This window comes from Pieris brassicae, chromosome 1 (genome assembly GCF_905147105.1).
Source record: "Pieris brassicae chromosome 1, ilPieBrab1.1, whole genome shotgun sequence".
Classification (NCBI taxonomy): Eukaryota; Metazoa; Arthropoda; class Insecta; order Lepidoptera; family Pieridae; genus Pieris; species Pieris brassicae.
The window spans coordinates 13,136,505-13,280,683 of NC_059665.1; the positions used below are offsets into that span (position 1 = coordinate 13,136,505).

At 33.7% G+C, this 144,179-nt stretch overlaps 1 protein-coding gene across 1 annotated transcript; it reads right to left on the reverse strand.

Annotated features, from left to right (window-relative positions):
* Positions 1-22,650: 22,650 nt before the first annotated feature.
* Positions 22,651-108,602, reverse strand: LOC123713995 (head-specific guanylate cyclase). Its single transcript, XM_045667955.1, has 15 exons — positions 108,475-108,602; positions 94,906-95,133; positions 79,913-79,986; positions 77,365-77,447; positions 71,367-71,527; positions 70,602-70,810; positions 60,526-60,710; positions 49,860-50,035; positions 35,616-35,795; positions 34,159-34,297; positions 32,750-32,916; positions 30,446-30,589; positions 29,893-30,047; positions 27,326-27,467; positions 22,651-26,879 (listed from the first exon to the last, which is right to left on the reverse strand). The coding sequence occupies exons 2-15, from the start codon at positions 95,092-95,094 to the stop codon at positions 26,796-26,798; spliced, it is 2,088 nt and encodes a 695-aa protein (XP_045523911.1). The 5' UTR covers positions 95,095-95,133; positions 108,475-108,602; the 3' UTR covers positions 22,651-26,795.
* Between the last annotated feature and the right edge of the window lie 35,577 nt (positions 108,603-144,179).

Here is a 144,179-nt window from a genome sequence, read left to right on the forward strand (position 1 = left end):
TTTTTGGGACGGTGTGCGCTCGCATCGTAATAATTTACTCTGATATTTTTTCCCTAACGCGCTAAAAGTAGTATAACTACAAAAACTTCTTTATTTAAAAATTTACGTGATGGTGCTAATTTCGTTCGATGGCGGTAGATGTATGGATATGTTCAAAAAAAAACTTTGGATGAAGCCGAGTAAAACATGAGTTTATAACTAAAATAACATTAAGGGTAGTGTATTGGCCGTGTGAGTTTTTGAAGTTGGATTAACAAAAAACTAATTTGACATAATGAAGAGTTTGTAAATCTAATTGACACTTATGTTATTGGACATTATCGGCAACGAGAAATTTAAATTACAATTTATGAGTGTGGTAAAAACTAAAGGGCTCATTTTGGCTTTAGGTGTGCGATTATTGTTTTCATTTTGTTAACGCTTCTACTTATTTACTAAAATATATACAATATACATGGAAATTAATTAATGTTAGTTTACATCACACTTTTTTTTTGCAACACTACACACCGTCACACAACAACACTTTAATTCAACATTAAGTACGTAATCATTATTATTAATAAATGCTAATGCGACCGTTACAAAGAGCCTTTTCGTGGGAGTATTGGCCATTTATTTATAGAACCAAAACCTCTTACCCGATTAATCAAGAACACAAAGCGTAAATCTACAGAACCCAGGGCCCAGTATACACGCTTGGCTGGGTTTATTTCATTAATCGGGAGTTGAACAAATTGGGCCAGCTTTGTCCCGTATAAACTATGGGCACAACGTGACTGGAGCAAACAGATCACAGATTACACCAATTACACGATTTTTCCTCGGAAAATTAACTTTTTAATTTGCGAACGTGGTTTGATATTTTGAATTTAGAACAGTCTAGGGTTTAGTATTGTCTTTGGTTAACATAGCTTTAACACATTAAAAGAAAACAATTTTTTAACCGGATTAAAGCTTTAAATTTGTATTATTATTAACTTATAATTTTATTTTACACAATTTTAAATTTTCCGACGTTCTCCGTGCTTTACAGCGTCAGGTCACGGTGACTGAAGACAAAAAGTTTTGAATGTCAAAAGTATCACAGCTGTAGAGAAAGTTGTGTTATCTGTATTTATTTCCCTGGTTAAAAAATACTAGGGTTTTTAAATACTGAACGTCTTAGTACTTCAGAGCATAGTAAAAAATATTAAATCGGTGGCGCTTCAACCTGTTTAGGCCTCAGATTTCTGTATCTATTTCAATTTATCTTTTGTCAAAATAATAGACACGATGATCACCGTCATATGCTTGACCGTGTGTCTGTCGACTTTTTGGGTCTAAGACAAGCCGGTTCCCTCACTATGTTTTCCTTCACTGTGTTAGCGAATATTAAATGCACACAAGGACAGAAAGTCCATTGGTGCTCAGCCGGGGATTGAACCTACGACTTCAGGGATGAGAGTCGCACGCTCAAGGCACTAGGCCAACACTGCTATGCCTAGTACACGACCATATTGATCAGTTTTTAGTTAGGTACGCGATCAAGCGATACGATTTCAAGGTACGTGATAGGAACAGCCTAGTAACCTAAACCCATAACTTCCATGCTACACGTCACATATATCCAGAAAGATGCAGTAAACAATATACATATTTAAAAATGCTTTTAATTTCAAGAAATATATAACAATTCATATGAAGTTATGTTTTCAGCAAAAGTTAACGCTTCCTCAGAAAATATTTTTATGCAAAGAACACTTACTACGTTTTCGTTATTAAAATGGTAAAACACTGAAATACTGAATCGTTTTTAATATTAAAGTTCACAATACAGAGAGATTTAAAAACACCAAACAAATCTCGTTTAAATTTTTAAAAACTTCCATCATACTGCGCTGACATACGTAGTTAAATAAATGACAACAATTTTATTGTAAATTAACCTTAACGTTGTATTTTATAAAACCAGTAAACAGCCTTTTTAGGTCTGGACCTCAGATTTCTGTTACATGATTGTTTATCAATCTAATAGGCACGCAGGTGATTAGAATCGACCAGTCACCTTTTTGGGTCTAATGCAAGCCGGTTTCCTCACGATGTTTTCCTTTAGCGTCACAGAGAGAAAGTCCATTGGTGCACAGCCGGAGATCGAACCTATTAACTCCAACTATGCTGCAAACGTTATAATAAGTGATTCAAAAGAATACGTATTTATTTAACACAGTTTAAAACTCATTTTGATTTTAATTATGAAATGCATATCATACAAATCATTCGATAATCTACCTACATTTAATATATTTGTTGAAACTCAACGTTAAAATTGTTATATCTTTAAATTATGCTTTAACATAACATTATGAAACCAGGTGTCATTGCAGGTATTTCCAAATCGTTTTCACTTAGAAGCTTTTAAGAGAAGAGCGTAAAGGATAACACATTTTCAAGCTTCCTGGTGTTGAAGGTATTCAGCGGCAGTAACCAATCTCTAAAGGTTTGCTGCTCGTTTGCTGATGGTGAATTTGTGTAACAAATGACAAAACGATGGCACCTTCTCTTCGTTTTGCGAATTAAATCATCACCAAGCGGCGGTTAAAAAGGCATCTCCTGATTAGGAGTGCCCTCCAATACGCCGCATTTCAGTCAATATTAGATGGGATTGAGGCCAAACGTCTGTCCTGTATAAAAAAACAAACCAAGTATGCCGCCGACTATTATTTATGTCCGATATACATGACTATGGTTCTGCTGTTGTACATTCTTAATGTCTGTGTGTTCCAGTGAAGGGTTAGCACAAAGCCACCACATTTACCACATTTCCAACTGGCTGGTTTCATATGTCTAAACAATAAATACGTAGTATTTGTTTAATACAACACCGCTTTATTTTTAAATTAACGTTATTTAATATGGACAGAATGTCTTCGTCAGATTTAATCGATTTAATATTTCTTGGCCATAAAAGGTCAAAGTGGTTTGTCTATTTGTCTCTGACGGTGCTTCCAAACCATTTATGTGCCATGCATAAGCCTTTCTAAGATTCTTATGCTTGTTAACGAAACACAGAAAGTAAATTTTCAAAACGAACAATAACTGAAATTCGAAATTTTTATAAATTTTCGAGTGGGGTATTTCGGTCGGGGGCAGCCCCAAGTGGGGCGTGGACCCCACGTTGGGAAACACTAGTCTAGGACGATCCTCTTAGTTTATACACACTTCAATCATGTTGCTAAGCACCTTGATCGTGGTGTTTGTCTAGTGTCAAAGAACACGTTGAACAATATTTGTGCAAATAAACAAACTAACATATTTTATATACCATTAATATATATGTTTCATATAACTTATAAACTTCATTTAATTTTTTTGTATCCTGCAATATCTTAAACAAAGTAAGACTGGTTGTCTCATGAATGTCCTGGGACATATACGCTAATGGATTAAAAATTATAACACTATTAGTTATTAATGTATGTTATAACTAACACTTACATTGGTCGGGGATTGAACCCAGTTCTGAACTGTGAACATAGACTCGATTTAGAATTGGAGATTGGGATGTTTTATTTCAACAACAGAGTCTTCATTAAAGCTATGAAATGATAGTTATGAAATTATTAAGCCGCAACTCGCATAAGCACAATGCATCTATTTGTTAATTTGTTGTATTGGACTTAAATATAGTAAGCAAGAATCAAGTGTCAAGCCAAAATAAAAATACTATTTTAATGTGCCGTAGTCAACCCCCAAGAGCGATAATGATCGCGAACCTAACCTTACTCAAATTTAAATATTTCATAATTCAAAACAATTATACGAAAGATATGGCCAAAGATGAAATACATAATGTAGGTATATAAAATGGTACAAACATTTACGAAAGAAAAATATCAATACAGATTATTCAATACTTTTACAAAATTTGAAGCATATTCCGCGAAAATTGAAACAAGTCAAAACCTAAAGTCGCCATTGTATATCCGGGCTACGCGATACAAAGCTGAGTTTTTGCATAGTTGTTGATGTGAATAACGTGAAACAAAGCGCGTTTACGAGTCTGTTAGGCCGGAACATGAAAGTGCTATTTTGAATAATTATTTACATCATTTTAAATTTATGTTTATAATAATACTACAGCTTTAATCCGGTTGAAAAAGTGTTTTCTTACAATGTGTAAAAGCTATGTTAACAAAAGACAATATTTCTAGAAATGAGCTGCAATTAATTGGTTTCATGTAGTAGTAGTAGACACTCAATAGTATATAAACTACAAAAAAAAATTAGTTTCCCAAAGTTGCGACATAAGTTATGGATCGAGAGAACTACATCAGAATGCTCTCTACCTCCAAATCAATACTTTTCGCTATGTGGAAGTGATCTAATATTTACCCTCGAGTTAGTATAATTAGGCATACATGTATGTTACGTAATTAAGTACTTGCTGCCTCTGGGGAAGCCCACAACTGTTGAAATTTAATGAGACGTGAAACGCAGTTAAGCGAAACATAATTTTAAGATATGTGCGTGGGATTTACGATAAAATACGAGCTTTTTTGTGATGTTCTTTTTATGTTAAGAACAGGATTATAACTGTTTCAACAATATATTGATCTGAATCTTAATATTATCAGATTTACATGAAATTTTCAAGGATTTTTATATTTTTTCATGTATCGCTGTACTTGACTTAAAGTCCTGTATACCCCAAGTGGGGCAGAGGCGTATCAATGCAAAATATCATATATCGAATACCGTGAGGAAACCGACTTGCCTTAGACGCCATAAAATCGACGGCGTGTGTCAGGCATCGGAGGCTGATCACCTACTTGCCCCTAAAATTGACAAATGATTATGAAATATATTTAAAATCTGAGGTTCCAGACCTAAAACCGTTGTAGCGCCGTATGATCCCTAATGCTATTTTATGCATCGATTTCAGTGAGTTCGAGCGAGAGATAAAAGAACGAAATAAAAGTCAAATATAACGTTTGATTCTTAACGTGACTGCAATCGCTGGAGATTTTCTCATACTTTATATATAGTTAATAAATCTAGTGTAGCAAATATAAGTGCAAGTGCGGTATTTATCATACAGGAAAATAGTGTCAAAACATTATAGAACATTAAGGGCACCTTCAAATTTGCCGCAACGTGCCGCGCTGCTGTCGCTAAGTTTGAGAATCGTGTAGTACATATTTTTACGGTGGACTCTGACGAAGAAACACTGTTCTTAATGTTACTATTAACACGAAAAAGGATTCATTTTGTTAGCCCAGGAGGAGAATTGTGCCATGACCATTCTATAATAGTAATAAAATATAAAATAATTGTGTTAAAAATATAGATTAGCGTAGATTATAATTCATGCAAAGTACTTTTTGTGAACTTTATTGTAGGAAAAATCTGAATTTTAATTTGCTCGAATATAACCTTCAGAGCTTATGATAATCCTAGTGCCCTAGAGGTTCAGAATATCAAAGTCTAAACTAAAATATTCTGAGTCAATTGACTCTATGAGCAAAGTGGAGGAAGTTGTACTAGTTTTGAAGTTTGAAAGAAGTACGAAACTTTCTACTAGTTGAGGGAAGATTTTCACAAACGAGTCTCACAGTTATATCTATACTTCTATATCTACGGGTGCAAAATGGGTGTTAAGTTTCATTTTCCTGAGTATCATATAAAATTATATGTTTCTCTTATAGAACAGGGGCAAAAGGCTTCCCTGATATCAAGTGATACCGCCGCCAATGGACACTCTCAATGACAGAGAGCTTGCGAGATCGTTGTCGGCTTTTTAAGAACCTTTTTTTTATACGGGCCTAATTTGTTTGGCCACGGATCTGTGGATTACGTACTCTTTTCAAAGCAAATTTCGCCACTGCTTGCTTCAAAGATTTTGTAAGAGACTCAATGTCACCGTGTCGTTTTGAGCAGGCCATGTCCTCACTGACGCAGTACGATGACCATGACATTTCCGACCTTTTGGGCAGCTCCTTTAGAACTGAGAGCGTACACTTCATCATATTGCTTATTATAGTTGTCTACAATCGTGAAAAAATTTTCATCGGTAAAGAGGATATTTCTTTGCTTTTCACCTGCGTATCTTTAATTATAAAGTTTTACGGCATGTCCTGTATATCGACGAGAAGCACCAAGCTTCAGGTCTTGATTTATAATATGCGACAGAGTCCTAGCGGGAATCTTCATTTTTCGCGATAAGATTTTTTGCTTCCTAATGGGGTTAAAGGGTTAAGCCTTTCTAGTTCTGTACGCCGCCCCGATCTTTACGACTGATACCAAGCTTTTGCCAGGAAGGCTCCCATACCCACTTTGTGCAATCACTGCAATCCGATTTTCTTTAACACCTCATTTCATTTTGAAATTTGATAATTAACAAGAAACATTTGTGAAGTGGCGCAAAAACAAAAGATGTTTTTTTTTTAAAATAATATACGTATCCAAATTCAAAATAATTAAAAAGTTGAAATAAAAGAAAAGTTTTTATGTAATAGTATTTATGGTCAGACTACTTATATTATGTATGATTTTAAAGTCATCATCACATTAATATTTATTTTTGCGATGAAAAATTACATTACATTAAACAGATGTTGGTTTCCCCTAGAGGTCTAAAAACAACATTATATAATGTAATTTAATTAAACTTATAATTTAGTTACAACTAGCTGACCTAGCGAACTTCGTACAGCCTAACAGCTATGAATGTCGTATTCCAGCTTAGGTGAAATTAATTCATGATTTTATCAAAGTAGTACAATGAATACAAAACAAATGTAAAGTTCTCTACTTTATTAATTAATTAACACAAAAAGAAATAAGCGCCGAGCTCATATATAAATATTTAACAACCAATAGATATGTAAATCCTTTTTCATTACTGATATTATTCTACATTTTCCAAATCTAAAATACGCCATTATCTAAATATATGTTGTCGATGATCTATAATTTAGTACGTTTTTATTTTGAGAGGAAACTTTACCGTATCGGGAAACACATTAACAGTTACGAAACCCATGAAACATTTTTATGGTCTACTTTTTTAAAATAATGTTTTCCTTAATTTTTCAATGTTTTAATAGCTATGCTAATCCTGCTATTCCGAACGAAGACAAATTAAAAAAAAACATGGAAGCTTTCTCGAGTTGTATGTTTTCGAACAAACCCGATTTAGTTTTATATATTATCAAATGTGGCAGTTTGATGTTGTGGATGTTCAGTTTCGTACAAAACTAGATTATATCCAAATCCTAAGTAACTTAAACTATAGAATTCTGCTTCTAGGGCTTCGAAAACGTTTATATATTTTAATATTATTCAAATAAAGTAATAACTACGATTGAATTTAAAATTTAACGGAGTTGAATATTTAAAAATAATTTCAAAACGAAATACTTTTAAGCGTTCAAAAATAAAATGTCTTCTGCGCATTGCTCTCATCTTGTCAACAAGCTTAATTAAAACGAACGCAGCAAATTTAATTTACCGCTGTTAATTTTAAAAGCAACCATTTTTAATAAATGGTAATTCTGTTAATTACTTATTGGCAGATAGCGTATTAACAGACATAATGACAAAAGATTTGAAATAACATGTTCTGATAGACAAGCTCGTTGCCAAGTCAGATCCCGAGTGGACTTGAGACATTCTCGATTCTTTGGCCAATGAAGTCGAGATCGACTTTTTGAACTTTGTCTCTGCTCTCTTTTACATTCATATTTCTGATCGGATGTTATTTCTTTTCGTAAATACATATTTGTTGGTTATATTAATCATTTAATTCATTCATTAATGTTTCGTTTTCATTATTTTTTATGAGTCGGTTATAAAGATGCCGGTATATACTATACATTAATGGCATTTTAAATTATTTACAAGCAATAACGTATAACGTAACAATTTATTTAATTATAAACTTGGTTGCTAGTTTGCGCGTGCCTAAATGAAACTCACTATACGACGTGATACGTAATTTGCACCACTAAATGTTCCAAGTGTATGCTCAAACTACTTCTCTGCACAGATTCGGGCTATTCAGACAAATTCCGTACTCCCGTATGCATTGTAATCAACCCTACGCCTATAGTATGACAATTATCTTTAAGTTAGGTATTATTCTAATAACAATACGTAATTGTTTTTTTTTTCAAAATATAAACCACTCCAGTTCTATTAATGAACTAAAAATCTTTGCACCGCAAACTCTTTAATTAACTTATGATTTTTAATTTGGGCATCAGATATATGTTTCATGATCATTTGTCTAATAGGCAAGTAGGTGATCAGCCTCCTTTGCCTGACGGACGCCGTTGACTTTTGTGTCCAAGGCAAGCCGGATTCCTTACGATATTTTCCTTCACCGTTCGAGCGAATGTTAGACATAAAGAGAAATAGTCAATTTGGGCACAGCCGGGATCAAACATAAGACCTCAACGATGAGAGACGCTTGCTGCCACAAGACCAACACTGCTGGGTGCACTCTTATAATTTTATAGTGATTCGAAATAATACATATGACAACCCCTTTGTGAAATATTCTTGACATTTTTGTACCTGATAGTGATGCATATTTGAGCCAACTACTTCGCCTTCTATACCTAAAGTTCTATTGTAAATATTATCCCGTCAAACATAAAAAAAAATTAATGGTATTCCTAGCTGTTTTTTAGTAACGAGTTACAAATATGCAAGGAACGAAGGTATCCAATAGCCATTTCTTCCTTGTTTCTTTATCCTTCCGTGTAACAGTTTATATTATAAAGCTAAACCAAAACACAAACGTCAATCTCATATAGTATCGATTAAACTTATGTACTTATAATCGATACTATTTAATATCCTAGTGCTAAATGGCTTTTTAAGGAAATTGCAAAACCGTTAGTCAACATCAAAGGAGACCGAAGAGCTGGCAGCTACCTAGGACAAAGAAATAGTCTAGTCTTCAAAGGGGAAACGCTGCCAGTAACAACGGAACCTTGCCTAAAGGGACTCCTTTGAATAATATATTTTAGTAATTATATTATATTTTTTAATGTTTTTAATTTTAAGTTCATTGTTCTAGCATATATTCTATCCATCACCATCTCTCAATCAAGCAACTGACAGACACATGTGTCACAGGAGACGCTGATTACCTAAAACGGGTCATAGGATGTATAAGATTAAGTTTTATTATATAACTTAAATAGTTGTTAATATATTATATTTGGTGTCAGCAATAAAGGCTTAATAATAATAATAGTAAATCATATTGTTATTAATAATTGTCAAAGTGTTTTTTGAAATTGTGTGTCACTCAATTAACTATTTTATCTTAGTAGCCCATAGCCAAAACTAGAGATTAATTTATCAGTGAAAGATACAAAGGCAACCCTTAACTAAATTCAGTTAAAGTTTATCGGTTCCAGATACCATTTACAAACCGCTACCATGACCTAATTGATGTTCACGGATCGAAGACTCAATTATTCACAATTTAAGGAGTTCATTGCTCTATAGTGTAGCTATACGATAGCTCATTTAGTGGCAAACCAAAACATGCAGCTGACTTTCATTACCGGACGATAAGGCGAATAAAAAATACCATCCGTATAACTTCGACGTCCACATATGTATGAGGAACCAACTGCCTACTGACGTTTTTCCGAACCAATTCCAATTAGGGTCCTTCTTGCAAGGTGTGCGATGTGAGTGTCCATGGGCGGTGGTATTATTTACATCAGATGAGCCTCCTTTTACATATTACCTACATAAAAAATATATTAGATTAAAACTATAATTCGTTATTCGGCTAAGTATAGTATTAGTAACTGTGAATAAACTGCGCAAACTTCGTATCAACCTAAATGTCGAATTATGCGCAATAATCTTTATCACGTCTCGTTTGGCATCCAAAAATTTATTAGAAGAGCCAATCTGATGAAATAATCAAACGACTTATTGATGATCCTTCGGTATTTTTTTGAAGTCTACACGGAAATACTCTTTATTTTAACCTATCACAATTCGAGTCAAATTAATATCCAACCTGGAACGAGGGACGTATGAAAATAATCATATCGGGTGCTACACAGTTATAATAATATGTTTAAAAACATCTTTCGGTTTATTATTATAGAATAGAACGTTGTAGAGATTATATAGCTTTGTATTTGTACGGTTCCTGGGTCAACGGGATGCTTTAAATAATAGAGGTTTATTGATTTACTCTATATTAACCACTCGCGTGTTACAATAGAATATGAGCGAAATCATGACGTGCTAATTGCTATGTACCATATGAATACAATTTTAACAGTCAAAGAGAGTGCCTACGTCTGGCTATGCTGCCGGGGTGTAACTCCCATGATTTAGTTAATCGCTATGAACGAATAACTGTATGTAGAAGAGAGTGCCTGCGTCAGGCTATACTCTCGGGACGTAACTCCGAAGATTTGGGAAATCGTCAAGCTTATAAGTGATCGAAATGTGCATCCATAGCACGTACAAACATAGGAAATCGTCATGCTTGTAAATGATCAAAATCATGACGCTTATAAAACTAAGAAAGCCTGAGTGAGCAAAATGTTCAGCCTTGGCTCGTACAGTATTGTTAAATGAAATTAAAACAGCGACAGGTTCTGTCGCAATTCTGTGATTAGAGATTAGAGATGCAGACCAATCATAATCGTCTCGTCTTTCGATCGCTATCTTTTTTATAGTACATTATTTAATTTAGTAAAGGAAAGCGCTTAGTTTTTACGATATTTCTGTATTAATATAATAAGGGTAACATTAAGTTAATGTTATTATTTAATGTACACGATTTCCGACGTAGTGAAGGCCTACACAAATTTATCCATTTGTCCCTCATCTGCGCTTCTATTTTCCCGTTTTCATCCTTCCATTTCATCTTCCCAGGTTAGAGGTGGGTGTTCTATATTTTTTTCTCCCCACTGGGCCATTCCAAGTAAAGGATTTCTGACCAATCGTAAATTACGAACGCGGGCAATATGTCCCAACGTCAGTTATTTTTCTACGGCTTCATTACACTGTTACAGTTTTCAAAGTATAGTAAAGTAAAAATCATCCGCCTAATTCCATAGGTTTATACATTATAGGGGGTTGTGTGTTTTTCAAATATTTGAGATTAAAACGTGTGGCGGAGAGTATCTTGTCAGTTCTCGCCCGCTATACGTTTTGGGAACTGTTATATTAATAAATGAAAATTTAGATCTTTCTTTTTAATATTGACCCGTATATGTAATTAACAATATTGTTAAATAAATTTGGATTTCATGTCAATAAGTAATAGACTTAGTCACTTTGTGTCTAATAAGCGTAGGTGTTATACGCCTCCGTTTAATTATGTGATGGCAATCACTGCTTCCATTAGTGGGAATATTTTGTACACGCTGACCATGATTTTGGAGAAACGATTTCAATATACAATCTATAAATTTAATTTCACAACTACCAACATTTAACGTGTGCGAATAATAATTTATTTACTTAAAACTGTACAACTACCCTAACAGCTTATAGTCATACCGGGCTGTGTATACGGTGCTAAAATATATTGTTAAAAGCTGTACAACATCGTTAAGTTTTAGAAGTTTCTAACAAATACAAATTTTAATTTTACACTTAAAGTTAAGATAAAAAATCCTATATCAATTAAAAAGGACAGGATTGTTTCTCCAAATTGATGATTAAGCTACTGGTGTGTACATATATAATAATAATATCTACCTAACGAATTTGTAACATATTAAACAACGCGCCATGTTGTGCCATGGCCGCTATCACCTCCTTCGATTAATTATAATGGGTAAAATCCAGGGTAAACGTCGTGCTGGTAGAAGGAAGAAATCATGGCTTCTTAACGTTACGGATTCGACGGGTATTGCAACTGCGGAAGAGTTGTTGCATCTGGTACAGGACAAGACACGCTTCAGGAGACTGACAGCGAACCTCGTGTATATATAACCATATAACCTCGAGATATCATATTAATGGTTAATAGTTTGTTATGGAATACCTGGGAACACTGACACATACATGTAAGTAAAGTGTACCCAAATTTAATCATTGTAATCTATGTATTATAACGAAAACATATTCATTTTTTGGATTATACCAAAAATATACAAATTTTAATCCAACATTTCAATTCATCTTTTGGCTTTTATTTTTGCAAAACAAAGCAATCTCAAATCAAGGATCGTAATAATTCAAACTTTATGGTGATCCTACATTCATGTATAAGCTTCATATTAAATTAATTTTCGTTACTGACCTCGTCGGACGCGCCTTCGTGAAAATGATGTTTAAATCAATTTTATATATGTGATATTTGACTTTGCAAAACGGAATAATTCCGTGAGAATTGAGTTTTGCTGAAAGGGTGAAAATTGTGACTAAATTTATGACGATTACGAACTCGTTATAAAATATTTCTTCTTGCGTTGACAATTTCCGATTTCAAATAATAACGTAAGAACTTCTTTATGACCTTATTTTTCGAAAAATTTATCAACAGTTGGACACAATACAATTGTTCATACAATTGTACAACTTTACAGAAATTTATTAAATAAAGTTATATTAGATAAAGTTAAACAAAAGGCTTTTATTATCCTAGACATGAATACAAATAATATAATTATTTCATTTTACCTTATTACTACTAAGATTATTAGAGAATTTCATTAATTGTAATAGATTTATTACTTTAATTTTAATCGATATTATATATTTTTGTTATTAATGGCTTCGAATCTCTTCGAATCAACCGTGGTAGGGATAAGAAAAAGATGGTGCGTAACCGTAAAATGTGACGGTAAATTCTTTTCCAACGCCGATATAGAAGATTCACTTCAAAAATTGATTCATATATGTACTACAAAAGTTTCATCCTTCATTTTCTTCATCTTGGTAAATAGTGTCAGACACTAATATAATAGAATTGATCTAATTAAATGAAAAGGAGCGCAACTAAGGGCCTTCTCGCTTTCGAGCGATCTCGTCCAGGCAAGGATCTACTTTAGTCCCCAGGTTCAGCGTAATGCATGCTTATTCTCTTCTCTTCATCCATTTCCTCTTCCATTTCCCTTCGTTTAAATACAAACGACTAGTTCTTATGAAGTACAACAATATATTTTCAATTCAGTGTTTACGTATTGTAATGCGAAAATAACGAGTAGGTCTTCATATTTCACTTTGTATCTGCGAATACTATGTATTGCCATAAATAAATTTTGCAGAATTGAACAAGAATATCTCTGCAATTATATATATATATATATATATATATATATATACAGTCGTGGTCAACTAATTAGGGACACTCTTTGGTTAAAGCGAATTGTGAATTTATTTTTTATTTTCCAACTAGTCTAAACCATATTCCATATCTCTTACATGTAAGTATAATTAGTCATTTATGTGCCCGATTATACAAACAATAACAACTTCTTAAACATTAAACCTCTTTACAGTATAGCTGATAGATTATCGTAGTGCTATTTGTTCAAATAATGCTGGATGGCCATTTAATTAGGGACACTGAGATATTGCGTTCTGTTTTCAAAATTTGAATCTCAATACTTTTTTACTTCTTCTCTTATTGTTTCGTGGTAGTTTTGGCGGCAATCCCGATATTTATTTTAAGTTTTGAAAAATATTTTTAAGAAAAATGGGTAAAAATAAAAGTTGCGATCCAACACTACGAAAAATTATCATGAAGAATGTTTTCGAGCATGGTTGGCCATACCGAAGGATAGCAGAATATTTAATGTGTTCAAAAACTATGGTATACAATGCAGTGCAACATGTCAGACGCAATAACACAGATTTAAATGTGCCCAGAACAAAAAGATCGAGAAAAACAACTCCGCAAGAAGATAGAATGATAACCAGGTTAGCTAAGAAAGATCCGTTTCTAGGCTCTATTTTAATTAAACACGAAGTGTTTGGGACAGACGAAAGAGCTGGTGTCTCCGTTCGACGACGTCTGGTAGAAGCAGGGTTGTTCGGAAGAGTGGCTCGCAAAGTACCGTTGTTGAAGAAAGAACATAGAAAAGCTCGTTTGGCGTTTGCACGTAAATATGGACATTGGACCTACGCCCAATGGCAACATGTATTATTCTCTGACGAGACCAAGGTTAATTTGATTTCTTCAGATGGAAGGCAATACGTACGGCGTCCAGTAAAAGCGGAAATGAATCCAAGATTCTCAAAAAAGCAGGTGAAACATGGCGGTGGAAACATTAAAATGTGGGGTTCATTTTCTGGACGTGGAGTGGGACCTGTGAGGAAAGTTCAGGGTAACTTAGACCAACATCAATACAAGACAATATTGGAGTAAACGATGCTTCCCTATGCTGAGGAGCATCTCCCTATTATATGGACGTTTCAGCATGATAAAGACCCGAAACATACCGTCCGTTCAGTCAAGTCGTTTCTTACCAGTCAGTCAGTATCGGTGCTAGATTGGCCAGCAAATAGCCCGGACCTTAACCCAATCGAGCACCTTTGGCACGAAATCAAGAAAAAAGTAGCCACTTATCGTACCACAACTTTAGATGAACTTAATGAAGCTTTTTGTGAGGCATGGGCAAACATTCCTGTCGAAACATGCCAGAAACTGATAATGTCTATGCCACATCGGTGTCAAGCGGTAATTACTAACAAAGGTTTTGCTACTGGGTACTGATTTTACACGTAATAAAATGGAGCTGTTAAAGATATTATAATACTGCAGATTATTAGTTTTGTTTAACTCTATTTTTCATTATAGTTTACTGTCCTTAATTAAATGTCTAGCTACAGAAGTATACCTTAAAATTGAATCTTTGATATTAAATACTTTTTTCTATTTATTTATTCTTTTATTTTCAGCCATTTAAAGCATAATAATCGGACCAAATTATGCAAATAATAGTTACTGAGAAATCAATAGGGTTTTATATTTGTATGTACATAACCGGTTATTGTTCTTCACTATCTTGCATGTCCCTAATTAGTTGACCACGACTGTATATATATATATAGGTGGGATCTTTATATGGGTTTTTAGGCTAGGCTCTAATAAGGATGGATTTGAAGGATATTTTTTTATTAAATCAAATCTAATATAATTTATTTAATTATTAATATGTATAACAGATTACAAAGATAGATAATAAATATATATATATATATTTATTATCTATCTTTTATTTATCTTCAAATATTTCCTCACCGTTGAAAATATCATTATCCAAATAATTAGGTGTCATAGTTAGATAAAACCCTCGTACATTCGCGGATTATGGACGTAATTCGTGTTTGTACGAGGCACATGGAACAATTGTGAGTATCTTGCCGCATACGGTGGAGAGATTCTTAGAGAAATTTACGACAGCAAATAGGGGCTATCTATTTGCCTATTAAGAATACCGTGAAAAAATAATTGGCAAGTGTTACTGACTCCATCAACATTTTAATGATTCTTAATTATAATATTTGCAAGAATGTGCGTAACTATCGAAACATTGATACTGTTTAAAACTAAGGAGTCTCATTAGCTTTTTTTGTATTTTCAACAGACTATCTAGAGTCTATAATCTATTATTAACAGAGTATTAACGTTTATGACATAAGACAGTTACCACTTAAGGTTATTACGACAGAATCGGAGGGTTTTTTGGTCGAGTATAGACATCTCGTCATAAACCCTTTTGGGCTGCAATAACTAAGTTATTTCCTTCATAATGCTGTTTCGGCCTATTCAATAGTTAAAGAAGTAAAACTGGGGGTCTCTCTGCTTTACTGCATTTACCATTGAGAGTGTTCAGAGGTGTTGATCTAATACCTGCAGCCGAGTTTCATTATCGGGTGACAAGGCAGAATACAAAATACCATCCGTATCACCTGGACGTCCACAACTGAGCGTATCTTAAGGCACTTCTTGCCACATACCACCAGTTCACCAATTCAGCTTAGGGTCCTTCAAGAAAAGAACGTACCAATTTTTAAATGCGAGCCTTCTGACAATGTGAGTGTCCACGGGGGCGGTATCTCTTAACAAAAACATTTATTCAGCAAAATGCTGCTAAAGGGACGCTATTACATGTCCTGATTGTCCAATGTATGGCTACGACGGCTACAACACTGAATAAATTATGGGAATGAATGTAACAGACAAAAAACTTCAAAGATTTTTTTTTTAATTTTAAACGACTTTAAAAGCGAAGGAGAAGGTTATCCATTGGACGTGTAATTTTATTTGTCTGTACAAGCATAGTTTTATCGTCGACCGATATGAATGATTGATGTGTCCAATTATTCTTCTGATTGAATACGATATTATTACCCCGTAAATAAAAATAGTTATTGTTGTCATTTATAGTTATTGTTACTTAGTAATACATTTTTAAGTCGATTATGTTTTATATGTATTAATAGGCCACTCTAAAGTTTTTCGTAAATGTATTTAGTATTTACTAACACAGAACAAGCAACTTAATGAAGAATTATTTTAATTGATTTAAATATACTTTAATAACGGATTAAACATAATTATATTATATAATACGTGTAATTGTCTTAATCTAATCCAGTTAATTCTAATTCCACAAACGTTTCATGATTTTCATTACTTTCCCTAAAATTCACCTAAAATTAATCAATGGGGATCAAACAAACCAATATCTCGTTATATTACGTTATTTTAATTATCACAGGGCCGGATTAAGGAAGGACAACTGGGGCTACAGCCCCGGGGCCTTCACAAAAAGGGGCTTCAATATTCAATATACAATAGAGACTTCGGAAAAATGTTTTAAATTCCGGCTAGTAACAGGACTCACCATTCCAAACTATCCCGGTTAAGGTATTTAATCTTCCCATCGTCCTGGAAGAGTGGTTTCTTGTTTTTCCAGTAAGTCCGAGTTATCCCTGAGATCGTCACGTCAGGGTCTTGCGTGTGTAAATTTCTACAGGGCTCCGTCCAACACAATGTATAAAACAGACTTAATAATTGACTTTTTGACACGGTGCTGATGAGATGGCCGTGCCGATGTGGAACCAATCGCTAGGAGATGGCGATTTTTTTTATATATAGCACGTCTCCCTGCTCTCGCTTCCCGAGGGAAGGTGTCCGGTTGTACTGGGTCCGGTACCTTATATTCAAGATGAGTTAATAAAAGCGCATGGACGCACTAATTTGCTCCCTGGTTTCTTCCTTGATTTCTTTGATATGGGTTTTAATCGATTTATATCCCGTAATACACCTGGCGTTCCTAATCTACCACCATTTTCCCGTTCGTAAAACCAAGTGGGATATTAAAAGACATGGCGTTATAAGTTCTTTAGGAATATATATAAAAAATATATGTCACCGCTTTAGTTTTCAAATAAAACGACATAAAACAAACTTGGTAAACTTAAATAAAACCTATCTTTAGGAATTTTTGAATCAGAGCACAATCGTTTCGTGTATGTTCCCTATCCTCAACTAACGACATATAATCACAATTATTAACGATGGATCGGTTAATAAAGTTTATATCTTAATTTAATAAAGTTTATATTACAATTTTATAAAGTTTAGATCACAATTTAATAATGTTTGTATCTAAATTTAATAAAGTTTATATCTTAATTTAATAAAGTTTATTGCTCAATTTAATAAAGTTTACATCTCAATTTAATAAAGTTTATATTTCTATTTAATAAATTTATATCTCAGGTTAATAAAATTTATATTTCAATTTAATAAAGTTTATATCTCAAGATATTAAAGTTTACGTATATTTCAATAAAACACTTACCGTACTATCGACGTCACAGAAAAGTCACAACCATCTTTGACATTAAAGTAAAACAATAACTAATAAGCGAGATTTCTATTTTTGTTGACGTAGCTCTTGCATACACCGCATGGACTAAGCTATACTTGAACTGACAGGTTAAAATAAAGCCAGTTAATAATATAAATATTCTAAGGTGCATTCACATTATGGACTGTTCAGCATCAAATTGATTTCCACCACGGAAGGATTGGCGGTACCGATAACAACTTCTTTATGTGTCATAATTCGAAGGAATTTAGTTTAAATATTATGTAACAGTGGAAAACAATAATTTGATTGTATGAATGACAAATACAATAGGCGATGTATTTTCAAAAATTATAATTTAATTTTGTTCATGAAATTTGAAACCTGAAATGAAATTCGAAATGGTCCACGGAAAGGATGTTTTGATTTTAATATTAAAAAAAAATTAAATTATTCAGATTATTAGATGAGAGCTTTTTTTAAGTTCACTTAAAACTCCCTTAGAAACTGTGACGCGCTCGATAATTTTATTTTCACTGTCAACACTTACATACGACCACCACGCAAACAATCAGATTAACATACGTACATTATTCAAAATACGTAGGACTTGTATGCTAGCAATATCTGAAGCGCTCGAGTATGTCCATGGCACAGTTTTTTACATTTTTGAAAGTCTATAGCCGCTCCCCCCACAGATGAAAACGTATACATTATATGACATTTTTTTCTTATAATTATCTAAGCTTCGCAACTCAATAGGTCTCTATGACGCTCGAGTAAATCCCCATTTAGCACTGTGGGCTCCCCTACTACTACATCTACTGCCAGTTTTCAAATTAAGGGCGTAGAACGGAAGAGAAAAACTGACAATAAACTCTCCGCCACTCTTTTTTTTTTGTTGGCCCAAGGTCTCCAGACCTCTACATCCGGCCCTGAATTATTATGTTATACTGTACTTCTGACATCTTAAGCATTGAGACCACAGTAAGCTAATTAAACATGTGTAAAATAATAGGATTAATCGTTACTGAGCTATTACACAACACTATTACAATGGATTACAACCGTCGAATTATTTAAGGGGAAATTATTCCTAGTACTATACAAATAACGTGTATTTTCATATGAAAAGGCAAAAGGAAATGTTCCTCGTGGCTATTAGTTGTTTACAAGTTAATGTTTCATTACAGTTGTTATATTCGAAACCTTGTTTAGATTTAATACCTTCTGGCAATATGAGCGTCCTTTTTTTCTGGCAATTGTGTGATATGATATCAGTGGGGTTTTACCTCTGATAACTACGTGTCTAAGGGCCTTTTGGCCTAACTCAAAAAAAATTTTTTTGGTCTCAACTTCAAATTTATCCATCAAAGAAATTTATGTTTATAAATTTTAGAACAAGACGATCCTTTGCGTTATTGTCAACACAATGTGACGGTACATTTCAAAGTATAGAAAACATGCCTAGAAACTCAAACTCAAAATAACTTTATTTGTATAGGTAAACATGAATGTCAACAGAAAATATGTTAAATCGATTCTAAATTTACATATTTTACTACTAGTTCGCAAGTCAAGGGCGTAGAGCGGACAAGATGAGTTGGCAAGTCTCAGCCACTTGTGTTGGGCGCAGACACAGGATAAAGGTAGACAAGAAGGACAGAAAGCGCCTTATAAATCACTGAATCAAAAATAAAGTGTGTAATTAATTTGCGTGTTACTTACATAATTGTAAGACAATATACCTCATCGTATTTGGAATTGTAAGTTTCCAAAGCACTATACTAATTACACTATTGAACTTAGATTACACTATCCTACCTGAAAACAATAAAAAAATAAAGTCTTTTATTTAAAGTATCAATTACTTTTTAGGCTTTCTACAATAACATAACACAATAATGAAACAATATTGAATGTTTTCAATCACGGTGTCTTTAACAGCTGTCAAGCTCATATCTGTCAAATCCAAACAAACTGTTATGTCAACCGCGTTGGCTGCTAGCTACTATAGGATTAGATAGTACATAGCCTCTGTTTTACCTATGGATGGGTGTCGTATAAAATAAAGAAACATAGTAGTTTCTTTCCATAATAAGTATTACGTAACTCAGTTTTCTTTACAGATCACCATCATGAAAGGTTGTCTGCTTATAAGTCACTCTAATCCTCAAAACTTTTTACTTTTGCTACTTAAAGAGCCAACTATGTGTTTGAGTTTCGAATATCGATGATATTAAATATATCCTTTTCTCATAAGGCTTAAGAAGTCGATACTTAAAACTAAGTAGCAGGAATGCTACAGCTCAAAAATGTTTTGAATTTGACAGCACTAAATCTCCACACAGCATCTAAACCATAAACCAGAAAAGAATTGACCTCAACACTGTTAGCTGTTCTCCATACTCTATATAAGATATATAAAAATACACAAAACAATCTAATGAGATACCTTAGTTTTAAACAGTATCAATGTTTCGATCGTTACGCAGATTCTTGCAAATATTTTAATTAAGACTCATTAGAATGTCGATGGAGTCAGCAAGACTTACCTTTTATTTTTGCACGATATTCTAAATAAGCCTAAATTATTTGCTGTCGTTAATTTCTCTAAGAATCCCTCCACCGTATGCGACAAGATACTCACAATTGTTCCCTGTGCCTAGTACGAACACGAATTACGTGCACAATTCGTCAATGTTTCGGGATTTATCTAACTATGACACTAATTATGAGGCTATTGATATTTTCAACCTCACCAAAGAGGATGTATGGAAATAATTCAAGACGCGGGAAGACTTTGACTATGTTTAGAAGTAACAATATAGTTTTTTCTTTGAAATATTTTTCGTGTACTTTTTGTTAAATTTGAGAAATTTTCATCTATTATTTTGTATATTACTGTACTTATGTTTTCTGTTTCATATATATTGTTTATTTATGTAATCTCTTTTGTATATTGTCTAATTGTTTTGTTTTATAATATGTAGCTATTTTAGCTGTAAGATTACAAATTAAGAAATAACTAATGTTGTTCGTTATAATTTCAGGTTTCAAGAGGGCAATTAATTTGTACTTGACGTATTGATAATACAATAAACATAAGACCAGCGTGAATCCCCGCTGTGACGGCTGTTCACCTAATTGCCGATAAAGAGAAATAATTAATATAACTTACCAACTTGCTTCTAGCTATGGTACAAATCGATAAAGGCGAACAATAAGCAAGATCATTATTATTGGTTGATTCAGTCAATTAAGGGAAAACATTATTATTAAGTTTTCTTTAAATTTTACGTTTGCCTATTCCCATGATTTATCCCAATTAATTGGCGTGTTATTGATAAGTTCTCCTAATTAAGATAACATAAGTTTCTCAATTATAGTTGAAGACAATTTTTCAACCCTTTCAACAACCTGGTTGTCTACAAGAGACTGCTTTTAATAGTAAACCGCATTTTTTTATGTTGTCAGTAAAGTCTTCATTAAAATAAAACAAATGAAATTACTTAGCATATAATTTTAAACTTACCAAAACACTGTCGATTCCATAACCTTGCTTGTACATTAGCGAATATTGTTATTAGTGTTACCTGATTTTAAACCAACGAAATTCCAAACAATAGGCCTGCCGATTTTATTGGTTAAGGTGTCAGGGTATGAAGCAAATGAAGCGGCGTCTTTCAAACTGAAGACATCTTGTTGTACTGGGAAAATTTAATAAATTTTTAAGGATAACAACACCGTTACTTTTTCATTTTCTTTCTCAAATAAAGAAAATTGTAATTTCGTTTAATTTTCATGTAAATTGGAGGGTCTAAATCTAAAATGGTTTTGTTTTACGAATTATGTTGAAGTGGCAATTGTCTCACTAAGCCTGATGAGATGACGCTTACGAAAATTGTTTAGCAAAGAAATTTTATAATTGTCAAAGACATTTTATGTGACTGCTGAAAAAGTATAATTACAGCCGAAATCAAGTAGAAATTATTAATCCAAACTTGAATTATGATAATTCCGGACACGTTTGCAATAACTGTGAATACAATTTATAGTGTATCAAAGACAAATTTTAGCAAGAAGGATAAAGATCGCGGAAATAGCCAAAGGTAGAAAATTTAACAAATCAGAACTTACGCCCACGCCCACGAGCCCACGAACAAAGGCTGCACTATGTGAATGTACAGGTTATTTAACTTCTTGACACCACTGGACTAGTGTGAAGATTGAAAATGAGAAAAACAATCGAATTAGTGAATTGATTGTGAGTGCATGTTAGTCTTAAGTGCTATGTATATGGATAAAAATAGTACACAAGAACAGTATTTTCCTTTTAATAGAGACTGTAAGTAGCGTCGGTATACTTTATTTTGTTAAATATCCTTTTTAGTAAATTAGGTTTGTTAAAGTAGGTAAATTACTCATTACTCTTAAGTAAGGAACGTAATGTCTTTTGCAGAGACAATTTATATAAAAGTTTCTACATTTTTGCTTAAATTATTTTATCTTTGACCACAATCTCTAGCCTCTGACTAACCAGCGCAGTTTTACCATCTAATATAGTTATGTTGCTATTTGCTACAGCAAATCTTGGATGAAAAAAAAAATCAGTACTATTACACTGTTTTATTGTAGGACCCTTCTATCTCTTTTCACAACACCGTATACACAATATGATAGAAAGAAACGAAAGATTCAACGGACAAAATACTCATTTTCTTACTTAATGGAGTACATTTTCAGTACTAACTAAAACTTAAGAAACAAAATAATAATGTAGAATTTATAAATAAAATAGCATATTACCAAAGAAACAATTTATTCCACAGTTCACTAACAGTGCATTCACAGTTTTAGTTTCTTATAGCAAGACCTAGTACATAGAAAGATAGCGTGATAGTATCTAATATTATATATATGTAACTGTTGGTTAACCGCACAGTTGGTTATAGGAAACGGAAATTACATCGAAGAAGGCTGTGCTTAAATCTAATTAAATGCTTCATATTATACACTTTTGAAGTCTACATTCTCTAAGTGAATAATTTCATACAAATTTCATTATATGGTACAAATGCATGGAAATAAGTCATTCGATGAAGGAATTCTAAACTCCTTTACATAAGCTTGCTTTAGATTTGTAGTTTAAATCTAAAGAGATATAAAGAGTATGGGCAGGCCACGGACCTACCATTGCTTTCGCATTATCTTTATTTAAAGTAAAAAAAAATAAAGAATATTTTCAGTAATAATATTGGCAAGAGATCCGCAGTTTTTTAAAGTGGATTTTAGGTTTAACAACTAAATAATTGTATAAAGTTTCCTCAATAAAAATCTTGCCAAATTACGATGCTATCAAAGTTATTTACGATGTGTGTTTACAAAATAAATACATAAATGTGATTCAATAAGCATTATTGCTACACATGGTGCTTTTTATATTAACCTAAGTTTTGACTACATAGCCGTATTTACATGAGGTACAGTGAAGCACGAATTTTAAAATTTTCATTGTTTCAACGTTTAATAATGTCTACATAATTCTAATTCCAATGATTTTTACATATAACTGTGAAATTATCTGAAATATATGATAAATCTTATTACTAAATATTATTTTGAATTATTTTGTCATTTATGAAAAATACACACAAAAAGTAAAGTTGGATCATCCTTGCTCTGTAATGTGATAATATGTGATAACTTTATATCGGGTTAAAGAGAAGGCTTAGAACACAACAGTAAATAGAGAGTTTTATCTAATTTACTTTGATCCTAAATATTGATTTGAGAGAATAATTTTACAATCGGACAGCAATTAATGGGGTAAATTAACTTAAAATAGAAGAATGGTCAATAACAGTGGAGATGGTACATTTCGACTATTTGTGATAAGGCAACACGAATCTTGTAGCGTGTATGTAATTGCTTTCATATAGACCAGGGACACATGAACTAGAGGCTCACCTTAAATAATATCACCATCCATGGACAGTCAATTCCAGAGAGCTCGCGAGTGCGTTGCCGGCGAATATGGCTTAAGTAACGCCCATTTGTGGAACAACAGACATCGATGTGGAAAATGGCCTGCAGATGTAGTTTACCAATCACAATTAAACGAAACGCCATCGCCATCTTTTGTTTTATATTCCCATTGGTATTTTTACGATAAATAAATGTGATATCACAGCATAAAATATATCTGTTGTTTTTTTTTATAATAATCTTTATTATCATAGAACATTACCTATTTAGAACATACGCTTTTTCTTAACAATTTATGTTAGAACATTTACAGTGAAAGCCTTCGGGCTATACTAAGAATTCGTTACAATAAGGTGAATGGTTTATATATATGACCAATTACGCTTAACATTACAAAATAAAGGAATCGTATTTTTACTATAATAACTTACATTTACGGCTGCCTACCCACGTGGCGCATAGCCTAGCCTGGGTTCGATTCCTAATACTGTTTTGGGAACCACAAACTATCAATGTAACAGACAAAATGTGAGTGTCCCTAGCCTAGCCCTTGCCATGGAGCGCCGACGCGCTGCTTTCGATAGTTTTGAAAAATGCTAGCGTTGCGATAGCGCTCGTTTTGACAGTAAATATGTAGTATTTAATTTCTGTGTATTTTATTATCATAGTATAAAAACTCCTGCTTGTTTGGCACTAAAAGGGCTAGGAGCTAATGGGACAAATTCCTCTTAAATTTTAAACTAAATATTTATTTAAATATGTAGCTAGTCCAATGGGCCCGCGAAAATTTCTATGTTTGCAGATAGTTTAAGTATTGATTGTCGAAAATAGGTTTTTACAATTATCGTGTCGCAGGTCCAATAATATGATTTGCTAAAAGCTTAAATACTGGATGCGAAGCGCATTGTGAAAGCGATGATTTCCTTCATATATCTTTCAAAATGTATACATTGATTAACGATATGAGATACTTAGTAAAATAGTGATTTTAGAATGACTCTTTCTCTAATACCGATACATATACTATATATACAAAATATGTAACCTCTTTATCTATATAAGTCGTAATTATCCCGGATTTTTGTATGTACATCTTATGTAATATATAAAGCTTTATATAGGTCACTAATTAACTACTAAAGTTTAAGAGTTTTATCGCCCTAAGCACACAAAGTTTTAACAATTATCTATAAACGAGGTTAAGCAAAATAGTTTAAGAATACAGTGTGTCGAGAGTAGACAGATGATTTGGGACGTCAAACTATAACAACAGCAGCTGTCAAGTGATCGTAACAGTGCCACATACTAGTCTTGGCCGGCGCTTGCAATTGGTACTACCCTCGCCATTTTGAAATGTCAGACAAATTTAACAGCAAATAATTTTACCATCTACCAACATCTAATAAAAATTCAACTGTAAATGTTTTAACTTTTACTCCTTACGTTATTAATTATAATGGCAAAGTTTTTTATCGAACAGTTCTTTAAAGATATTAATAGGAATTAATAGGAAAGGTAACAAAACCTATCATATGTTGTTCATAAGTTTGTATTACATTTATTTAAGCCTAGACCTTCTAGATACTAGTATACATCGTTTCATTGAGTTAACCTGCATGACTTCAAATTATTCCCCTTATAATGGTATTTTTTTATAAAATGGCAATACTAATATCCATGACAGCCATGCTCTTACCGGCCAAGAAAGTGTGCGACACTGCTTACATAGAACCTGAAATATTGTGAATCCAATATTTAGTTATACTATAACAAAAAAATACATCAAAACTGAGTTTCGTTGTTGAAGTCATAATTATTGGAATCAGCTGTTACTGTGTAACTTCCTATAGCGATAGCCATTCTATACTTTATATTCATTAATTCTATGAAAATGCGTAGCGCTGATGTTGGCTTTGCGCAGACACGTCATTGAAGTCGGGATCTCAATCGCTATTCGTTCGGTTTAACAGAGTCGAAGTTGTAGAGAATGTTCACATGAATTAAAAATTTCACACACACTCACAGATAAACTTTTGCTCTAAACTAACATTCGACACAGCTTTTGACGATGTCACGCGTACAGAATAGATACATATATGTACATGTTGTAGTCAATTAATTAATAAATGGATTATCACAAATACTATTTAAAGCATATTGTATTGATATTGCAAGCAATCCGTGATGTCTACTCTAACTTTAGTGTTTCTGAATCAGTTTAAACATTATTCACATAGACTACACTACAAAAGCTATTTCTACAATTATTATAATATTTTATACAAAGACGATGCCCTAAAATAATTTAAGATAGTTATATTATGAAGTTATAAAATTATGTTAGCGACATCCCTAAGTAAGCCCTTGATGTCTTGACGCTGTGTGTGAATGCGCTTTACCAATAGTGGCTTGGTGGTTGGCTGCGATCTCTAATTCGATTTCCAGAAAATCATACTAAATTGAAAGGCTCAGAAACCTAGTTTAAAAAATAATTAGTGAAATAAGCCTAGCTCATCACAGGGTTATAGTGACTATTTGCGATCTATTATAAAGCAACTTCAAAGAACTATTATTAATGCGGGAAATCCACCAGTGTTAAGCTGATTCCGTGCGCCATTGTTATAATAAGATTATTGTTTAATTATTGATTACCGTCAATTGATTTTAGAATTTCTGTGACTCCTACCATATTCATCTTTATATGTATATACTACTGTACGTGTATCACTGAACTCCTCTTAAACGGCTGGACCAATTTGAACGAACTTTTTGTGCAAGTGTTCGTAATTAAACTCCTGAACGGCAGATTATGATGAATATATGAGAGTCGCGAATGCTTTACATTTGAGTGATTTTTCTGTATGTAGGACGTGTTTAGAGGACAACGTATGTCGAATTCGCTAGTATAATAATAAAATCTTGTATGCGTTTCGTTTAAACAACATAAGTAGCTATTTGCATCTTTGGAATGTAATGTTAAATTTTCAAATGTAATGACTATGTTGGATCTTCGCTCTCTACGTCCGTTGGCTTGGTCTGTCCTATGCCAAACTCTCTAAGCGCATCCTCAATATGTTTAACCTTAAAAAATAAACACACGATAAAACTCTTGAATTTTAAAATATTAAATAGAATTTAAACAGGACGTTAAATAGATTGTCGTTAAAATGGTGTATTTCAGAAGGATTAATTAGCATACAACAAAAACTATTGATTACAGTAATAAACACGTTCCTCAGTGATTAATGTATTGTGAAACTTGTTAACACTCGAGTGAAATAAATATGGGTTATCGTTTATATTATATTTATCAATTCAAAATATAGACTCAAGAGAATCAAAAACTATTTGAAATACTCCATATAAAAACACCAGACATGAAAAAAATACTGACTCTGAAAGCAAGTTTAAGATCTACACCGAAGTAGATCTTTGAATTGTTGTTGCTGTATGAAAATTTTAACGTATAAAACATGTCTCGATCACACAAAACATATTTTCAGACTTAACTTATGATGTATGCTCACCTGGCTCGCGTCCGGATCTGTCCCCGGGTGCGTGTACTTGTGTAGAAAGTGACAAGTGCCGGGAATGTCCTTTGGGAAGGAATTCGGGAGACACGACCTGTCTCGCGGTTCCATCTCGAAACCCGGGAACTTGATTAGCCACCTGTGAATAATTAGATTTACTGTGAAATGCTTAACCCTAGGAGTAGGATTTGGCGTTTATTTTGTTAACTAAACAAAAGTACGTTAAATTGATACACAACAATTTGATAAATTTAAACTACATTTCTGTATTTTCATTGTCAGTCTACCACTAGTTTGGTAGTCGAAATTTTGCTATGCCTAGCCGAAAAACAAATGTTAAAAGTCATAATATAATATATATATAAAGCTAAGATTTAAGTGAGACCGCCGCCCATGGACGCTCACATTGCCAGAAGGCTCCCAAGTGCGTTGCCAGCCTTTCAAGAATTGGAACGCACTTTTCTTGAGGGACCCTAAGTCGAATTCTATTCGGAAATTGTTCGGAATTGGTTCGGAAAATTCAGTGGGTAGCTGGTTCCACATAGTGGTGGTGCGCGGCAAAAACTGCCTTAGAAAACGCGCAGTCGACGTGGACGTCGAGGTGATATGGATGGTATTTTGTATTCTGCCAAAATACAAAAACGTTTTGCTTTTTAAGCCTTTACCAAACATTAAGCTTTTATAGTAAATAGACTGCAGGCCGCCATTATCTAATACAATTCTAACTTTAACATAAAGATAAAATAATTGTGTCATCAAACAAAAAAATATTCCATGCGTATGAAGCGTTTCTTTCAAACGGTAAGTTTATGGACCTAAAATAAGAGAGCGTAGTTTTCAAAATTATACATCTAAAGTTTCCGAAAGAAGGCACACACATCGATAAAAACCGAACAAAAATCCGTTTTAGTTCGTTCAATTTATAAATAAGGATTTACGGGAAAATCAAACTATCATATTAGGCATTATTATTCACAACGCGTTTAAGCCAATATTCACAGAGGATCATCTTTTCACACACAAAGTATGAACACAAAAAATATAGCTCCTTTCCCTATAATACTGTTTGAATCAATGTTCAAAAGTATGAGTTATGATCCGATAAGGTAATGGAAATGGACGAGAACTTTCACGTATTTTCGAAGTTTCGGGACGTATATTGTTAGTTTTTGGGACGTCAGGGTATGTAACAAAAACTTGGAAATATAAGGGTTTTTATCAATAAATTGAAGGCATTCATTGTACAACGAACCACCTGTTATGTATAAACTTACATTTTCTTTCATCCATCTTCAGTTAGTATAATATTTATGAAATTATACTATTTAAGTACACTATAATAAATATAGAGGTATAGCATTGAAGTACGTTTAGTGTTAATTATTTTATTAGTCGATAATGTTTCGTGGATTAATTCAAACTGGCTAATTATATTTTTTACTATAATTTTAACGTGTGACGCTACCAAAATGCGAATTAGCTCGTGAAGTTAAATTTTCTTAGATTAAGTATTAAGCAGTTATATGATCCGCTTTAGGTGGTGACACCAATCGTTAATTCTTATGAGAATAAATATCATTAAATAACCAAAAAATAAAGTAAGAAATCCAAACTTTAATTCACTGTATTTTCATTTCGAGTCTGCCACTAGGTTTGAAGTCGATATTTTCCTACGTTTAGCCCAAAATTATAGATAAAATCAATTAGGTGGAAATGTGATATGCCGATTTACCTACGAAGTTTGACTTTAAAATTGCAGTAATAGAAGGAGTAATGAAATTAAAATCACCATTATTAAAATAATATCAAAAAATAAACAGCTTAATCAATTATTAAAATAAAAAAACAAAACCTTGTAAAGACAAATAAAGAATGCGTAAAGTTTATGGTTGGGATTACGACGGTTATAAAAACTAATGGAACGATCAAATTTATTATTATAGAACCCTATGAAATAAATATAAAATTATCGTATAATGTCAAGTATTCGTTATGGCTATCTCTCATGTCTTAGGAGATATTTGCTTTGGACAACGATTGGAAATAATCAAATGTTATAGGAACGGTAAGTAGGTCGCCATTTATTTTTGCTGGCGTTGAGTACATTCTTGTTAAATGAAAATTAAACAAGATTCGCTAAATGTTTAACAAACGTTATCTATATTTTAACCAAATTATTCACAAAATATACGTATCAGTTGAACCAAAATATTACTTAAATATGAACCATGTTTTGAAACTGTTTCCCGAACTAGCTAAAATGAGTAGCTTTTGTTAACAATAAAAACTATTGAAATATAACTTTAGTTATACATTTCATACATTCCTTCACTTACTCACACGCACCCACACACTCACTCATGCACGCGTATTGAAAACAGTTGACAAAAAAGGGGTAATTTTATGGAATTTAATATTTAAGTTTGTTATGGAAGAGCTGGGAACCCTGACACAGGTATTTATTATTTTATTGTATTTTATAATTTTAATTTACGCTATAGTGAATTTTAGAGGGCTTTTGCATGGGTAACTTAAACACTGTACATTATTAAAATAAATCTTACTCATAAGTTGTAGGGCTGACATTGATCATCAACGGTTCGGAGCCGGACTCGAATTTGTTTGCTAACGTCACATTGTGCCCGAAGAGGCAGTACTTTAGCATGGTTTTACCCACTACACCAGCGAGTACTGTGCCCGTGTGGAGGCCTATGCGCATCTAAAGAAATTAAAACAATTATATAATTAATTGATAAATTAAATTATACATAAAATCGTGCTTTTTTTAAATTTAATCAATATGATTGATTCTTAAATCTTTATAATTGAGAGTCTCAGCGCTTTTAAATCTTTTCTAAAGAAAGTTAAAATTACGTAGATTTCAAGAAGATGCGAGATCGTCAAGTTGAAAAAAGGAATTCATAGATCACATAAATTATAAATAAAACATAGTTTGCGACCTATGTGTAAAAGTAATATTTAGAGATGAAACTTAACGCTCAGCTTCCGTTAGAAAAGTATTACATTTTAACATAAGAGTATACTTCGTGCTAAGTCTCGTTTTTGAATCTCACCCTAGGTCTACAGTCGTGTCAAAGCACCATTAAAAATAAGTACCTTAATAGGGTTTCCCTCATGTGTAAAGTGCTGTGCGCAAGTTTCCACCATACGTAACGCCATCCAAGCAATTTGCGGCGCATGAGTGTCTATTTTCCGATGTAATCCGCTGGCAACACAATATGCATCACCAATAGTCTCCACCTATGTATAACGAATTACATATATTTATTTATTTACAAAAAGCTTGCCAACGCTCGGCACACTGATAGTAATAAAACACAATGTTAAGTATGACTTATAGGCAAACTTAACATTGCCTATAAGTCATACTTAACATTGACATTAATTTAATCTTTTTTTGAGAACGTCGTGGTTTCGTTTTTCCCCTCCATTTGTCAGCAAAAGAGAGCTCTCAAAAATAATAGTAGGTACATAAACTTTTTTTTTTTTGGTGGAATCTTCGAATTCAAATCAAATCATTTCGTTTGTAAATAATTACTGTCAACGTAATCACCAAATAAGAAAATCAAAGATTAACCCCCTCGCCCCTTCTTAATCATTAACTATTTTCATTCGATTGTTTTTTTGCTTATAAACTGTATTTGTTTGTTTTATTCACATTGGTTTAACATTTGCTGTTCTATTTTTAAATATTATCCTTATTCATTCAACGTATATAAGTATACTGTATCGTATGGGTTAGTAAATTTAATATATAAATATAATTTGCAACCGTCTGAGGATCATCGCAATAATATAAACTTTAAGCACTATGTTTAACAACCGATAGAGCTTGCTTAAAACACATAATTAACTCTGAATTCAGTTTAAACTTCCATTAGTTGAACCTAACTTGGACAGAATCTTGTATCGTGGTTTAATTTAACACTTAATAATATGCGGATGATAAATTATTTTAGACATATATGTTGATTTGAAACGTAACATTAGTAACAACACAACATGTGTGTATGTTCGTCGACGATTCGAGCCACTCTACTTCGAATACGGTTAAGTGAGAGGAGCTGGTACTGGGCAGCTCTCGCCCAAATGTGAGAACAGAACTCCACGTGGGGCCGAATTAGCGCTTTATACAGTTGCAAGCGTTGGCCTGGAGTGAAGTACCGTCTTGCCTTGCTGAGCACACCAAGCTTTTTAACATGGTCATTTTAATCTCCTAATGACCGTGTTTCAGTTAGAACATGGTTATGTAGTCAATTTAAATATATTGCAAAGCTTTGCCGATGAAACTCAATTTTCTATTTCATATAAAATAATCTAGGAAAGTGATACCAGGCTCTTGCATCCTGACACGTACGCCATTCTTACGGTAACAAGATTCATTATCTAGCATGTTTTGTCAGATGTAATATAGGTTATATTATTTGACATAGTCGATACTTGTCAAAGTCAAATTTAAAAAAGAAATAATCGATGACATGTTACTAGTATTTTAAAATAATTAAGTATGGAGTTAGACTTTTGTATTGTATATCAATTATTAAAATTATGAGTTTGTATTAAATCTTAATATATATAAATCTCCTGTCACGATGTTTGTCCGCGATGGACTCCTAAACGACTTAACCGATTTTAAATTAAATTGGCACACCGTGAGCAGTCTGGTCCAACTTAAAAGATAGGATAGCTTAGATTTTTAATTTTTAAAAAAAATATTATTAAAAATAATATAAAAATAAAATTTTATTTTATTACAAATTATTTGTCTATAATTAATTGACAGTCCTAATTATCTGTTAACTCCAAAAGATTCTAACAGATGTCGATACTTTTCGACTGAATTGAGTAAATAATCAATATATGGCACTACTATGGTGAACCGACAAACGTGTCATATAAGCTACAATTTAATATCATTATTACCACGTGTTATTGAGGCTAAAGCATAAATTTAATTTATTTTGTAGTAAACGAAATACCGTGAAATTAAATTATTTCTACTTTTTTAATTTTTGGTGTTAGCATAGCCAAATTATAGTGACGATAATACAGTGGAATTATTCATTCGTGTCACGGTATTAAGGCTAACTAAAACCACATTAAGGAGAAACGAAGTTCGTTTAAAGAAAGAAAGATAATTATTAATTTACTAGCTAGTAAATTAATAATTATCTTTTGAATGTATAGTATAAAACTAATAGATTTGTCTAAGTATACAAGTATGTGTATCTAGTGTCTATGTCATCTGTCAAATCCAACTAGAAGTTATCAATCCGTCTAAGTTTTGATAGTTGACGTAGTTTTCACTTAGACTTGTCTTTGCTTATCATCAATTATATAATAAAAATAATTTAGAATGAGAATTTAACCACTTATTTTCTAAAAATAGATATTTCTTACCTTATAAACATCCAGAACTTCGCAAAATATATCAAACACGCTGTATAAGTCCTCAAGCATATCTATTACCATCATGGGCGTGGCTGTAGCGCATATTGAGGTGAAGCCGACAATATCACTGAACAGCATTGTGACATCATCATGACTTTTTGCCTCTATCGCCTCACCTAAAAATAAACAGAATATTTTATTTAAAAAAAATATATTTATTTTTATTTAATGATGAGTAATGTCTATGAAAACAGTTTAGTACAAATGATAAGGATACGAAAGCAAATACTTAGGTGGTTTTGCCATGTATAACAACCGTGGATGATGTAGTCGATTTGGGTAGGCCTTGTCGTATGGTAGGCTCAAATGAGCATGCAACGTGAATGTCATTAAAGTGGATGAAGCGAGAGAGGTATGTCAGGACTTCGGGAAATAAGCGTCAATAAGAAAATAAATATAAAAAGTGTCCATCGCGTCTATCTATCAGTTCGCTATAAACTCAAAAGTACTCCACGAAATTGATAACAGTTTTCACCAATAACTAAAATGACTCATGAGGAAGGTTTAGTTATATATTTTTTCAAGATTTACGGTTAATGTTTCCGGTGCGAAGCCAAGGCCGTAGTTTCATCTAGCATTTTTTATATTTTGTTAACACTTCGATGCATAAATATAATAATACAAATGGCATACTTAAATATAAAGGAGGACAACTGGCGGCCGTAGTAGTAGGATATACGTTGTGGACAGATAATGTTTGTACAGTAGAGATTTAAAGGAAGCTAGAGAAGAGATTTGTTTCTCTTTATTAGCCAGTACTTTTCTAAAAAAGCTTATTCCTCCTGTACGAGTACACACGTACACAGTAATGAATATTTTTTGACAATAAATTGTCGAGCGCAGGTGTTAACTAACAAATTAATTAGTATAGCAAATATGAATTATTGTGGTTATTAATAAAACGTGTGGGTATAATTGGTAATATAAGGCTTTACCGATATGAAACACATGATGTTAAATGGATAATAGGTCAGGCTTATCCATCATGCTTATTATTAATGATATATTATGTTAGTAAAATGTGTATTACCAAAAAACAGGTTAAAATGTTCCTATTTTTATTATCTTTTGTTTTGTGGATGCTTGTTTAACCTTTTTCTTGCTCCCAATTACAATTCCCAAAGATATATATATATCTTTGGGAATTATAGATAAACAAGAAAACCACAAAGGTGACAGCTACTATATGACTACATAAAGACATCCTATGTCCCAGACTATCGTGGTAACAATATAAATAAACATTCTACATTATAGTCTACCCCCTTATTTATAAGAACTAATTCACTCTTTTGTCTTTTCCTGTCAAATTGTGTTCACGCTGTGATGAAAAGAGACAAGTAGAAAACTCCGCTTACCAAGCCACAGTCTCTTCGCGATGTGTGGTGGAAATATAAGGTGTAGAAGACTGACATTCTTTTCTCTCTCCTTCGCAACGGATTTGCTAAGTTCTACAATTGAGTTCTTCAATTTATCCATTCTTTTACGAAGTCCATCCTGTTGAAAAAAGTCAAAAATTTACTTCGTATGTAATTTATACTTCAACTTATTTTATTGATTAGAATTTCAATTTTAAACAAACACAATAAAATGCTCAGAATTTTAGTTGAAACCATTATTAGTGTTCCTTGATAGGTCACAGATAACCTGCAAGAATAAATCTCTAGTAGGATTTAAGCTAATTTTAAAACTTAATTTCGTATTGGAGCTGTGTTGGTCTAGTGGCTTCAGCGTGCGACTCTCATCCCTGAGGTCGTAGGTTCGATCCCTGGCTGTGCACCAATTGACTATTTTCTATGAGCGCATTTAACATTAGCTCGAACGGTGAAGGAAAACATCGTGAGGAAAACGGCTTGCCTTAGACCCAAAAATTCGACGGCGTGTGTCAAGCACAGAAGGCTGATCACGTCCTTGCCTATTAAGAAATGATCATGAAACAGATACAGAAATTGAAATGAATTGAAATGAGGCCCAGACCTATAAGGTTGTAGAGCCATTGATTCATTTTAATTTTAATGTAATATTAAGGTAAATCATTTTATTTGAAAGAACAAAATTAAGATATTGTGCTATCAAGTTTTCAAATAATTAACGAGATAATAAGAAAATCGCTAATTAAAAATGTCTTCCCTTGGAAATGTAAATGCTTTATCGTTATCCAGAAAACCGACTTGAACGTAATTAATTCAAACACAATTATGACATTGTATCAAGAAATCTTTTGTAATCCCCATGGAGGGATAATTTCCTTAATTGTTTAATGGCAATCTCAGCTAAACAAGTAGGAGTTGTATGCCTATGACTTGAGCAGGCGACAAAACCGACAAACCTTCGATCCAAAAAGGTACAAGTGTCCTGACACCTATAGACTTTTAGAAAAATTTGAGGCCAGGGTCAAGGCAAGTGCCACTGGTTAATTGTAGCGTAATATCAGTCTATATTGAAAGTAGAACGCTGTGGTTCGTTGGAACGTGCGTGCGTGTTGAATAATGCTCTGTCACGTTTATTTATTTGTCAACTGACACAAGAGTGATGAAGACAAAATATTCATTCGTACAGTTTGTTCGCATGGAAACGTGGAAATATATTAATTAAAAAGTTTTATACAGTTTAAAAATGTTTTTAACTCAATTTATTACTTCCAAAACTTACTAACAAATTCATCTCTCATTAATATGAATATAGATCTATCTAATAGAACGTTTATGAACCGCGTCCTGACATCTCAATTTTAAACAATCACAAAATACAGAGACATACACAGACTACTAGAAATTCCGATGTACACAGATAATAAATTGATGCTGTCACCAACCTGCGCCCTAGTCTGTTCGCTGACTAAGATCACGTCCCTTGTGGCGTCATGTAATGGAATGTCGGATATAAATAAACCCCTGCCAGTGAGGCCTTCGAGTCCATCGAGAAAGGGTGAGCCGACGAAAAGTAAGGAATCCGACTCGGGGCAAAATACCATCTGTCCCTTTAATTCGAGGCCCTGCGGAATAGAGCTTGTTAGGCACATTTTCCTTAAAGTATAAACACAAAGACATGTTTTTGCGGGTTGTTAATTTATACAATTCCTATATTAAATGATGTAAGCACTTGTATCACGCACAAAGAAAATCTTTATAAACTTGTGTTGAAAATGCATTAGTAACTAAGCTAAAGGTAATAAAAAAATGTTTAGGTAATTATTCAATATTTAAATTGCAAAATCAATGAAAAGGTACCAATTTAAGAAAACACTTTTGTACATAATAATACATAGCTTCAATCCGTTTAAAAAGTGTTTTCTTAATGTGTAAAAGCTATGTTAACAAAAGACAATACTAGGTACCAATTTCTTAATAATAATTTAATTCTAGGTCTCTCCTACCAATATTGGATTATTACAACAGTTCTATCGTTCGAAATACAATATTCAATAACACGAGACAAAGAAAATAAATTCCATCCCAAAAACCAATAAACAATACGCTTTTGTTTTCAATAAATTTAGCAAGATAAATGACGCCAGTGACGTGACCACACTGACAGTTCACCACAGCTTCATAATGAGATATGACAAGTGTCAAATGCATGGGCTTGACATTTCCTTTGAAATCCCCAACATGTCATATAACCTGTTACCCCGAGAGATTAGTGCTATTTGATGTATTATAAAGCATGTCTTAACTCCAATGTCAGTTGTTGTTTATGAGTATAAACAAAGATATCGTAATAATGCCTTACGCTTTGGTATGTATATAGTATATATTAAATAAAAACCCAATTGTGTTAATTACTTGAAATAATAATACCTGTCGATAGAAGTAAGTCCACCAGACGAAGTATAATTAATTCATGTATATTTCTAAGTACACACTAAAGCGTCTCTTTAATCTTTAATATAGATACGAACAATACATATTATGTAGAAACTAAAGGTAAAACAGCGTTTTTACTGACAATACATCATTAGTTTACCTCGGTAATAAATTAAATAACTAATATTATTATTGACTATTTACGTGAATAATTAGTAGTCAATATTACTTAACAAGAAGTTCTTACAGAAAATGCACTTAATCGAATTAAAAGATTTTAACTATGAATAACAATTAGAATTCAGAAATATACAGCTGACAATAAATGATATATAAGAATTATATATAAAATAAAAATAAACCTTACCGGATGAAAACGATGAATAACAATTAGAATTAGCAATATAGATCTTATCTGTTCCACGCGATTCACAAAAGATTGCCAGATTTATTTTTTAATTTAAATTAGTATTGCTTCAACTTTCAACTACTGCTGAACAATGATTCACTTACGATTCGTTCATTTTTATATAATACAGAAAATGTGGTAAGGATCCTTTTATGGAGACCACTCAAGCTAAAGTTGGGATTGAGTACGACCCTTGTAACGATGTGTACAAACAACAGTAATCTAACTCACTACAACTAAAAGTGCCATAATGATTTCATCTCAACTACAAAGTTCTTTTACTGTATGGCGATATAATTTTGTGTGTGATGAAATCTTTACTGATAAGTTTTTAAAATACGGCATCTCGAAAAATGATTTTTTTATAGTATAATATATATTTTTTAAAGTATTTTATAGGCAAACGAGCCTACGCCCAAAAACTTGCAGTCATCGCAGCCCATGGAAATCCATTTTAACCGGCCGGCCTTTGAGAGAGGAATATACTACTCTTTTAATCTGTATCTTGTATCTCTGAGGAAAACCCACCAGGAGCCGATTTCACAGTTCCGATTCCGATTCCGAAGAATGTGTCTTGTGATTCGGACAGTGAAAGACTTCCAGCCATCAAGGTGACGCGGATGAAAATTTGAGTTAATACGGCTCGTACGAGAAACGAGGCAGGAGGAACCTAAATAGTACACTTCGTAGAATACGCGGACAGACGTAATGTCTCTGCGTAGAGACAGAGAGAGAGAGAAAATGAAATGTTACAAATGTATCTAGCTGATGTAATGACGACAATATGAAAAGTAAGTTATTACTAAATTAACGAATTGACTTTAGAAAAAAAGAAAATTCGAAGTATATTTAATTATCAAGTTTTTTGTTTACGAAGTATTTTATATTAAACTATATAAATACCGCAATTAATTCGCGTTATTATCGGTTAAATATTTTATTTTTGGCTTGACAACGTCTAGTAAATCGATGAACGGCGAACGCAGGAAAAAAGCATAAGTCATTGTCCCGTTACGCTCATTTAAAGCTTGTGCCGCATCTATTTCTCTTCCACTTGAATACTTAAGTGTGCAATCACTTCATCAATGTTGTGAAAACATGTGTTTACGAAGTATTTTAAATAAAACTATATAAATACTGCAATTAATTCGCGTTATTATCGGTTAAAGATTTTATTTTTGGCTTGACGACGTCTGGTAAATCGATGAACGGCGAACGCAGGACAAGAGCATGACTCATTGTCTTACACTCGAAGATTTAAATGTACAATCATTCCAAGATGACCGTAAACCGACTTTATAACAACCAGTTTTTTTACAAACACATTAGTAGTTTCGAGATTGGAAACAACATCGGGTACTCTCTGAAAAGCCCCTTCCATCTGCACATTAGCTCATTCAATCAGTCTTAAGCCAAGTTTAAAACGTTTATTTTCGTGACAAAAGCTGCACCTTCGTAATGAAAGGATGAAGGGCTTTAAGAACAACAAACCTATTTGTGAAAAGCAAACATGAGGTGTGAACGTCATATGGTCACTTTACTGTGTAAACATTACGTAATTGTCTTATCCTTTTTCTCTATGTTAGATTACAAAGGAATTAATTGGATTATATTATTTCATTCATAAGCGAGCAGTGTTGGCCTTCAGTCAGTGGCTTCAGTCTCTCACCCCCAAGGTCGTTAGTTCGAGCCCCAACTGCACCAATGGACATTGAAGGAAACGGTGAGGAACACAGGAGGCTGATACCTACTTGACTATAAGATTGACAAATGATCATGAAACAGATTCAGAAATCTGGCGCCCAGACCTAAAAAAGTTGTAGCGCCACTGATTTATTTTATAGTATCAACACTTAGTAACTTCGCTTACAAATGCAAACATTTATTTCGCCACCGAACGAACCCTATATACAGTATCTAAGCCCTGGAAGGCTGCCATGAAAGTGGCATTATTTTTAAAAGTAGTTTTAGATTTCGTTTAAAAACGTGTGATTTAAAAAGCACTTAAAATAACTTTGTTCGAAAATTGTAGAGTGCACCGTCCATCACAGAAAAGTACTAGGATTTTCCTGTAATGTACAACCATAATTTATATTTTATACTATAGTATTTTAAGGCCAGAGAACCTTAATAATCTAGAGATTTATTTGTAAGAATGAAATGAAGTCAAAGGCAAACAATTAATATATGTATTTAGCACACAATATCACACGTAGTGAAAATACAGAAATAGAAAAACTGTCAGGAGGTTGTTCTGGGTAACATGTGAAAATAGTCTTCAAAGGCAAATTAATTCCTTTGAATGAATATGATAACCAACATAATTTGTTTTAGTTTTCTTTGTATTGTATTTTTCGAGGAGGACAAGATGCTTCGGGCGTTTGACCTGAATCCCTTTCTAACCAGTTTTGTAACTGAAACATTTAGTTGTTGGGCTAAGTGATTTCGCTAGACCCGGATTCGCAACGAAACCAAAAGCTTATTTTTTTCTCTAGTATATTTCTTACTGGTTCAAAAGATTTTTTGAAGTTATACTACTTTTGGTACGTCAGGGAAAAATGTTGATGGTAAATTTTTCCGTCCGTCACAAAAACCGACACCCTCACACCGTTACACGCAACCGACACCCTGAAGTTAGCATTTTAAAATAAAAAATGTCCATTTCTTTAATTACGTCGAAATAAGTTTTTTGTGATATTTAAATAAACTTTATTTAATTCCATAATGTGATACAATAAAACTTTCAATGTATTAAATGCCTTTCTATTAGTGGGTACTTAATAGAATACTTACTAGAAAAGATATTGGTTTAATCTTTAAATCTGGAACGATTGAGAGGCGTCGTATAAAAATTATAAGAACATCGGAAATTTATATATTTTAAGTGACGATCTTAAAAGGCATATTGATGTTAATATTTTTTTTATATCTAAGCAAAATATCATTAAATACTTCTATCCTAGCAATTAGGCCTGATACAGATTAAAACAAATAATGATATTTTGCTTAGATATAAAAAAAATATTAACATCAATATGCCTTTTAAGATCGTCACTTAAAATATATAAATTTCCGATGTTCTTATAATTTTTATACGACGCCTCTCAATCGTTCCAGATTTAAAGATTAAACCAATATCTTTCTGCCGTTAATCTCAAAATTAATTTGGCCAAGATTCGTAAATCTTCGTCGAAATATATTATAACATTTCTGAACGCGGTACTAGGATACCTACTGCACTGCGTATTTTCAGTTTCTCATAACAGCTAATTTATGAAAGACATTCAATTCTTTTCGTGAAAATAGCCCGTAGACTGAAATTGCTACTTAAGTTGTGTGGACTTTAAAGACGTTTTGAAAAATTATACATAAAATGGAGGAATGTTATAGTAGAAATATTAGTAAATCTTTCTATAATAAAACATTACGATACAATTGTTTTTATTATAATATAATATATTATAATATTTAACCTTTTAATAAAGTCGTGACAATATTTACATATGTTTAACGCAAGTTTAAAAAACCTGACACATAAAATGTTCATTAATATAAATAAAAGGTGACAGAATAGAAGATATTATAGTATAAGGAAAACGTTTTCAAAAGGAAACTTTTGACATTTGCCATTTCTTTTCATTACTGGATGAAAATCTGGCTGGGTGGAAACCGGTATTGAAATCCATAAACTTTCGTAAAATGACTGTACAATGTGTAGAAAAAAAAATAAGCCCCATATTTCTGTGTCTGTTTCATGATCAATCATCAACCTGAAAGGCAAGTAGGTAATCAGCCTCCTGTGACTGACACACGCCGTCGACTCTTTGGGTCTAAGGCAAGCCGGTTTCCTAACGATGTGTTCTTTTACCGTTTGAGCGAATGTTAACTGCGCACACAGGATGAGAGTCGCATGCTGAAACCACTAGACCAACACTGCTCTAATTGTATATATCTCTCTAAATTACACACGCAGGTCCTTTTTAGGAAAAAATTAAGCCATACAAACTGTTACCGCATAAAATATTTTGATTCTTTCAACCGCAAACTTCAAAGTAATATTTCATTTAGGAACAAAGCGAAGCTGCTAGCAATTTACTTTCTTGTACAAATCTAAGTTAACGAGCTCATTATCGATCCGAGCGCTTACAGAATCGCACCTTACAATAAATGTAGATAAACAAATTGTTCAAATTTGAAATTGAAACATCGAAAACATTATATCAAACGTCTGGAGGATAACCCAACATAATAAAACCCGTAGCAAATGTAAACAGGTCGTTAAAAACTATTAGAATTTGTACAAGTATTTACATTCTAAATTCAAATTACATACCTCAGTAAATTGGATCCGAATCGTACAAAGTAAATACTGTCTCCTATTGAAACCTAAAGTGGCCGCACAAAAGGGTTTTCTAAGGCTTTTCTCACAATGGTCGAGTGCCCACACGGTTCGATATCTACGCAAATATTTTCTTTCAATCATGTCGTGATTCTTGAATTAGTTTGGCGAGTCTCTTTACGATATTGAGTGTGCAAGTGTTTTAGTGCTTTTTCTTTGTGAATGTAGGAGCCTATGTTCATATCCAAAGCCTATAATCTTAACCAAATACATGCATGAAATATGAGTGTAAAAGGATTTACAACTATAATAATAATAAAAGCCTCTTCTTATACACATTTATATTTCTATCATCTCATTATTTTTAGATATCTATGTGTGATGGCAATGACCTCCTTTAAATGCTATATCTATAATAATGTACGTAGATGATGCAAGTTAAAGGCTTGTGGAGAATTCTTGCAGTTCTTCGTCGGACCTACGTCTTTGAGAACTGGTAATAAAATAATATTAGTAAAAAATTGCGTTTACAATACGTTACTTAAATGAATAAATGTACTATAACAAAGTACTTTAACAAAGGCTGTGTGAGGAAGAACAATTCAGTTAGATTTATATTGAACTAATAAAACGGTTTAAAAAGTTGATAATTGAGTGATCTGTAGCCTTGGAATACTGATGATTAGGATCGTAATTGCCACGCTCTGGCGCCTGCTTTTACTTATAACTAAATATTATAAGTAAGAACAGTCTTTGGCTTTACCATGCGACATCATGAGGAAACCGGATTGTCTTAGACCCAAATAGTGGACGGCGTGTGTCAAGCACAGAAGGCTCATCACCTACTTTCCTATTACATTGACAAATCACCACCAATACTTTGTACTCACAGTACAAAGTATTCTCTTAATAACAAAAGAAAAGAGCCAGTGGCAAAATAATGCTAAATTTTATCTTAAAGTAAAACTTTCTTGGATTTTTTTCAAAATATACAAATTAATTAAATTATATTGGTTACGATCATATTCAAAGACGAATGGAACCCATATATTATTCCTAACAATATCTGTGTAAAGAATCGTTATGCGCTGGAAATCTTTTATATCTTTCAAAGTCGATCTCCGATATGGATCTCGGAGAATGGAAAATAAATATTTTACATTTAATAACACGGCGAATCGTTGAATAAAAGAATTTATGTATAACAATAACGTTATATACACTGATATCGTAATATGTTTTTAAGAGCTATGATTGGTTTGAGGTTAAGTTTTCAAGCCTAAATTTTTTTCTAAGTGAACATGTTCTTAAACCTAAAGGTATACCTCAAGGTACAGGATGTATCTGAGATCTTGAGGGTTATAGCGGTTATTTTAGTTGTTATTTATATACTCTGTTCTACAGTATATATAAACAAATAATCTTTGGTGTAAGAAAGGCGACAAAAAGCTGATACCTTTTATAAATATCCAAGAATCACAAAATTTATTGTCATTTCTAAATCTCTCAAATTCGATTTGAATCGAAATATCATTCATTCTTGTAACTTAATGTACACGTATGAACGTCGTTAAAAATATGGTTCGTAATTGACATTTACTGCCAGTACTGAAATCATAGACAAAGCAAACAAATAAAACTAGTCATTTTCTTGAACAAATATAATCTTTTTTATAGGAGATAGCACAAATATAAGGCTCGCAAGTGCGTCGCCGGCCTTTTAGAAAAATCTATAACTTTCATAATCATATATGTAATAAATCTTCAATTTAAAGACATTCATTTAAAAATCACTGTAAAGTTAACATTCTGTGAAATTCATGAAAACATCGACAGTACATCACAAAAATTGGAAAATGGAACAGTATTTCAAAATTTTAATGGAATTGGAAAGTGAATTGTCGAAACGGAAATTAAAGGATTTGTTTGCTATTATTTAAGCGCTTGTGTTATGTAAAGGCGGCTACGGTACTGAAATATTAAAAAAAGGTGTGTGCGTATTTGTTTATCTATATTCACTTTGTATTCGTGCTAATGATAATATAAATAAATAAAAAATCTGCGTTTACTGTCCCACGACGTTATGCGATAGAATTGCCATCGAAAGTTCTATGTTCTAAGGACTAAACGAATACATCAACCAATAACGTCTATTTTGCTACGTTCGCCCTTTCTCTCAAACAGTCTCAAACGCTCTCTCCCTTTTCTTCGACAAAAACGCTGCATATCTTCGTGACGTTACCGTAAAAAATCCACTTCAAAAAAAGTATCAATTAATATAAAAAAGTAACTTAAAACTCAATAAATTAAACAGATTTATTTATTAGCAACATGATCACAGTACGCAAAAGCACATAGATTCGATTCTAAGGCAAATCATAAATTATAATTAAATATACAATAATTCAACAAAAAAACAAACTTTTCAATAATAAAATATGTCTGGAGAGAAACACTTACTCACAAAATTCGATTTACTCAGCGACGCCTGAAGGCAGTATCAGTTTGTAGGTACTTAAATTTTTTGTTTAGTTAAATATTAAGTTTACATAAACTTTTTATCAAAACTTATGTCAAAAAGAGGCAATATTTTTATTTTGAAAACCACAGAAACAACCAAAACAATTTACGCCAATATTAAGCTAGGAATATCATGCTATCATCAAAAGGAAGCATGAATAAGAAAATAATTATTTTCTTTTGAGAGCCTCCCACAGTTTAGTAGGACAATATCGAGATCGACATCAGAATTTTCGAATTGAAAATTTATTTTTTTGCTAAATTAACAGTTATTTTAGTATATAAATAAGCCGTACTCATTTCAAGATTGTATTTAAATATATGTTCAAACAAAACTGGCCACTTCATTTAATATTATGAAATAAAAGCAGGGTTGGTAACTCAAGTAACTTTAGCCTGCGACTCTCATCCTTAAAATTGTAGGTTTGAACCCGACTGTGCACAACTGGATATTATGTCTATGTGCAAACATAATACTCCTACATATGGTCAATGGCAAGGGTCAGGCAGGAGTCTGATCACCTACTTGCCTATTAGAAAAACAATTGATGTCGAGAATCGAACAGACACAGAAAGCCCAGACAATTCTAAACAAAACAAAAAAGACTCTAGCGCCACTCCTTTTATAATATATAGTAAGTAACAAACAACTAAAACTTTCTTTTACTCGGATTAACCTTATTCAAACGATGCGTTACGTTATAAAAACATCTCAAACAAATGATAAAATTCGTTTTATCTACGCCATTTACAAGCCTGCAAAGATGTATCCCTCTAATGGCCGTTCTCAAATTGTTCGCGGCGTGATGCTTACGAAAATATTTCGTGACTTCAGAAAATGGAGTTTATTCATAACATTACCGGTAGATATTAAGAATTCAATAGTATATATTAACTATGGAAATTTCGATTGATTAACTGTCGTATGAACTCAATTAAGACCGTTTGTCTTTCTAATTTATATGAGTCAGGCACTGAAAACAACTACTCGCCAATATCCCTCATATTCAAATGGTCTTCATTGAATTCATATACTAATAATGACGGACGCACTAGAGAAGGGACAAGTTAAAAGTACCCTTAACACACCGATATGCATGGTGACTGTCATGTTAGTGGATGGAGCGAGAGAGGAATGTCAAGACGGTAGTAAGAGGACATTCGTGGTCTCTGTCTATCCCTTCGGGGAAAAGGGATAAACATATTAAATATATATTAAAATAAGCCGAAGCTTGAAATTTCCACTTCTGCATTTAGGATTAATATGTAAATATTCAGGCAATGCCGTTTTTGCTGATACGTGAACACACAGTGTTACTTAAATTTCACGAACAATAATTCAGAAAATCGATATAAAAATACTATAACGAAGGAATAACTTGCGTTTTATTTTTCAGTGAATGTAAGATATTTTAACCCTGTAACATCAAAGCCTCTTTGTTCGATAAAAGGCATAATACCTTAAGGCTAAGGACAGTACAAATACTTCGTAAAATAAACACAAAAAAATATGTTTTCCTTGCATAAGTCCATAGTTAATATTGTACTTTAGTTTTTACGTTTTTAAAATTACTGAAAAAGTGATTATTATTGGCGGTAACATAAAAACCCTTTGACAAAAGAAGATGGTGTTACTGATTTTATTTTCTATACTTATTTTTCTAAACCGTAATTACCAAAATACGGTGACCATAGACTAAATTAAACACTGGCCTACGAATGTTAACCACAGACTAACGTAATATCCTCTATAAATTTACTCTATGCGACCGCAACTGTTAAAAGTGATTACTATTTAGATAAATGAAAATAATGTTATTTCAAATTTGTGTTAGTAAATTTGGCTTGCGTTGAAATTGAATAGTATTTATGGGAATTATTTACTACGGTTGACTTATTCAAATGTATTTTAAATTTTATTAATAATTGAGATATCATCGGTACTATTTTAGGTGACAGTAATTTAATATTATCCTAGTGGGAGTGCCATGCTGTTGCTTTCGGGCTTCAGCCAATCGGGCAGGCACGACCGGGGCAGTACCACTGTCTCACAGAAAACCGGCGTGAAGTGATGCAATAGGTTCATCTTATTGTACTCGCGTTTCGTGCGGTGAGTGAGACTCCCGGAGCCCATCAATTCCCCCCTCCCCCAGAATATGAAGATGCAGTTTAAACAGAGATTACCCCAGGGGGGTACCACACGTTTCCGCTGTGGAGAATCCCCCTCTGAGCGTCCATCATCGGAACAATCAGTATTCGGTGGTGGATGCACAGGCTGCCCTTCGTATTCTGGGGTGGGCAAAAACTGCTCAAAAAACTATAAGTTTCGATCTCGGGGCAAACGGAAGAATTTACCGAAGGCATCCCCTTCCACGCTCTCAGTGGACTTTACCAATGTTAGGGGGCTCAACTCTAATCTTAACGCGGTTCACTTTCACCTCGAAACTGCGAAGCCGGCCTTATTCTTCCTTACTGAGACTCAGATATCCTTCCCGGCTGATACTTCCTACCTCTCCTACCCGGGGTACAAATTGGAACATTCATTTGTGCCGCGGGCGGGAGTTTGCGTGTACGTCAGAGAGGATATCTGTTCTCGTCGCCTCGGGTCGCTTGAAGGAAGGGACCTATCTAGCCTCTGGCTGCGCGTAGACTGCGATGACCATCCGCGATTCTACGCATGCCTGTATAGGTCCCATAGCGGAAATACCGAAACTGAGCGACTCATTGGATGTGCCAAATGGCTACAGATTCCCTGCTCGAAGGGGTTCCTACCGCTGAAATCGTGATACTTGGCGATTTTAACGCTCACCATGCCGATTGGCTCGGTTCGGAAACCACCGATCACGCGGGAAGATCCTTTCACGACTTTGCTTTAGCTTACGACCTGTCACAAATGGTCCCTGCGATTACGCGAATACCAGATGTGGATGGTCATAAACCCTCTTTGTTGGACCTTCTGCTGACCTCACATCCGGAGACCTATCAAGTCTCTGTTGACCCGCCATTGGGTTCATCGGATCATTGTGTGGTCCGGAATACTGTGCCTACTACGCGCCCTCCTCGGCCCCGTTTTTCGGGTTGTCGTCGTATTTGGCACTATCGGTCAGCAGATTGGGATGGGATGCGGTCTTTCTTTGCGTCCTACCCTTGGGGGCCTATGTGCTTTTCGTCGGAAGCTCCAGATTCCGTCGCTGCCTCTGTCGCCGAAGTGGTTCTGCAGGGCATGGAACTTTTTATTCCATTCTCTGCGGTGCCGATCGGTGGCAGGTCACAGCCCTGGTTTAAGCGTTCTTGCAAGGCGGCATCGCGTCGAAAGCGAGAATGCTTTAATGCATGGGCGGAAGCGGCGATATCTCGTGATGCCAATACCAGCGAACATAAAAAAGCATATAACTCAGCCTCCAGGTCCTTCAAACGGGAAATCGCTAAGGCAAAGTCAGAGCACATCGCCAGATTTGGCGAGAGATTGGCCCAACTCCCTTCTGGGACCCGAGCCTTCTGGTCTCTCGCCAAAGCTGTACAAGGGAATTTTTGTCAGCCATCGATACCACCGCTGCACAGAGAGGATGACTCGCTCGCCCACACTGCGAAGGAGAAGGCCGACCTCTTGGGCTGTCTCTTTGCGTCCAACTCGACTTTGGATGACCGGGGGAGATCACCACCGGCGATTTCGCGGTGTGATAACTCAATGCCGGAAATCACATTCCAGCAACGTGCTGTTCGCAGAGCACTATCTTCCTTGGACATTCATAAGTCGAGCGGGCCGGATGGTATCCCTCCAATTGTGCTGCGTACATGTGCTCCTGAGTTGGCTCCGGTCCTGACGCGCCTTTTCCGGTACCTGTACTCGCTCGGCACTGTCCCGAAGTGCTGGAAGACCGCTTCGATACATCCGATCCCTAAAAAAGGCGATCGCACTGATCCATCCAACTATCGCCCAATCGCAATAACCTCCTTGTTCTCCAAAATAATGGAATCCATTATTAATGGCCAGCTCTTGAGTTATCTAGAGGGCCACCAGCTGATTAGCGATTATCAGTACGGCTTTCGTCGTGGTCGTTCAGCTGGTGACCTTCTAGTATACCTTACTCATAGATGGGCAGAGGCAATTGAGTCCAAGGGGGAGGCACTAGCGGTTAGTTTGGACATAGCGAAAGCCTTCGATCGGGTGTGGCACAAAGCACTGCTCTCGAAGCTACCAGCCTACGGGCTTCCTGAGAAATTATGCGACTGGATCTCCAGCTTTCTAGCCGATCGGAGCATCAAGGTCGTCGTCGACGGAGCATGTTCCGACCTTAAACCCGTGAATGCTGGGGTCCCACAAGGCTGTGTTCTGTCCCCGACCCTGTTTCTTCTGCATATCAATGACATGTTGCAACTTAGCAACATTCATTGCTATGCGGACGACAGCACTGGGGATACTCTTTACACTGGCCGGGCAGGTATTTCTCGGGCAGTTGTCGATGAGTACCGGAACAAACTTGTGTCTGAAGTCGAAACTCTTTTACGTGGAGTCTCGGACTGGGGTAGACTAAACCTAGTCCAATTTAACCCCAAGAAGACACAAGTTTGCGCGTTTTCCGCGAAAAAAATACCCTTTGTCGCTACTCCTCTTTTCGAAAACACTCTTCTTGAAGCCACAGCCAGCATCGGAATACTTGGCGTTGACATATCGAACGACGTTCAGTTTCGCGGTCATTTGGAGGGAAAGGCTAAATTAGCCTCCAAAAAGCTTGGTGTGCTCAGCAAGGCGAGACGGTACTTCACTCCGGGCCACCGCTTGCAACTCTATAAAGCGCAAATACGGCCCCACATGGAATACTGTTCTCACCTCTGGGCGGGGGCTCCCCAGTACCAGCTCCTTCCACTTGACCGTATCCAACGAAGAGCGGTTCGAATCGTTGATGACCAATCCCTCTCCGAGCGGCTCGATCCTTTGGCGTTGCGTAGAGATGTGGGGTCACTCTGTATCTTCTACCGCATTTACCATGGAGAGTGTTCAGAGGAGTTGTTCGGATTAATACCTGCAGCTGAGTTTCAGCATCGGACGTCGAGGCAAAATACAAAATTCCACCCGTATCACCTCGACGTACGACGTTCCACGACTGAGCGTTTCTCAAGGCAATTTTTGCCGCGCACCACCGCTATGTGGAACCAGCTGCCCACTAAAGTATTTCCGAACCAATTCGACTTAGGGTCCTTCAAGAAAAGAGCGTACAAATTCTTAAAAGGCCGGCAACGCACTCGCGAGCCCTCTGGCATTGAGAGTGTCCATGGGCGGCGGTATCACTTAACATCAGGTGAGCCTCCTGCCCGTTTGCCCCCTATTTTATAAAAAAAAAAAAAATATAAATTTTGAGTTAAATAATTTATCTATATATAATTATATAGATGTGTATACACGGGCCAAACGGGCAAGGAGGCTCACCTGATGTTAAATGACACTGCCGCCTATACACAATTACGTTGCCAGAGTGCCCGCGAGTGCGTTGGCGGCCTTTTAATAAGTCAAATTGGTTTGGAAATACTTCAGTGTGCAGCTGGTTCCACATAGTGGCGGTGCGCGGCAAAAACTGCCTTAGAAAACGCTCAGTCGACGTCGAGGTGATACGGATGGTATTTCGTATCCTTTCTCGACGTCCGATGATGAAACTCAGCTGCAGGTATTGATCCGAACAACTCCTCTGAACACTCTCTATGGTAAATGCGGTAGAAGATGCAGAGTGACGCCACATCTCTACGCATCGCCAAAGGATCAAGCCACTCGGAGAGGGGACAATTGATTAGTTCACAACTGATTTAATAAATTTATTTATTTATTTAGACTTCGAAGCGATGCGAGGGTGGGCCTTAAGGTGAACTCTTCAAGACTAAATATATGACAAACATGGAAAAAACCAAACATGGAAACTACCAGTAGATATTGTAAATTTCTAATAATCTAATCTAATTAACAATATATATTTTATTAATATAAAAACTTACCTCGGCCAATGAATTCCCTGGTATCTTCAGACAGAACATAAAAGGGGTGTTGACGCGTTTGAGGATCTCGTGGAAGTCCAGTCGTACGCTTTTGGGCCTAAGCATACGGAAGTACGTGCAGAGTGATGATCCGTGTGTTGTCAGATGTGTTCCAAAGAGACGCATGAAGCCAGCACCTGGTGAATAATAGATTATTGAAGTGATAACATGCAGTCACTAATAGAAGCGCCAAGTCTTTAACACAAACAATAATGGTCACCATCAGACTGGTCAAGGCAACACTGGTCTAATTATCAATAGATATGTGGAAGCCTATTAATTATTAATAATTAAGACTCCTTATGGTGTACAGGCCTCCTCTAACTGGCTGCATCTCTGTCTATCTTTAGCAGTTTTCTCCCATTCTTCCCCACCAACTTCTTTAAGTTCGTTAGCCCACCGTGCAAGAGGGTGACCTCTCTTTCTTTTCCCTGGTGGCCCATATGACCTTGTTATCCTGTTTATTCATCTGCGATTGTTTATGCCAACGGTATGTTATCCTATCCATTTCTGTGATTTTTTGCAATGGGACAGTGCATTAATATTTTGTTTTCTTTTTTGTTTCTGTACTTCTTATCTTGTCCTTTATTTTTATAGTATAAAAGTATAACTTGGTTTTTACCAGCCTGCTCCCTGAATCTCTATGCCCTATCGAAAAATGTGACAGCACTTGATGATAACCAGAATATTTTAAAGTTATTATCACAAAGGAAACAGGTCCCATATAAAGAGAGAATTGTAAATTATGTACGTATGCTAATACCCAACCCATCATGACCATGACTGAGTGACCTGTGAGGCATCCCGCGGCATATTGGAAAAATATGAGGATCGATAGACTAGAATTCGGGAACTATGACGACCTTTTATTCGTAGATAACAGAAGAGAGCGTAATTGTTAATTTAGCTTTTGTTTTTGTGCAGAAATTACTATTATATTAGTATGATATATTACAGCAATCCGCAGTTATCTGGGACTAATTACGAAATTAATTTCATTATTGTTCAAATAAGCACATTAAGCGGAGTCGGCTGAAATCTAACGACAATTTATTCAAGCAATTATAATGGGCTCAACTCCAGATGATTTAATACGGCTTTTTGAATGAGATTCGGGGAGTTTGAAGGAATTACCAATCTCCGATTCTATATTAAATCTCTGTGGCAGGTGGACATTTTGTTAAATATTAACGTTGGCTTTGGAGATTACGCGTCGGTGGGAATAATATAAATTCATTTTTAATCTCTATTTTAAGACGTTTCAGATCTTTTAGAGAAACATTTTTAATAAAAAAAAATATTCTTTTACTCAATATTCTGATTGCTTTTTGTCGTGATTAATGAATTTGGTAGTAGTACATACTCACGTTAATGAAAGACAGTGTTTTATATAATATTTTTACGATCTTTTGACACGAAATATTATTTGAGTTTTCTGATAAGGGTTCATGAAATAGAGAGTTTTTTTTTTTTTTTTTATTAGAGGATTATTATTCTTTTAACTAAATGACAACATTCTCCAATTTATTTTCTAACAAGAACTGTTACAAAAATTATACTTTGATCAAAGTCAAACGATTAAAAAACTCACGCATATGTAAACAAAATTTGTCCACTGGTTTAGTTAGTAGATTAGTTATGTATTACCGTATTGATGACTGAATGTGATGATGGTTTTGAAACACACAAACTCTTGCCACATCCCCAAAGTAGAATATAATATACTAAGAGTACCTTATGTAGTATTAGTGTGTAGTTAAATATCCAATATACAATGAAAATAATTACAAAGCGCATTAGGCACTCTGAACAGTAATATTCGTCTAAGTAAGATGTTTTTGCGTGGCCCATTTCCCTTCCAATTCCACATAATGAGAATCGTGGGAGTTCTCTCAATAATTTTACGACTTTTTAAACCAAAAGTTTACTCAAAATTTGTATATAAAATCTGTTTTATATAGCTGCTTTTTATTCGTTAAACAAAGAATGCGACTATATCGTGAATAGAGACAAATTATTATTACCAGATGGGGTTGCCAGTTTTGAAAAGAAAAATACATATTTTTAACGCATCTATTGGTATAAAAGGCGTTTTCGCTTAAAGCAGTGACGATATCAATTGAAGAATTGATGAAGCGAAATATAATATTAAGTGAATTTTTTATACAACAAATCTTAGCTTAGATTTCTCTAATCGCTAACGCAATGGGAAATTTCAATCTAAAATATTTAATACAATACAATTTATTCAAACTATAGTTTTTTTTCATTATCACGAGCTATGTTTATGTTCTCCTCTCTCTCTGTGTTGGTCGGTAGCTCATGTCTGATCGTCGTGGTCAGTAAGGAAACATCTGGAGCAGACAATATTTTTAACCCGTTTCTATAACAGTGTATAATTTTGCGGAATTGCCCTCAAAACTATACACTATACAAGTCTTTCACTTGATCATCACCATCTGGTTGGAGATGTGATACCATGCTCGATCAGTTTCTCCACGTTCTCCAATCCAATCCAAGTTCTCATCTCCCCTGGACATTGTATTCTGAATTAAATGTATTTATGTCCTGCAGGTGATGTTAAAAAATCTACTTTTGTATATTTGTCTTCTATACTATGTAATGTTTATATAAATTCGTCTATAAACGTCAAAACCTTAATTAAATATACAATTTTACTTCAACCATTCAAAAGTGTTTTCAGATTTTAACACGTATTTTGAGAGTGCTCGTAAATATAGAAAAAATTCAGCATGTTTTCAATTTGAAACACCAAACGCATAATAGTACCGTGATCCTTGATTTTTGTTTTTTGCTATGCATACTACGGAACACTTAAAAATACAGTGAAAAATATTTCAATCGAAATGTATGATAAACTTTGCACGGGTTGTGGTTATTAATAAATAAAGTTTTTATTTTTATTTTTACCGAATAGCGTAAAGCTTTTGCTGAAAAATGTTGAATTTAATAGTGTTAATTAAGTCTGAATCCAATTTATATGCAAAACTTTATTCCATTTTAAAACATATTTATTATGTTTTTTATAGAACATGGGGCAAACGGGCAGGAGGCTCACCTGATGTTAAGTGGTACCGCCTCCCATGGACACTCTCAATGCCAGATGGCTCGCGAGTGCGTTACCGACCTTTTAAGAATTGGTACGCTCTTTTCTTGAAGGACCCTAAGTCAAATTGGTTCGGAAATACTTCAGTGGGCACCTGGTTTCTGGTTTGGTGGTCCGCGGCAAAAGTTGCCTTGAAAAACGCTCAGTCGTGGAACGGCGGACGTCGAGGTCATACGGGTGGAATTTCGTATATGTCAAAAAACATACCCTCTTTTTGTATAACCCGTATTTGTGAGACAATTTTAAATTTTTATTCTTATATACTACTGTAAAGCACTAGTAACATCGACTCCAGACAATTAATTTGTGTATGTGTATTCTGTTCGATACGCGTATAAACAAAAGACAATCCAAAGAAAAAAGAGAGAGAAAAGGAAAGAGTTAGACAATCAGATTTTTAACTTCTAAAAGCGATTTTTTTATATATTCAAAATATTTTTAAAAAGATACTTAATTGGACTTCTCTTTTCGAAGACACTCTCTTGAATGCCTCGATTATCGGAATACTGAGCGTTGACATATGGAATGACGTTTCGTTTCGCCAAACTAGCCTCATGGAAGCTTGGTGTGCTCAGTAAGGCGACTAGAGTACTGTTCTCACCTCTGGGCGGATGCTTCCCAGTACGAGCTCATTCCACTTGACCAAAGAGCGATTCAAATCGTCGACGCCCAGTCACTTTCCGAATGAAGTCTCTTCTTCTACCGCATTTACCATGGAGAGTGTTCAGAGGAGTTATTCGGTTTAATACCTGCAGCTAAGTTTCTTCATCGGATGTGACGGCAGACTACGAAATACCACCATATCACTTTAACGTCCATTGTTCTACAACTTTGTGTTTCTTAAGGCAGTTTTTGTGCACCACAGCTATGTGGAACTAGCTGCCTACTGAAGTATTTCCGAATCACTACGACTTAGGGTCCTTCAAGAAAAGAGCGTACCAATTCTTAAAAGGTTGCCAATGCACTTGCGGGCCTTCTGGCAATGTGAGTGCCCGGCGGTGTCACTTCACTTCAGGTGAGCCTCCTGCCCATTTGCCCTGTTATATAAAAAAACTTCTTCATTTTACTACCTGCCAAAGCTAACGTAGTAAGCTCCTTCGTGAAGGCTCTAAGCGGTTTTGAAACAGATTTAAAAAATACGTGTGTACTTATGTTCACGAGTCAGAAGTTATAATTCTATGGCGTAACATGAGAAAAATCTTTAAAAAATTAACTTTCGTCTTATTCTACGTTTTAGAAAAAACGACTCTAACAAAAAATTTAATACATTAAAAGTTTTCGCATTATCTAGTTAAATAAAGTTTATTTCAATATCACTGCAGAAGAATATTTCTAAAGAATTAAAGAAATGGGCATTTTTATTTTAAAATCTTGACTAGGCTTCATTGTGACGGTTTGCTTCATAAAAATTTACTCTCATCATTGTTCCCTAACGCGCCAAAAGAAGTATAACTTCATAAAGTTTGGAAGAGCCTTTATCATACATTTTAATACAGGGTGAATTTAATTATTATTAAACTACACAAAACACACGTAAGAACATATAACACACAAAAATACAATAGAAAGCATTAAATTTAAAGTTAAAATCACTTGATTCCAAACACTTTTTAAACAAAACAGTATCAATGCCTACACTTATTACAAACAAGTCACTTTCTGATGAACAAGTTGGAAAATAATTACGTTATAGTTTTCGCTTATAATATAAGTAGGTTTTTGTTATCATATGACACAACTACGGTCCGCCTGCAGTGCCTTTTACCCTTATCAGAGGCTACTTTAATAATCATAAAACAATATTATGTTTTCAAACTTATCTACCAGTAAATCATGGTTTAATTATTATTACTGTCGGAAGTCGTAAATCCATCCCTCATATCGTAATAAAATTGAGTTAGTCATCGCACGCACATTACTAGATCGTTATTTTTATCAGTCGAATAAATCTGCACAGTTTGAAAAAATATCTTCTTTATTCATTGTTAAAGGCGATCAAAAAGGTGATCGTCTGTATTTCCAGTAACGTAAGAAAGAATCTTCCTTAATAATAATAAGATAGTGGTACAGTGGTTAGCTCGATCAACTAAAAATATCCGCACAATCAGCCATATGTAAATAGGTATGCAAATGTCATATAATTTTTTACAATGTCTTATTAAGAACATAAAATAATGTCAAAGTTAAATTGGTTAATTTACAATCGGTGTCAAATCTATGGTCCAAATACTATAAAATATATAAGCCTACGCTTTAAAGACACTTTGCCTATACAAATTTCATCACCTTCCCCTTGAATTAATTACCTGGCATCTATAACTTCTAGTTACTTTTTTTGTATACATCGTGGTGGAGCATTTACAATGTCTACCTTTAACGAGTATGTGTTAAATGTAGCAAAATTAATTGGTTCAAAATATCTTAAACCCGAAAGTTATCATGAAAAACATTTTAATTCGGATCTGAATGTAAAATAAATATAACAGGGAAGCATGTATTGAACCGTTTTTCCTTTAAATGGCAGACGTTCTAGGTCAGACTGGAGCCATGTCTAAAAATATAGATGCTACAGTACTGCAGTCGTGTAATGTCTTGCTGTAAAACTTGTACGACATTGAAACTTTGTGCAGTTTGTGAGATTTTCAGCTTTATTGACATGGTCTTCTCGCCTCATAACGTTATGCGTTTTATAGATTTTTAATTATGTACGCTGTATGTTATATAATTAAGGTATTTTTTGCTTTATTCATGTAACTATAGTTAAAAAGAGAAGATTTTATAGATTTAAAGAAATAGATTTTGGCATACAGGATTTTTAACGGGAACTCTCAAAAAGTAATATTTTTTCGCATTATTTGCAATATTTTACATTGATATTCCGTTCATGTTGGTAGTGATATTAAATAGCAAATTAATGAATCAACCAAATTTTTTGTTGTTGAATCGATGTCTCCTCACATTAGCATGTCCAAAAAAACTATTTCTTCGCTAAACTATAGCTTCATGATATTACTACGTATATTTAAATCGTAACGATTTTTAGAACGGAATCATAAATGATAACGTGGTTGTAATTTTTTGTAAAGATTCTACTGTTTTTCATAGATTTTCTTACAACTGCCCCGGGATAAATCTCTTGTAAGCGATAAGACTCCTCCTAACATAATAACGTAACAATTCCTGTATTTAAGACAATATTTTACTATTAATAAAAATACAACTAAAGTACTTATTTAAAATAACTTTTTTAACAAGTGGTCCAGCGGCTTCGTTTAACATATTTCAAACACCTGCTTTTATCGAGTCAATTTTAGAGATTATTTGAACATTTTTGCTCTGTACATACATACATACTATTACTTAAATTTGTTCTAACTCTATTGATTATGCTCGAATTCGTTGTTCATATTTTCGACTTAATTATGCGTAACCTAAAAACCGAAATAAGAACAAATCCATTTACACATTTCTTTATAAAAACCTCAAAGAATACTTCTAAAGAAAACCTTTTGAATGAAATACCCATCATTAATCATACATAAAAAAACTTACTCGTTTAATATTATACTTACTAAGCGAACAAATAAAGCCGAGTTAATAATAATACAAACATGTATCCCTCTGGGAATTAAAGTTATTAACCTCAGTCAAGGTGACGCCAAAACATTGACACGACCATTACCGCATATTACCAAATGAATATTTGAATACCGAATTCAGACTGACACTGTAAATACATTTTATAATATAATGACGATAAATTAAATATAGTTAAAGATTATCACTACTAGAAAGAAAAAACTAGAAATTGCTAAAAATAAAAGGTTTCTTCTTGGTAGGTTATAGCAAGAAAAGAGCGTATCAATTTTTAGAAAGCCGGGAACGCACTCGCTAGCCGTCATAGGAAACTAATAGAAGCTTTTTCTTTTTTAGCAACATTTAATTGATCGGGACAGCACATTGAAAGAACTACCATACATACATCTACTAAAATACAAATAGTATTCAAAGTCGGGCTGTCACTATTATAGTAGCTATTGTATAACTATAAAATCAAAGGGACGGATGTCGACACGACCGGAGTATAACGAGATAAGGTTCTTATACCTTCTGATCTGTTCAAACTTGAACTACCATTGAATAGATATAACTGCAACGCTATTCTACTTTTTACGTTCTCATCGATTTTTGATATTTTTAGGTTCCTTGTACTTGTCACATTAAAATTACGCCTATTGGTATAAGAGATAATGATATGCATTAATGATTATAAGTACCTAAAACAAAGTGCATCCAAGGATTGTCAATGATCCCAAGGAAATTAAATGTAAATTTTACAAGGAAGTTAGTGTCATATCGTTATTATTTTATGGTTTCTATAACTAAGTCACACTTAGATAGCGTTTAAACTTCCTTCACTGAAATTATTAGTCAAAATAATACAAGTCATCCCTATTCTTTTGAATCGCAGTTGAATAGTACATAGATGACGTTGCGATATTTTAACAATAATGCATTGTTGTTCGATAGCCGAACTTCTGAATAAAGGAGAAATTATGTTAGCTATATATTTATAGCGTACAGGTTACGAGAGCTTGGCTTGTAATTATCAGGGTAATATTTTATAATTATTACACCGAATGCTGTAATATATTAACGCGCTCCCTATGTTAGCCGCTCATTATTTTAAATCAAACGAGTAATTTAACCTAAGTTAGTAAATAAAAGGCGTAAAGGAAATGTTGACCATCATCTTACACGTAGCTAATAACTTGTAAAATGTCAATGTTGGTAGTGATAAATGAACTCTTTAGTATTTCCTCCTCAACGTTTGGCCCCTGCTGTATAAAAAAAAACAGCCGCCATCGAACTTAACTCACGGCTGAACAGCTTAATATATATACATTACGCGTCAAGTTGTTTGTTCGCTATGGACTCCTAAACTACTAAATCGATTTTAATCAAATTTGCACACCGTGTGCAGTTTGAACTTACTTCAAAGATAGGATAGCTTACATCTCAATTTATACTCGCAATATTATTTGACAGTCATGATATCTCTAAATAAATTCAATCGAAATCAGTTTAACTATTTTATTCCAATATCAGCAGCTACTTGATCAAATACATAACATCAACTATTTCACCAAATATTTTTGAAGTGAAAGTTCTTTATCGGCTTTAGAAAAATAGTCATATTTTTCTTGTCCCTACCGCGAAGAGATTCGAAGTAATTAATGACAAAAATATATAAAAACGATAACAATAATAGTTATAATTATACAATGAAATTCTGTAATAATGTTAGTAGTAATATGAAATAATTGTATTATTTGTATTCATAGCTATGATAATAAAAGCCTTTTGTTAATCTTTATCTCATTTAACTTTATTTAAACAATTTCTGTAAAGTTGCATATAGTAGGCATATGGTTCTTCGAAAAATAAGGTCCGAAATTCATTTCAGACATTTTATTTCTTACGTATTGACACAATTAAATAAAAAAGAGGGCAAGTAGCTGCCTTATCGCTTATGCACGCCTAAATTATTTATTTTACTTTTTAGATAAATTTGTTGTTTGTATATTTTTTTATGATACAACATATAAAAATACAAATAAGCCTTAATTTTCACCCCTCTTCAATCCACCCCTACTTTTTATTTATCAATTAAAAACTTACCACTTGAACTCTGGGGATTATACAGTGAAAAACTAGTAAAGTTTTAATTTCAGAAAACCGAACAGTCTCTGTGGTAGCAAAGCAAAATGTTCCATGTTGGAATGTACTTAAAAGATAGGCTAAGTACAATCACATTAAGGAGAAACGAGGTTCGACGAGGCAGCTAGGTTGATTAGCCAGCCATGTAGCATTCTTATGAAGAAATTTTGTAATAGAATAGTTCTCTTAATGTAAGTAGTATAGATTCTTTTAGCTTTGTATATTAATGATTTGGTAAACATCACTAATGGAGTTTCGAGCTCAAATTGTTCACATTAGATAATCTAATACACTGTGTTAGCACTGTTCGTGTTTGTTTACGAAGTCGACGACTTCACGTAATTGAACCAATTCCAGGCTGTCAGTTACCAGTTTTGCAGAAAAACCTTCTCCGATTTCAGGTTTATACGTTACGAGTTTTTGACAACGAGGTTAAAAACAATTGAACAGCGAAACTAGTGCTGAACATGAGATACTACATTTACGTTGCTTGTTAAACAATTAGAGCAAATTGAATGTTATATACTATTATAGACTGTTAATATACTGTAACAACATGGAAGAATATTAGAAGTGAAACCTTCTCAAACATTGATGTGATTTGAAAATCGATGGGACGAAAAAGTGAAAGTAAGAGATAGACATATAAATTCATAAGATTTAATCTGAGAGAAAACGAGATATAAAGCAAATTATACAGTGTATAAACTTTAAATTAGTGTAGTAAGAAGTTCTTACTTTAAAACTTTTTTGTAATAATGATATGTAACAGTAAATAAAATAGACTTATATAATTTTTTGCACACCTATGTTATATTTTAATTCAGAAAATGGACAAAGTAGGATAGGACATAATTTTATACACTGTAAAAACTCAAACTCAAACTTAAAATAACTTTTTTCATATAGGTAATCAAGTATGAAGGTCAGAAAAGAAGTTAATTCTAACTTTACATTAACTACAAGTTTGCAAGTCAAGGGCGTAGAGCGGACAAGAAGAATTGTCAAGAAACTCTCAGCCACTCTTTTTAATCTGTAAGTTTTGAGTCAGACAAATTGTTTGAACTGGATCAAATCAATTCCAATTAGATAATCGTCAAAACGTTGATAAAAGATTTATCAATTTATTTACGTTTAACGAGAGTTTTGAATTTAATCAGTGATAATTCGCTAATTTCGCTTTCGAGTTTGTTGTAAAAGAATACAATTTCCATATAAGTGGTTTATCTTCTGGAGCCTGGTTGGTCGTATGTTTAAATTAGTTTCGACTATTATACTGGTGGATGTCACCATTTGTTTTTAAATCGTTTATATTTTTTATACATACAACAAGGCTTCAAGAATATATTATTAATTATTGGTCTGCCTCTTTCTACTATCGCTTTTTCATTCATCGACTTACAAACTTCAATTATTTTAGTTTTCATCAAAATGAATAATTCGTCTCATTATCTTGAAACCAAAATTGTTGAAGGTTTCACTTCTACCTCGTTTGAATTGTGTCTATTTCCGTCCAAGTGATTATTTCTTAACTGACTGACTATAACTATAAAGTAACTTTGTGTTTTTTGGCAAATGACCTGGTCGTCTCACTTCGAATTAAGTACTCCATCCTGAAATTGCACTTAGAACGTGTCAAGGTAAAACGGATGAACACTCCCCATACTATATGCCATTGCAGAGGGAACCTCCATCTCTACCCAACGCCAAGGGATCTAGCAGATTAAAATGTTGATAGAAAAGAGAAATGTTTGAATATATTGAAATTATTAATCTCACCTAATTGTACGAGCTCCAAGCGCCTGTCAGTCACGAAATGCCAGGGAAAGGCTTTGCAAAAGCTAGCAACTCCGATCTTCAGGTCGTGAACATCAGTTGACGCAGCTACTGACACCGCTTCACTGTGTGCCTCACAGTTCTCTTCTTTAGACTTCTGATGTAAGGGCACCGCACTTATCTCGTATCTGGAAATAGACTTAATTGAAGCAGGCAAATGTATGGCAAATAGCAGACATAGAAAATCTATCAATGTCAGAAATTGTGGTGAATGTCAAAGCGCATAATTTATTACTACACAATTTGTCACTAGATAGCAATACAATTAGTTTCAACAGTACATTCATTAATGATTTCCGCATTAGTTATTGTATCCACATGTGTTGGCCTAGTGGCTTCAGCGTGCGACTCTCATCCCTGAGGTCGTAGATTTGATACCCGGCTGTGCACTTTCTGTCTATGTGCGCATTTAAAATTAGCTAGAACGATGAAGGAAAATAGTGCGAGGAAGCCGGCTTGCCTTAGACCCAAAACCCAGCGTGTGTCAGGCACAGAAGGCTGATCAACTTCTTGCCTTTTTGATTGACAAATGATCATGAAACAGATACAGAAATGTGATAACCAGACCTAAAAAAGTCTTAAAAAGTTTTTATTAAATTTATTTTATAGTAATGACGTATCGTATAGACAGTTACGTTCCTGTCCATTTTGTCCTGTTCTAAATTCGACTAAAAACTTGCCACCGTATAATCGAATTTATTCATACAAGATTACCGTGTTTGCACTTAAGTTGTCTTTTGTCTCTTTCGGTCATAACGTGTTATGAAGAGACACAAGCGATTTTGTTAAAATGGTTTAAGGCTGATTATTTTTTATAGGCTATTATTTTTATTCTAGAATAGAAAATAAGACAACCCACGACAGACCTGGGAAGATGAAATAAAAACGGTGAATTATTGGAAAATAGTAGGAAAGATGAGAGACAAATGGAAGAATTTGGAGGAGGTAACACGTGTACAGTAACATAAACTTTACCTATTTTTTACTTATATATTTTAAGAACAAGGTGTAGCTAGTTAAAGTAATAATGTATTTTATCACAGATATTTATTATTAAACGTTTGACACTTTGTAAACAACGGAAGCTAGATATCATAAACAATTTAACGCCAAATGCTACGTGCTGTAAACCCAGAGATTAACTCTCGCAGAACCGTACCTCAGTTAAATCTTAGGATCATCAGCTGTAATTAGTAAGGCTTAAGGACAGCATCTGTCTTGACTTAATGTGCATCTAAACCCGGTAAAGAAGATTGACCTAAGTAGATACTTAGCTGTAGTAGAATACAAATCTATTTAGAATTTATATGAATTGAGTCAAACACAAAACAACTTTATTGATATAGGTAAACAAGTACACTTATGAACGTCACAAAATATGGTTAATAGATTCTAAATTTACAATTACTACCAGTTCGCAAGTCAAGGGCGTAGAGCGGGCAATACAAACTGCAAAAAAACTTCCTGCCACTCTTTTTAATCGCTAAGTCTTGAGTTATACAAAGTGTTTGAACTGGAGCAAATCAATCCGAAGGATTAGGATAATTTAAATATTCGTTAAACTTATAAAAGGCTTTATTGATTAATTTACGGTTATACTTTGAATTTATTTAGTCATAATTTTCTAATTTCGCTTGGGAGTTTGTTGTAAAAACGAATACAATTTCCAAATAAGAAGTGGTTTATCTTCTGGAACCTAGTTGGTCGTACTGTTAGACGTGTTCTGGTATTTGGGTTTTTAAAAAAAGAAAGGAAAGATGAGTTCAGAATAAAATTGAACTTTTAATTTTAAGTACTATATTTAAAACGAAGCCAACAAATGTGTGTGCGCGACGGAGGATGATACCGAACTGATTTTCATATTCCAAGCATCGTCTCACCTCTCGGTGAGAAATGCTGACCAAAAAGAAGGTATTAGCACGTTAGCCGAACAGGGTGCAGGATTATAATATAACAACCCCCCGTTTAAGAGTAAACTTACGGTTTTAGGTAAGTTTGCGAAAAGGATAAAAGGGTAATATAGTCATTCCATACGAAGACGAGGCTGAGGATGTGGGGTTTCACTGTTTGAAGAGGTATTATCTGGATTTTCTATGTCTTTGTTTCGGAAAACGCATTTATTGGCTTTAACAAAGATTATAATTGCAATACTTAAGATTATTATAAAGGAAACTATGCTAAAGCTAAAACTAACATAGTCTGAAGGGTCATTAAGGAAATCATCTAAATCATCATCAATTGACTTAATAGGTAAATCGTGAATTAAGTTCAAACTATCAAGATTCACATGACGTAACTGTTGTGTTGAAATGTTAATATTTAATTTGGAAAATTCAATCAAATTGCAACAACTGTCATTGATAATGTTAAAGTTTGAAACTACAGGACTTATAATAATTTCATAAACACTTTTTGCTTCAAATCTATTTTCTTTGCAAAATGCAGTACAACCGGATGACAAGGTAAGTATTCCGGTTCCTGATATAACAATGTCAATTATTTTGTGATTACATTCAATAGTCAGTTTCTCATCATTGGATTCAACATAAAACCATTTGTTATTATTTAATTTATGCCAGATATCAATTTTACCAAATATAAATTTTGTATTACAAGTTTTAGGTAAATTTTCTACAGCTTTAGTGATTATTTCTGTTTCACATATTGGGTAATTGACAACACTGAGAATATTCAAAGGGTTACAAATATACTGATGTCCAATCATTAAATTACAAGAATCTATATTATCAAAGTTAAAATATAATTTCTTATCTTCACTAATGCCTATAAAAGGTTTTGTTGCAGTAATAAGTGCAAAAGAATTTGGAGATGTCGGGTTATGAGGTACAGGGATAGGTATAACTTTATAAAGATTGTATGTTTCCACATTTACAAGAGGAATCTTTATTACAAATACTAGATGATTATCGATAACATATGAAACTATTTTAGCGAGGTTCATTAGAATGTTAATATTATCTAAATTTAACTCTACAGGGAAATCCTTAAGTCTAGATACATCTTTAATATTACTTACTAAATCTATGTATAATTGCTTAGGAGTAATAATTGAAGGATGAATAGTGTTTGATTTTGAAAACAACACACTACTTACAATATCCTCAATTTTGAATGAAAGTGTCAATAGGCTAGCTTGTAACACACTCAAGAGTTCATCCATGTTTGTTTGAAATTTGACAGAGTTGATGACCTCGGAAACGTTTTTGACGGAAAGAGATAATTTATCGATAATATCGTTCAGTAGGATTTGATTCTTATTAAGTTCGTTCATGGAAGCGTTGAAATTTGTAATTGCTGATTTGGAGATGTAGATGCTTTGTTTAATGTTTGAATTAAGATCTTTATCGATTTGTTGCATTTTAGCAATTGCCTTATTATATCTATGTGCGTCATCCTCATTTAGAGTTCCAAATATATGTTTGAATACGGTTCCAATACCGGCAAACCAAGCAGATCGTTTAGATTTGGAAGTCGTAAGGTGTGATATAGATTGAAAATCCCGAATTATGTCTTTGAACAATGAATCAAGTGGTTGAATAAAATTGTGACATTCAAAGTGGTTGAATGATCCGCTTTGTTGACATAAGTAGCGAATTGTGCCAAAAGCATTCTTAATATTGTCGATGTGAGTTGGAGCAAAGGATATATCAATTGGGATCACTATGTGAATATGATCATTTATTATTTTTGCAGTGCCTTGTGGATCGAAGTAAATGCCAGGACTCGAGGTGATAGTATGAATGTACTCTTCATTCTCGTTTCCCAGGATAGGATTATAAATTATTAGTCTGTAAGAAGAAATAGAAAATTGAATGCTAATTAGAGTTAAGTCTATCACATAATTTAATTAAACGTTAATTAATATTTAGGTTTACTTAAGAAATTACCTTACTACTATTTTTATTATATTTAGTTTTCACTGTTGACTGCGAGTTTAACTTCGTCATAATGATGTTTGACATGACGACGATTAATTAAAAGAGATAGGGTGTTATTACCATGTATCCTTACCACTTTATATGGACCTTTCCATATAGGTGATAAGGCTTTACGGAGTCGGACATGGTTTTTAATATACACATAGTCACCGATTTTATGTTGTACAGGCCGAGTGTGTCTGTCGTAGTACTGTTTGGATCTTTCTTTAGAAATATTGATGTTTTCTAAAGCTTTTTGATGGGAAAGTTTTAAACGATGGTGTAGCATTTTAATATATTCAGGATAAGTGAGATCTGGTTGGGACTTAAATACTGAGTCTGGTATGTATGGTTTAAAACCGAATATGAGTTCATAAGGAGTAAACTTGGTGGTGCTATGGGTAGTACTATTGTAGGTGAGTATAGCTGTGTAGACATATTTATGCCAATCTGATTGGTTTTCGTTTACGAATGATTTAAGATATTCCTTTAAGGTTGAATGGCTTCGTTCAAGGGCGCCTTGCGTTTGTGGATGATATGGTGTTGACCATATTTGTTTAATTTTTAAAAATTTACAACACATTTTAAAAAGTTCTGCAGTAAAATTAGTACCCTGATCGGTTAAGATTGATTTTGGAATACCGAATAAGGATATAAAATGTGTTAAGCATTCACAAGATTCTTCAGCATTAGCATTAGTAATAGGATAAGCCAAAGAGAATTTAGTAAGATCGTCTTGTAGAGTAAGTATGTATTTAAGTTTAATAATACCAGCTTCGGGCAAAGGACCAACTATGTCTAAAGCAATTCTTTCGAAAGGACGAGTTGATGTCGTAGTTATTTGCAAGGGAGCTCTATTGATTTTGCGAAAAGCTTTGTTAGATTGACATAAGCTACAATTTTTTACATAATGTTCAATGTCGGAACGCATTCCTTTCCAATAATATCTTTCTTTGATGCGAGAAAACATTCGATTAGAGCCTAAATGTCCAGCAATAGGAATATCATGATTTTCTTTAAGTAGTTTAGTAATTTCTGTTGGGACAGGATATATGATACTGTTATGATAGACATTAACTATTATGTTTGTGTTATTAAATAAATAAATTAACATGTTATATATTTTAAAGAATGATTGGTTGTCATACGGGTTTCTAAAGTCGGATATAGCTATTTCGCTGATATTACCGGATAAAAGAATTTTATCCCGTACATTTTTTAATGTTTTAAATATATCTGGGTAAGAGCAATTGTCGAAGTAGTAAACTTTTGTTAAGAGAAGGAAAAAGGTTTTTTCATTTATAAAAAGTTCTTTATAAGAATGGAGTTCTCGTTCTTCATTCAATATTTCTTCGTTTTCTAAATTAGAGAGGATTTCCTCGAGATAAGGATTGGATTCGTCAAAATCGATTGACACCGGTACAAGGATAGTATTGGATTTAGACTTCAGGAGATTTTCATTGTGTTCTTTAATGTGAGTTGTAAAGGTTGTACCATCTTTGGAGAATGCTTTCAAGAACGTGTTGTAATCATGGTTGGACGAAGGAATTATGACAGGAGGAGAACTGTTAGAATGAGACTTGTTGGGAGTTAGTAATTCAGAGGGAATTGGATTATTTTGTAAGTTTGGAGAGTGTAAATCTTCTAATTGTATTAAGTCGTCGAGAACTCGCTGTGCATATATAGGAGATTCAGCTTGCCGTTGATCTGGCATTGGATCGGGATTTATTATTTCGGAAGGAATAATGCCATCTGGACTCAGGGGTTCAAAATCAACAAGATGATCGGGATTGAATGGGCTAATTTCATCAAGGTTAGATGGAGAGCCATCACTCTGTATGGGATTTACGGGATATCGTGATAAAGCGTCTGCTGCGGAATTGAGGCGACCTTTACGGTAGATTATATTATAGTCATATTCCGAGAGTTTAAGCCGCCAACGTTGTAACTTGCTGCTAGGGTCTTTATGGTTCATGAGCCAGACCAATGGTCGATGATCAGTTATTATATTGAACTTGCGCCCATAAACATAAGGACGAAAGGTTTTGCAGCCAAAGAGTATTGCAAGAAGTTCTTTTTCTGTGGTGCTATAATTAGTCTCAGCTTTATTCAGAGTTCTAGAAGCGTAAGCTATTGGTCTTTCTTCGCCTTTAGGTCCTTGAGAAAGAACAGAACCAATGGCATATTTAGAGGCATCGCAGGTTAAGGTAAATGGTAAGGAAAAATCTGGGTAAATTAAGACAGGTGCAGAAGTTAATTTAAGTTTCAATTCATCAAAAGCAATTTGATGTTGGTTTTCCCATATGAATGAGACATCTTTTTTTAAAAGAGCAGTTAAAGGTTTGGCGATTTTGGAGAATTCCGGAATAAATCTTCGATAATAGGACACAAGACCTAAAAAGGATTTGATATCTTTTGGAGTTTCTGGAATGGGGAATTGTGTCACGGATTTAATTTTATCTGGATTGGGTTTTACACCTTTATCGGAAATTACATTCCCTAGATAAATAACTTCACGTCTCAGAAACTCGCACTTATCGGGTTGAAGTTTAAGATTAAACTTTCTAAGACGTTGGAAAACTAACTCAAGATTTGTTATGTGACTAGGTAAGTCGTGGGAATATATGACAATGTCGTCTAAGTACACGAAACAACGGATATCTTGAAGACCAGCGAGAGCTGTGTTCATAAGACGTTGGAATGTAGCTGGTGCGTTTTTAAGGCCAAAGGGCATTCGAGTAAATTCAAAGTGCCCTTGAGGAACACTGAAAGCGGTTTTGGGTGTGTCTTCCACCCTAATGGGAATTTGATGAAACCCAGAGGCTAAATCAAGAGTGGAGAAATATTTACTTTGGCCGAGTTGGTCTAAGATCTCGGAAATTTGAGGAATAGGATAGCTATCTCCAATGGTAATGTCGTTTAATTTTCTGTAGTCAATAACTACACGCCATTTACGATGTCCTGAAGCGTCAAGCTTTTTCGGGACCACCCAGATAGGAGAAGACCACGGGGACATAGAAGGTTTAATGATGTTTTGCTCTAACATTTGGTCTATTTGTTTTGCTACTTCCTGTTTATGAATTTCTGGAAAGCGGTATGATTTTACATGTATAGGATTCTGGGGTGATGTATTTATTTCATGTTGGATGGAATCAGTATGAGATAGTTTATCTCCAGGAATATGAAAGATATCGGAATACTGAGAACATATGTCATGAAGGGCGTTAGATTCCTCAGTATTAAGATGATTCACTCTTAATTGATTAAGTACTTCCTGAGTCCGAGTGTAAGCGTCACTATGTTGAATATGTTGTAAGGTAGAATTAAAGTTAACTGATTCATGAATCATATCATCAAAGTCTAAAGGATTCAGAGTAATCTCGAGATTTGATTTTAAGGTAACAGGAGCTTCAGAGATATTCAAAACAGATATATTAATTCTTTTATTATTTTTGACTGAGACAAGACAGTTAGCGAAAATTAAATCTTCGTGAAAATGTTGGTCTAAAACAAGGCCTTCTTTTACGTTAGGGTTGGATACTGAACATTCAATAATACTTTCTGAACGAGGTGGAATTACATAAACGGGGTTATAGAAATCTATCTTAATTGCATCATTCTTTAGAGTTAATAAATTTTGGTTGTAATCAATTATGCCTTCCAGATCGTTGAGGAAGTCATTACCAATTATGGCATCATAGGGTAAGTTGATGTCATCTACAGCGTGAAAATCAAAAGTAATGTTCTGTTTATTGCTCAGGAAGAATTTTAATGGAAACTGGCCTAAAGTTTTGGTTGCTTCACTGTTTGAGTTTATTCCTTTAAGTAAGATTTTGGGCGGTTCAAAGAATAGTTTTTTCTGGACGCAAGATTGTTTCATTAGGCTAACTGACGAGCCTGAATCAATTAGGAATTTGATTGGGATTTCAGAGACATTTGTCTGGAGTAACACATATGGTAAGGATCTCTTTATGGCATTGGATGTCACTTCGAACACAGTAGGTGTGTCTTTGGAGTTAGAGCTTGTGGTTGTACTGTGTTGTGTATTGGTATATACAGTGGAATTAGGCAGTCCAAACTTCGCGGCGGAAGCATAAGATTTAGTGGGACATTTAGTTGTAGTGGATACAGAAGATCTAGTCATAGTATCGTCTCGTTGGTTAATAATATGGCAACCATGTAGCGGAGCCTTTGGACTTGGATTACCCTGAGAGGATATTGGAGCTTTACGAAATTGACTACCATGTAGCGGAGCCAAGGAATTGGATTTTGATTTACAGGGTAAAGAAATGGGATTACTATAATTGACAACATTGTTTTTATATGTTGTGCCGTATTTTATCTTATGACCCGCACGGCACTTACGCGAGTCTGGGATTAGTTTAAATGATCCACTGTGTCTATGCCTTCTTCATTATTTTCATCAGTAATTTCGTCAGGTATTTGATCTGCAAAGTTTACGTGATTAGAACTACTGTTAGTTCGTGGTTGGAATGTGCGTGGATTTTGATTTGTATTTTGGAATCTTCTATTATTAAATTCGCGTTTTCGGCAGTTTTCTATCACATGCCCTTTAGCTTTACAATAGCGACAAAACAGTGATTGTGCACTGCTTAAATTCACATTATTAGGAGTGCGTTCATATGCTAATGTTGGTTTGTTTTGATAACGATCTCGAAATTGATAATTAGGGCGCGAATAATTATTTTTATTTAGCGGCCCTTGACTTTGAGGATTATTATATCGTTTCCGAGAAGCTTCCATTATTTTCTCTTCGGAAATTGCAAAATTTATAGCGTCGTTTAATGTTTCCGGGTCTCGACATCTGACAATTGTGGATAATTGTGGTTTTAAACCAATGACAAAATGATGCAGAGCTAGATCCTGCATAGCTGCGATTCGGCCAGCAAGTTCGCTTTTCTTTTTTTTTTGGGATAGATTTACTTCCGTCAATAATTTGGATAAGCATGATTCTACACGCAAAGCGAACTCATTAACCGAATCATTATTCTGATTACAATTTTGTAAGTCGGACAATAAGGCCGAATAATGTTTCTTTTCCCCGAATTGTGTATTTAAAAATTCTGATAATTGTTCCCATGACTCAAATTCTTTAATGGCACATGCACTTTCGGCTTTACCCTCCAACTGACTTAAAATATATTTTAATAGTACAGACCGTTTTGAATCACTTGCTAAATCATAGGCGTTTCCACAATTGTTGAGAAATGGGATTAGTTTTTCCCTAGAGCCATCGAAAGGTTTAATGAATTTTAATAATATATTTAGGTCCATCTTATCTTCGTTGTCTTCCTTTTTTGTTCGCCTTGAAACTGTCTCGGCTTGTGTAGTCATAACAATTAAAGTATCACGTTACTTGTTATGGTATGCGGAGATTGATAAACGGGTATTGAGTTGTAAGTTACAAAAAATATTTAAAAAAAACTTACAGGATGATGTACAAAAATATCATTCTTGAATGGAAAAATATAGTTCCGTCGGTGTTGGGCTCAACTGGGCTGTCGATGAAAAACAAGCCTGTGCCACTTATCACACAGTGGACGGATTGAGTTCGATATCACTTTCACAAATACACTTATGCACTTTCACACACAGGAGACGTTACCGGGATTTATAAAAAATCCCTTTTCGCTGCCACCAATGTTAGACGTGTTCTGGTATTTGGGTTTTTAAAAAAAGAAAGGAAAGATGAGTTCAGAATAAAATTGAACTTTTAATTTTAAGTACTATATTTAAAACGAAGCCAACAAATGTGTGTGCGCGACGGAGGATGATACCGAACTGATTTTCATATTCCAAGCATCGTCTCACCTCTCGGTGAGAAATGCTGACCAAAAAGAAGGTATTAGCACGTTAGCCGAACAGGATGCAGGATTATAATATAACAGTACGCTTACATTAGTTCTCAAAAAGTATTGAATAATTTTTATTGTTTTTTTTTCCTTTTGTAAATGTTTGAACCCTTATTTATGTGTTTCATCTTTGGCTATAATTTTATTGTAATTGTTTGTTATTATATATAATTTATGTTAGCTATGGTTTTACGAAATAAATAAATACCTAAATCGCCTAGGATCGTTGGTGTAGCTCATCAGTCTTATTTCCGCATGGGTATCGTACAGTAACCGCGCGATTGCCCGTAGACTTCCAACGAGCATATAGGCCACTGGTTCACTCTCCGTTGTAAGGTGTAGCTCTATGTTTCCCGCGTGCGATGTACAAACGAAAGCCGCTTCTGTTTCCGTTGTCTCATCTTTGAACACATCATCCTGTGAAGATAATACTGTTAGGTAATAATATCAAGGTAACAGAATAATTGGACCTAAATAGATATGTACATTATATAAGAAAAGAGAGCAGAGCAGTGTTGGCCTAGTAACTTCAGCGTGCGATTGTAGGTTCGATCCCCGGCTGTAGACCTATTGACTTTTCTAAGTGAGGTTGTAACATTGATTCAAACAGTAAAGAAAAAACATCGCGAAGAAACCGGATTGCCTTACAGCCAAAAAGTTACCTATTAGATTAACAAATGTTAATGAAACAGAAATCTGAGGCCCAGACCTAAAGAGGTTGCAGCGGCACTGATTATTTTATATATGGAACATAAATAATCACAAAATAGCGCTTCAACACATTTACCAAACCACCGGCAAATTTGTATAAGGATTTGTATGAGATAAACATTGCAAAAGTATTGCAATTCTGTTATGGTATATAATAAGGTTTTATATAGGTAAAGACGTTTTTTTTTATGTCTTGGTGATCATTAAAATCATTTAATATAAATATATGCATACAATTTACGAATTACGATTCATAACTAACCTGATCATGTAGTACATCGTGAACACTGTCTAACGTAGTAAGAAATTCAGTCAAGTTAGTCCCTAAACATTTAAACGCCCGTTCCAAGCGACAATTGTGAGAAAATGCTGTTAGTATTAAATATTCCCCTAGTTTCGCTATAAAGTCTTTCGTGCATACACCTGAAACAAAATATAAAGAATATTAAAATTTTTGTTGGGATAAATATTTGTTAAACACATTTTTGAACAACTCAGGTTCTACTTACTAGGATTTGAGTTTGTTAACACAGGAGGCGACATCGACCACCGGTATTCGCAATCGCGAGCCCTCTGGCATTGAGAGTGTCCATGGGCGGCGGTATCACTAGACATCAGGTGATAAAAAAAAACTAACCTCTCGATAAGGCGGCACAATGCATGAAAATAATTAATTAATTACATACATTAACAGACGTTTTTAATTGTCCGTTGAGTGAAGACACAAAGGGTTTGCTTCATGTCAGTTTCTATACTAAGAAATAGTTAGTCTTTATGTAAATATTTAACTATATAATGTTGTGTTTTTGTGTAAGTATTGTTTTGTATGTGATGTCAATGGTAACAGTTACAGCATTGGAGTAATCAGTAATTGTAGTTATTTTGTTAAAGAAATAAATAAATAAAATTTTAGGATGATTTTGTTGAAAGTACGACAATAATTTTACTCTATTTTTTAGTTAGTAAATATGCACGTAGTATTTATAGATAGTTTACAAGTATATTTTAATAATTCGTAAGCTTTGTTTCGAAAGAATAGGCACGTGGGAAAAACAGACCTTTATCAAGATCTGATATATTATCTTCAAATTCATTCAATTATACATATTCACACGGTTACGATGAACTGTTAATTTCGTACACGTAGCCGTCTTTGAAGACTGATAATACATCCAAATGAATACGGAAACAATCCATAACTGTCTACCCAGCTTTGATCACATTCGCGTATACTACTATAACCTCAACACAAACTTTCACCTCTTTTTTGAAATTCCGTTTTCAAATTCTACTCAACCCATATACCAATCATCAAATTCGGGAAAACGTGAACGCGTAATAGACTTACTTTACGTAACAGGGTTGCTTTGACATTTTTTGTCACTTAATCTAGTAACCGTTCATAATTCGTTCCAGCAGAAATGTCGACATGACACGAACTGTCATTTTCATAGAAATTTAATTACTAACTAAACCCCCTGCCGTTACTGTATATTTATACTAATATTGTTAAATGTACTTTTAACTTCTATTGTCATATTTTTATTAAATATGTACTTTACGATCTGGTTTAAAATAAATCAGATAAATACCATTTTGGACAATATAAGCAAGAACGGATGGAGCGCTGGTTAGCGGCAGCACACATCTTTTTAGATATTTACTTATTTTGTTACTCTCTAATGAATTCCAGCAGAAATATTTAAACATACTTCTGTACTTTGTAAATGTGATTAATGTCTTTGTAGTGACATCATAATCACTCACATAATAATATTGCACTTGTGTGTATTACTTATAACCGTCATTAAATTTGAATCGGTAGACATCCCTACCCATCGGCAAAGAAGACAAAGGGTGTAGGCTGAGAGAAAAAGCCGGTTAAAAACTCTCAATACTCTTTTAACCCTAGAAAGATAGTCTGCGTAAAATTTACGCATGCATTTTCGAATATTTGCTCTCTCTATCTAATTAACGCGAATCCATAGCTGTGCGTTTAGGACATCTCATGCGTCGCTGGGAGCTGCCGCGTGGCGTATGTGTCAATAAGGTAAGAGCCACCGATTTTGAAATGTAACGACCTAGTGCGTAATATTGACTACGCATGATCATCTTTCTCGTGACTTTTATGATTTTGGCTTATATGACAGTTTTATTGTGTTTCGTAACTTTTAATACTTTATATCATAACTAATAGTATAATTTTATTTTTAAAGATATTGAGGCAAATATATATCACAATGGGAAGTTAGGGAGCTAAAAAACAGTCGCTCCATGCCAGTTTTGGGGACATCGAGTTTTGTTTTGACGGACCCCTTACGCTCGTCTGATACAAACCGAAACCGGCAAAAATGGTTTACTTGTTATCATCTTCTGATGACAATGCTACCATCAACGAAGCTGCTGGATAACCAGAAATGATTATATTATATAATCATCATAATATTATAATCAAACAAAAGGTGGCGTTGACACGCTAGACCAAATGTGTCCTCTGATGTCCTGTAGTAGAAAGACAAAAAGATGGCCTATAGCTTTATTGTATGGAATGATAAACATTGCCTGTATATGTATTTTATACCTATAATGTTAATTGTAAAGGAAAAAAGCCTCCGAGTCGCAAAACATTTATGAAAAATCTTAGCTTGGGACTGTCTTCTTTATTTATGCGTAGACGCTTAGAAGCTCCTATTCTGAAGAGATATTTGCGAGACATTGCCTGATACATCCGAAGACCATAACAATGAGCCAGTAGCAAAAAAAAGGTTATTTTTGCCCTTCTAAAAAAGGAGAACGCCAAATGCCTGTAAAAATTTAAAAAAGTGATATGTCGTGAGGATAATGTTGATATGTGCCAAAGCTGTTTGTAACTTACTTTTATGTAACTCTATGTTAGTAAATTATAATAAAAGCTTACTGTTGAATTTCTACTTAAAAAGAGACTGATTATTAGAATAAAAAATAAGTTTTCATTAGAAAGAGTAAGTGTTATACTATTTTATTGATTTATAGAAGAAGTTTAAAGTTTTTTTTTTAATACAAATAGAGGAGTATACAAAATTATCTGCAGTATTAATTATTCCAATATATGTGTATATATCATTACATATAATTCATTAAAATAAACTAATAAATTTAGACCTACAACTAATTCAAATACATGCGTCAATTTTACGCATGATACCTTTTCTGTATTACAAAATATGATTATCTTTCTAGGGTTAAAATAGCAAATCATTAAACAACACCTATTTTAAAAAAATATCGCAAATTAATTATAAGTAGCCTGCCTAGCACTAGTCCTAGGCCTTTTTATCAACTAGATAATCGTTAACTGTATAGTAAGCCTTTTTACTCAGCTTTTCTTTAATACATTTCTTAAAACGACTAAGAAAAACTGTTAACCATGATACGGTATTGCCTGCTTATCATGTATATGTTTCATCTATTATTAGATATGGGATTATAGTTTGGGGAAATTTAGTCGAAGTTAATACGGTATTTAAGGCTCAAAAGAAATGTATTAGAGCAATTTGTGGAGCAAAATGTATTGATAGTTGCGTACCTTTATTTAAGAAGCTCAAAATTTTATCTCCTCCCTGTATTAATATTTTGAAATGTCCTCATTCGTGCACAGAAATATACATATTTAGTAAGTAAGAAGTAGACATGGGGAGAAATTGGCTGTGCCAAAAATCAATCTGGAACTGTTTAGAAAAAACACCTTTTGTATGGCTATTAAGGTTTTCAATAATTTACCAAAAAAATTAAAAGATCTTCCGACTAGTCTTTAAAAATCGACTTGGTGTATTACTTATGCAAAAAATGTATTACTCAATAAATGATTATTTGCGTGAGACACTGTACTTGATATAAATTTAATAACATTTGATATGATGTACGATATAAATAATATAAGAATTGACCAATTTCAATATGACTAATAGTGTAAAACTCCTTTTAAGACAAACTTGCGCGCCATTGTATGTGGCAGAATATGAAAAACTACTATTGTACTACCTTTTTGTACCATATTCTTGCAATAAATTATTATTATTATTAAATTTATTAAAAGACAGAGATAAAAGAGCCTCTAGGATATTATTAAAGAAAAGTATCCCTTTACCCAAAAAAGAATTACTAACTATAAATAGTCTAGTACCCGGAAATCGCAACCTGCGTTTGTTCCGAGTATTAACATCAGTCTTACATGTGAATCAATTAAACTTTGCCAACCTTAAAAATATTTAATTCCTCGCAAAGATAGTAGAAAATACTAATTGGGTTAAAGTAGTGGGCTTGAGGTTTTTTCAACGTGTTAGTCCATCGAACAATAGAGCATCTTAGTTCATGGTCAAGTGGAGTGGCCTTATGAAAACTTAGAGGTTATTTATTTTCAAAGCGGACCCAGACTCAATCGGCTCTATAAAACAGGAATTAATATAAAGGCGGATTTGTTACCACGGTTACTATTACATATATCTTACACGATGTATAAAGAAGCAATTTTATTACATATTTTTACGTTTGAAAATATCAAAGAAAAAAGTCTCATTTTACGAAGGCAATTTTCAACTTACATTGGAAATAACATTCGTACATAATACAATATATTTAGTAGTTAACGTGGTCATAAGAGGCTGAGGCCCTGGCAGATCTTCAGATCTGTGAATAAATTTTAGATATTTTGAGGTTTCTAATTATTTGTAGGTGGTCAGAGTGACTCTCTTGACAAGGTCTTGACCTCCGATTTCATTTGTTACGTGAATCCAATTATGGCAAGGCAATATTCTTTTATAAAAAGGAATTTGGCATTGTCTTTTCTGTAAGAAAAGATCGTACTTTATGTGGCTTCGCAGTTGAAAATAGAATACTAAAAATAAATGATGAAAGGTCGTCCGATGTTAACGCCCAGGTAAGTCTATTAAATGTCGTGATTGAGAGGTTTTAGCTTGATGAAATTTTGACGTTTGAAATTAATATTTTTTTACCAAATAAAAAAAATACAATGTATTATTTGGTACAATCACGTTTAACCGTGACAATGTAACAAATATACCTACGTAATTTTGTAGAGATTGCATCTGCTCGAATGGATTTAAATCCGATAAGTCGAAACCTAAATTGAAGAAATTATTTCTTAAGGTAAGGTATGAATGAAGAAATGCTGGTCACAATCTAAAGCGTTAGATCCTAGGAGAATATGCCAAAATCCTACTTAATTCTTTGAATAGCGTCTCTGTACCACACGGACCAAGAATCTCTGAAAATACAACCCACTAAAACAACTGGCGTTACTGTAAATTTATACGAATATATTAAGTTTTAAGTACTTATATCATATAATTATTGAATATTAAGTAATTTTAGTGAATTGCTTTTACTGTGCTTCAAAAATAAATGATTTTTTGACTTTTCTATTACAAGCAAGAACCGATGAAGCGCTGTCGTCCGGGGAGCACAGGAGCATACTCTTAAGACATTTACTTCTTTTTTAACCATTGACTTATTCGCATGTAAAGCCACAAACGTAATCAACAATTTGCCAGTTGCTAAATTTCTCGTAAAGTCCGTAAACATTTTATATTTTCGACGCCGTAACGACAGTCTGAATAATAAAGCCAATTGAGTTCATTTGTCAAAATAAATTCTGTTTCTTTTAGTATTTTGGTACGACTCAAATGATGTAAAAGTTCTCCATCGAATTTTATTTCAGAATTTATTTTGCCGCAAACAACTTAACATAAGCCCGAGTAGAAGCATTATTTTTTGACATTTTAGACACTCTTCGACCAAGATAACATTTTATTTAATTTATTTCAATATACTTTTTAAATATTCACTAAATGTAGCAATACTAAAGTCACCTTATGAGCGCTTTATACATTACGGGATAGATAAATAAAAATGCAAGGGTAAAGTAGGCGCCGCAAGCGTACCGGAAGTATACGTAACGCGTGTTTAAACATTTTTTAGTTTTCGCATATTTTATATGTGTTTATTCATTTTAAGTACAATTGCATTACAATGTGTAAGATTTGAGAACCCTTTTAAGTAAAAAAATACCTGAAAAATATTGCGACGACACTCGTCACACTCGGTAGAAGTAAATATTTATGATTATGATTCGATTAGTAGCGAATATGTTTTGCACATTCACTCATCATCATTTTTCATGAATTTAAATTGCCTAGCAGAATTTTCGTTACATGGCTGTTTTGGTATGTATTTGATCCCAATAAAAATATATGTAAACTTACTGTCTGTAGCTCGAACCGCGTCGTATATTTCCTGTAGGTAGGCATAATTTCGACACGTTTTCACTTCATCTGGCAATCTCCTCCTGTAAATAAAAAGAATTGATATTTTTTATTAACAAATATATTTATACTCTTAGCGTGTTGGCCTAGTAGCTTCAGCGTGCAACTCTCATCCCTGAGGTCATAGGTTCGATCCTCGGCTTTACATAAATGGACTTTCTTTTTATGTGAACATTCGCTTGAACGGTGTAGGAAAACGGCTTGCTTAGACCCAAAAAGTCGACGGCATGCGTCGGGCTTATTACTTACTTGCCAATTAGATTAACAAATCATCATGAAACAGATACAGAAATCTGAGGCCCAGACCTTTGAGAAAGGTTCAGAGGAGTTGTTCGGATTAATACCTGCAGCTGAGTTTCAGCATCGGACGTCGAGGCAAAATGCAAAATTCCACCCGTATCACCTCGACGTCCGACGTTCCACGACTGAGCGTTTCTCAAGGCAATTTTTGCCGCGCACCACCGCTATGTGGAACCAGCTGCCCACTGAAGTATTTCCGAACCAATTCCACTTAGGGTCCTTCAAGAAAAGAGCGTACAAATTCTTAAAAGGCCGGCAACGCACTCGCGAGCCCTCTGGCATTGAGAGTGTCCATGGGCGGCGGTATCACTTAACATCAGGTGAGCCTCCTGCCCGTTTGCCCCCTATTTTATATTAAAAAAAAAGGTTGACCAATGACTATCAAACGTAAAAATAATATAATTTTTTTTTAAATTAGATTCAATAATAACTAGTTAAAGACAATTTATAAAAATACATTGGTCCTCTGTAGTGAAAGTCGTAAATCGTAATCGAATTTAGTAGTAAGTGAAAAAAATATAACACAAGAATAGTGTCTTCCCCTTAATAGAGTCTGTAAGTAGTATAATTGGACACTTCATTATGTTAAGTATTAGTAAATTAGGTTAGGCTTAAATAATTTATTAGTCTTAGGTTAGACCGTAATATTCCATGCTGTCTCAGTGAAAATACAATGTATTAAAAAAATAAACATTGCTACTCAGCGTAATTAGCTAAGAATTAACAATTTCTTAGGGTCAACGTTAAAATAAATTCACTATAGAACTAATCAGCACCAGAAAAGCCTTGTTTAAATAGGGGCTTAGAAAGTCCTTAACAAATCGGACAATGAAGCTGACATTAATGGTTGGCCAACTCAGTGTCCGCACTTAGACTCTCATTAGAACCTTTGTGCGTAAAAGCTGCTTATTACATATAAAATTTGTTATAAAAGAATTATCATAAATTTAGTAGTTTAAAATGGAATTGAGAAGAAATCTCTATATTTTCTAGTTGACCGGCAAGTCATTATAAGATCGGACCGGACCGGTTTCGCTAATTCTTTTTTTGTTGTGTTTGTGATTGTCAGGAGAAGGTTCTTATGAAAGAAAAAATAAGAAAATTGCGTGGAAAATTGGTCACTGTGTTTGTGTTTAATGTTGGCATTTCCTCGCAGTATTGCGATAGGTATTCCAGGAAAGCAACAGCTCAGGGGTTAATTTACTCAACAGAACTAACTACTTGGCTTTTAATATGAACCCCATTATTATTATTACTTACTATTTTTTTTTAGAACATGGGGCAATTTGGCAGGACCCTCCTGATGTAAAGGAAAACCGTCGCCCATTGAAACTCTCAATGCCAGAGGTCTCGCGAGTGCGTTGATGGCCTTCTAAGAATTGATATTCTTGTAGGAATCTAAGTAGAATTGTTTGAATAGCTGGTACCCGGCAAAATCTACCTCAAAAAACGCTCAATTGTGGAATGATGGACGTCGAGGCGATAAGGGTGGAATTCCGTATGCCTCGACGTATGTACTTACGTTAAGAATATTGTATATGTACTATAGTACAAACAAATATATATATTTGCTTGTTAATATCCACACAAATATCCTGCGTTTCATACTCAACAAAGCAGCTTGAAAGTAATATCCAAAAAGGCGAAATGCAACTTTTTTCAATAATTCATAACTACAATATTGAAAATGGAAATATCGTACGTATTTTCGCATTTCAATTGGAATTTATCGTCTCACATGAATTGGACTGTGATAAAATGACAATTAACATTCGCGTTGCAACGTCGAACTGATGGTTGATGCATTCAAATTGTGCATTGAAAAATGTATTGTGTATATTTATTATATGCGTAGCTATGAGGAACTGTTTCCGATATTCACGTGGAGTTCCTTATTCAAGAAAGGAATACTTAGGTTTTTTCAAGACTTTGTAATATATACAAAAACAACTTTTACAAAGTTTAGAAAAATAAAAAATACTTCGGCTCGCATACATACCCTGTCTCACACCACACAAGATTGTGTAAGTCAGTCTATATATATAACATATATATTTTATTTCAATATTATTGTAAATTCTAATGCTGAAATACTGTTGAAATCAGACCAGTAATATTGAAGTTCATCCGTTATGAATAAAAATCAATCTTACCTATACATACGAATCTTTCAATAAAAATAACTTACAAGCAGTGGTATTTGTCGTAGTGCTCGGCTTGGTTCTTCGTCAGTGCTGTCACCGCTGCATGCAAACATTCATTCTGAAACAAAAATTTAAAAAAAAATTTAATTTAAAAAACAACATATAATTTCTTACTACTAACTGACGAGAGACTGATCTTAAATTATTGTGATTCAAAGTAAAAAAAAGTACACATTTTACTTTTTTGTTTTTCACGTATCCTTTTTTTAGTTGAGTTAGTTTTTGTTTTGTTCCTGTTTAGTTTTGTCTACGTGTAATATATATTTTTTCACTTCTAGTCTAGCTTATCTAATTTATTTTTACACAATTTATTGTAAACTTTTTATATAATGTGCAACGAAGTGTTAGTTAATATATAAACAAATAATAAATATACCAAATTATTTAATGCTATAAGGCCGTACAGTGGCCCATTAGTACCAGGATAGTATAAAGTTGATAATAGCATTATTTGAATTCCATTTCGTAGAGAAGACATTTCTAGAACATCGATCTTCTGTTTCGTGACCTTATTGTATAATTGGAAGTTGGAACACGTGCAGCCCTGAATGCTTATAATACCTCAACGCTTAATAGAATATCTGTGCTTATTTTAAAACACTGTTTTCTGTTAAGAGTTGCTAGGGAAAGACCTTTTTGATTGTCAGATTTGATCGTGACATTATACATAGATTAAGACTCTTATGGGACCGTACAACGTCCGTCTTAAGTGCGGCTCTGTGTCACTCGGGAGTTTGATGATTTTAACATAACTAGCCAGTTTCTCGCAGAGGTAAAAGAAATTGATGTTGCAAACTGCAGCTCAAAATACAGTTCAATACAGAAGAACCATTTCTCCTAATTTCTGACGCCAAAACTCTATTAAAATCAAAACAAGAAAATGAGGTAATATCTTCCAAGCTGTCGCTGTAAAAACCCTAAAATCCATTAGTCATCTGACACTGAGTGCGATTGGCAGCCATTTTGACGTTATCCATCAATCAAAATGCAATTTGATATTTCCTTATTATGCTGGAGAAGTGACCCTGCTTTTAACGGATGTCTTAAGATGTTTAGCGCAGTTATAATTATTCATTTAAGAGTTCCTCTATCCAATTATGATAAAATATTTGAAATCCTTAATGTTACGTTAGGGTAAGACGCAGATATATTTCTGTGTTTCATTGATATTTACGTGAGCAAATGTCCGTTGTTATTTATATTTTATATATTTAAAAATAAGCATATGTTTATTATGGAACATAAGATACAGGTATCACTTATTCCACGTCATTAAATTTGAATCGGTAGACATCCCTACTCATAGGGTGTAAGCCGAGTGAATAAGCCGTTATGCAAAAACTCTCGGTACTCTTTTCAAATAATATAATACGGGAAGCACTGTTTTAATGAAACGTGAAATATGAAATCATGTATTTGATTTAAACGCGGACATATATGTGTGGAAAATATAGTACGAACGTAAACCGTACGCAAGCGGCGTATGTAAGGTTTCACTCTCAGTCGGCTTACTGACGATATCGCGTGAATGGGAGATTTAGAATGGAGATTTCAGAACTGAAGTCCAGTTATCATGTGTTAATAATATGAAATTATTCTTACTTAAGTGAGACTTTTTATATATTAAACTCATATGTTTAGCAGCGCGGTGTTAATTATACTCAATATAATGTGTTTAACACATAATTGATAGTATATATAATCGCCGGCATAACTTTACAATGACCAAGTTTTGAAAGAAAACAATTTTTTTAACGGATTAAAGCTATTTGTATTATTATCAACTTATAATTATTTACATAATTTTAAATTTAAAATTTTCCAACGTTTCGCGTGCTATATACAGATACAGCGTGCGTGGTCACGTGTCATAATTGACAGTATATATCGTCGCTGGCATAACTTGACAGTGACCAAGTATTTCATAAAATAATCGAGTTCATCTTATGACACAATGTAGCCAGGTCATAAACTAGATATATATAGTCAATTGCAGGTATTAAATCAATATAATCAAATCATAAAATGGATATTGTTACATTTTTCACTATTAGAGGTGTTAGATAAATGTTCCCAACTGTCTAAAATATAAAGAAACCCATGACCATCGATTTTTAAGCTAACACGAAAAAGGCGCACCAAATGGCATGCAAACAATTCTAACACACACAATACAAATCACAGTTATGACAAAATTTATAATAAATAGATTACTTAATGAGATTATAAATAATGAAAATATATTTTCAGTATTTAATTCTGTACGAGGAGTGTTAGCCAAGTGGCTTTAGCGTGCGACACTAATTCCTGAGGTTGTAGGTTCCATCCCTGGCTGTGCACCAATGGTCTTTCTTTCAATGTGCGCATTTAACATTCACTCAAACGGTGAAGGAAAACTGACTTCCCTTAGACTTAAAAAGTCGACAGTGTGTGTTAGGCACAGAAGACTCATCGTCTACTTGCCTATTACATTGACACATGATCATGAAACAGCTACTGAAATCTGATCCCAAGCCTAAAAAGATGGTAGCGCCACTGATTTATTTATTTTTTATTTATTTATGTAAGAATCTCAAACAATATTCTCCAAACATTTTTTATTGATTTTACAATTTAATTATTAGCCTGTCTCAGTTTACATGAATCAAAAATAAATGGTTTACAGTGGGATATTATTTACAAACTTCTGTATCAATAACTTTGTAATTTTCGTTCTCTATTAACGCAAGTGCTGTTCTAGTAGTGAGCAAAAACGGTACTATAATCCCGAGTTCGTTTCCCGGTTAAAAATAAAATTCATAATCACATTATAATTTCAAATTGGTTTTCTTTGTTTGAAATGTTTATTGTCTAAACAATAGAACATTTCCCGTTCTTCCCGCATAAACAAAAGACAGTATTCTTAATAAGAAATACAAACTATTCCAATAAAAAACTTTATTAAAAGGATTAGTCTTCAGAATGTGAGCAATAACAATCAATATTGGTTTTAATTGCTTTGGACGCAACTTCGTCAATAGAGTTTGTGAAGTAAATAACAATTTCCACTTTGTCTATTGATTATACAATGACCCAATTATATTGTACAATTAATTGTGTCGCTTGATTTCCCGGAAATTAATATTCTTGGGTGATTTGATAGATTTGCTATTTTGGTTTGATCAAGCGCTTTCTGTAATTTAATTTTGTCGTTTATAGATAATAGATTTATTATATGTATTTCTTTATATAGTTGTATACTTTATGATTGTTGACTAAGTGTTTTAATACCTTTGTCCACAAGGAATAAAGAAATTGCGGTAGGAACTAGAAAGGCTTTTTATGTAGCATAGGGGTTGCAAGCGTGCCTAGGGGATGCCCGAAACAGATAGTCATCGCAGTCCATGGACACACATTTTAGTGAGTACTAATTTTTTTAAACAAAAGCTTAGTGACCCATGTTCTCGGGACAACCCATGGTTAGAGAGAGCTTCGAGTGCAAGAATAGCAAAGGCTAGGCTTTACGCGCGAAAGGCGATATTTAAAAGATGATAAAAAGGAGATACTCGAATGAAATGAGGAAACGTATATACCAAAGCTTCGTAGCAGACTTTAATAATGATTATGAAATTTGTATGACTACAGACTATCAAATAGTTGTTAATTTATATATCATTATATATTGGCAAATCGAAATAACCGCAAGTATTAACAGTTATAAACTGATTAAACTTTGTAGTTGTTAATTTATGAGTGGTGTACTCACTGTAATGTAAATGGCAGTTGACACCAGCGTCGTTACTCCGATATACATTTAGAGTTAGCAATTCTCACCTCCTTCGGACAAGCTGAAAATCTGAGGTGACCGCAGAGCAGGCGGAAAATAATAAACGGCTCAAATATAAGAGTCCTTCCTCCAACTTCAATTTTGTTCCCTTCGGAGTAGATACTCTTACGCCGTGGAGTTCAAGTGCACAGACGCTAATTAAAGGGTTAAGTTGGCGCCTGATTGATAGTACTGGTGACCCCAGAGCTGGTTCATTCCTCGCTCAACGAATAAGTTCTCAACCAATAACAACAATACAGCGTAGAAATGCTGCCAAGTACCACAGGGACCAAACTTTTTAAATTTGTTTTAATTTTTAATTATTTTTATTGGTACTATGTAGGGTAAGAAAATTGTACAAACTGTATTGTTATGTTTAATGACATGAATAAAAGTATTATAGAATATAATATACGATATAAAATAACATCAATTCTTTAAACCTTAATATATAAATAAGTACATACATTATATAAATAAACTGCTCGTTCAATCAGACACTTACTGATAATTAAGCTAAATAATTAATGACGAATACAAACAGATCAAATATCAAGGGGCATGATACCGGAAGTCGTTACTATTGTTTGTAGATTGAGAGACCGGAAATTGCTTTTAAAGGTTTTAAGAAAACTACTTTGGTGGTGCGATTTCGTTTGAGTGTTTTCCTTTATATTTTAAAAGCGTATAATTAACTGGAAATATTAAATATATATTAATATTATTACATTTTATTTGTGGATATACTATATAGAAACATTAAAAGGAAGCGAATATAGAAAGCCTTGGATAGTGAACGCTGGAACGCCCTTACCCTTGAAGGGATTTCGATCAATGGTTCTATAGTAAGTTTCGATAACGAGTAACGTTTAACGAGTTTTTTTTTTAATTTTTAAGCTTTAGGCTTTATTATTACATTACATATTTATTTTGGTTTTGTTAGACGGCCCTTGATCTTAAAATCAGATTTTTGTATTTGCTTCTTGATGTTTTTTTTATTAGGCAAGTATAATCGGCTTCCTGTGCCTAACAAATGCTGTTCATTTTTTTACCTGAGGCTCTCCTTCACCGAATAAGCGAGTGATTATTCCACACATAGAATAGAGAAAAAATACTCGCACATAGGTACAGCTGTAATTCAACGCACAACTGGGTTACAAATCCTATGCTCAGACCACTGGGCCAACACTACTATTTTATTTTGTGTAACACTTAGAGTGGTTTTGGTTTATCTAAATAAAATAAATACATTATTAATGATTCGGCAGTCTTGGCCTAGTGGCTTCAGAGTGCGACCTTCAAATATAGTTAGAATTCTTGTCTACCTATGCACCTTGCACTAACTCCTACGGTGAAGGAAAATAACGTTAGGAAACAAAAATTGCTGATCCGGAGCCGGTATTAATTGATTTTAAGTATTAATAGAGTAGACACGTTATGGTGTATTAGTATTTTTTATTGCCTATGAATCTTTTAAAATATTCTTAGTAAGGTCTCATTTCTTATGTATACTATAGTGGGTGAAACATACTATAAATTAAATACTAAAATATAAATAATGAATAGTTTCTTTAACGCTGCGTGAATCAAAGAAAACACTAATAAGCTTGAAGTACTTATAATTTTTTTTTATTAAAGTAATGGCTTTGTCATTCCTCTTTTATATTAAATATATTATAACCAACGCATCTTACAATTTATTAAAAATATATTTTTGAATAGAAACTTCTTTAGGGACATGACGGTAATTTTTTTACGGATGAAACGCAATAATAATAGTATCAGCGTTTTTGTCGAAGAGAATGGAGAGAATTATTGAGACTGATTAAGAGAGAGTGAGTTAGGGCGAACGTAGCATAAAGCAAATAGCATTGGAGCGAGATACTCGTACTAGATACTATTTTTACAAGATATTTAGATATATTTTACTTATCATAATGCTTTAGTCACAACAATACTAAAAGAAATCACGCCTAATAATGTAAATATCGATGAAATTAATTTTAAAAAAATGTATAATTTGTATTAATTTTCGTAACTTTTAATATATTAATGACTAAGTCTCGGAAATCTAAATTTTTAGATTTGTATAAATATGAACAAGACTTAAAAATTAGTTTGTCAAAGAAGTTTCAGATCTGACATGTGTACTTTGTACGCACGATAATTGTTAACTGTGTTTTATGTTTGTATGTGTATTCTGTTTTTGGATTTTGTGTGTAATGCTGTTGTTTAGATATTGTATAATAAGTATCTGTAGGAATACTGATACGCAAATGAATAAATATATCTCTCATCTTTTCTATATCATTTTCTTATAACCAAACTCAGTACCTTCCAATACCAACAGCTATCTCGAGATTTTTGTATGCAATTTCGATGTGTTCTCTCAATGTTCTCTGAAAAATTTCGCAATTTTTATCACTTTTAGAAGTTCAGATTACAGGGCCAGTTTTATTTATTTCATTACAACTGGAAATATTTACAGACTTTATTTACTCTAAATATTTTACAAATGGGATGCAAATATAAATACTATTATTATTACCTAAAGCGCTAATACGAGGAAAAAAGATAATTTCTAAACATATTGTTACTAATAACAATAGCTTTTTAATTAAAATATTCTTACATTTAAACACATTTCTATTTCTATCTCATTCTTTTAAGTGTCTCTTTTTTGGCAAAGGCCTCCGCCAAATACCGACATTTCTCTCTGCACTGTGCCACTGTCATATACTACCTGCTGTTTCCTTAATTTTATATATCCACTGCTGCGCATCTTCATGACGTTTCATCCGTAAAACTTTTTCCCTCATGCCTAAAGAAGATTCACTTCAAAAATAAATATGTGTTTAACAAACAAAACAACTTCAGGTTTAGTTGGGCCGGGAGATAGTGACACAAACTAGTTGGTCATTTGTACCAGTATGGCGGTTCTACAGGTGCCCAAGCCCGTGGGCGTTAAGTAACACCGGAGAAGTATGGCACGACACTGCCGCCTCTTATTTTTTTATTGACTTTCGGAAAATACTAGAATTTTTGTGGAACAAATCCTTGAAAGTCGTAACTAATCCGACGAGTTCGACTAACACCCACGCGCTTGGGCCGCCGGTACCAGCGCGATGGCCATCAAAATTCTTTTTTTCCTTTCGTATAAATGACCAACTATTTTGGGCCACTATCTCCGGCCTAAGTTGTTTCTATTAAGTTTGGATATTATGAGCAATATGCCTGAATTATCCAACTTACGTATTGCTATCACAAAACTTTTCGTATAAATAACTCACGTGAATTGGTTTTCTCTCATTCCTATTATCTTAATGTAATCTATAAAAAATGTTTCGTCCGGTTATAGTTTCATTTGTTTATTCGAAAACTGAGTAATACAATAAACAAATAGGAATGTCAAGGTAAAATTTGTGTCGGTTTATACAAGAGAAGAAATTAGGTCATACGTTGTAATATTATTACAGTGTTTTACCTTAGACACTGTCTTTTCTGATTTCAACTATGTATCAATGTATGTCTGTGCAATAAACATTAGGTTCTACAGTGAGGTAAGACATGTAAGAAAACACATGATTACGACGAAAATGAAAATGCATTTACTCAGTTTCCAGGTTACCCATCCAAGTGATCGGACGAGAACCGGTGTATTTAACGTGGTATGGACGTTGGCTTCGACATATTTTAGACGACATATGCCAGGCACAGTTAGCTGAGCTCCTCCTTGCCGATTAGAAAAAAATAATATACAATAATGTAACTGAAACATTCGAGTTTTTAAAAATATAATATATAAATTATTATAGCGTTTAAATCTTGTTGTAAATTCATTTTTTACAACAACAATACGAAATAACATACAATGTTTTCACGTTCCAAATAGAATTTAAAATTATTTTCACAACAATTTTTAATAGGAATATATTAAAATATCGCCGTCATATTTAAATGGGATGACAAAAGTCCGCATCCATTTGTTTCATTCTACATTGGAATACAAAGTTTTCGTCTCAAAGTTTCAGGTTTAGAAATGAATCTTCTATAACTTAAAGTGACAGTCACGTGATGATAGGTGATACCAACCATGGACACACAATTACGGTCATTTAAGAATAGGTACGCTTTTCTTAATGCAAGACACATATTATCAAGTTAATACTTGATATAAAACAATAGAAAATTTTTCATTAAAATTGAAATGAAGTTTACAATTATAATTCAACAAAAATTGCAACTTCATGCATTGACTATAAACTAGATGTAGCCCTGCTAACAAACAATAACACACTTAAATAAGTCACTAAATCACTTCGAATAGTGTAGATTTCTATTTGTGAATTCTCTTATCGCCGAAGTTTCAGAGATCAAAAACAAACTCATATACAACCTTTTACCGATATAGAACACTATCGTAAAACTAGCAATGAAAATACGCTTTCATCCCAAAACTAACATCGCATATGAAATATTTGAAAAGTATAGAGTGACCCGGTCGCAGGATTTATTTGAACCGACATCACGATTTTAATATGACCGCTCTTTTATGATTCCATAAAGCCTGATGCTCTAGTTTCAGTGTTTTAAAACCATATATTTTTTAAATATATGTCGGAACAATGGCGCTATCAGCTGCCATTGTCATTATATGTCACAGAGCTCCTAAATTAACAGTGTTTGCCAATATTACTGGACCTACAAAATAGCAGAAAATAGACGCTTTGGAAATGTGGTGCTCTCCTCCAATGCTTGGGGTTTCGAGAACCGAGATTAATATAAACGTCTCGATATTTCAAGAACTCGGTATTAAGCAGCGTCTGTTCTCAACAGTACAATCTCGCATCCTTACATTCTTTGGACACATATCTCGGCGTGGTGATCAGTCCATAGAACGCCTACGCGTGGACTAACCAGATAAATGCTGCTGCAGGAGGTTTACACAATGAATGCAGCGGGATGACCTCTAATAGGCAACGATAGCGAAATGTCGTTAAGAGTAAATATGCCCCCTCTAATATGACTATTACGTAGCGATCACTGCGCTCTGAAAAGCGTGTACCGGATTATTAGTAGAATTATTTTTGAGAATTTGGTGATGAATGGTGGACAAGAGTACGGTATCTATGCTGTCTTGATGGAAATATTTTGTATCAGTTTGTCGGAACGTCTTGCTCACAACAGTCGCCCCAATTTAGTCTCAAATACCTTTTGCCAAGCGTCACACAAAAGTTTAAAAAATAAACTTTTAATTACACATTCAGTTTATTTACAATTTCAATGAAGTCAACTGTTCGAAATACATAATTTCGATTTAATAATTTTTGATGAGGGTGATCCCAAACATTTTTTCTCGGCCGATCGTCACATTTATTAGTTGTGTCATTGTTGAGACTTACTCGGGTTACGTTAGACACATTTTTATTTTGATATATACTTTTTGTTAACACGTGCACTATTTAGAATTTTACAGTCTAACCTCTCTTTGTTCCCAAACTAATAGAATTTCTCCAAATCGAAGATAGAAGATCTCCAATAGAAGGTACGAAGATATTGTAACTCAGGACTTATTATTCTAGTAAAAGATTGTGTATCGACGGCCACCGAACCGTTCTTTGTGGTACATCAACAATTGGTTGTATTAAAAACTTTCTACTCACAAAATTTCGCACCGACGCGAGATTTGTATATGTGTTGTCTTCATCCATAAACTCACTCTGATCTCCTTCGACTAACGGTGCACGTTTTGGTGTGAACCAGCATTTATTAGCTTAAATTAATCGAGTTACTTACGACTGCAATAAGTACCGTATCGTATATTTACACTTCTCGTTTATAATTATAGTTAACTATTATTATTTAAATGTATTTATGCTTAATATCATAACAGTACAAACACTAGTGAAAATGCCACTATTCTCGCCTGCGTGATGTCAAGAAACCGTAAAAAACATGACCGAAAGTATTAGTTTGTGTAAATGTAGTTCACATATGGTCAATATGTTTTCACATAATCGTAAAAATCCTATAAGCGATTTCTGTTTGACTGTTAGCGCGTTTCTCGATAACGCATTGATGCTAAAACCAAGAATCATTTGTTTGTATACACTAGATATAGATTCAAGAACGCAGATGATTGACTGCATCATAAATGTTCCGTTCGTTTTACCGCTGAAATATTTTTATTTGCGGAATTGGTTACTTTTTATATACTATAGTGGTTTTGTGTGTAATTTTCGTAAATCACGAATAATCTGCCCATAATAAGAGTTTTTCATAAAACTCATATTTGCGTATATAAGTTATTGGGTATAAAAATAAGCGATTTGTATGTATAGAAGATTTTTTGGTCGACCAAATCTTGTTTTGTTTAAGCATGATATTATTAGGCCTGATTTCGATGTTCAAATACCGGCTGAATATTTTATGTACCACTAATACCTGGACTTGTTTATCGACGTATGCTTGAAATATCTTGGACAGACCGCAGATAAAATACAACTGTGCTGGACAGAATGCATAAGAAGTGCTTATGACACGGCGTAAAACCAAAGAATATGAGCTTCTTCAACTAATCTCACAAGGCAAAGTGGTAGGTAGAAGGCGACCGGGCCACAAACGCACGTCTTGTTTGAAGAAACTTAGAAAAAGCACTAATTCATTGTTTAGAAGCGCTGCATCTAAAATTAAAGTATCCATGATGATCGCCAACCTTCGAAAAAGATGGCACTATGAGAAGGTAAAAGGTACTTGAACGGTAAAATTACAAGCGGAAACCGGAATTTTTAAATCGAAGTTTTCTTCTTATGCCAGCCACAGAATCGATTGCCAGCGCAATTTTATAGAATAACATCGCAATATCGACTCAATAACATCGCAATTTATAATATTTCCTCAATCTGTATAGAATAAACAAGAGCATTTAGTCTATTTGGCGCGTGTTCCGAGTACCAAGCATTACGTAAAGCAGTATCGTCGTACATTAAGTGCTGGCATTCAACGCTTTGCGGTAACACAGTCCGCACTGAATTTCGGACGATTACGAAAATGCCCGCAATTAGACGCGCTTCAGTGGAGAGCTTTACCGCGTGCTACAGCTAAAGCAACTGATTACTCAGATTTAAAGGATAAGGGGATTTAAATTACGAAATTCTACCGAACATTCTGACAAAAACCTTGTAATATTGACAAATCTTGGACTTGAAGTTTTGATCGTATTTTATTTACATTTGTAGTATTGGAATTATCAATATTTTGCATTTACTTATTACTTTTTTACAACTTTGTAACAAATTTATACATGCGCCTCAGTACGATCACCATAAATAAATAAACGAGATGAATGCATCTCTATTGGATGTTCTATCAACACACAGGCCATTATATCCGAATCGATACAGAGAGAATCACACATTTAAAAGAAAATACTTTGATTCATTAAAACGCGTTTAACTGTCACAGTTGTAAATTTATTTCGAATTTTTTAACCACATTGTTCTAACATAAATATATTTTCGCTAATTTCCTTTTCGTGCACTTTCGTCTAGGTACTTACCCAATGAGCATTAGACAGACACATTTCTACATATGCTTCATTTATCTTTTAATTAAGTAGATCTGTTGTTTTCCAAGGTGAAAGCCCCCTTGGGTAGAATTTCTTTATGTACAGCTCATACACTAGTGCGTAAACGTCAACAAATTGAATGACTATTATTGCCTCTTTATTTTTAATTCCTATTTAACGTTGGACACGTCGTTTTAGGCACAATGATCGTTATAACTCCATATTAAACTCCGGAAATAGTACAATAATATCCTCCTAATATAAGCTAAATTATATTTTTATAGCCGGTTTTATGAATGGTTCATTCAGTTGATAAAAGCATAAAATTATCATAATGTTCTATTGTCTAGCGTCTTTATTGTCACCGACAATTATGTCACTCCTATACTAATATTATTAACATATTTTTGTATCTATTCTGTATGATTTAAGAAAATATTTCACTATGCACTACTTTAGCCATTACTGAAAAATATCCAGCTCTCGAAACCAGAACATATATTATAATATTGTGATGTAGACGTTGTGATTGTGATGTAAAAGTAAAAACGTTTACTCCAACTAGGTAGTAAAATAAAAATACCAGTTACGGATTAGTAAGACAAGGTGTGATAAATAAAAAAGTAGTATGAGTTATGTAACCTAACATAAGTTACATATATACTTTTATAAACAACTAGAAGTGTAACACTTGAAGCCGAAATGAGCCCTTTAGTTATGTTAAGCCAGCATCGCAACCCCACTACCTCTAACTTTATATTAGTTATATGCTTATGTATTAATCGATTAAAGCCAGTAGACAACCAGCTTCAAACAAAGTGTTTCATGTAATAAATTTTTGAACATTCCTATAACAATCGCCACCGAAGTGATTTCGATTAGAGATTATTTAAAGCAAATCGAACGCCACTATCGTATCCTGCATGGAAATCAGAAGCGTGGCCGTCCCAAGCAAATCTGGCGTCGTATTGTTGCAGATGAGCAAAGAGAGGCACAGAGATCCGGAGACACTTGGAGCGAGGTGAAGACGAGGCTGAAGACCGAACGTTATGAAGACTCTCTACAGACTTCCTCTACCCCATCTCAAGGACATAAGGGGTCGGGTCGGGTCGGGTAAGTCGGGTTACCAGTCGTCTGACATATATGTAATAAATCCTATCAAATTTATAGTGATAGTTTTTACAACGTAAACCAGTAATAATAATACAAACATCGAAGAGAAAAGATAGGCATTAATGGTACTGACATCTTTTAAATAAATTAAATCGACTTCAAATACCTGTCAATATTATTGTATCTATATTATACATCTCCGGTCCAGAAAGCCAGACATATAGAACTTGGGTTGTCAATCAATAAAAAAATGTGATTTAACTCTAACTTTGAGATTTGTAGAGAAATATACAAAGCAACGGGCGTGGTCTAATTATATACATACATCGTAATACATTAAAACAATGTCCCAATAAGCTAACTTTAGTTAAAGACAAAGGTTAAAGTACACAAATTATTGTAAAAAATGGTTCATATTAAGTAAGTAAATGTTTAAACAATCGCTAAAAGTATAAAGTAACAAAGACCTTTTAATTATTTAATAATTAACGAAGAAATTTTAGTTGATCAACAAAGAAATAAGAAGCTTTGCCGCTTCGGAAGATTTAAATCGGAATAAAAGTGTTCAAACAAAGACTTCAAAGTGACAATTACAGAGAATGGGAACAGGTATATTTTATCTTCCATTTTATTATCTTAATTTATATTTTTTTTCATAATATTTCGATTTATGTGATGATAACATAACGTTCTCTTCTCGTCTAACATCCAGAAGTCGGAGGTCGGTCGAACACCGGCTATGCGCCAGTTGACTTTTCTTCACAGTTATGCAGTAGAAAAACGGAAACTGGCATGTATTAGATTCAAAAAGTCAACGGCGTGTGTTAAGGACAGGGAATGATCAGCTTTTTGCCTATTAGAAAATCACGAAACAGAAATCTGAAGCCAAGGAAATCTTAATCTCAACTTAAATGGCATGTCCGAAGAAAAAGTCATATAGCGTTCCAAATTGGATAGACTTGATCCACTAGATTTGCCTCTTTAAACGCTTTTTAAACTATTTGACTATTATTATATTATATTATATATATATATTAATAATCAGGTGAGATGTACTATTTGTTGAAATGTGATAAATAATCAGTAGCACTATCTTTAGACTAAGATTTCTGTGTCTGTTTCATGATCATTTGTCTATCTAATAGGAAAGTAGGTGATCAGCCTCCTGTTCCTGATGCACGCCGTCAACTTTTTGCGTTAAAGGCAAGCCGGTTTCCGAGGGAAAGAAAGTGAATTGGTGGACAGCCGGGGATTGAACCTACAACCTCATGGATGAGAGCCGCTGAAGCCACTAGGCCAACACTGGCCACATGCAATATGATAACTAATTATTATTTAACTAGCTGACACTTAAAATGTGATGGATGGATGTCTGAATATATATATATGTCTGAGACGTCGGACCTAATTCATATATATTAAATATTTTACCTATAAATAATATCACAAATAGTTCACCATACGCACAAACACTTATATATGATTATAATTAAATAAGTTAAATTGGAAGAAGTCTACAATTTCAAATGTATCTAAACTAGCGATCAAAACCACAGCGAAAAGTTAAAGTAATCAAATGCGTGCCGTGTCGGAAAATTATGGATCACTCAACAAAATTTATTAATTAAAAATATATATTTCCAACAGCCGTGATACAAGATAGTGGGGTAAAATTTTAAACTGTGTAGAAGTTGGGAGCGGTTGAGTTAAATAACTAACTTTAATATATACTAAAAACATCCATAGCTGCTCCCCTCACACTTTGAAGTAATTTTTCCTTAAATTTATGTTACAAGAGGCTGTTAGCACCGTTAGAGGGTAATAGCACCGCCCATGGTCTCTCACATTGCCAGGAAGCTCGCAAGTGCGTTGCCAGCATTTTAATAAATGGTACGCTCTTTTCTTGAAGGACCCTAAGTCGAATTGGAAATACTTCAGTGGGCAGCCGGTTCCACATAGCGGTGGTGCGCGACAAAAATTGCCTTACAAAACGCTCAGTTGTGGAACGACGGATGTTGAGGTAATACGGATGGTGTTTTGTATTCTGCCTTGACGCTCGATGATGAAACTCAGCTAGAGAGAGATACAGAGAGATCACTTAGCAAGGCCAAGAGATTAAGCAGCTCAGAAAGAGACTGGTTATAGACGAGTCGAAGCGCTCTCCGTTGAATACGTTCAGGCGGAAGGAGCTGGTAATGAGGAGCACCCAGCTTTTATCTCTTCGTGGATGTTATGTTTCTCTATAAGTGCTTTTGACAACAAATATTGTACTTTACTTTTCTCGTACCAGTATTACAGTACTCGAAAGACTACGCAGGGATTTCAGAACAGCGTACCAATTAGACAGAACAATACTACTAAAAGTACTTTAAGAGCGTAACTCGGTTTTCAAGGAGCTCATTTCTACAAAAGTATCAAAGATATACTGAATGTAACTTACTATAATACATATTAAGAATAATGAATTAATTAATAAATCCTAATTAACTTACTGAAGGCGCTGTAAGCAATTTGAGGGCTTCACTCAAGTTCTTTAAGGTGAGTGTGTTATTATCTCCATCATCTTCTTCAGGCCCTGGTAGGTGAACGGATGACTGACGTGATCGGAACCCAGGATTCCGGCTTCCTGAGCCGTTGGCGAATTGGTGTTGAGATGCGGCACGACGAAATGGACAAGTCATGATGCTTCAGGATGAGGTTTGCGCATGCATTGTTGAGTCCTGCGCAAAAAAAAAGTTATTAAATTAGAGACCGATTTCTCTGACATGGGTAAGTAATTTTTCCTCGTACGCTCACTTTTGGTAAGGAGATCAATCTACAACTATTTTGTTGTATTTTTATTAGTAGTCGTTGTAAAATAATTCAAACTGGATTGTACAAGTCTAACAACTCTTTTATTAACTGAATGAAGTGAACATTTTGTCGACTGTATTTGTAAACAAATAAAACAAAAGAATAAATTTTAATCTCTTTTATCAACTTATCAACCAACACAAACTTAGTTCGACCACTAGTTCCTAAGTAATAAACTTACACGAGGTCTGCATTATTTTATGTAATAGAAGGCAAAGGTCCTCGGAAGGAAGCTCACCTGATCTTAAGGGATACCACCGCCATGGACACTCTTGACCTTTTAAGAATTCGCATGCCATTTATAATGTAGAACCCTAAGTCGAATTGGTTTGAAAATACTTCACATACACGTAAGGTAAATAAATCATGAAGATATCAAAATCAATATCACTATTGCAGTCTGAATAGCAGATTATCTCTTCCCAGAATTTTACCTTTTGTATCTATTAGCTGAATAGACAATATATTATCCTGACCTTTAGCTTATACAAGGAGCTCTTAAGGCTGTACGTGACTTACACGACGTGACGTCACGTGGAGGCCGTACATCTACAGATATGAAAATCCGTGAGATAAATGTTTTTATAGGCATATACAAGAAACATGTCAAGTTTATTTGATATATTTTATCGCCACAACAAAAATGAAGGAGCCGTGTTTGCCTGTAGATTCGCCTGCGCCTTTCAAACCTGAGGTCGTGTGTTCGAATTACGGCCATGTTGTCAAGTGTCATTGTGCACAGGCAATACTGGCTCGCTTGGAGGAACACATCTTTAGAAAACCGACATATTGGCAAATCACCTATTTTCCTACTAAATAAATAAGTTGTTTATCAGCAAAGAAAATTTATTTGGATCAATTTATATTAAAAATCCACACAATCAGATATGTAAAATAGGAATACAAAGGTCATTATAATTTTCATAATGTCATATAATATTGACAACAATTTTAAATGAAATTGTTGTAATTCTGAGGCCATGACCTTCGACCTTTTTACCATAGATGCGTGTTTGTAGCGCCACTCCTTTTGCAACAAAATCAATAAAAATAAATAGCGCATGTTAGTACCTTTAATAACAACGTGAACAGACATAAAAAAGCTTTGTCCCTCCGAACTTACTAGCTAACCTACCAAATCTTATACAAAACCGTTTACGACGACATCGTTTAGAACAACATACCGGTTATATTGGCATTCATAGGTCCCGGCGGGTAAAAGTATTAGGTATTTCATAACAACGTCATCGGCTGTTACGACCATCGGTTTTTACGACCAAATAACATATTTTGTCCGTATTACGATTGTCATCTTAAATCACTTTAATAAGACGTTACTGTATACCTAAAGATTTTGTGAGACCTAATTTTATCAAATTCAGGTCAATAAGTAATTTTTGACGGTTCAGTTACATTACATTTAACGTCACAAATTTATAACAAGATTTATGTGTAACATACTATAATACAAATAAATCTTATTAACAAGGCCGAAGTGTACTTACGTATGCAAAAGCATATCAACTTATTATTAGACAATTATCAATATATATATATGTCTTATCGACACCAAGATTTTATAGGTAAGAATCAATGTAATATTTAATAAATTATAATGTTCTCAAGAGCAAAATGAAGCTATCACATATTATACTGATAGAGTTATCATACATAGATAGATAGAGTTGTTCCACGTCGTCCATTAGGTCCATTAGGATATTATAATAATTACAATCCTTCCATACATAAGAAAAAATTAAGCGTAATATAGTCACTAAACTGCCTCCATTAGTATTGTACTTAAATGTAAGAGCAGTGTTGGCCCAGTGCCTTTAGCGTACGATTCTCATCCCTGAGGTCGTAGGTTCAATCCCCGGCTGTGCACCAATGGACTTTCTTTCTATGTACGCATTTAACATTCGCTAGAACGCTGAAGGTGATCGTGAGGAAACCGGCATGCCTTAGACCCAAAAAGTCGACAGCGTGCGTCAGGCACAGAAGGCTGATCAACTAGTTGCCTATTAGATTAATAAATGATCATGAAACATATACAAAAATCTGAGGCTCAGACCTTAAAAGGTTGTAGCGCCATTGATTAGTTTAATTTATTGTATTTAAATAGATCGTTTTTAACTGTATATGTAAGCTGATAGCTAATTAAGCACATAAAACGGTACTATTTGTTAATTTATATAAGACAAACTAACACTAAAATTAATTACGATCGATTCTTTGATAAAAGAGTGTGTGGATGTTGCGATTGGTGCCAAGTAAATAGCAAAATCATGTCCCACTCGATGCCACGTCCGATTGCTTTCTTTTTATCGTCCCAATTCCAGTAGAATTTCCAAAACCTCAGAGAATTCTGTTTCCGCTTTTTCCGAACAAAGAAAATATACGAAATAGCATTCCCTTTTTCCTTGTGTTACGAAATTTGATGCAATTTCAAAGGAGTGAAAAAGCGAACAGCTAAAATCACTTTGGAATATTTATGTCCATTAAGACTAACAATTCTCGACTCTAAATGGTATCCTAAACAGTTCTGCTTGGTTCTAACGTAATTTATTAATTAAACAAATTTTTCTGAGCATAAAAATATCATTAGCAGAGAATTCGTCATGTTTTTCATGATCATATATCTATTTGGATTAATTATCAAAACATCCGTGTGATTATACCTGATATATAATTTCCTAATGTAACAAACTGTGCTTGAAGCTTTCAAATCGTGTGGTTTCAACAAATTTAATTTCCTTGAACATCAAGCACATTTTGAACCCACAAATGTAAAGTTAAAATATATTTTAACTCGTACACGAAATTTATTGTAACTTTTGGTAAACTTATTTTATTACGGTTATTTGCTGTATTTCTGGGTATTTCGTGAAATGTGTTATGAAAAAAAGAAGATTGAAATATTACTTATAGTATATTTTAAAACAGAAGTATTTATTGGATCTGTGAACCACCCTAAGCTTTTTATTTATGTATTTACTAGTGATCTTACAACTCACATCCATATTATATAGTCTTGTATTAACATAACTCTTACACATTTAAAGAAAACACTTTTGTAACGGATTGAAGCTATGTTACATTGCTAGGTATTATAAAACAAAACAGATTACATTGATAAATAATATATAGAAAACAGAAAACTTATAAGAAAAAATAAAATTTAACTTCATAATTTGATACCCTTGTATAACATGGTGGAGTGAAACTGCGGAACATGGCTATAATATAACAATTTGAGAACTCCTTAAAAGTTTTTCATTAACATCTTGGCATCATATATTACTTTTTTATTTGTATATACGTGACTCGGATTTGGAGTACTTTTAGGGGTTTGTTCAGAATTATATATTTTCAGACAGCTGACAACGACGTGAGGAATTGGTTTAAAAATTTAGATCTAAAACGACAGACGTCGAGATGACACGGGTAGAAATTTGTATTGAACGTTTATGTAAAATTCATACATTCCTTACGTCACTCCAGAGAAATAGATGAATATTATTTTATTAGGAACGAGGTTACTCGTATCTAAATTTGGCTCACTAAGTATTACTGAATGTTTTCCAAAGTATTCATTCGCAATCTAACATTACCATTAGTTACAATTATAGTTAAATATATATGAATAAAGTTAGTAATAGCAAAGAGTTAAAAAACGTTTTACAAATGGTTTTTTGTAAGAAACACTTATTTACCGGATTGAAGCTATGTATTATTATAAACTTATAATTATTGTACATAATTTTAATTTTTTAAATTTTTTTCCGACGTTTCTCGTGCTTTACAGCGTGCGTGGTCACGGTGACCGTGTTTTCTTAAATGGTTTCTTTTTAAATACGATATTGTAAAGGACATCGAAAAGCCCTTGAGGCACATATTAACTATAAACAAAAAATCTATGGCGATACAACCTTTTTAGGTCTGTGCCTCAGATTTCTGTATTTGTTTACCTATTTTGTCCTTGAAAGGGGATATCTTACCTTAATAAAAACAATTTTGGAAAGTGAAAAATTATTGCAATTAATAATAAATTTTTACGAACATTTTCCAACGCCCAAGAGAGACTGTTCAAATAACAGTATTTGTGAAAGAAATTATATTGGATTAAAACTAGTCCATTTGGAGAACACTTACCACGTATTGTACAGTAATTTGGTTTAAATGTGTCTAGACAAACATCGTTACGTTTAAGTTTTTCAGTTAAATATTAAATCAAATTTCTTAAAAGTTTCAGTTATTTTTCTCTAGAGTATTCTAATTTCTTGTAAGTTGCAAATTTGAGAACTGAAATCTAATTTAATCTTAAGTAAGTTATAAATAAAAATATATTTAAATGTTACTATTACTTTATATTAATTTACTGATATGTGAAAAGAATATATAGGGTTAAATGGTTTTTCTACCGTGATCCACTAATTAAAACCATTATCATTTCGCTAAGAGTTAACCGAAGCCTTTAAAACACTTTGAGCCGCAGCAAAATGTATAGGTTAAATGTTTGAACCGATTTAATTAATAAAATGACACGTTCATAGTATATATAAGAGTATCTAGTCCCATATAGAAACGGTATTGAGTAATAAAATGTATAGGAAAACCATTACAGCGTACCGATGTACCTCGTGGCAAGTGGAATTCTATGCGGTAGCGATTAATGACGGGAGGAATATTGAAGGAATTCTGATACAATATAGGTATCCCGTTTAATGTGAAATTAGTATTTGTGTCGTAAATCACTAACAAAATACAAACATTTTTGTAATAAGTGAATATTTCATAAATTCTCTAAGTGATCTACACACACCTAGTAAGATTGTCCATTAACTAACTAGAATTCAAGAATTCAATTTATATGTAAACGTAGCTAGTAATCTAAATAAATAAAATATAAGGTATTCAGTGTTGGCGTAGTGGCTTCAGTGTGCGTCTTGCATCCCTGAGGTCGAACGTTCGATCCCTGGCTGTGCACCAATGGACTTTCTATGTGCGCATGTAACATTCGGTCGAACGGTAATTGAAAATATCGTGAGGATACCGGCTTGTCTTAGACAGTGTATCAACACAGGAAGCTGATCACCTACTTGCCTAGTATATTGACAAATGATCATGAAACTATTACAGAAATCTGAGGTCCAGACCTAAAAAGCTTTATAAATTTAAATTGTTAGAATTTCTGATTATTTATTTAACTTACATTAGGATACAATAATAAATTATACTAAGCTACATAACAGGAACAATTAATTGAATAAAGTAACCTCAAATTTTAATTGCTGTCACCAGAAATATTAAATAAGACAAACTTAAAGTCAAAAATATTAAATTAAAAAACAAAGGATCGTAAAATAAACTTTCAAATTGTCACAATATTTAATTCTAGTTAAAATTTAATGAAATATTGACTCATAACATTTCTTCAAACTGATTACATCCTATCCTACGTGCTTGAATTCATTGTAGGAGGGAAGTGTTGGCAATGTAAATATTGATGAAATGTTCATATTTGCTTTGTAACTCTTCGTGCCACACCGCGTTCATTTATTGGAGTCGGTAATAATTCTAAGTTGCTGTTTATTATAAAGTGAGGAATTACAAAAATATTAAATGTATGTAATATTCTAGTCTATTACTCCAATGAGATGGATGTCTGAGATGATTGGTGTACGTAAGTACGTACTTTTGATAAGTATCAAAAGCACACGTTTCTGTTTTCATAATTAACCTACAATTAAAAATAATTTTGGTTTTGGATTACTAGATTCCTCGTTTGGTGATTATTAACTTTACGGCACCAAAAACTATGCACTTTTCTTTAGTAGAAACCCATGAAGTGTTGTCAACAATCACGGAATATAATAAAATGTTAAAGAATTCCAATTGACATTTATAGAGAGTCTTGATTTGAATGAAAAGACGTGCGAATCGTATGAAGCTTTTAATTTTACTACCAAAGAGTAGTGGACTGTATACATTCTTATATATTTAGACTAACTTTGAATTTCGTAACACATTAGTAAATTTATGAAATATGATCTTTATCTCTCGGTCTTTATTTGTGGTTCGCTAGTGGTATATTCCAATATTACTAAACTTTTTCATAATTGTTGCATTTGGATTATTTGCACCGGAAAAAAAAACGAAAAATAAGAAATCTATTTCCAGCTTAAAACATTTTAAAACAAATGGATTTCATACTAATGCCCAGATTACATACGATGGCTTCTGTCACGCTTCAACAACATTTTCATAACAATTTGACAGCTATTCTTTATTAACCAACTTTATTAGGAAATAAATAAATAAATTCCGTTTACGTACAACACTCATACATAGGAGCGATAGTACGGTAAAAACATCATAAGGAAACTCGTATCTCTAAAATCCTAAAGTCGATGAATCAGACAGAAGGCTAATCACCTACTTGTCTATGAAATAAAAATAATCAAAGTAACGGATGCAACTAGAGGCTAAACCATGGAAGGTTGTAGCCACTGGATTATTATCACGAAATAAATAGTACGATGAGTAGCGGAAAGGAAGTTTGAGTGACTCTTATTTTCTTCTTTAAATATAAAAATGTAAACAAAACTGTATTGATTAATATGAAAAGGCATTCTCACTGAATACTGGGAAGTGGGTTACAAAGTATACCGTTTAAAATAATGAGCTCAATTTGTTTGGTGTCAACTCCCTTAGCATACATTACTGTACGTAATCACTGCAGTTACTCAAGTGGGTGTTGAAAGGACTTAAGAGAAATACATTAGCGCCTTTGTTTACTATAAAGCCCACACACTTGGTTTATTGTTCAAAGAGTGTGAGGGCAATTTTTGTGATGACAAATTACTGTAAGTGAAAAATAATTTTTTTTTGGTAATCCATGTTTATTAATGAGCTTAGAAAATAAGCTGAAGTTTCCTCGAGAACATAATGGTTTCTATGAAATAGACAGAAGGTCTGTCTGTCTCATGACTTCAAAGGCACATGAAAGAGGCTGTATACTTTTACTCTGACAGATACAGCAGATGCCAAAAGGTCACAGTAATTTAGTGAAAATATCTGTAGTAGCCATAAAACATAATGATGTATGTGACGAGTTGATAAACAAACCGATAAAGAATGATATCTGAAGCAATGGTAGGTAGAACAACACTTTCGTAGAGTCGCGTCGAAAAGGAAAAGATCTATTACATGAAGCCTTGTACAGAAAATAGGTATTGTGAAGGAATGTATGTCGAGTTTTAAGTTTTATATTAAAAAGCACATCAATATTTGAATGTTTTGGACATTAGTCAAGTAAATCATTGAGCATTTTCCGTACCATCTGTTAATTCATAATAATTCTAAACTAACTAACATACCCACATCACGTTCACGACCACCTAGTTCAGTCACGAGTGGCCTCTGGAACTAATAGCGATTTAGGGCAAATATATATAATATTTAATTATTAAACTTTTTCCAAGCTATAAATAGTTATTTCGTACGCGATTGTACCTTCCCAATAAGTTTCACACTTCCTAGAGAACTACACACTATAAATACGCTTTTCTCATTTTCTCTTCGATACATTTTCCACAAAATTAACGTTCTAAGAGTCAGAAAATTAACTTGCAATTTAGAATTTATTTATTGAGAGTTTTAAAGTTGTGCTGATTGTATCAATTGATACATGTTTAACTGTTATTAACTAATAAATATATTATTTTTTAGGATTTTCTGGACGTTATGCAAATCCTTTAATAAATAGGTGAAAAGAGAATGTTAAAATCAAATGTCAAATTCTTACTAACACCTACTTATCTTCGACATCTTATTATGACTTTAAACCACGAATAGACTCTATTTTAAAATATTTTTTAATACTATAGTATTGTGCCAATCATACAGCAATTTGGCCACACCCATTTTTCAAAATTTCATTTGAACGTCTCATCTTGACATCCGACCCTTTGTGCAAATGGAAGAACTACTTCCGGTCCACTTAATTAAGTTACACCGAGCCCTTTTTCTTTAGCCCAAATAAATTAATGACCCTTTTCTTGTTGTTTTGTGAAGTTGCCTAATGAAAGTATTTGGTGACAGCTGTTGGTTTCCTAATGTTATATTGTTAGTAGAGGAAAAAATTACATAAAATCTCTAATGACATCATTAAAGAGGAAAAATAGCAACAATTAAGAAATAATTGTTAGATTGTTGTTTTGCAACGATACCCATTGGTGATCATGTTACAAGGCTGACAACGCACTGGCGTACCAATGTAAATATATATATATTATAATAATGAATCGTGTATATTGATGATGTATATATATTGCAAGTAAAAACTTAAAGCGATATTTACATTTATTTACCACAATTTATTGAAGTAAGCTTTTTATACAAATAATTACTAACGATTACGCGTGTCAAGTACGTTTTTATTAATTTCAGCATATTACGAAAAAAAAAGTATACTTTATACAATTTATGAATTAGGCAATATATTTAAAATTACTGCAATTCTCTTCTGCAATTTCTTTGAAATCTACTTGAGCATATAAGCATTTCTTAATATCGTATTCCTAACACAGATGATAATAATTCTGGATTAGTCTTAGCTAAGTATTTTATTAATTTATTGTATTTTGGTCTGAAGTTTCGCACTTCTTGCACTTTACCAGATTTACTTAGTTATTTTTCTAATGTCTAGCTAGAATAAATCACTCTTAAGCGATAAGCCCATATTTAAGTACGTACTGTAGTGTGTACTTATGTTAACAAATACTTATTACCAAAACGCTTATAATGTATTGCGTTATAACTTTTGACCTTTCCATATTTTATACACAAATTTTATAAATTGAAACATCCACAGTACAGTCCATAACCAGAACGAAAAGTAAATCGCGAAGGCAATAAACAAAGTGAACCTTACGAAGCAATTTCATCGGCTTCCTTGCAAATTGAATGCGTTATTAGAAAAGTTAGAAGAATTATTACTGCAACCTCATTTAACCTAACGTAAGAAAAATTTGAAAGTTTGTGTTTGCATTTGCGTTTATAAGGAAATAAGGTACTAATTAGAGTTGTTACTCTAGAAATTGGAGATTTTAAAAGTACACTACTTAACAGTAGTACTGTACGTTATTTTCCTTTACATCCATAAAATACTGTACTTACAGTTACGGACTTTATTGAAGTAAAGGAACAGAAGAGGAACATAACTAGTACAGGAGAACACTTAAAACTTGAAGTTTTTTCCCCTTCAAATTGTCCTTGTCTAGAAAGACATCTCTCTCATCATTGACTCTAAATGAAGAATCAGATAAGTTATTTTTCGTTTAAATCAGAAGATACCGCTTAAGAATTGTACAAAATTGCCTTTTGAAAGCTTTTTCTACAAAGTATTTTCATGTTGAGGCATTTCTTGCGTTGGTATAAATTCGTTTTACATAATAGTAAGACATTTTTTCTGTTTATTAAAACTGAGATCCGTTAATCCATATTGAAATATGACGATTGCCATGGTTTATCTTGTTTGGACATGAACTTGCAGGATTACACGGCGCACATATTATCCGTGGATATTCAGCTCTTAGATCTTTCTGAACGCGATGGAGGCTCACTGGGGATGCTTTCTGCCCTATCCAGGGACCATAGGACAGTAAGAAAATCATTCATTTTTGTGCCCAATAAATATTTAACATGATTGTAAAATGGCTATACATATATGTAGTTAACAATGTTGGCGTAATTTCAAAGTAATTTTACAATAATCGTATCGAATATACGATAAACATACTACACATTTACAGCTTATCAACCTTTTCGCGCCTGCTACGGATTTGTTTCTAAACAACACACCGCGAAAACTAATTATAAACTTCCTAAGACTATAGTTTTATACTTGAAAATCACTTGCTTGCTCATTTTGTCACGATTATTTCGACAAAATTATTTCTCTCGCATTGCTTATTTGAGCTATTTATTCCACTTACCGCTTTATTTATTTATACATCGTTACGTTGAAAGAAAAGCAAATATCATAAAAACTATAAGGAATGCAACGGGTGGCTTTATTGCTAACAAGCGATCTCTTCCAGGCATCGATAGTAAGAGAAAAGCTAAGTTGAATTTTAAATGATGTTAGGGAGGTAGCGATTCGCATAGAGTCGAGCAGCGTAATTCTCAACTTACAATAGCAATAATATGAAGTATCGCTTATTCAGATTTTTTTATTGTATCGTTCCTTAATTAGGGAAATTAAAAAAAAAACTCCGCGAAATGAGTCTAAGTCAAAAAGTCAAATCATTGATTTCAATAAGGCATATTAAAAAGGTACTTTTTAATGTAAAATTTACAAGTTAAAAATATTAAAAAAAATACTTTAGTTGCCCCTTCCAAATGCAGAAGATTGGGTAAGAAACTCCATAATACTCTTTTAACATAGTTTTGACAATATTTTGTATACACTGATTTTATATTATATATGTAGACATTTATCTAGAACAAAAACAATTATACTGACATAAAATAAAGAATATTGCAGCAGATAACTAAATTATTATGTTGATACATCGTACTCAAATATTTACAAATATTTCAACTATAGATTGAACATACATTAATCGTTATAAAAAAGTGTGTGAACTTAGTCAAAAAAGAAAGAAAAATAAAAGCAAAAATAAACCTATATCACTGGATTAGCAACGACAGACAAGAGAGTATACTAGTCTGATACTAGTACAGATACCCGTAGCAAAGTTCTCAAATAAGCCACTACAAATTACACTAGTTTTTATTTAGTTTCAACAAAACGGTATTGAAACAACATGTAACGAAGAAAGTTCACTGAAACTTTGTTAATTTAGAGCTCTCGTTTTAACTTAAAATTACCTCGCGTTAATTTTTATGTTACGCGCGTTGTTTCAAATATTGGGTGATTTTATATGAAATATTTTACACTAAATTTGCGAGGAAAATATATTTTTATTTATTCTACCTGTAAGTGTATGTATCATTTGAAGCGTGTACAATAATTAATAGTTTACCAATATAATAAAATTGTTATACATCCATTCACTGATGAATACTGTATTGTCTATGGTATATATATGTATGGTTGTGGTATGAACAAAATCAACCAGCTGACTTTTTAAAACTCGAATGAAATTTAAATATATAATTTCTAATGATTCGAAAATTAAAATTGCTTCTTTACTGATGAATATATAACAAACATAGTTAACAAAACTATGTTTGTTATCTATTCATGTATATTTGCTTTGCATTCTATTATATTATACCGCTTAGAAATATTATCAATATCCTCTTAGCTTTAAGAATATATTTCTTAAAACCTTTCATTCGCCATGATGCTTAAATTTTTTAACATATATACTCTCACTCGGGGCGATAAATTCGTAGGTTACAGTTACTGATAAAAGTAAGTCATAAATGACCTCATGCCCATTTTGGTATCAATCGATAACGACGAGTCATTCACGATCCAAGATGACGCGTTGATCCACGGTTTTAGATCGTTAGGTCGTAAATCAACTGGAAATGAGGCTTTGATTCTTAAAGTGACTAACATTTTATAAATATGTCGAGTAAGCTCTGCTATGACTTTTATATTTAGTATACTGTTTGTCAGCTTCGCTGTTTGTAGAGTAGTGTTGGCCTAGTGGCTTCAGCGTGCGACTGTCATCCCTAAGGTTGTAGGTTCGATCCCCGGTGCACCAATGGACTTTCTGCCTACGTCCGCATTTAACATTCGCTTGACCGGCTTGCTTAGACCCAAAAAATCCACAGCGTCAGGTACAAAAGGCTCATCACCTACTTGCCTATTAGATTAACAAATGATCGTGAAACAGATACAGAAATCGGAGACCCAGACCTAAAAAGGTTTTAGCGCTATTTATTTATTTAATTTTACGCTGTTTGCGAAGTTTAAAGTGTTTTTAAATCTATATGCATTACATAACAATTTCTTATCAGAAGGCTATTTAGTATAATGTAATATTATGTAAAAGTGTAAAACTGAGAGCGCAACAACCCTACCATTATACCTAAGTAATTAATATATAAATATAATAAAATTACGTTATGTTTACACCTAGAGTCCAAACTTAATATTTAGAATAAATTTTCTTTTTGATTGAATGATGAATTGCCACTTGAGAGGATACGAGTTGATTTTTTTTCCAAATGTAATAAGACGTTGCTTTTTTCTTACCATATTCCTAATTATTTGGAGATGGCGTCGGTTAATTAGACATGTAGAAACAATATACTATTTGTTTTCTGCTATTGTCGATCGCATGTATTTCGCTATTCTATTTTTACGTCTAACTAATGTACTAAGTATCTTTTCATGACAGGGCTCACGAGACTGACGGCCAACGTCCAGTAATGGAGAGGCATCAAAAGAAGAAGTGTCATTCGTACAATTTATATTATCAAATGTCATTAAATAACGTCTGGGGACGTATTTTAATAACTTCCAATTACAATATGTTTGAGGGATTCTTCGCTTCTTCAAGTCGGCATTCAACATTTTCCTTATACCAAGCATATTAAAATACTATATTAAAAGGTGTTCCAGTCATACAGAAGTTAATTAAAGTCGTTCTAATTACTATTTCTATGAAAAACACAAATGTCTGACACGCGAGGTTTGACTTCATTACTTCGTGACGTTTCAATTATAACATCAAATAATAAATGTACCTATATATATGGTACATTTATTATTTAAACTACTAATATTATGGTGCTGTGGTTTATAAAATTTAATAAGGAAGCTAATTGTGTCATTGCTATTGGAAGTGTGTTTGCTTGCCTTTGAGTTAAATAAATATGAATAACATAAAACTATTAATTAATTAACACAAATTATACCCAAAGTATTAAAGATATGTTTTTTAAAATAAGTTTTACTTTGTAAAATTAATAAGTGTTTTACATGACATTTGGCCAAGTGCCAACAGAAATGAAAAAACGAGTTTTAGTGCGATAGTTGATAGAATGTCCGTATATTTTTAATGTAATCATTATATTAATTACATAAATATAGGTAGAAAAGTCAAAAAGACGTAATTTAAAAAAACGCTTTATTGATTTTTCTAAATTAAGAAATATAAAATAAACACAAAAACGCAAAGATATGACAAACGACACCAAAAATACTAACAACTATAACCTACCTTATCCAATAAATTTTCTTTAAAAAGTCACGCACAAAACACGTTAGAATATCCATTCAACAAAGTAGCACAGTACACGAATTCGTAATTCAAAATTCTTGTAGCACTATACGTAGCGCTGGTACTGACGTCTACGCGGCACTGCTACGCCATACTAACGGCTAGTATGCGCGCGCTTGAGTTTCAAACCCGACTGGTCTTATGACCTATTTGATACGGATTAAAATCGTTCGAATCTTCGTCCTTGCTTGTAATATTGTATGCGTATAACGTTTTCTTGTTAACAATTTAGTAAATGACTTATGTTTAATGTTTATTAAACTTATTATATTTAAATACAACAAAATGTAGTATCGCGTGGTAGGTATTGTCAAATTTCTGTATTGTATAGTTTAGAATCGACTTTAGAGAAACAATGTGTTAAAAACTGTTACTCTTTTCTGGAAAAAATTATACTCTAATTATATTTATTTTAAAATCGAATATTTTGTAAACCCTCATATTATAATTTGAAAAAAAATTTTTTTTTTAATTTGCACACAACATTAATTGTTCAACTGCATTATGTAACGTATATATTAAAAAATACTTAAGGTCTTAATTATACAATATAATAACATAGTTTTAGTTTATAATGGAGCATTTGCATTAACAAATAATAGCGTACCAATTTTTAAGAGGCCGGTAACGCACTCGCGAGCTCTCTGGGTCAATCTCAGTCCATGTCCATGAGTGTCCATGGGCGGCGGTATCACTAAACTTCAGGCGAGCATCCTACCAGTTTGCCCCTTGTTCTATTAAAAAAATCACAAAGTACCAAAGCGATTAAAAATTATTTCAGTGTAAGAAAGCTATATTATTTCTCATATAATCTTACGTAATATTTTTGTCCCTTACATAACAAATATTGAGCTTAAACTATGCAAATGTAGACATTTAAAAACTAAATGAAAAAAATACTTTTAATACGGTATTATTAATGAAATGAACCAACACACGAACGAGAGAACGAACGCTCGAAAACTCTATTAAATTTTAACGTCCACTTTATTCATCTCGTTATGGACTAACGGTCGTAGCCTTTAATCGAAATTTTTTTTTCGATTCGAAAAACTTTTTAACCAATATAAACCATCAACTGAAATTGTCGTCGTCCAATTAAGAGGTATTTACCAAACCGCTACGTTAAAATAATTACGTCACATGTAATAAATACGATTATATTGTCCGTGGGTTTTCGTTTTGAGCATATACTGTAATTATCATCATCAAATCCCTCTAATCTTATTATACTAGATGACCCGGCAAACGTTGTTTTACTATGTTAATAATTTCTGGAGAATTTCTTGTGTAGAAAAAGAAATTTTAGAAAGAAGAGTGAACATTAGGGTTGTATATATTTTAATTGCAACATAATTAAAAAATTAAAACAAAAATGTTGTCTAAATAAAAAAATGTGTGCGTGTACTAGTGTACACACGTAAGAAGTGAAACTTCCTTAATTTTCAAAAAATGATCTGCTTTATGCAACTTTACTGAAATTTGTTAAACAAAATAAAATTACAATGACATGAATACAAATAATACAATTATTTCATTTTACCTTATTACTACTGAGATCATTAAAAATTTCATTAATTGTAATATATTTATTACTATAATTGTTATCGTTATTATATATTTTTGTTATTTATGGCTTCAAATTTCTTCGAATCCATCTTAGTAGGGGCAAGAAAATAATGGCTCGTAACCGACAAATGTGACGCGTAACCCAAAAATGTGACTGTATTTTTTTTCCAACGCCGATAAAGAAGTTTCACTCCGAAAATAAAAAAGATAAAATTTGGGGTAGACACACACCTTATCAATTAGGGATTTCAATTTCAATAATTTCATAAGAATCGGTCAAGCTGTTTCGGAAGAGTATGGGAACGAACATTGTGACACGAGAATTTTATATATATAGAGATCATATATTATAATTTAAAAGGATGTGGACACACACCACAGGATTTGATTTATCTATTTTTAATTAGCCATCCGCTTATCTGTATTCCACTTGATGAAAAATTTAGATGAAGTGGATCAGACCCAGTTGAAAATTCAATTCGAGTTTTAACTATTGTTAGTAAAAAAATATCTAAATGACCGATGTCTCATTATGAAAGGAGTTACACACGAAAATGTTTAAGTCCTTCACTTGCCTCTTTCGAATTTGTTCTTTTAGATTTAATGGGGCGAATGCAGAACCATACGTATTCCAAACATACTTCCTAAATGTATAAAAATAGTAAAATGTAAGATTCAATGTGATGGTGAATCAGGCAGTAAATTTATTGAAATAGTATATATAAAATCGTCATTAATTGATTATGATCATTCGCAGAATATTAATTGAATTAATTCGATATTTCAGAATCCAAAAGCGTCGACAGTAAGCTTGTCGAAAAAATTAAAAGCTTCAGTTACGGCTTCATTCCGTAATGGTCTACGGCTATTAATTAAATTATTGGATAAACCTACACTGTTATTCCCACGCCCTTTTATTGCTTCTACTCATTCAAAAACGTTTAACCTCGTTATTTGGTTTTCAGAATTTTAAATTTATTTATTTCCAAAATACGATACTTACGAATTATGTTTAAATCTTACACACTATCTACAATTTTCATAATAGATATAAATATAAAGAAATTCAAAAACTTTGGTTCCTGTGGCAGTCTAGCTTAACACTGGCACCATTTCTCGTTCTTATTCGTTGGGCGCTGAAAGCACCATTCCATACATAGTGCAGAACAAACAAATAAATAATATAAAAGTACATTTACAATAACAGTTTTTGCACAAAATTACGTTTCATTGTGATTCGTATAGAGGCGCTATCGACCAACGACACGACATCATTACATCTTTTGTTTTACATTTTCACACCCCCTAGCCATTTCACCATACCATATAACTGAACCACATATATCGTTAATTTTTTTAGTAATTAAAAAACACGATTAAGCGTTTAAATTAATAATCATTTCAATATAAATATGTCGTAGTCAAAGCTGAGTGCTCTCGATTTAAAATACGGTTAACAAGACTTCAATTTTGACAATCTGAAATTCAAATCAATGATTTCATTACGTAAATGCGTTCCGTATAAACAAATTTACATGTCAAATGTCAATGAAAGTGCCTTAAATTTAACATTTCTTTTGTTGATGTTTTTCATTCGGGGATCAAAAACATTAGATGAATTAGATTATGTACCGAGTGTCGCCTATGCATAAACTCCGATTATTTTAACCTGATGCGAGGGACCACTTTAGTGAAATTCTTAACAGATATGAATGTGACAGTTTTGAATCGAAGAAGTTTTCTTTAAATAATTTGATATTTTTTACATAGAAAACATTTATCTCTCCATCTCATTTTATTTAATATTAAAAAAAGTTCAAAATTAATGTAATGTCATGAAGATCATGGTGCAGCTCCTTAGAACATTTTGAAAAAAACATGGCTATTAAAAAGAGTGGCGGAGAGTTTATTGCCAGTTATTCTCGTCCGTTCTACGAACTTGATTTGAGAACTGGCAATAAATGTAAAATTCGAAGCATTTAATATGTATTTCTTTATTGACGTTTAAGGGTACATTGTGTTACCTAAATCAATAAATTAATTTGAATTTTGTATTGAACAGACTCACAATAGTTATCCCAATCTTTTATAATTCGTTTGTATGAAAAAAATTCTAGAGGTTTATCGAATAATGTGAATATTTGTTACAAATACATTCACTAGTATTAAAAATAACATTTCATACGTTTATTGACTTTACACATATATTAAGCAAGGCCAAGTCTAAAAGCCGTTCCGAGCGTATTATTTGAAAAAGAATACCCACATTTGGTATTGAATGGTTAGGCTTTCAATATAATCGTCAAGATAAATTGTTACCGAAGAAATGTATGATCACTCATAACTTTTACTCCTAAGTCATACACAATCGTATTATATGTCTACAAATGTCGGACAAATTAAATAAAGGCTCTGTTATTTTTGAAGTAATTTAGAAATATACCAAGTAATCATTGTATATTTTATAATGTATATCAAATCAATTTATGTTAAACCAAACACAAGTCCTAATGCCTGTATGGTGGTCAGCTGTGGGGCTGAACCAATAAGCGTTACATCAAATTAATCCAACGATTCTCAAAATACTCAAGGGAATACTCCATGTACATTCACAATGACGACCTCCATCACGTCACCACAATTGTCAAAAAGATTGCTAGAGCCAACAAAAAAGGCTCCGCCGTGGGTCTAATGAGAAGATTGAAAAGGGCGTTCGAATTGCGAGTGCACGGTAGTCTTAAGTGCTAAACAGTGGTAAGTGAAAAATACAACACAAGAGCAAAGTGTCTTCCCCTTAATAGAGACTATGATTAGTTGGGCCATTTCTTAGTAGGAAATTAAGTAAGGCTACATCGTAGTGTTAAATTGTGTCTTTGTGCAGAGACAACTAATAAAAAATAAATATTAAACCACTGATTATATACCGGCCATAGACGTTATACACGAATGAAGCATTTAACTATGTATTTCTTTCACATTTTCCGAAAATTTGCCGGCAGTTTGAACATTACTGTAAAAGCAATACAGTTTATAATTGTAATCGTTTAATAAGAAAAAACCAACACTACAATTTGAAGTGTCGCTATAGCTTCAATATTAAATGAACCTTAATGCAATGTAATTGAATTCAATTTCTATTGTGACTTATAAACGCTTAAACAGATTGCATTCTTTGTGTTATTTCTTTTGTTAGAAATTAATGCGATTAGTATTAAAATATTAACGAAAATTAAATACATTAGCAACATAGAACTATATGAATATTTATTATGATAGTAATTAAATTATGATTAAAAAGTAGTTTGTACATAGACGTTACATTCATATGTACATGTTGTTAGGTACTTATTATCCTTTTTTATGTAATTGGAGGCAAATGGGTCAAAAAAGGAGGCTCACCTGATGTCAAGTGATTGCCAGAAGGCTCGTAAGTGTGTTGCTGGCCTTTTAAGAATTGGTACGCTTTTTTCTTGGAGGATAGTTGCATTGGTTCGGAAATACTGGTGTGAACAAGGTTTTGACACCGCCACTATATTTCCATATAGTGGTGGTGCGCGGCAATATCTTGTGCCTTGAGAAACCCAGTCATTATTGTCTTAAATTTCCAGTAATCCCGTGATCTGCAGTACTTTTTCGACCTCACTTCGTCTGTACACATGATGAGCAGATATTCAAGCCGAGTGGAAAGTAACATATGAAATGCGACGACGACTTTTTAATTCCTAAATAATTCCCACATATGAAATTGGCGTTTTGTATGGGACAAACAAAAAGTCGAATATTTTTAAATATAATATATTTAATTAATCAAAGTATGAACCATTGTTTTCTATGCACTTTTGCCATCTCATAGGTAGTTCATTGATCTCTTTACTAAAAGAACCAGTCGGACGGGAATCAATAAAATCTGTGAAGGTGATTTGGACTGCCCCATCAGATGTTTCCCTTGCAAGAAGTTGTCCAAATTTCGAAAAAAATGGTAATCTGTTGGAGCAAGGTCCGGGGAGTACGGAGGATGTCTTAGACATTCCAATTGAAGCTCTTCTAATTTGGTAGCCGTTTGTTGTGCAGTGTGTGGTCTAGCGTTGTCGTGAAGTAGCAGTGGCGTGGAGCGATTGACCAGCCTAGGTTGTTTAGGCGCTAGCTTTTCCATCATGGTTTGTAATTGCTGACAATAGACATCAGCCGTAATTGTCTGGCCAGATTTGAGAAAACTGCAGTGAACAATACCAGCACTAGTCCACCAAACGCTTACAAGTAACTTTTTTGGAGTTAATTTTCGCTTGGGGCAGGATATGGCTGGCTGGTCAGGATCCAACCATTGCGCTGAGCGCTTCCGATTATCGTAAAGAATCCATTTTTTCCCAGGTTTATGATTCGGTTTAAAATACCTTCATTATTCATGCCGGTTCAGTAATGTAACGCAGCAGTCGACGCGCGTTTGCCGGTCTGCTTCAGTCAATTCGTGAGGTACCCACTTTTCAAGCTTTTTAATCTTCCCAATTTGCTTCATGTGAATTAAAACAGTTTTATCACTAACACCGCAGCCTGCAGCTAACTCGAACGTGGTTTGCGATGGTTCCGCTTCCACAATAGCCTTCAATACTTCATTATCAACTTGGGTCCTCAGGCCGTCCACGGGGCTTGTTCTTCAGGTCGAAATTTCCAGAACGAAAACGTTGGAACCAAAAACGAACAGTGTTTTCTTTTCCAACATGACCGCCATACACATCATTCACTCTTCGAGTCGTTTCCGTAGCACTAGTGCCATGGCGGAACTCGTACTCATAAATAATGCGATACTTTAAGTTTTCCATTTTGTTAAATGAGTGACGCAGACAGAAAAAAAAACAGAAGAAAAAAACAAATTAATGACGGTCATCGAAGCACAAAAACATAAGTAAATAGCTGTACAAATTTGAATTTGAAATTCCTAACCAAAGAGGAGGTATTTGAGGTCAAAGTGGCCAGTACGACAAAACGCCAATTTCATATGTGAGGACCTAATATATATATTGTGCTGTTAAATATTGTATCATCCATCATCCATCAAACATCAAACATCACAATACGACAAAATCTAGAAATAACTACGCAAGGTTTTGCGTTTATAATTGAGCATAAATACGAAATAGTTATGAGCCTATTTTTTTTATTGTGGGCATCTAAGCTGTAGTCCGTAACAGTCAGTTGAATTTCCGCCGAAGTCAAAGTTAAGCAAGGCAAGTTCAGTATGAAGTAAAGAATTGACTCCGTTAGTGGTTAACGGGCATGACGCCTAACTCACCCTGAGTTACGTTACAGGAACTCATTCAATGTATGGTATGACGTCAAAATCAAACAAAATACAGATAAAGTAAAAAAGAATCGTTATCAACTAATAAGTAGAGAATTTCCAAGAGCCATTTCTTGTACAAAGATAATAGTCTATTATCTATTTTTAATTATATACTTACATAACAATAACCGGTTTCTTTAGTCTTCACAATGGATTCTATAAATAGACATAATAACTCGATTGAGGACTGAATGGTCCATGAATATTTAATTCTGTTGTTTAAGTCGCTATTTATATGATACACGAGTTATTTTATGAAATAATGCGATAAGTTTTGCTTATTCGAGCGCCTATTACACAAATAATGCCGTGGGTTGGTGGACTCAGTATCCGCACTTAGACTCATGAGTGGTACGTTAGTCCTGGATAATTTAGCCAGCCTAGCTCCTTCTAGAAGCACAGAAGTCTCCTGGGCAGTTCACAGGCTTCACGGAGTGACCTCACTGCTCCAAGGATTTCTGCAAATTGTTTAGCCACAGCCTCGTAATCCAGGACACCCATGTGATGACGGATTTCTCTGCGCTCGAACAGCCTCTGCACAAGGGGCTCTCTGTCACGCCTAGGACGAAAAGATGTTTATTAGGGAGACACTGACCCGTAATTGTCCCTATAATTGGTTTGAGATTGGTTCTGTTTTAGTTTAGAAGTCGCTTTGTTAGTTGCGGGTTCACTGCTAGCAGAGCCATTTTGGACTGTTTGCAGTCCGCACTTTGCAATTATCGCTGATGTTAGAGTTTAGCGGATTTCTGGCAAATCCAGAATAATGCCGTGGGAAAAATATTTCCTCGAGAAAGAAGTGGTGCGCAAAGCAACTAGGAGTAGTTATAACATACTTTTTTATATAACAGGCAGGAAGCTCACCTGGTGTTAAGTGATACCGTTCATAGATACGCCCATTGCCAGAGGCACCGCAAGGTCGATGCCAGCCTTCTAAAAAATTTTAAGTTCTTTTCGCTGTCTCGACGTCCGATGATATGATGATGACTAGCAGCTTCCCAGAACTGAATGTGCGTTTCGCCTGTCTTAGTTGTAAGATATATATTATCATATTATTATAAGTTTATTGTGTGTAATAATCTCTTTAAAAGGAAACAATATTTGAAAAACTCAATTATTTGAGCCAAACCCTAACCATTATAAGGGATAATTATTATTTTTCATATCCTAAGTAAAAGGAATAATTAAAAAACAGCGCAGGTGTTTGCTTATAAAATTGACATGAGAAAATTGTGGTTGGACCGTAATTATCAAGATGAAAGGGACTGTTTAGTGGTATAAGCATTAACTAGAGGTAAAAGGGTGTAATTTTGTCCCAGATAATGCATTAAAAATATATGTAGATATTCATAAGTTATGCACAATTTCACTTATGTAGGTAACCAATAATGTATAATTTTATGTTTTATTTAAGAGCGAAACTGAGCTGCCTTAAACGAGGAAAGTCCGCGGTCAAAATGATAAGACTCAGATAATATAAATTGAAAAAATAACTTAAATACAGGAGGATACATAAAATATATATTTGACTGATATTGGTTTATTTTCATGGATTTTTAAGTTTTAAACATGTCTTAAGTAACACCAAACAATTCGCACTCCTTTAAATAATAAGTGAAGACCTGGCTGACGTATGTTTTGGTTGAACAGTCTTCGATAATGAATTTGTCAAAGCACAGATAGGCACGATCAAATTTGGCACAGTTTTTTTGTCTTATATACTATTTAAGTACTAACAATTTTTACACAGTTTTCCCAAATCTGTCACGAATATATCCAGATTTGGTGCAGAACAAAGGAAACGGTTAAACAGCGAGATCATAAGCGGAATCGGTGACTGCTAGCGGAGGAGAGTTCAACTTTACAAGTACTTTTCAGATCTGCTTTATACTTCTTAGACTGACTAAACAATTCTGGAACTCCCCAAAGTAAGTGCAAAGTATATATCCGATTACTCTATCTATAGTTAAAATGAATCTTATCGAAAAAACTCCGTTACAAGCAGCTGTGATAGTATTTACGCCGATAAAGTTGCCTTATGAAATGTTTTGGTACTCTTTCTAGCATTCGATTATATTTTTGTTTATAGAATGATCGCTAATCTTCATTAGGAGTTGGCATTCTAAGAAAAATAACACATATATCTAAGTTAAATCAACAAAAAAGTGTTACCTCCAAAGTTTAGTTCGTAGACATATCCCCAGTTCTTATTTTTATTCAAAAGCATGTTCTAAGCTAGCCTTAAGCTCCTCTGTGTATCCAGACCTAAAGTATACAAATGCAATTTATATGCATTGGAGTTAGGCATGTTACACACGATTGGTACATTACCAATTCAGATGGGAACGTGAGGGCGATGTATCCCGAGGCTTTTACGCTGTTTGCTTTGGCCATGTGTACAGAGCCTTAGCAATTGGCTAAGTGGATACTCGCTTGAGAATATTCTGTCGGACTTTAAGCTCTTATAATACATTGAGAATTTGTAAGCAGTAATTTTACATGTATACTAATTTCATTTAATAAACCAATTTTTTATTTAATCTTTGAGTTTTGCTGCAAACAAATCGGGGCCCATTAATTTTTTAACACGCTCTTTCTTCCTTCTATATTATCTATAGTGAAATGATACGCACATCATGTTTCCTACCAACGTGACTATTTTAGTATTCTTATCTCTTTTCTACTTCCGTCTACTTTCATTTGTTTTTTCGATTTACAAATTTTTAATCGAGACAAATCACTATGTACAAGACTAAATCAAATCATGAGCGTATCAATTATAAAAATGATGGAATCGCACTCGCGAGCCCTCTGCAATTGATAGACTCGATGGGCAGAAAGTTCTCCTATCACATCGCATCAGGTGAGATAACTGCCCGTTTTCCCCTTAATCTACAAAAAAAATTTACGTAACGTACCTACGGAAATATACGTAGGTGCGAAAATCACATTAGCCACGTATAGTTATGAATGTTTTTCAACTAGACCAGACTAGACGTAACTACGTCTAAATTAAACTTATAACGAATAAAACTTTCCATTCGAAGTGATCCTTATGCAGTGTTCATAGGATCCGATAAACCTTTTTAGGGTGATAAGATAGATGAATACATTATCCGGTAGCACTTTTGTTGTTGTAGTTTTTGCTCTACGATTTACTGACTTTGTAAAACGGCATTGAGATTTTTTCAAATTCATCCGCCCGTAAATTGTTAGGCGTTTAAGATGTATACATCAATAAAACACTCGTACAGTAATCCCCCTTATACCACGTCCGTACCCCATATAACGCGGAGATTTAAGTTATATTTCTGTTGTGTGAAATTTATAATGATTTGTTAAGGTCATAATTAGTTTTGCGTAACTTTGCACCTGTTTAAATTGTGTTGTTATTTATAACTATATAATTTTACTAAATTGGTGTTCCCAGTTTTAGAATTGTTTCAAAACGGTTATAAGAGAACACTCCCACAACGCCGGGTTATACTAATGATTGCTGTACTCAAATATCTCTAACGCCTGTTAAAATTTTCGCCAAAATATTTTATGAAATGCTGTTTCTTTACCTTAAACTGTAAACTCTTGAAAGTCAGAATGTTAAACAGCTTGGCTATTTCTATTCCAATTAACACACACACTAATATTCATGTGTGTCACGCATTGCGAAATGATTTTTATTGTAAGATTGGGGGAAGTTACAGTTTAAAAGTTTTTTTAATTGTAATTGAAAAAAAACAAAACTAAAGTTATTAACTTTGGTATGGAATTAATTATTATGTTTGTTATTGAAGAGCTGCGAACCCTGACACAGGTATTTTTTACTTAAAAGGGTTCCCAAATCTTAAACATTCTAATGCATTATAATGAATAAACACTTTTTTAGTTTCATATTTTATTTTAAACACGCTACATTATCAGCGCTGGCACTCGGTAATTTCCAATAGCTAAAGCTTTCCTAGGCATCGCACTTCAAAAACTCATAATTGAAGCACTGAGGTAGTATAATAAATCTGACTTATTACAATATTAAAAAAACATTTATTGCCAACACACAAATATACTGTATACAAAAATACAGGTTTACATATTTTTGACATAGGTATTTAGTGAGGAAAGCACCACCTCTGGGGCACCGGTACTATCTACCAGATGCCAACTTAAATTCTTAATTAGCGCCTGTGCACATTACCTTATGGCCCAAGAGTCTCTACTCCATAGGGGACATAGTAAGCTGGATGAAAGAAATATTGGAGCCGTTTTCAATAGCATAACATCTTCCCCATGTGCATTGCTGACACTGCGTGTAGGGAAACTCGAAAACTCTGCGGGTGTCAGATGAAGAATAAATAATAGTACGATAAACTTACAAGTTGCAAGTTGACATCAGAGGCGCGGGCCTGATAAATAAAACATCCCTATCGAACTTTTCAATATGTTGTCAAGAGTTACGCTTTTCTTATACATAAAACATTCACATATATCTCCCGCTGTGTTGGCTTCACGCCAGTCTAGTTAGGGTTGTCACCTATTAATTTAAATTATTAGAATTATTGGCTTTTATATTATTTGTACAGAACGATTTAATTTTTTTAATACAGAAAAAGTGACTTGAGTGTGATAAGTACAAAACATTTGAAGTATATTACAAAGACTGAGTCATTCCTGTCATTATTGTTTTATCATTGAAACTTTAATTTCTTTATATTTCGTATTAATTTACAGTTTAATGTTAATACTCGGAACAAACGCAGGCTACAATTTTCCCGTACTAAACTAGCTAAAGTTATTAATTATTTTCTGGGAAAAGGGATACTATTCTCCCAAGGAATCCCAAAGGCTCTCTGCCTTTTAATAAATTTAAGAAAAGCTGTGTAAAAAGGCTTACTATAAAGCTAACAATTATCTAGTTGATAAAAGGGCCTGGGTCTAGTGCTAGACAGGCTGCTTCTAATTAATTTGTAATATTTGTTTTAAAATAAGTGTTGTTTGATGATTTGCTAATTTAAAGGAGTACCGAGAGTTACCCTCGGCCTACACCCTCTGTCTTCTTTGCCGATGAGTAGGGATGTCTACTGATTCAAATTTAATGACGTGGAATAAGTGATACCTGTATTTTATATTACATAGTAAACATATTTTATTTTAATTTTACCGTATGTAATCGTTCATTTAATATGCACAGTTATAAGAATAACAAATGACAGATTTTTTTTTACCAGCAACAACTCATCAAGCAAACAGATGCAATCCAATCAACCCATACAATGTAATAGAGAAACTGGATTTTTATTATTACATTCACTTAGTCAGCTAACTTATGTGTCTCGAATTTCCAAAAGGAGAAACTTTCTTTGTTCACTGCCCTGTGCTACTTACCGTCAGTTTCAAGCTTTGAGCTTTTTTATTTTTCTACTCGATCCAGCGTGTCTGCTGAACTATACCTATTTGACTCAAAGGTCTGTGTCCTTCAATAAAAGAGCGTATCATTCTTAAAGCGCAATCACGAGCCTTCTGACATTGTGATTTTCCAACATCAGGTGAGCCTTATGACCGTTTGCCTTCTGTCTATTCAAAATTTAAAACTGAGTATTGGGCAGCCCTAACGTTTTAGATACAATGTCATAACGTGTAACTCCTGTATACACTAAAGAGACTTGTGTAAAAATTGTTCTCGTTATTGCCAAGGCTTCATTCGTATTCTCGTTCATTGGGAGTGTTTGAAGTGTTTTTGACACTTTTGTTGTGATGTTAGTTCACTAAATTTATTTGGTTTTCTTTGAAACTGTTTAGTGTTTCTAGTTTTGACTTTTATACCAACGATTCTATGCAAAAGAAATATTTATTTTTACTACAAACAAAATAGCTATGAGCTATGAAGTGTTGAGTTCTGTTTATAAGATCACTTGCTCTCAGCGTACAGTTCAATATTGGGGCATGGGACAGATATATTAGTTTGTTCTTTGATCGTGTTTACGAGCCAAGTAATTAAATATTATTTTATGACTGGTAAACATAATAAATATCTATGGGACATCATTTTTGTTCGACGGGTTTTCCTCTATTAATATTTCTATTAGAAGAATTCACCCAGTTGGTCAGATATTTGCTATATTTCATTTCAAGCTATCAGTGAGTGACTCCTGACCCGTCTAAGTTAAGGGAGCAATGTTCAACCCAGAGTGCGATTTACTTACTGAAAATAAATTAATATAAGTGACGCAGACCCGTGTTTGCCTCAAGTCTTATTACGGGTTACAGCACCGATTATAAGCTAAATTTTCTTTATTTTATAGAACATATCTTTTATTTTATAGAACAGGAGGCAGATAGACAGGTTAAGTGATACCGCCGCCCATAGGCCTCGCAAATGTGTCGCCGGCCTTATAATTTGTACGCTATTTTCCTTAAATAAAGTCATAAATCCTTTATCTGTTAATAAGGAAATAAATAAAGTTACCATAATAGATATATAATCTACAGAAGAAATCCAAAACAGAAATGATGCCCGCATTTAGTATGCAATATCAAATTCCCACACAATTGAACTATGAAGTTCAGTTTAAAGTTCTACATGTTTTATTCATAACTTGGGTTACAGTCGATTAACGATCGACGCGGGAATCAACTTTGCCGCAATGATTGTGCGAATTTCACCTGCACTTGAACATTTCACACTCGCGTATTTGCATCGCCCTTACTACTGCTAATCGAAGCTAATACTGAAAGTCGTTAATTTGTATCACAACAAAGACTATAAAACACTAGTTCTGATCAGTTTCGGCTAATTATCTTAAATATTACTTTCAGCACACAAAACCTAAGTCATCAGACGTTGTTGACAGACACCCATATACATGTATGTATTCGTTATATCTTTAGAAGCAAGTTTCAAATAATTAAGTGTTCATATTTCGGGCGTGACTCTGTTCTGCTGCTTGCTCTGTTCTACATAAGTCGAAGGGTTTAAACGAGGCGAAATGATCACCGAGGATGAAGTACGCAGTGTGTGCATCAAAGAGGATGCTACTGACGAAAAACATCATAAAAGTCCACAAAATAATGTTGTATAGTCGAGGGACAGAAACGGAGTGTCTAGAACATATCCTAGATAGAATATTTTGGCATGCGAAAGCTCCGTTTTGGAATTACGATTGTGAGCAGTGGTTATGCAATGGTAATAAATCCGAATTTATTCCAGCGTTTTCCAGATTTGGCCCCCAGGGACTGTTTCCTGTTCTCAGACTTCAAGAGATTGCTCGCTGGATAGACATTTTGCGCTGATGAAGAGATAATCGCCGCAACTAATAGGCTTCAGTTGCGGCTTAAGGCTAAAGACAAATCGTGTCATAAAAATGGTTCGCAATAATCGCTGTATCACTCTCAAATCGCAATTAAATTCTGAAAAAAAAATCATTTCTATGTTACAAATCTACAAACTGTTCAACCCACATGTCTTAATAATATATTGTCATGATCTTATAAAAAGTATTTCAATTTGGAAATACTTTTCAAATATCGTATATAAACTTATGGCGTGTCATATCTCGGCTAGATATTACTAATTGTTGTCGGTTCGGCGGGCGTTGATACACAATATTAGCAATAAATATTATTTGATTTCCTCGATATATGATTAATTAAACGCAATTAGGCGAAAAATTACACACAATTGTATACTTTGCCTTCTAACACAAAGTTCTTTACACGCACAATACACACAAATATAAGTAATGCAACACTGAGGGCATAATTAATAAAAAATAATCATTTCCAAATGTGAAAACAAATCATATGCATTTGAAGAAGCGGAAAAACTAAATAAAACATGGCGATCGGCCGTGTAAATTAATAAAAAAAGGTATCTATCAACAATATTATTGTTAAAATATCTTTATTTATACCAGCTGCCCCCGCGAACTCGTTTCTCCTTAATATGATTTTACTAAGCCTACCTTTTATGTACACAACACCATGGAACATTTTGCTATGCTACCCCAGAGATGGCTCGGTTTTCCGGAATAAAACTTTGTAGGGTTTTCTGTATTTTTTCTCTAAATAAACCTCAGAGTTCAAGTCATAAGTTTTTAATTAACAAATAAAAATAGATATTAATAGTGGAGAGGTGAAAATTAAGGGTTGTATGTATTTGTCTACGTATTATAAAAAATTATAACAAAAGAATTGTCTAAAGAATAAAATAAAAAATTTAGGCGTGGACCACCATTACATTTAGAGGGATATCAAATAGATGATGTCCGATTAGCAGACCTTATATTGATAAGGTCTGCTAATCGGCATATTGATGCAGACAAAGTTTCACATAAATCGGTCAATCATTTCGGAGGAGTTTATTACAAACAGCGTGACATGAGAATTTATATATTAGATCGTATTCCGTTTATTTAAAAAAAAAAATTACTGAGACTTTTATATATATATAAATATATAATAGGAGGGCAAACGAGCCTGCGGGACTCCCAAAAAGGGCAGTCATCGCAGCACATAGACACCCATTTTTAGTAAGTCCGTTGCCGGTTGAATTTTGAACAGTTGAAGTTCGTATCTCTCAGGGAAGACCCCCACCGGTCTGGAGTCGATTCCACAGTTCGCTAGTTCGCAAAAGAAAATGCCTTGTGAAACGGACTTGAAATAGCACTAAAATAGTATGAAAAATCTAGTAGTAGGGGACTCATATTTGCCAGATATATTTCAAACGAATAAATGGACTCGCTTCGATACATTGGATACACGATTTTTAACTTAACTTGTGCATACTTTAAGTGCATCGGAATCGAACATTTGAATCGATGTTTGCACTAAATGTTTGAACTTCGAATTGGATTTCATATATCATTTTGTTTACCTTGTATCTGTTGATTAAAATTATACAAATATTAATTTTAGTATGTAATTTCAGGAATTCAAGAGTTAACAATATTTTTTTTGTTTAATTTTGTTAAATTTAGGTGACGTAATATACAATATTTTAACACTGTTTTCGCTTGATATAGACTTTTGTCTTGGAGGAAATCTGAAACAATCTACTTCTTTATTTGTTCGTGTTGTAAGTCTCAAGTTACCAAATGCCTTTTTAATAAATGGACCAATTTATAAAATATTATAACAATAATGAAGCTAAAGTTGACATCATCAGCATGGTTTAAAATTGAGTTACTATCATAACTATATCTTCACAAGGATGTATTTAATTAGGAAAATATTACCTGGAGTTTGACACAACTTTTTGAGGATATACCTTAATAATAATATAATACATTTTGAGGAATTTTTTCGCGATATATATTATATATTTATCGCAAATAAATCTGCAAGAAGGTCATAACTTATTCACTGGGCATTGGTATTTTTGCCTACATTGCATACATTCAGCGTTAAAATATAATTTCGCGTAATTGTATTACCAATGGTATCCTGTCACACTATTAATAATTAATTCATATAGTTATTATAAAAATACAAAAATATTTTTTTAACCCATCTATCTTAGGATGTACGGTGTGTCCTCCTTTTTATCCACTCATGTAAAAAAAAGCCTTTTTATTTCCTGTTTTACAATAGTTGGTAGTTGCTATATTACAGTAAACAAAATATTGATTTTTGTTAGTATGTAAGCTTAGATTATGTGAGTACATATACATTATTTATTTATGAATTAACAGGAACCCCGGTTTAGTTAAAGGCCTCCGACAAAGATGCCCATTTTTGTCGGTCTTGTGCTATGAGTGCCAGTGTGTACAGGTGTTATATTCTTCTATTTTGTTGCCCTATCGTCTAACTTTCCCATCCACTCATGTATCCGACCTTATTTATTCTTGGTTCTGTGGGCTACAACGAGCTGAGTGTACGCCGAGAATTCGCGCTTGTGATGTACTTTATAAAATTGTTAAATGGCAAGGACAGTAATTCGTCAGTGTTTCGGTACCTTAGCTTCAAATTACCTGATGGGTACGTCAGAAAGCGACATCGCCCTTACTTCATGTACCCACGGCTAAGAGTAACCTTTTGGAAAGGACATATGATTCGATGTATTAATTTAGTTAACGAAATATGTTAACGGACCTCTTTCATTGTCCGTTGAGTGAACTGGCAAAGGTTCTATTATTTGTTAGTGCCTATAGTAGTTAGCTAATTTCTTGTAATTTTATTATGTAATTTTGTTTTTCCTAATAAATTTCGTATTTATGTTTTTTTGTTTCGTCTGTAAAGTTTATTCACTTATTGTTCACTCTTATCAAATTTAGGGTTACCTGGCAGGAGCACAATTAAGGGCAGGAGTGTTTTTATAATTAAATAAAATACTTAAATACTCAATAAATTACAGATGGTGGTATCCTGCTTATATAGTAACAAAACACTATAATGTTAGCACGAATTTAAATAAATATTATTGATATTTTATCGCTATGCAGCCATTAATCAATTGAAATCAAACAGAATACATTAATCAATGTATATGAGACCAGTTAACATTACTTTTTAAACTTGTTTGACACTAACATTAAAGTATCTATCTTTATAAAAATAATTAAGAAATCTGTGACGCTACATAATTTTTAGGTCTGGACCTCAGACTTCTGTATCTGTTTCGTGAAGATTAGTCAGTCTATTATGCAATTGATTAGCGTCCTATGCCAGTTGACTTTTTGGGGCTAAGGCAAGCCGGTTTCTCACAATTTTTTCCATCTCCACAAGGAAAGTCCATTGGTGCACAGCCGGGCATCGAACACACCTATCGATCCAAGCCAATAGACCAACTCAGCTCTATTGTCTATCTTTATAGCCTATTTAATGTAAACTTCGCTATCTTGTTTTTATTCAAAATCAATATGTAGTAATTGACAAACTACAAGGGCAGATACAAAGTTTCATAGTTTGTCAGTCACCCTTACATTACAATGAAACCGTAGATCATAAAAAACGTATAAACTGAGGTGTTAATAAAGCCGGCTAATTACTTCGTTCGCACTTGGGTACACATAATTACAAGTCGCTTATGAGACAGTTGCGTGACGCCATTTCGGCAAGAATCCTTGTTAATGACACAATAGGGAATTTTAAGGAGCCATTAAATAAGAATTGAAATATTGTGACCAAAATAGCTGTTAGATTTGCGTTTAATTTATTAGATGTGGCCCCTACTCGTGTGTTGCCTGCATTAGACTCTCTTAAAATCGGACAGAATATGAAATTAAAGAATAATCTAAAGTACAGATATCAACAAAATTTAATCATATTTATTTATATTTACTGATAAATCGTCGATTTCTAGTTCGCAAATGCCTCAGACTTTTGTATCTGTTTCATGATCATTTGTTAATCTAACAGCCAAGTGGGTGATCTGCCTTCAGTGCCTGACGCACGCCATCGACTTTTAGGGTTTATAGCAAGCCGGTTTCCTCACGATGTTTTCCTTCACCGTTCGTGCGAATGTTAAATGCACACATAGAAAGCTCCATTGGTGCACAGCTGGGGTTCGAACTTCGAACACGCTGAAGCCTCTAGGCCAACACTGCTCAGTTTTTTATATATAATATATATCTCTAAAATATATAATAAAAAGCTGTTTTACTGAATCGGCAATTTCATTACCACCGAAATGCTTTTGAATGCCAAAAATGTTTGTAGCCAAGACACTATTTGTAAGGGTTTATGTTGCCAAAATTTAACAATTGTTTTTATTGAAAACTCAATGTAATCTTTTTTAAAGTATGAATTTTCTTGATTCAAGTGAAAATAATTTCCCATTTATTAATGATTGCTTGCGATATAGTCGTCTAAAGTAAATGCTAATGATAAATCGACTCAGATTATGTTGAGCTATCATATTCTTATGTACTTAATTAAATAATAAACACAGCTATAAATATTAACATAGATTCTAAGTAAAATTGTATCTTATATTTAATATGTGTTTATTTTTATCATCGTAATTTTTTACTATCATTTTGTGTCTATCGTAATTATCGTATATCGTTATCTTATATATATCGTAATTATTACGGGTATCTCGCAGAAACCCTATCCTTAGGAAACTGACAAGACACAATACGAGAACGCTTATAATTGTTCTGTGCAAAATTGGAATACTTTGAACTGGTTTATCAATATCGATCATGTGCATCTAAAATGCATTACTTAAGTTGTTTGTCTGACGAAGGTAATTGTGCAAGTTATAACTGTATTAGCCATAACTCGTTATAATTACAGTTCACCTTCAGTTATGGTGTAAGTTTGATAGTAAAATCATTTAACGACCACTTCCGGCGTCACTTTTATAGTTTACTTAAGTTTTTAATTTATCGCCCTGTACTTAGTACTTTTATTTTGGTTTATATAAGACTAGCTGTGTCTCGCAACTTTGTTCATAAAAGTCAGAGATAGTAGACAGACTCTTCAAATGTTTATTAAAATTTTTGCGAATTTGTTAGGCCTGTTAGTTGATAATTAAATAAATATTAAATGAAATTTTGTTTAAAATCCGTCTCTAATTTGTTGTCCAGTAGTATCTAGTTAATCTTTGAGCTGACGAAATATGAAGTACCTAGTAAAAAGGAAAGTAGTACCAAAACATAATCTTAAATTTAATTGTGGTGTGGATATATACCACTCTTGGACCATAGCCTCTAAATCCAGACAGTCACAGACAGTTGTTAAAATAGTCTAGGATCCTCTCTTTAAGTCGGTATCGCCTCTTCTTTCTCCCCATTGGTTCCCCGTGATCAGAAGAAGGGCGTTTTTAATACCAGCAATGAATGACCTCACCAGTATTTCCTTAAGCATCTCATTGATGTTGCAACATCAGCAAGTTACAGCCAGCCAGAACTTTGAGCTACAGGAATCCTGTCTTCTACTTTGCAGGAAGCGTGGAGGCCTCGTCGAGCTCCGCAACACACTGTCTGCATATAGTTCCGACCCACCTAAAAGTATATAACATTCTAAATATATAACTATAAATAAAATTCTGTTATACTGTACCTACGGTGTTTTGTAAGTATGAAACGCTACGATATTTTACTTTTCAAGTGTTTGTATTAAATTTTATGAAAAAGAAACTCAAAATGTTTGTTTAATTAATCACTATCACTAAGCACGTTGAAATTTTTTACTTTCGAATCAAAATATTTTACCTACTCGCTAAACATAACTAAAGTTAAATATAATAAAAATTCTCAAGTCAAGTTAATTTAGACTAACATATGAATGTATAATCAAAGACAACAAACCGAGGTGTGCCGAGATAATAATATTCCCTAGACGTCTTTAAAGTTTCTAAGTTGTATTAGCAATTATGAATTATATTTCAATATTATCTGGGGATTCATTCCTCAACGTAAATTAAAAGTTTCAATTCGATAATGATTTAAATAAATATATTTCTGATACTCAAATGTTTGGTTACTCAATTTGAATATCTTTAAACACTAGAAGTAAGTTGTATTCGTTCAGTGATTTATTCGAGGTATTGGTTTTGCGGTACTACTATATTGAAAGAAACCGGAGAATCACCTACTTTCTTATAAAGACAAATGAAAGAAACAGATGTTTCCAATGATACTATATTTGAATGCCCGGCTCGTTTTGCCTGTCTTCCTCTTTGATATTGATTTCATATAAAACGTGCATGTCATGGTGAAAGCATTTATTCTTCTCTGACCTTGTATAAAGCTAAAAGCAAGAAGCTTTTACACGCAGCTTTCTGTGTAACCTTAAAAAAATAATTATTTTTTGCTAGTTATCGAGCTACTGGGCAGTCAATATTTCCTATATAGAAGGTATCTATCTCTGTAACTTCGAATAACAATTGCTACGATTTTGTGTGCAAAGTAGTTTTCTCAATATCCGTAGCGCTAATGTCACGCTCGTGTTGTACAAAAACATAATTTAAGTCGGGATTGCGGTCGCTCTTGGTTATAAATTTGTAAAAGTTGTTAACCACATAGTAATGACTAGTAGTAATAAAAGTAGTTGTCATTGTTTCTTGAGGTTCTTAGTTTTACGGTTTAAAGGACAAGGCTAAATCCTTTATCCTTTAACCCGATATAAGCGAATTATATTATATTGTTATTTATCTGCTTCAAAACTTCATTATAATTGTATTTATATGGCACAGGGATTTATATTTTATGGCGTGAAACCCTAACAGCCAACCCGATAACAAACACAATAGGGACGTAAATAACAAAAACGACATTTAAGGCGACATAATCCTAATTTAGTGTTTCTTGAATTTGAAAAATACATCAGATATATAGAGAATTTTCAGGCCCCTACCTTCCGTCCCCCTTCCAAATATTGTATTCACACGAACGTTATTTATAACTGCGATTATATTGATAAGTATATCGTACTGCGGCACGCGCACGGCAGGCGCAGGAAGTTGATATCGAAACCTCATGATTTGCAGTCAACTATGCTGGTAAGACTTAGTTTCCGCATTTAGACGTACATTGGGTCCGTTGTACGTTAAAACCTGGCAAATTAAACCAGTGCAGCTCCTTTTCTTTCTTCGCAGACTTTACGGAGCGACCTCACTGCTCCGAGGATTTCTACTCATTGGGAAGCCACGCATTCCAGGACAACGTTTGTGGCTGATTCCTCTGCGCTGAAACAGCCTCGGCACAAGGAATTGTCCGTCGTGCAAAGGACAAAGAGATTTAGGAGGCTGTGGCCCGTAATTGTCCCTATCATTATGTTTAAAAGTTTTCGAGTATGCTAACCACTAAATAAGAAAGAAAAACTAAAAAATACACATTAAAAGGATATTTAGGTAAAAACAAAGTGCAGTGTAGTACTATTCACATAATAATTTCAACATAACACTTACATTTTATAATGAAACTATTTTAAAATTTTGTTTTGAAGATATTTGTAAAAAGATGTTAGAGTAATTTTTTACTACGTTAAGTACTTTATTACTCAATTGCTGTCGTTATTGAGAGTGGTTGTAATGCTATGAAGAGTGTATCATTGTATGGAAGACAAGCTAAACCACCAAAGCCAATTGATTTCGACGCTTTAGAGAGTTAGTCGTTAAATTCAAGGATGTTATATGAAGGTTCCTTGTACCCTCTGTCTTCATTAAATGAGATGCACGATAAAACGGGGCCCAATAAGACAAAGAGACGGCCCTGTCAGCTGCGTATATTTATCATTTCCTCATATATAAAGGGTTTACGAGATAAGTGGTCCGTGTCAGCGATCTTTGAGCTTTTCCTTTACGCGGAACGTGTTTATGGTTTTCTACGTATTTTTAATGTTTTTATAAGCTTTCGTAACTTAGTGGTTAACTCATCAGGTCTTAGGCTATCCAGCGTTACAATATTTTACAGATGTAGGCAGAATTCTGTCTTCTCTTAATGTAATAAACTAAACATGTACTATGGGGTGGGCTAAGCATAGGTTTTGGTCGTTAAAACAATGACAGTCAAAATCTGTTATAACGACCTCGACGGAAATACGCTTATGTGGTCGTAAAAACCGATAGTCGTAACAGCCTATAAAATACTACTAATACAATAGAATTCATCCGGAACTTTTCATTTTGGTCAATATAACCGGTATGTTGTTCTAAACGTTGTCGTCGTCAACGGTTTTGATTGTATTTTATTGACATTATCTCATTTCAATTTAAGCTGACCGCCAAAAAGGAGGGTTATATATAATCAGTTCGATGTGTGTTTTATTATTTATTAATGAATAGTGATTAACGCTTTAAAAATACATAACAAATATGAATGTAACCATATTCCTGAATAAAAGATTTCTTTTAAGGTTACTTTAAGTTTTTAATCGAAAAATTTAATATCAACAAATATGAAATTAAAGTGATTTATTATTTCTAGACATACATTACGCGATGAAATTGATATTATCGACATAACTGTCACAAACATATTTTGTTTTGAATAACGAAATTGAACTCTTGAGTAGTTTTTCAGCAACCGTAGCCAGTACCATCGCAATTTTTTCCGTTTCATTTATAGATTATTATTTTCATTTTGTATTGTTACTGTTAAAGTGTTCTTGTACTTTATAGATACAACATTATCAAACTCGGCGGATATTCAACCTATAAATAATGTAAAATGGCGCTTGGGTAAGTTAATAACGACAATTTCGTTTAAAGTGCGCTCTAAATCCACTTACTCATGATGATTCGTCATGGAACCAGCATGTAATAGACCCAAAAATATGTGTCCGAAGATATTCACAATTGTTACATGTGCATTTTCGACCTCACCAAAGAGGGTGTGAGGAAATATTATAGGAAGCGGGAGGAGTACTCCCGAAAATCGGGAAAAAGATGACTATTTTTTTTTTGTCCCATTGATTGAGAAAGAGAATTTTTTTAACTTCTGTACAATCAAGTTGAAATCTTATTTAATGTTATGCTACGTTTTTTTATAAAATACAATAATTTACTGAAAAAAAACAATTTATTTAAAATTGGAATTTATTCATGTCTCTGACTTCACCTAACCTCTTATATTATTAAACAGAAATTGTTGTTGTAAGATTATAAATAAATAAAGAAACAAATCCAATATTATCTACTACTGTTTGTGAGTTCTAAGACATATATTTTATAATTTCGTGTCTATTTGACTAAGCTAATTCAAATATTCGATGTCCACCAAAATGGAACTGATTAAAAAACCAGAACCCATTTTAATTAAAGCATCTAATAAAATCCGTTTAACGATATTTCCTGGCGTTAAGAGGAATCGGATTAACCATAGCGGACGTTGCGGTAAGCCTCGGGATATTTTTCTTATCTCAGCGGTGTTTATATTTTTTTAATAAATGCAAGGTGGCCTCGACTTTAATCTATTTTTTACCAACAGTGTTTAAACATTGTTAGCCCTAGACCTGTGTCTTGGGAAGTTAGTTACTTTAGAAGATATATAGACCTCGAACCCTGCTATTACCTCTTCTAGCTACGGCGTTCGGTAGGTACCTGTTTTTGCCTGGGGGAAATGCGACAGCCTTGAGGTGGCGACAGCGTTGAAGGCTACGCAGTTACGGACAAGAGTCCGCGCTGTGTACCGTCAACTTTCCGTAACGAAACACGAATGCTAGTAGTAGCCACGAATGGTGTAGTGTTTAACAAACAATGTTCTTTTTTCCATCTTTTCAATACTTCACTAACCCTTTTCTTAATGTCGTGAGACCTATCCATACTCATATTATAAATGGGAAACATTTGTGTTTATTTGTTAATGTTTTCACAAAAAAACTACTGGACTACTATTACTATCTTGTCGCTATTAGAATAGTGGCTGAGATATTAAAAATAAGGATGCTTAATTAAACTGCAATAAGTTTCCATAAAAAATCGGTGATTGAGTGTGCTGATGAACCTAGTGGTGATAAAAGAAAAAAATGTTGTACAGTATTATAGAACGCATCAATATCTATAAAAATAATGTTTTTCCCTTGGGTAATGTTGGGCTATCTCGAGGTGGAACTCCAGAACATCAAATTATGTTAGTGCTGCCACAAAACGATGTCAAACTTTATGTATAGTGAAGTTCTAAGACACTGAGGTTCTACAAATAGATCTCTAATATTATAAAAGAAATTAATGTATTTTGAAGTTTTGTTTCAATTTTACGGGACTGATTAAAAACATTCTTTCATTACCTACTTACTTGAAATCAGGATTTTATTTTGTAGAGTATTTTTAAATTTATTAATGTCGGCCATTCTACGTGATTGATGTTACAAATTTAAAAATCTATTAGATATATATTCGTTGTAAAGTCTGTATACAGTTTAGATTATGAATGTAAGTGTGTATGTCGTATTTCATAACTCTTTCTGCCGAAAAACACTGCTTTAGTCTAAAGCATGAACGGTGGAATACCTACTTGTCTACAAGCCTTATGACGGGATTTATGTTACAGACACCTTAAACGTTTGTAGCGCTGGATCGATAGATACGGATATTAAATGAATTTATTTGTCTGTCATATTTTCATTTTTAACACAAAATTTAATAAAAAAACAATCACCGCTTAGATTCCAGAACCTCCAAGTTGCATGTGCTTTACAGAAATGATAGAAATTATTATGTCCAATGCAAGAGACTAGCTGCCCACGACATAGGAAATCTTAATGTGACGGCTAGTGCACTTTCTTTTTGACTAAACATTCTTTTTTACTATGTTGAATAAAGATTTTCCGTCTTTCTTTTCAATCATCTTTTTTTCATCTTAAATCATCTTAATTTCTAATAACTCACTTGGTGCGTCTTTCTCAGAAGATTCCTTGGTCTATACATTACCTTACAGTTTCTCCTGGGTCTTCAAATCTGTCTATTTTTAGATGTACATACAAGTGATGAGATTTATAATAGTTAGTCTGGTATTGTAATGAAAGCGTTCTACGGCGTATTTTAATAAGCAAATACCTGGCTGTTTATTAAACTTAATTTCCACGACTCTGCGGGTTGTGTTTACATTCTGATACGAGAAGAAAATGTAATTAAATACAACTAAATTGAAATGTATTAGAATGAATACGGTGTAAATTTAATCAATAAATTGCTTACAAAATTTATGATGAATTTATTTTTCAGAAAGCTTATGTAATTTAACCATTTAGTTTTTTAATATAAAGCAAACGGGCAGGAGGCTCACCTGATGTTAAGTGATGCCACCTCCCATGGACACTCTGAATGCCAGAGAGCTCTTTTCTTGAAGGACTCTAAGTTAAATGGATTCGGAAATCAGTGGGCAGCTGGTTCCACATTGTAAAAATCGCTCAGTTGGGGAACGACGGACATCGAGGTAATAGGGATGGAATAAAACTCAGCTGTAGGTATTAATCCAAACAACTCCTCTGAACGCTCTCCATACTGACATCACTACGCAACGATAAGGAATCAACCCTCGAGAGGGATTGGGGAGATTGGTTTATATAAAAAAAATAAGATCTAAAAAAACCTAACATTACGGCCTTTACTTATTTTACATTTAATGTTTGATTAGTGAAGAAATTAATTAGTTCCAAAAAGTATTCATCACTTCCTGTTCTTTTATCCCAGACACCGTTGCCCAAAAAAGGTTTTAATCGTCATTTTGATGAATCGACATTTTCCCGCGAGGCCGGAGTAAATCGTCGAATTAGGTCAGAGAGATGTTACTTGTGACATCTTTACGAGGCCTGTCCGAATGCCACTACTGATCAAAATTGAGACCAATAATATAGAGGAGATTTTTTTCTATAACAGCGGGCAAACGGGCTAAACACTTCCCTGATGTTAAGTAACCCATGAATATACACTTCCAGAAGGCTCACAAGTATGTCTTTTTTGGAGATATTTTAGTTGAAAATTGCGATGTAAATAAATTCCCTTTAATATTAATATTTCCGTTTTATAGATTTTTCTTAATACATTTCAGGTAATACACGAAAAACTATCAATCTGATTTCTTTATATAGGAACTGAATAAATATATGTAATACATTCCGGTCGCCTCACGTCAACGTCCAAGTTATTAAAATATGTATTTATTTTATAATCGTGTCTTGTTACACACACTTTACGCAAGAATTCTATTATAATACAAAACTTAATTAAACATTAGAAATATATTATTATGTAGTTGAGCAACAAGTATGTAAAAAAGGTTACTCGTCTTATCAGACCTATATATCTTCTACTATTTCTACTATAATTATAAAATTAAGGTGTTCAAAAGGAAAGTATGAAATGTAGCTCGCTTCCCTAGCGAGTCTGTTAAGGATCGTGAAGCAACATGCCTTCTAAAGTCGACGACGTATGTCTGATACATGAGCCTGTCACCTACTTGCCTATTAGAAAAAATAAAAGATCACGAAGGATATACAGAAATGCAAAGTCCGTTTGTAGCAACTCTTGTTAGAACAGGGAAAATTTCTGAGCTTTGAAGTTTTCCCTGTTCTTAGAAGAGAATAGAATCTTGGACGCTGACAGAGACTATGTCCAAAAAACAGGAAGCGTTCGAGATCTGTGTTTATCAATGTATGCTTGAAAATATCATGGACATAAAATGCAGAAGAACATAGAAGTGCTTGTGCCGGTTAAAAAAAGGAAACTTGAGTATAGAGTACACATTTTACGTATCGCCAAAAATACTTAGAATAGCTAAAAATAGAGCTTCTTCAACTAATCATACAAAACAGGTGTATAGAAGTGGCAGCTAGAAGAAGAGCTGGCCGCAGACGCAGGGCTTGGTTGAAAAACCTTAGACAATCCTTTGGTGCATCCAGGTTACACATCTTTGCCAACTTTCGCAAGGAGATGGCACTATAAGAAGAGAATCAAAACGGCGTGGGGTATAGATAGCTACTTGAAATAAAACTAAAACCCATGAAAATTCGTGTTCCATATAACTTACCGTTCGAATAGTTTTTAAGTTGACATAATGTGGATATAAACAGCGACACAATAAATATAAAATTTTTATACCGGCAATAAAAGCCATCCATTTCGGGATTTACTCATTTTATCGTTATAATAAAACGGCTTCAGACTTGAAATATAACCAAAATGTTTTAAAAATCGCATACCCCAATTAGTCCTATATTTAGTTTGACGTGTGTGACCTTTCCATCGAGATTTGCAAGCTTTATGACCGACAAAATACACTGAAAGTAGTTTTTCATTCCACTTTTTTTTGTGATTTAAGATGTGCTTTAAGCTCTCTAAAGTCCCTAGGACAGTAAATTTAAATGGGGTTATTAAATTAAAATTCTCAATGACTCAGGTCGTTTGTCCACCACTGCCATCACCGGGACGTCACCGAGAACGAGATGACGGCGCCGATTTTGCGATACATACATCAAATATGGCCATATGTCCACCGCAAGCCCGTCACCCGAGCGCCGTCATTCGGTGTGAGTTCGGTGTGACCGCTTAAACTCGGCACGGTTTTATGACGAGCCGACGTACCGGCTACACAAAACACGTTTGTTCTTGCCCACACATTACCGTCACACCGCGCCATTCACCCGGTTTTTGTTTTGTGTATCTAATGGCATATATAATGGCTAACAAATACAAATACGATATTATTATGTCAATATTATATATTCCTAGATCAGTTCTATCTTCACTGATATATCGGTGCCGTGGACACACGATCGCCGTCACGTCATTTTAAATTGGACCCGAAATAATCTCGTTCTCGATGAGGTCCCGGTACGGCGGCTGTGGACAAACGGCCTAACGGATGTCGGTGGCCAATTTCTATATATTGATATATCAGCTATTTACTCATGTATTTGTGCTTCGATGACCGTCATTCATTTGTTTTTTTTCTGTTTGCGTCACTCATTTTACAAAATGGAAAACTTAAAGTATCGCATTATTTACGAGTACGAGTTCCGCCGTGGCACTAGTGCTGTGGAAATGACCCGAAGGGTGAATGATGTGTATGGCGGTCATGTTGCAAAAGAAACTCCGAGTGAGCTGCAGGCTTCGGTGTTAGTGATAAAACGGTTTTAATTCACTTGAAGCAAATTGGGAAGATTAAAAAGCTTGAAAGGTGGGTACCTCACGAATTGACTGAAGCAAACCGGCGCGTCGACTGCTGCGTTACATTAATGAACCGGCACAGTAATGAAGGTATTTTAAACCGAATTATTACCTGTGATGAAAAATGGATTCTTTACGATAACCGGAAGCGCTCAGCGCAATGGTTGGATCCTGGCCAGCCAGCCAAATCCTGCCCCAAGCCAAAATTAACCCCAAAAAAGTTACTTGTAAGCATTTGGTGGACTAGTGCCGGTATTGTTCTTTGCAGTTTTCTCAAATCTGGCCAGATTATTACGGCTGATGTCTATTGTCAGCAATTGCAAACCGTTATAGAAAAGCTAACGGCTAAACAACCTAGGCTGGTCAATCGCTCCACGCCACTGCTACTTCACGACAACGCTAGACCACACACTGCACAACAGACGGCTACCAAATTAGAAGAGCTTCAATTGGAATGTCTAAGACATCCTCCAGACTCCCCGGACCTTGCTCCAACAGATTACAATTTTTTTCAAATTTGGACAACTTCAAGGGAAAAAATTTAACTCTGATGGGGCAGTCCAAATCGCCTTCACAGATTTTATTGATTCCCGTCCGACTGGTTTTTTTAGTAAAGGGATCAATGAACTACCTATGAGATGGCAAAAGTCCATAGAAAACAATGGTTCATACTTTGATTAATTAAATATATTATATTTAATAATATTCGACATTTTGTGCCTCCCATACAAAACGCCAATTTCATATGTAAGGACCTAATATTAGACTTAAGTTATAAATAGGTTAGGAAACTTAGCTGTAATGTTTTTCATAAAATTTCCCCTTTACTCTCAAATGAACACTGTGCAGCACTTATGGAGATTGCAGGTCGTATTGATTTTATCTAACGCTTAATTGAAACCGTAATTACAAAATTTATTAAACAATTACCTATACACTGAACATCTATAGTACTTTTTATGTATTATCTTGAGAACAATGTTGGCTAAGTTGCTAAAGCCCCAACCGCACGTCCTACGACTGTGCACCAATTGAGCTTTCTTTGTGTGCTTGCTCTTGCTCAAACGATGAAGAAAAACGTCATAGGGAAACCGGCATTTGTTCCAAAAATTTGTCATTTTTCTCTTTGTTGTATATTTACTTTGTTATTTTTTTTTTGGTTTTAGGCTTGGGCCTCAGATTTCTCAATTTAATAGACACACGCCGTCGACTTTTTTGTCTAAGACATGGCTACGATGTTTTCTTCACCGTACGAGCAGCTGCTAAATGCACACATAGAAAAAAATATATTTGTGCACATCCGGGTCTCGAACCTACGACCTCAGGGATTAGTTGCATCGCTGCTCTATTTATTTAATCTGATATTATATAAGGTATATGTATAATAAAAAATCAAAGACTGTAGATATGAATGAACATATAAAATATAAGAAAAATCTCTTTCGCCTTTGGAATACTACATTATCTTTGAGTGAAATGCTAATTTTTCCCAGAGGTGCGAAGCCGATACAAATAAATTTACATTAATTATGTAATCAGCGCCATAATTGACGGTAGGAGGTTAATCATACAAATGTCTGGGGTACTAAAATTGTATCTAAACGAGAAAGTTTATGATTTTTTGATAAGCCGGAGGCCTTTTCTTAATTTCCAACATTTTGTCTAGAGTCTTATTATATAAAGCTTTCAAACAAAGAACTGCCAATTCATTTCTTCGTATATAATAAAAATGTCTCAGCGACGACTTTAAATTTTATATTATGTGTATTACATACAAAATATTACACCGTCAAGATGTCTTCCATCACAATGGCTCTCACTTCTGTCGTTATTTTAGTCTTTAACTGCTCAAAATCCTTAATGAGTCGAGAGATCTGGGTGGCCCACAATTGTCTCCAAAGCGGCTTATGATTTTTCCCGGAAAGAACGCTTTTAGTGTGTCCATGGAGACCCTAGCTGTGTGGGTGTGTATTTTATATTTAAATACTTAAAGGTACTAATTACCAGTTAAAACCTTGTGTTCTATCTATAGAGAGAAATTAATTAGTAACAAATTACTTGGCTTATTGGAATCGCAATTAAAGGCCTTATCAAGATGAACTCTAATGAAGCTTAATATCATTAAGTATATCAAGATATTTCAATTAAATTAATATCTGCGACGCATATCTATCACATCAGAGTCTATTCAAATTCTCTCGTTATTAAACCGACATCCATTAAGCATTACTGTAAACCAGCTTAAAATTACGACTCACTTTCAAGGGATTCAATCCTTTATGGTGATAAAAATAAAGGCGATGTTTGCGTTGATTAATTTTACAATAGGTTGGGGTTGTATACCAATATTGCAACAGCCAGCGAAGCGAAAGATATTTCTAGATATGAGATTGTTTTTATTATTTATAACCATTTTAACTGGAGAGGTTTTGTTACTGTAAAGTAATGAAAATGTTCAAAATTTGAAAGTTACTCGATAACACAAATGTGATGTGCTATGTTCTTTGAAAAAACCATTAACTCTTTCAAGGAGCATATGTATATATGTATGTTTGTCATACATGTGAAACTTAATAATTACTAATTTCAGAGTATGTAGACTGTAATTTTCAAAATAAAAGACTTTGACGTTAATAATCAATATATACAAAAGTGTATCACATTGCAATATATCACATTGCGTTCGAGGATCTAGAATGATCCTCGATTGATCGGACGATATGACATTAAGTGATAAGAAAATATTAAATAGGTTTTGTTTACGTTCGTAAGAGCGTGAATATTACCAATTAATAGCATATTTAATGCATAACATGTATGCGACGATCCATCGGTCCAACGGAGTGTTTTCTCAGTCTTTAGGAAATGTAAGATGCAATCAAAACACTCAATTAAGTACCAATGAAAAGTTTATTAGTCGAAATCCGACTATTTACACACTCATAAATCTAAAGATATAAAAACTACATAAAACTCCCATCGTAAATAAATTTTTAAAATGGTATTTTTCTCGCTTCACTGGGAAAAATAAAACACTGTACAAGCGAATGAAATCCGTCAAAAGTTTATATGACTTTTCACTTTATTGAATCGCATTACGAGCGACTGCATAGCACGAGACTGAAAGACACGAACGGTAATGTTGTGCTCCTAGTATCGATAAATTTGTGGAAGGTTCACTGTTCCTCTAACCTAAAGGGAGGATTTTGGACCTGTTCAATCACTGATATCTCAAAGGTCCCTAGTGGCTAAAGTCTAGATTTGTAGGCTCAGATTGTAGGTGTCACTATACGTTAATGTTACAAACAATTGTCTAGAATGCTGTATTTTGATATTATAAGTCTTAATCATGTAAGAAACTAACTTCAAACATTCTACAGCATGAATCAATGCCTGTGGCTCTTTGAGAACCTTAGGTTCCGCAAGTTATATTTCACGAAGTAAATCTATCTCGTGCTTCTTGTGTCCAACTTGGAACACCTATTATATCGAGGTCGACAAGTACATCCCACCAACACAGCCTCGGTTAATCGGGTTTTCTCTTGCTGCCAGGTTGTGAATTCAGTAAGGACCTTTGAGTTCTCCGTCACAATCCGTCACAAGTACCAACCACTTGAGCCTGTTGTATTTTATGAATTGAATGTTTTTTTTTTTTTTCAATAAAATCTCGCTGTTGGCCTGAAGAGCGTTTATGGCTCAGCTCGAGCTATTTTGGCGAGCGTAGGTTGGCCGAAAAATTTTGGGGACGATGTTGGTATCGTCAAGGATCTTATAAAGATCTTAGTTGGAATGAATATGATTAACGAATAAATCAGGGTCAAATAACTAGAATCTTCTCCTCGTGGAGAGCACGATCGTCCTTCTTGCAAAAAGCTCAGATTTCAGAACAATAAGTAATCACTGGTCACAGCAGAAATCCCTAAATAAATAAAATCCCGGTGAGCTTAGCCCCACTTCGTTGTGACAAAAACTAATAGAAATGTCAAATAAAATGGTGATAAGACATCAAATAGGAAACTTCACAGAAAAAATTGTTACGGTGACCCTCTTCACGATTTGAAATGACAAAATTGTAGGAAGAAAGTATTGTTATCAAATGATAACAACTTGAATTCGCATATTAATATTCTTTTTATAAATGATCTCTGCACAAGGACACAATTTAGTCACAACATTCAGACAAATAATTAATTTAAAACTAACCTAATTTTCTTGTATTAAAAAGGAATAAACTTAATTTAACATAAGTGTCTAATAACACTACTTACAGTCTCTGTTTAGAAGAAGTCACTCTGTTCTTGTGTACTATTTTCGATCCACTTACCACTGTGTACCACTTAAGCCACGGAAATTAAATCAGATGGTTTTGTCCCTTTCAATTTTCTTACTAAGACCTTGGTGCCAAGAAATTGTCTGGACATTCACGAGCCTCAGCCTTTGAGTAACTAACTTTAATTTAACTGTTTTTAGTTATATGTATAGTTTAACCTGACACACGCTCAATTCTATTAGGCTACAGTGTCGTCATATTAATTGCTTGTAAATCATTTGAAAAAAATGGCTATATTTAAAACTCGATTTTAGATATTTATCGACATTAGTAAGTCCCTAGTAGTGCAACGTTGCGATAGCTAGAATTAGGTTTGTAAGCTATCACAGGGCTCGGGTCAGGCGATATTATACGAGGGAACAATACGCCTCACGGATTAACTTATTAACTTTGATACAGTATTTCAATTACTTTTAATCTTCTACTGTTTGATACTTTTATACGGTAATAGTAGAAGTTTGAATTTAGAAAATGAAAAGTGTTTGACTTTTGACGTTTGAGTGAAAATTTGTTTGTAGGTGTATTGTGAAAATGAATTCATCAATGATTGGATGGAAATTCTTATTCCAAGTAATGAGTGCAATCGTCACATAAAAAATCCCAATTGCAATATCTCTAGTTATGTAGTCACCGTGGACTATTTGACATTAAAGCTAAAATTGCTCTTTTTAATTTTATTTTTGCGCACAAACATATCACTAACATTTACAAAAACGTAAGAATTTTTATATATACGTGTTAATTGAGAAATTACGAATCAGGCGCATCGCCAACCAGATCCAACATTCTCACAATAGAGCAGCCCACGGCACACTCTCAAATGGGAGCGGTCTTTATGTATCGAAGAAGTCGCATGGGTCCCGCCTCAAGCTAACTTTCATTAAAATCGCGTAATATATCATTTCCGCAGTTTAAAAAAATGTTTAGTTAGTCCTAAAGTTTAATGGTTTCCACTTTAAACCTAATTAAGACATTTTGTTTAGTGTACTTTAACTCACACAATTGCATTTTTTTTACAATCATTACATATGAACACTATAAATTCAAAAAAAATCTGAACGGATTAAACTGATTTCATGTGTGATATCTGAGATTTTGGTTTATTCATTAGATATTATCTATAATTGACTGAAATATAACAATTATTATTGGACAATTGGGTTTTCACGATAATGTAAGCAGGTGTTTTTTCTTTTCCCAATAATACTGCGTAAGAGCAGTGTTGGCATAGTGGTTTCGATGTGTGACTCTTATTTCTGGGATAAAAGCTGGACTTTCTGTCTATGTGAGCTTATAACACTCGTACGGTGAAGGAAAACATCGTGAAGAAGCCGGCATGCCTTAGTTCTAAAAAGTCGACTGTCTGTGTCAGGCACTGATGTTCGATCACCTACTGATCATGAAACAGAAATCTGAGGCCTAGATCTAAAAGGTTGTAGCGCCATTAGTAAATAAACACTAAGCGTATGTTACTCTTTATTAGTACGACTACGCAATCATATTTCAATATGTCAACAGAAGCTTGTCATGATGGTTGCAGTTTCTTACAATTCCCGAGTAGGGTAGGGTAGGTAGGGAGTTTGTTCCCAGTTCTTCTCGCCTACTTTACCTCCTTGATTTGGGAACCGGAAGCTAATTAAGGTCAGCCTTTTTCTCAATATCGACTTTCATATCTGTGAGTATCAATATGATTAAGTAAGATTTGTTTTCTAAAAGATCCATATATTTGTAACCCAATTTTGCGGAAGTTATATTATAAAAACAAATAACGACACAAACCGCGATTTAATGGTGATCAGTTAAAATCTCAGTGGACGACAGCACTCGCAATAAATCACGGCATTCAGTGAAAAATGGTGCGGAACATTCTGCGACATCTTTGTTTTACAAACCTTTGTTTTGATTACACGGCATTGTGACTGCGTTTATGTCTGCATTTATTCAGTATTTTCTTGATGACTCAGTAGGTCTCAGCAATCAGCAAACACCAACCGAGATATACTTTGTGCTTGAAGCCTCTATAATTAAAAATATCCATAAGTATGTCATTTTTTAAATTGAATTAACACTTCTAAATTAATACATTGAATACACAGAGGATTCATTTAAAACAGAACACTTAGATAGCCCTTCCCAAAACTGCCGCATTTGAGTTTTTAGGTGATTATTATTATTATATATTTACGGTATTTTTCACATGGATTTAAGCGCATAGTTAGGTTATGAGTAAAACAGATGCAGTATTGCGCAATACGGTCTCCAAACGGGCCGTCAATACATATACCATCCCAGTAGCTTTTGTTATTTGGTCGATAAATTATGAATACTATAACTTCGTGATTATATCTATATATTAATCGCATAAAACAGGCCTCGACGGTAAATAATTCTCTACCAATTTCTTATCCAACTTCAAATCTCTTCTATTCTTCTGTAGGTGTCTTTAGAAATGGAGGAGCTATACCTCATAGCTCCTCTGAGATATCTGGGCCTGGTTAAAGCAGTTTTAGTGGTCCCATTTCGTTATAAAATTGCTACAAAGTAAGGTGGATAATACAAAGTTTGTACATCTGGCAGAAACCCAACTTCTCAAACGTGCTTAAAAAATTTAATATATTTTAAAACTAAATCCTGTACTCTATAATTGAGGCTGTGGAAGGATACATGTCAATAAACTATAGTTAAATATTAATTGTTTTGTTTTTTATTTTATTTATTAATTATAAGATTAATATTAGGTCCTTACATATGAAATTGGCGTATTTCGTACTGGCCACTTTAATCATGATGTTCTCCTCTTTGGTAAGGAATTCCAAATTCAAATTTGTACAGCTATTTACTCATGTTTTCGTGCTTCGATAACCGTC

Excerpts from the sequence above, each read along its gene's own strand:
- LOC123713995 (XM_045667955.1), bottom strand. The coding sequence starts at position 95,094 with ATGACTTGTCCATTTCGTCGTGCCGCATCTCAACACCAATTCGCCAAC. Across the intron at positions 71,528-77,364 it reads CGCGGTTCGAGCTACAGACA|GTGTATGCACGAAAGACTTT; the intron begins GTAAGTTTACAT and ends ATTTTGTTTCAG. Across the intron at positions 27,468-29,892 it reads GTCAGCCCTACAACTTATGA|GTGGCTAATCAAGTTCCCGG; the intron begins GTAAGATTTATT and ends AATTATTCACAG.